Source organism: Bos mutus, chromosome X, assembly GCF_027580195.1.
Source record: "Bos mutus isolate GX-2022 chromosome X, NWIPB_WYAK_1.1, whole genome shotgun sequence".
Classification (NCBI taxonomy): domain Eukaryota; kingdom Metazoa; phylum Chordata; class Mammalia; order Artiodactyla; family Bovidae; genus Bos; species Bos mutus.
In genome coordinates this window covers 34421010-34559481 of record NC_091646.1, presented here as the reverse complement: position 1 = coordinate 34559481, position 138472 = coordinate 34421010, and the positions used below count along the sequence as shown (strand labels likewise).

Below are 138472 nucleotides of genomic sequence, written 5' to 3'. Positions count from 1 at the left end.
CCGCTTTCATCCTCCAACTTTCAGGAATCATGTGTCTCAGTTGCCTGTGACTGATTCACTGGGTTCCTGTGCTGCGCATTTGCCTGCTCTACACTGGCCTCGGCATGACCTCTAATGCTTGCAAGAATTTGAGAAAGATTTCAGTAGCATGTTCTCCAAAAGAAAATTTGTATTTAGGATTAACAGTCTGGTCAAATCTCAAAAACCCATTGTCTTTAATCACTGAGAACCTTCGGCCTCTATAGCACTTCATGTGACAAGATTTCCTTTAAATTTTCTTTAGCAGTTTAAGCATTTTTTTGAAGTCTGGTTTGTCTTGAGAGCCTCGTTTTTCTCTAAACTCGATTCTTTATTTCGCACATTCACATTCTTTATTATTTCAGAATCAGAGATGATTTATCAAACCCGGTTGTATACAACTTTGTAGATTTTCCTTCTGGAAAATTTTACAAAATGAAAATTCCCCATAGGACTTTTTCTGAAAACATTTATGACCTAAACGGAATCAAACAACGGAAATACAAACAAATCAAATAAATCAAACGGAATACTAAATTTCATTCTTAAAGTTCTTTTACTCAATGCAATGAATGCTGTACTGGTATACCAAACCACTGGATGACATTATTATTCTGTTTTACCATAATTTTTTAATGTACAAACATTCTCTGCTTAATATTCTGTTAAATTTATTTTTAATGACACAATCAAAAGATGGATATAATCTCATTATAAAATATTAAGTAGGGATAAAACAGACATACTTTTAGCCCCTCTCTAGGCCCCAAAGTATTCTTCCTGACATTTTCTGCACATCTGCATGCATAAAGGTACCTATATATGTATGGGAGAGTTTCTCATACTATATGATTATTCTGCAACTTTCTCTCTTCATATAACTAAGCATCTCTGGGAAAGGTTTTAACAACAGCTGAGCATTTCACAGCATGGATATAGCACAGTTAAATGGTAAAGAATCTGCCTGCAACGTGGGAGACCTGGGTTTAATCCCTGGGTCTGGAAGATCCCCTGCAGAAGGAAATGGCAACTCACTCCAGTATTCTTGCCTGGAGAATTCCATGGACAGAGGAGCCTGGTGGGCTACAGTCCGTGGAGTCTCAAAGAATCGGACATGACTGAGCGACTACCACTTTTTTTCCTGGTCCTTAGTGCACATACAGGTGCCTAGCAGGGGTTTAGAAACTAATGCTGCATGGGCAGCCTTGCCCCATCACCCAGGACGGATGCTGTCATGTAGGGCATCTCTAGACACCTTCAACAAAGAGACCAGCAATAATGTGGTGGTTTATGGAAGAGCGAAGATTTTTCTTTGTTCATTGAAGTCTGAGCTGAGGGGTCCAGGTTGATGGGGCAGCTCTGCCCCACAAGTCTCTCAGGGACCTTAGGTCCTTGAATCTTGTTTATTCTCTTTCCTCCAGACCAGGTTACATCCCCACTGCAATCCATAACCCTGTCAATATTCATTTATCTTTGCATTTCTTGGGAAAAACCCTATTTGAGCATGATAAAGGATATGGCTTAGTATCTTTCTGTTTGTGTTCATAAGACATATTGGTCTCTTTCTCCCAACCTGGAACACATATTTGATGGCCAGAGCTTCAGCTGCAATCTTGGCACAGTAACGAAAATGCCAAGAAAGTAATAAAAACCTCTCTTGGTATCCTTCAGCAACTAACCAAAGCTAGCAACTGCCCACCTCCAAACATCTCAATACATGAGAAAAATAAACTCGGTGTGTTTAACCACCTGTTTTTGTGTGTCTGTTACTCCATCAAACACAGTTCCTATGTTCCAGTGCCTATGGAGGCAACCAGTGTTATTAGTTTCTCGTGTATCCTTCTAGAGATATTCATTTTATCCCATTATTCTAGGTGTATTTTTTTTACTTTTATTATAGAAATTTTCAGGCATACACAAAACAGCAAATAGTATGGCATGTACCCATCATCCAGCTTCAACAGTTATCCATCAATACTCTATGAATGTACATGTGCACACATACATACATATTCTTGTTTTACACCAATGCAGCACACTAGCCACACTCTTCTTTGCCTTCCTTTTTGAAGTTAACCATATATGCTGGAGATGGTTCCATATGAGTACCTAGTGTCTTCATTTTCTTCATGTCTCTTTAATGTCTAGTATTCCTTTCTCATTTCACACATATGCAAATGTACGTGTAGAATGAACGCCTAGATGTGGAATTGCTTGGGCAAAAGGTATATGAATTTGCAATTTTGAGAAATGTCACCAGAGTACCTGCATAGAAATTGTGCCAGCCCCAACTCCCATTGGCCATACAAGAGAAAGCCAACGAGGTATGCTGGCAATTTTCTACTGCTGCCAAACTGGTAAGTGGAGAAAGGTAGCTCACTGTCATTTTAATTTTTCTTATTTAGAAGTCATTTGTATTTCTTTCATATAAGCTGTATTCATAGTTTTTGCCCATTTTTCTATTGAGTTATTGCCATTTTTCTCCCTATTTTGTATGCATTGTTTAATGCAAAAGCTAATCTCATCTCTTATCTTCTTTTCTTTTCTGGCTTCTCAGGTCTAAGTCATACTTTAACAGTTCTTTCCTCCTCTAACATTATATTTTAAATCTACCATGGTTTCTTCTAGTAGTTTCATGGTTTTGCTTTTTTAATCTTTAAATCTGATCCATCTGAAATTTAGTTTGCTTTATATTGTATATGCCTGTATGCAGGACAAGAAGCAACAGAACGAGACATGAAACAACAGATTGGTTCAAAATTGGGAAAGGAGTACGTCAAGGCTGTGTATTGTCACCCTGATTATTTAACTTCTATGCAGAGTACATCATGAGAAACACTGGACTGGATGAAACACAAGCTGGAATCAAGATGGCCAGGAGAAATATCAATAACTTCAGTTATGCAGATAACACCACCCTTATGGCAGAAAGTGAAGAGGAACTAGAGAGCCTCTTGAGGAGAGTGAAAAAGCTGGCTTAAAACTCAACATTCAAAAAATGAAGATCATGGCATACGGTCCCATCACCTCAGGGCAAATAGAAGGGGAGAAAGTGGAAGCAGTGACAGATTTTCTTATCTTGGGTTCCAAAATCACTGTGGACGGTGATTGCAGTCATGAAATTAAAAGACGCTTGCTCCTTGGAAGGAAAGCTATGACAAATCTAGACAGCGTATTAAATAACAGAGACATTGCTTTACTGAGAAAGGTCCTTATAGTCAAAGTTATGGTTTTTCTAGTATTCATGTACAGATGTGAGAGTCGGACTATAAATAAGGCTGAGTGCTGAAGAATTGATGCTTTCAAACTGTGGTGCTGGAGAAGACTCTTAAGAGTTCCTTGGACAGAAAGGAGATTAAACCAGTCAATCCTAAAAGAAACCAACTCTGAATATTCATTGGAAAAACTGATGCTGAAGCTGAAGCTCCAATACTTTGGCCACCTGATGCAAAGAGCTGACATATTGGAAAAGACCGTGATGCTGGGAAATATTGAGGGCAGGAAGAGAAGGGGAGACAGAGGATGAGATGGTTGGATGGCATCACTGACTCAATGGAGATGAGTTTGAGCAAACTCCCAGAGATAGTGAAGGACAAAGGAACCTGGCTTCCTGCAGTCCATGGGGTCACAAAGAGTTGCACGTGACTTAGCAACTGAACAGCAACAACAAATATTGTGAAGTAGGGATTCACCTTTATATTTTTTCCCAGATGGCCACCTAGGTGTCCCAACACCATTTATTGAGTAACTCATTTTCCCCTGAACTATTTTTAGCATATACTAAATTCTTCTTTGTATTTTGGTATATTTTAGACTTTCCTTTTTTTCTATTCTGTCACTCTATCATACACCATTACCATACTTCTAAAAATTACTATACATTTATTATGTTTTAAAATCTCATGAAACTGGTACTCCTCTCATTTGTGTGTGCTCAGATGCTCAGTTGTGTCCACTCTTTGCGACCCCATGGAAGGTAGCTCGCCAGGCTCCTCCATGGGATTCTGGACAAGAATACTGGAGTGGGTTGCCATGTCATCCTCCAGGGGATCTTCCCGACACAGGAATCAAACTCGCGTCTCTTACATCTCCTGCATTGGCAGGTGGATTCTTTACCACTAGCGCCACCTGGGGAGCCCTCCTCTCATTAGTCTTCCTTTAAGAATATTTGTGGCTATTTTCACTTTTTTAGTTTTCCATAATAATATATGAGAATCACCTTGTCAAGTTCCAACAAATTCTATCATTGCTATCATTGTATTTTTAGATGATATTTAACTTATAGATTAATGTAGGGAGATTTTGTATCTTTATGAAGTTAAATTTTCCTGTCTGAGAACATGGCAGACCTTTACATTTGTTCAGATTTTTTTATGTCCCAAAGCAACATTTTAAAGTTTCTTTACAGAGGTCTTGCATATTTCTTGCTTAGTTTATTTCTAGATATTTTATCTTTTTTGTTGAATGGAATTTTTTCTTTCATTACATCTTCTAGTTTGTCACTTGTCTAAATAATTTTGTACCCAGCCAACTTGCTGCATTCTCCTTAACTCTCTGTAATATTTTTAAATTAGATTCTCTTGGATTTTCCATATATCAAGGCATCAGTTCAGTTCAGTTCAGTCGCTCAGTCATATCCAACTCTTTGCAACCCCATGAACTGCAGCACACCAGGCCTCCCTGTCCATCACCAACCCCCGGAGTTCACTCAAACTCATGTCCATCGAGTCGGTCATGCCATCCAGCCATTTCATCCTCTGTGGTCCCCTTCTCCTCCTGCCCCCAATCCCTCCCAGCATCAGAGTCTTTTCCAGTGAGTCAACTCTTCACATGAAGTGGCCAAAGTACTGGAGTTTCAGCTTCAGCATCAGTCCTTCCAATGAACACCCAGGACTGATCTCCTTTAGAATGGACTGGTTGGATCTTCTTGCAGTCCAAGGGACTCTCAAGAGTCTTCTCCAACACCACAATTCAAAAGCATCCATTCTTCGGCACTCAGCTTTCTTCACAGTCCAACTCTCACATCCATGTCCCCTGCAAATGGGCTTCCCAGGTGGTGCTAGAGGTAAAAAAAAAAAAACCCATCTGCCAATGCAGGAGACCTAAGAGACGTGGGTTCAATTCCTGGGTTGGGAAGATCCCCTGGAGAAGGAAATGGCAACCCACTCCAGTATTCTTGCCTGGAGAATCCCACGGACAGAGGAGCCTAGCAGGCTATGCTCCATTGCGTCTCAAAGAGTCAGACATGACTGAGCAACTTAGCATGCACACACGCACATGCATCCTCTGCAAATAGTCATCATTTCAATTCTGCTTTGTAATGTCTTACCCTTTCAAATTGTGATGTACAACATCAATGACAGAGAAGGGTGTAAATCATATGTTTTACATGCCTTTCCTGCCCTTTAAATGAAGTGGACATACTTTCAGGGACTTCCCTGGTGGTCCAGGGGTTAAAACTCCATGCTTCCACTGCAGGGGGCATGGGTTTGACACCTGGTTGCAGAACTAAGATCCCACAGGCCATGTGGTATACTGAGGGGAAAAAAAAATGAACATACTTTTTATTTAAAGCAAAAAGAAAGAAAGTGAAGTCTCTCAGTCATGTCTGACTCTTTGCAACACCATGGACTGTAGCCTACCAGGCTCCTCTGTCCATGGGATTTTCCAGGCAAGGGTACTGGAGTGGGTTGCCATTTCCTTCTCCAGGGGATCTTCCCAATCCAGGGATCAAACCAGGGTCTCCCACCTGGCAGGCAGACACTTTACCATCTGAGCCAACAAACTTTTTATTTAACTCTCCACAAATTACTTAGCTTGCATGTGCCATCTGTTTCCTGTTGAGCCACTGACTTGACTCAAATGTGTAGTATTTTTTTAACCATTCAATGAAACATTATGTAATGTCCATCATGTTTTTGTCATGGAACCCTGGGTATTTAAATGTATGTTTCTTCATTTCTAAACACGTGGGGGTTTTCCTAGTGATCTTTTTGTTATGAGTGTCAACACACCCAGGAACACATCTGTAGGTGAGCAAGATGAGCCTATTAGTCTTGGCAGTGAGGGAAGTGCATGCCATGGGGAACTGTGGGGGGTCTGAAAATAAGAGTGATAGAAAGAACTTAGGACTTCCCTCATGGTCCAGTGGTTAAGAATTCGCCCACCAATGCAGATGACAAGGGTTTGATTCCTGGTCCAGGAAGATTCCACGTGCCATGGGCACCTAAACTCATAAACCACAACTTCTGAATCTGGTGTGCTGAGAACCTGTGCTCCACAAGAGTAGCCACTGCAATGACAAGCCTGTGCACTGCAACTAGGGAGTAGCCCCCACTCACCACAACCAGAGGAAGCCTGCCTGTGGTAATGAAGACCCAGCACAAACAAAAATAAATAAATAAAATTTAAAAGAAAGAAAGAACCTATTGTAACATTTGGGCTTTTAGCAGAGTGATTTTGGGGAGAGTCCAAGGAATCGAAGGTTTGCTTTAGATGCAATCAGAAAGCAAGGACAATTCTATGACTGAAGATGTCAATAAATCTTCTCTATAGTAAGATCAATATAGCAAGGTGAAAGTTTTGATTGGGAAAGTCAAGTAAGAGGGGTGTTTGGTATCTGCAGGTTGCATATTGACCTCGATTTTATCTGGGCTTAGGAAAAAATCATGAAATGGGTTTGCTTCATCTCATTTTATCATGGTCCCAGATTAACCTTGTCTGAGACTGGTATTCTGTGAGAGAGTTTACAACCAGTAAAATGAGAGCCAGGCCAGCTTGCAAATGTCAGGAGCTGCTGTTCTGTTCTTTTCTGCTCATGGGCTTCTGGCTTAGTTTTCATAGATCATGCTATGAATAATTTTGATCTTCTGAAACATGTTAAGACTTGCTTTAGTTCCAGTATGTGGTCAGTTTTTGTAAAGTTCCCTTATGTGTGCAAAAGAATGTGCAGTATGATGTTGGGTGCAGTGTTCTATACATGTTCACTAGACAAAGCTGTCATTGTTTCAAACCCATATCCTTACTGATAATTTTGTCTGCTTGATCTGTCAATTACTGGGAGAGGGCTGTTAAAGTCTCCCAGCTCCATGTATGAATTGCTCTTGCTAAAAAAAAATTGAATCCAAATTTGGTCAGCCTTCTAGATTCAACTCATAATTTACAGAAAGTAATAAGCTCAGAGGAACTTGTTAAACTGCCCCACAGGGATACAATCATCAACATACAGACTGTGGGAACTCTACAGTACAAACAACACAATTTTCTCAGCAAATAAATTCCAAGATTAAAAAAAGATAAAGGAAGAACCTATAGATTTAAAGACACTTGAAAATACATCATTCCACTATGGACCTCAACTGGTTCCTAATTTAAACAAACTACCTATAAAGAAAAAAATGTGAAAATGGAGAATTTGAACACAGACCTGGATATTTGACAGTAGTAAACAATTGCTGTTGATTTGTAGTGTGATAATGGTATTTTAGTTATGTTATTAAAGAGTCCATCTTTTAAAAGTACATACTTAAATTGCATGTGACAATCCATCACCTTTGCTACATCAAAATGTTTTATAATCTTGATGCTATTATAAATTAAATGTTTTCTATTTTTATTTGGAAATCATTTCAAACTTACTGAAAAATATCCAGATTAGAATAAAAACAACCCATACACATTTTAACCAGATTAACCTACTCTTAATATTTTGCCCCATTTACTTTATCATTGTCATCCTCTCTATTTTTTCTACTAAAATCAAGAGTTGTATCTTCTCCCTCATTTGTTTATTCATCTATTTATCTCTGTATTATGGGTTTGGACTCACAGGTTTCCATCTTGCAGTGGCTTATGATTTATTACCCTCCTTACTTATTTGAGCACTTCTTTACTTCCTACCCCAATTCTGATATCAACTATTTCTTCAAGGAGCCCTAGTTTCTTTTAGTGAGGAATGGTATTAGAGACCAAGATCTGAGTGTTGAGTATGTTAGTTGCTACTGGGCTTTTTTCACTGAAAGGAGCTAAGAAATATATGTGTGTATCTATTAGTATACACACAGACTGTGGTGTTGGAGAAGACTTTTGAGAGTCCCTTGGACTGCAAGAAGATCCAACCAGTCCATTCTAAAGGAGATCAGCCCTGGGATTTCTTTGGAAGGAATGATGCTAAAGCTGAAACTCCAGTACTTTGGCCACCTCATGCGAAGAGTTGACTCATTGGAAAAGACTCTGATGCTGGGAGGGATTGGGGGCAGGAGGAGAAGGGGACTACAGAGGATGAGATGACTGGATGGTATCACTGACTCGATGAATGTGAGTCTCAGTGAACTCCGGGAGTTGGTGATGGACAGGGAAGCCTGGCGTGCTGTGATTCATGAGGTCGCAAAGAGTTGGACACGACTGAGCGACCGATCTGATCTGATACATTTACAAGTGAAAAAGCTGGCCTAAAACTCAACATTCAAAAAACAGATCATGGCAACCAGTCTCATCACTTCATGGCAAATAGAAGGGGAGAAAGTGGTTCCAGTGACAGATTTTATTTTCTTGGGCTCCAAAATCACTGCAGTGACTACAGCCACAAAATTAAAAGACTCTGGCTCCTTGGAAGAAAAGCTATGACACACCTAGAAAGCGTATTAAAAAACAGAGATATCACTTTGCCAACAAAAGTCTGTAGAGTCAAAGCTATAATTTTTCCACTAGTCATATATGGATGTGAGAGTATTAGAAAAGACTCTGATGCTGGGAGGGATTGGGGGCAGGAGTAGAAGGGGACGACAGAGGATGAGATGGCTGGATGGCATCACTGACTCAATGGATGTGAGTCTGAGTGAACTCCGGGAGTTGGTGATGGACAGGGAGGCCTGGCGTGCTGCGATTCATGGGGTCACAAAGAGTCAGACACGACTGAGTGACTGAACTGAACTGAACTGAACTGAACTGAAATAAGGCTGAGTGCCAAAGAATTGATGCATTTGAATTGTGCTGGAGAAGACTCTTTAAAAAAATTCATTTATTTTTGATTGAAGGATAATTGCTTTACAATGTCAGGTTGGTTTCTGCCGAACATCAACATGAATCAGCTATAGGTATACATATGCCCCCTCCCTCTTGAACTTCCCTCCCACCTCCCTGCCCATTCCACCCCTCTAGGTTGTTACAGAGCCCCAGTTTGAGTTCCCTGAGTCATACAGAAAATTCCCATTGGCTATCTATTTTACATATGATAATGTAAGTTTCTATGTTACTGCCTCCATACATCCCACCCTCTTTTTCCTCCCCATCCCCCCCAACACCCATGTCCATAAGTCTGTTCTCTATGTTTGTGTCTCCATTGCTGCCCTGAAAATAATTTCATCAGTATCATCTTTCTAGATTCCATGTATATGCATTAGTATATGATATTTGTTTTTCTCTTTCTTTCTTACTTCACTCTGTATAATAGGCTCTAGGTTCATCCTCCTCATTAAAACTGACTCAGATGCATTCCTTTTCATGGCCAAATAATATTCCATTGTATGTATGTACCACATCTTCTTTATCCATTCATCTGTCAATGGACACCTAGGTTGCTTCCATGTTCTAGGTATTGTAACTAGTGCTGCAATGAACAATGGGGTACATGTGTCTTTTGTAATTTCAGTTTCCTTAGGATAAATGCCTGGAAATAGGATTGGTGGGTCATATGATGCTCTTATTCCTAGTTTTTTAAGGAATCTCCATGCCGTCTTCCATAGTGGCTGTATCAATTTACATTCCCACCAACAGTGCTAGAGGGTTCCTTTTTCTCCATACCACCTTAAGCATTTATTGTTGTAGACTTATTGATGATGGCCATTTTGACTAGTGTGAGGTGATACCTCATTGTAGTTTTGATTTGCATTTCTCTAATAATGAGCTATGTTGAGCATTTTCTCGTGTGTTTATTAGTCATCTGTATGTCTTCTTTGGAGAAATGTCTGTTTTTGTCTTTTGCCCACTTTTTGACTGGGTTGTTTGTTTTTCTGGTATTAATTTGTATGAGCTGCTTGTATATTTTGGAAATTAATCCTTTGTCGGTTGTTTCATTTGGTATTATTCTCTCCCATTCTGAGGGTTGTCTTTTCACCTTGTTTATACTTTCTTTGGCTGTGTAAAAGCTTTTAAGTTTAATTAGGTCCCATTTGTTTACTTTTGTTTTTATTTCCATTACTCTAAGAGGTAGGTGGAGAAGACTTTTGAGAGTCCCTTGGACAGCAAGGAGATCAAACCAGTCAATCCAAAAGGAAATAAGCCCTGAATATCCACTGGAAGGACTGATGCCAAAGCTGAAGCTCCAATACTTTGGCCACCTGATGCAAAGAGCTGACTCATTGGAAAAGACCGTGATGCTGGGAAAGATTGAGGTCAAGAGGAGAAGGGGACAACAGAGGATGAGATGGTTGACTGGCATCATCGACTCAATAGACATGAGTTTGAGCAAAACTCCTGGAGACAGTGAAGGACAGGGAAGCCTGGCTTCCTGCAGTCCATGAGGTCACAAAGAGTCAGACACAACTGAGCTACTGAACAACAACAACATACAGATACATGTGCACATGTGCATGCGTACACATCTATACCTTCATTCTACATTGATTCCACTCCCCGGCTTCTTATTTTTCTTCCTCTATTCCTTATCTGTACCTCTCTTCTTTTTTTTAATATAAATTTATTTATTTTAATTGGAGGCTAATTACTTTACAATATTGTATTGGTTTTGCCATACATTGACATGAATCCGCCATGGGTGTACATGTGTTCCCCATCCTGAACCCCCCTCCCACCTCCCTCCCCATCCATGTATATTATCCTATGTGAAACAAATCGCCAGTCCAAGTTCGATGCATGATACAGGATGCTTGGGGCTGGTGCACTGGGATGTACCTCTCTTCTTCCACAGTGAGAACCATGACTCCCAACAATGACACATTCAGTCATTTGCCCCAGCCTATAATATAGCAAAGTTCCTTCATACTTCCCAGCACCATAAACAAACCTGTAGGAGCTTGGGCCTCTAGGCAGTTCCCCTTGGTTCTCCAACCTTTCCCAAGAGTGAAGGTAAATAGTCAAATAAGCTTAAAATAATTTTTAAAAATAGTGTTTATGAATTACTTAGTGTTTTATTTCCTCCTCATTGTGGTTATGGTATTCAGCTGACATCCAATCAGGTTCATTTGTTTTCAGTTCTAGGGTTTTTCCCTCCTTCTTATCCCTATTGATTTTGTTTTCTGAATACGAAGAACATTAGCATGATCATAAAAGTGAAAAATGATCAAAAAGGCATATTCAGAAAAATATATCTACACCTTCCTCACACACCTCTTCTGCTCCATTTCCTTATAGATAACCAACTTCTTTGTTTTCTGTATTATCCTTTCCTTGTTTCTTTTTGTAATGATTAGCAGATGTATATATATTTCCTTATTTCCCCTTCCTTATTATACAAAAGACACCATACTCTATATTCTCTTTGCACTTTCCTTTTTCCACTTAAGCATAACTCTTGTCTTTTCTCTTGAGTGAATTTTAGGATTTTATCTTTACCTTTGATAGTCTACACTTCCACAACAGTGTAGAGTGGTTGAGGATGTGTTTTCTTTTTTCTTAAACCTTACTTGACTGTTGTTAAGCTGTTGAAATTTGAGGACTTGTATCTTGATTCAAATCTGGAAAAATTTTAACCATTGGCTCCTAGAATATTTGATCTCTCATATTCACTGGTCTTTCTAATTGGATATCCTATTTAATTTTGGAGGGCCTTGACTGATTATCATCCATGCCTCATTGTCTCCCTGTGCTATGCTTTAGGGGCAAGAAGTTTCTTGTTATATTAATATTTCTCTATTAGGGACTGAAGTGGCCCCTGCCTCAAAATTCCTATGTTGAAGTCCTAGTGCTCAATACCTCAGAAGGTAACCCTATTTGGAGACAGGGGCTTTACAGAGGTAATCCAGTTAAAATAAGGTCCTTGGGATAGCCCTAATATAATATGACAGGCACATTTATAAAAGGGGACACTTGGAGATGCAAACACACACGGAGGAAAGACAACATGAAGACACAGAGCACAGACGGCCTCTCCAATCCCAGAAGAGAGGCCTGTAACAAACCCTCCCTCACGGCCATCAAGGAGGAACCGACCCTGCCCACACCTGGATCGTAGACTTCCAGCCTCCATGACTGGGAGACAATATGTTTCTGTGGCTTAAAACTACCCAGTTTGTGGTACTCTGTTCCAGCAGCCCCCACAAACTTATCCCAAAACAACAGTTCTCTTCAACTCTGTCTGCTCCACTACTTGACAAATGAGATTTTCTTCCAGTAGCCATTTTAAATTTCTAAGCTCTTACCTTAGTCTTTCTTCTATGTCTTCCTGCCTTTGTTTTATGACATCCTGATCTTGTCTTAAGGGTGCTATTTCTTCCTTTATCTCTTTGACATGATGGAGGACTCTCTGGCAGGGCTTTGAGCTTCTTGGTGTGGTTTATGGTTTCAGTCTGGGAGTTCATCCTTAGAGGGAATCATCTCCACAGGAGTTCCGAGCGTGGCTGATGCTTGCCTGGTCTGGCAGTTGCTTTGTTAGTCTCTTAGCTCAGGAGGGTATCTCCCCGCTTGCAGGTGATGCTTATCCCAGCTGTACGTCACAGATGATGCTGGCTGGGCGTTCAGTACTCCCTTTCTAAACTATTCACTTTTGGCTTCCATCCCCAACTCTTGTCCAGGTCATTAATGGCCTCCAAGGTATAAAATCCAATAGACACATTTATGTCCTCATTTCAGTCAGTCTCTCAGCAGAATTCAACACTGGTGGAAACTTTCCCTCCTGGAAGCACTATTCTCTTGGCTTCTGTGACACCACACACTCCCAGTTGTACTTTTAGCTTTATCTTCCTACCATTCTCCCCCATGTTCACTCCATTCTGGCCTTACTAGCCTCCTTTCTATTCTTACCACATGGCCTTTGCACTGTTTCCTCTGCCTGGAACACTCTTCTCCCACACAGCCACATAGCTCATATCTTAGACTGGACTTCCCAGAGCAGACCCTAAAATGAGGATTTAAGTGAAAGTGGTTTATTTAGGAAGTCATCCCAGGAAGACCACTGGGAGAATGGGGAAGTGAGGCAAGGAAGGAAGGATGTCAGCACTGTGGGCAAGGGGATCGCAAGCCTGAGATGCAAGACAGCTGAGGTATTTATTCTCCAGCTCCCAACTGTCATTACCTGAGGGCTGCTTTCAGGAGCATTGACCCTCGCACCTCCAGCCAGCCCCTTGATCACAGCCTGGCAGGATCCTGAGCAGAGGACAAGCCAAGTCCAAATACCTAACCCAGGGATTGAGTAAAGTTGCTCAGTCATATCTGACTCTTTGCAATCCCATAGACTGCAGCATGCCAAGCTCCTCTTTCCATAGGATTTTCCAGGCAAGAATACTGGATTGGGTTGCCATTCCCTTCCAGGGGATCTTCCTGACCCAGGGATCGAACCCAGGTCTCCTGCACTGCAGGCAGACTCTTTACCATCTGAGCCACCAGGGAAACCCAGTGACCAGGAGATAACAAACGTGTGCTATTTTAAGCTGCGAAGTTTTTAGTCATCTGTTATGGGGCAATGGAAAACAGATACCTGGGGACTTCCCTGGTGGTCCAGTTGTTAAGACTTCATGTTTCCAATGCAGGGGGTGTGGATTGAATCCCTGGTTGAGGAACTAACATCCCACATGACTTGGGGCCAAAAAAAGCATAAAACAGAAACAAGATGATAACCAATTCAAACAGTCTTATGGACTCTGTGGGAGAGGGAGAGGGTGGGAAGATTTGGGAGAATGGCATTGAAACATGTAAAATATCATGTATGAAACGAGATGCCAGTCCAGGTTCGATGCACGATACTGGATGCTTGGGGCTAGTGCACTGGGACGACCCAGAGAGATGGTATGGGGAGGGAGGAGGGAGAAGGGTTCAGGATGGGGAATACATGTATACCTGTGGTGGATTCATTTTGATATTTGGCAAAACTAATACAATTATGTAAAGTTTAAAAATAAAATAAAATTTTTTAAAAAATTTTTTAAAAAGGAAAAGAGGGCTTCCTTAGTGGCTCAGTGGTAAAGAATCTGCCAGCCAAGCAGGAGACAGGGGTTCCATCCTTGATCTGGGAAGATCCCACATAGCGCAGAGCAGCTAAGCCCATGCGCCACAATAATAAGCCATGCTGAGTCTGTGCTCTGGAGCCCAGGAGCCACAAGTACTGAGGCCACATGACACAACGACTGAAGCCCCTGTGCCCTAGAGCCTGCGCTCTGCAACAAGAGAAGCCGTCACAATGAGAAGCCAGCATCAGCCCAACCAGACGGTAGCCGATAGTCTTCACAGCAACAAAGACCCAGCAGAGCCAAAAATAAATGTAAATAAATAAATTTTTTGAGAACGAAAACACACACCTGTTGTAGAGAGCTGATTGGTGGCCCTCCCCCCAAAAAAGGACATATGCACATGGAACCTGGGAACGTGAGCTTATTTGGATGAAAGAGCCTTTACAATGGTGATGACAGGAATGATCTCAGTATGTGATCATTCCAGATGAAGGTGGACCCTAAATCCAATGACTGAGTTCACAGAAGAGAAGACAGACACAGACGAGAAGCCACATGGAGGGATTGAAATGACACGGCTACAAGCTGGCAGATTGGCCTGAGACAGATTCTCCCTCAAGGCCTCTGGAGGGAACCAAGTCCGCCCACACCTGATCTCAGACTTCTCCCTCCAGAACAGGGAAAGAATGCATTTCCATTGCTGTTAGCCCGCCCTCCCCCGACCCCAGTTCTTGGCCCTTTGTTATGGCAGCCCCATGAAAGCCATACCCTTGTAAGTGCACCAAGCAGCAGTGCCCAGGGAAGAAAGTGACGGAGTTCCAGAGTCCAGGCTTGATCCTAAGGAAAAGGAAGGCTTTGAACACAGAGGAGATGCGTGAAAGAATACAGAGGATGGGCTGTGTCCATCTGAGGAGCAGTGTTAGCTCTGGTGACTTTTGTGTGCAGAAGGCTGAGGGGACATTGAAGAGCTGAGACTGATTCTGCTGCTGGTGTGGGCCTCTATGATGAGGGCTGCAGGGAGGCCGCCCAGTGGCTTTAAGCAGCTGAGGGCAAGATGCGAGTGGCATGTGCCAAGGATCCCTCTGCTGCTGGGCAGAGAAGGGTTTGGAGGAAACCAACCTGGATGCTGGGAGAGCCAGAGGGGACAGTCCCCATTGTTCAGAGGACAGAGCAAAAGGGAAGGAAATGGGAAAGAGGACACTCGAGGATGGAGCCAGTGAGACCAAGAGAAGGTAAGGCTGGCAGAAGAGACAAAATCAAAGTGAACACAGAGCCTCTCTGCGACCAAAGAAGGGTCTCAGTTTCACAATGAGGTAGACTTTGCTCCATGCTCAATAACCCAAAGAAAGTGGGAAGCGCAACCACAGCAGAAAACCAGAGTGTGCCCCTGGCCCCCCAACTGTTTGAATCATCAGGTGGTCTTCAGTGGACTGACCAATCCATCAACTTGTCCCTCTTAGGTGACTGCAGTGACCCTTCCCTCTGTAGGCTGATTCTGAGCTCATTAGACCCCCAGCTGGGCCAGGGCCTTTCCAGTTCTTCTCAGTTTCTGAATAAGCATATTGGAATTCTAGGTACAAGGGACTCAGCTGTTACAGGAGTTGAGTCTTCTAGGCCAGTTTCGCACGTCTTACATTCCTTTTGGATTGCGCTGAAAATCCCCGGCAGACTGTAGAATTTTCCAGAGAGGGCAGGCTCTGCCCCAGTGTGCTCCCAAGGCTTCTGCACCTCTTGTAACTGCTCAGACCCTTGTAGCCAAGGCCAGTGAACCTGTGGTGGCCCCTGGGAGATGTCCACATTCTAACCCCTGGAGCCTGTGGATGGAGCACTTTGCAGACATGCTTGAGCTCAGGACCTTGAGATGGGGAGAAGACTCTGGGTGATCTGGGTGCACCTTAACTGCAATCTTCTGCATCCTTATAAAAAGGATCTGAACAACAGAAGTGAGAAGGCACTGTGATGGCAGCAGAGAGAGAGTTGAAACTGCTCTCCTGCTGGCGTTGACGATGGAAGGAACCACAAGCCGAGGAGTGCAGGAGTTTCTCCAGAGGCTGGAAAAGATCATGAAGTGGATTCTCCCCTAGAGCCTCCAGAGGGAGCACAGCCTCGCTGACACCTTGATTTTGACCCAATGAAATTGAGCTTGTTTTTCTGATGCCCACCCCCACCCACCAGCCGACTGTATAAACTCCTTGGGCACAGGCTCCTCCTCAAGTCCTGAGAGGGGCGCTAGCAATATTGTAGCTGTAATTTTATGTTCTTTCCCTTGTAGCTCAGCTGGTAAAGAATCCGCCTGCAATGCAGGAGACCTGAGTTTGATCCCTGGGTTGAGAAGATCCCCTCGACAAGGGAAAGGCTACCCAATCCAGTATTCTGGCATGGAGAATTCCATGGGGTCACAAAGAGTCAGACACAACTGAGCGACTTTCATGTTTCACGTTTCTTAAAGACGACAGCCCTCCAAATTGCATGAGCTTTAAGCCCTGCAAACATTGGATCCACTTGTGGCCAAGCACCCACTGGCACTTGGAATGAAACCCTCATAAATGGCTCACTGAGGTTGGCAGAATTCCTCCTCTGAGCCCTCTTCTGCATGAGGCCTCAATCTTGGCTGAGAAAGACTTGAACAAAACACTGACATAGTTTTGAACAGCTTGAATCTGCCTCCCTGGGATGACTCTAGCCTCCTTAAAGTGCCTGCGTGAGAAAACTCAAGGCTGGCCAAAGAACTTGCAGTTTTCTCCAGCCTGTGCCTAAAGATGGATCTTATTTCCCAGCCTGTTTGGGAGGGCAGGAGCCTAACTTTGAGAAGTACCAGTTAGAGAACCCATGCAGGTTTCATGTGGATCAGCCTCTCCTTAAAATGCCCAGTCCACTCTGTATGGATTGGAGTTGCATTGAGTTCATGCTGGGCTCTTTTCCCCACTGCAGTAGTAGATGATTAATTAGCATCTGTTCTTTTGCCGCTTCAACTAGGGTTAGGCTTTGATTTTCTCTGACCAACCCCAAGTCCCATCCCCTGGGGTATCCTCCCTGTGCGATGCTCCAGCCTCCAAAGTTGATGGGCCACCATGCCCATCACTGGGTTATGTTCTAGGTCACAGGTGACTTCAAGAAAGAGAAATTATCCCCAGTAGACCTGACCTAATCCCATGAACCCCTTAAATCTGGGCCCAGCAGCCAGAGATCAGGAAGTTAAAGATTCAAAGCACAAAAGGGATTCAAGAAGAAGGAAATTCTCCTGCTGGCTTTGGAGATGGAGGAGGCCTTGGCGAGCTGAGAGCAGTTCCCAGCTGATAGCCAGTGAGGGAACAGGGACCTCATTCCTATAGCCACAAGGAGCTGAACATGCCAATGGCTTTGATGAGACTGCAGAGTAGAAGGCAGCCTGGTAGTTGTAATTTTATGTTCTTTATGCACCTCCAATGCAACTTGAGAACCCAGCTACATCATTCCTAGAACTTCTGACTGATAGGGCTGTGAGCTGAAAAGTAGGTGGTATTGGTGAAGGCCACTGAGTTTGTGGTAATTTGTTACACAGCCATAGCTAACTAATACACTTGTCACTCATGATGTGGCACCTAGCTGAAACACATGCCTGCAGCAGGCTAACATTCAAGAGAAGGGACGCTGCTCCTTCTCTTCCTGTAGATTGTAGAACAAAAGTCACTTTCTCGGGGCAAGTTTTCTGCCCTTCTCCTCCTAGACTATATTTGGACGCTGTTCTGTACTCAGGGAGCCTGGCACTTTCCTACACAGCTCTTTGTCTCCATTTGTAAGTGGCCATTTAACTATGAGGTGACTTTCCCATGTCTGGGTTTTGACATCCATGAGGGCAGGGAGCTGTGTCTCAGCAGCTAGCAGGCCCACAGTTAGTGCTCAATAAATGGGATGGATCAGCAGCCACATGGGAGGCAGGGGTGTTGAGGAGGTGGTCAGGGGCAGCCCCTGTCTTCCAGGCAGTGAAGAATAGGAGCCCGGAAGGGGCTGGGCTTGTGTTCTCTCCCATCAATGTCACAAGAGGGGGTGGTGGGGAGGACAAAATGAGGAGGTATGGGCCCAGTGAGGGCACTTGGCTGTTGGGGGGAGGGGTGGGCAGACCCAGAGTGTGCCCACAAGAGCAGAGAACCAAGGGGGCGAGGGGTGCAGACAACAGGGATAGTTGAGACGCATCTGACTGGAAGGATCAGACTGTATACACAGGCGGAGGCATGCAGGTACATGGAGTGACTCTGAAGGGCAAAAAAGATGGGGGGACAGGAGTGTAAGATGACAGCCCCTGGAAGCACACCTCGGCTGAAGCAGGAGGTGAAGGAGAGGAGGGTGAGGGCTAGAGGAGGCCATGGCAGAGGGGCTGGGGAGGAGCCTGAGGGAGAGTGTGGAGGGCAGTGCAGGGTAGGGGTGCGAGGCCCAGGGACCTGGCACTGTAGCACCAACCAGCAAGAGCGGCAGGTGAGGCTGGTGGTTTCAGCTGTAGCCAAGATTTCCAAATGGACCTCGGGGGTCCAGGTGGAGATGGTAGGGCCCAAAGGTAGCTCTCACTGTCCCTTATCAAACTCTGGGTTCCCAGGTCAGCCAGAGTGGTTGCTCCATGGATGTGAGTGACCTAAAACAGCACCTACTGTGTGTAGGCCAAGGGCTAGGAGCTGGGGTGTTTGGTGGTGGCAACGTATTCCCTGGTCTGACAGAGCTCATTGTCATGAAAGGGCAATGGGCATCTCTCCAGGAAGGAAGTGGGGTCATGATGTAACGGTTATGGTGAAGGGAGCCTTAGTTTGGGTCACAAGTACCACACAAGGCCTTGGCACATGAGTCCCACTTCCAAGGAGCCCCCTTTCCTGCCCCTTGCTGCCGGTCCTTCAGGTGACAGATTCAAGGTCACCTGCTCAGAGCACCTTCCTTGAATCCCCCTGCCCCTGCCCTATTCATCTCTATCCTGTCTGTTCGCTTTGGAGCACTCTGCCCTGTCCATTCTTTTCCAGCATGTGAATGGGACCTTCCATGAGCGTCCAGGTCCCTGAGCCCATCCTCTGGGCTCTCAGGTACTCCAGAACCCAGGCTGGTGCAGGCCAAGCCTTGGTGAGTGCTGGCAGACTAAGTGAAGGGAGGGGTTGTAAAGATGAAATGAGGTGAGGGGTGGAAAAATGCCCAGCGTCGCATCTGCTAGAAAGTGCTTTTGGCATTTCCTTGAACTGTGAGATCCGAGCGGAATGTCAGTTTCAGAAAGTTGGTAACCACAGCAGTGGAGTTGAGAGTGTTTCCCATCAGGCAGGCTTTGATCACTTGACCACGTGGCTCCAGAGGTTGCCTCCAGCCCTTCCTGGGCACCCCTGTCCTGAGTCACGGGAATCCCTAAGTTAGAACACATCTTTCCATCAGCAGAGCTGCTGATCAAGGACAGATCTTGTCGCCCCTGGCCACCCTCCCAGCCTCTGCCCCTGGAGCTCTGCTTACTGACTGAGCACCAGTTCAAGGCATCAGGCAGAACCCTTGGCCCCAGAAGCCCAGAGGAGGCCCGTCTCACAGTCTTTCTTTCCTGGAGCTACAGCTTGGGGCCCGCCACCCTCTACATTTCACATCGTCTTCACAAACACGTCCTGCATTAGATACCAGAGAAATGGCCACCCCCTCATGCACCCTAACTTGAATCAGGGCCAAGGGAGGCCCCATGACATTTGAGGGCTGCAGGGAACATATATTTTTGAAGACTCACTAACCCAGCATGGTTACCTGTGTGTTCTTACTGATCATGATGGATGGGAAGCCACCCAGGACCTGGCATTACACTTTGTGTTTCCTTTTGTCCTGGTGGCCTTTTTTAAAAATGTCGCTTCTCACTGTTTACAATAGCTATGACATGGAAGCAACCAAGATGTCCATCAGCAGACGAATGGATAAGAAAGCTGTGGTACATATACACAATGGAATATTACTCAGCTAGTAAAAAAAATGCATTTGAATCAGTTCTAATGAGGTGGATGAAACTGGAGCCTATTATACAGAGTGAAGTAAGTCAGAAAGAAAAACACCAATACAATATTAATGCATATATATGGAATTTAGAAAGATGATGACCCTATATGCAACACAGCAAAAGAGATACAGATGTAAATAACAGACTTTTGGACTCTGTTGGGAGAAGGCAAGGGTGGGATGATTTGAGAGAATAGCACTGAAACATGTATATTACCATATGTGAAATAGATCACCAGTCCAGGCTCAATGCATGAGACAGGGTGCTCAGGGCTGGTGCACTGGGATGACCCTGAGGCATGGGATGGGGAGGGAGGTGGGAAGGGAGTTCAAGATGGGGGACACATGTACACTCATGGCTGATTCATGTGAATGTATGGCAAAAACCACTACAACATTGTAATTAGCCTTCAATTAAAATAAATTAATTAATTTTTTAAAAATGTCATTGCTGTGGGAACCCATTACCCAAGTTCAAACACATGGCACTGCCTTGGGATAGACACCAGGAGGGATGTGAAGCTGCCATCCCAAGTTCTGACATCAAGAGCAGCAGTAAGAGGGTGTGAAGTCCACCCCCTCCCCTCTACCAGCCCTCCCAATGTGGACCACACATGCACACACACACTCCAGTCACCAAGCCCTCCCTGACTGTGACCAGGCAGTCTTCTGGCCCTCCTTGCTGCTCGTATTCTCTTTCCACCATTATCTCCCAGAGGCCAACATCCAGTCCCCTCCATGGGGCCAAGGGTAGCACAGGGGGCATACCCAGATAGTGCAAGGTGGCGTTCACTTTCTTGAAGACCACAGCCCATGGGCTTATGGGGCCCTATGGCTCTGGAGCTGAGCTGAGACCCACTGACTGCGTGGTAGTCCCAGCCCCATGCTTACCAAATCAGAGAGGGCTGTGCTACCCCATTCAGATTTCAGGAAGCCAGAGATGACACCCACGAGGTAGGAGGCAACTGACATTTGGCCTTGGGCCTAGAAATTAGAAACATGATCAAATCTTAAGCTATAAGGTTTTGTTCCACAACCTCCTTTCATCAGAGCTGTTCTATCTGAGACCCACCCGTGGCAGGCGGCCACCTGGCTCCCACAGTGAGCCTGACTTGGAGCACACAGAGCTTGTTTACAAAGGGCAGAATGGCTTGTGTGTGTTTGCAGACTGAACTAAGCTCCCACAGGAAGGTCAGGTAGGATGGTCCTCTTGTGACACATGGCTTTATCAGTGGCACCATGTGCCTGGGGGCTTCCTTGATGGCTCAGTCAGTAAAGAATCCATCTGCAATACAGAAGACCTGGGTTCAATGCCTGGGTCAGGAAGATCCCCCAGAGAAGAAAATGGCAACCCGCTCCATATTCTGGTCTGAAAAATCCCACAGACAGAGGAGCCTGGAGGGCTCCAGTCCATGGAGGTGCAAGAGTCAGACCCCACTTAGCAACTAAATCACCACCACCATGTGCCTGGCTGGCTCTGTGTGGCAAATTACTTATGTCAAACTTACGATGGACTCTGTGCCTCTTAAGGACATGAGTTCCAGACTCCACCGGGATTAAAGCCTATTTCATGATGCAGAATCACCATGTCCCGGTGACAAGGAAGCTCGGCAGGCAGAGCCCTAGCAACTGCATGTGGTTTTCCTCGTAAATCCCATCTCCCGTGTCAGATGAGTAGTCTGCTGTTGCCGTGGTGAATTGGTATTATACTGTGACCTTGATTCTGAGCAAAAATGTACGTTGCCTTGACCGTGATTACACAAAACTGGTTGTCTAGGAAACAGCACAGTTCCAAGAACAGGAAGGGCTAGATCATTTGGGACTTTGACTGGAAACCACACAGGGTTACCTTGTATCCAGGGGCGTCTCAGCTTTCCTCAGGGGGCCTCTCGTCTTCGTGTTTCTATATGTGACACAGAGAGAGGGAAGGGGGCAGGGAGCAACACAGAGGCAGACAGAAAAGGGGGAGAGCTAGCCTGCCTCTGCCCCCCAGGAAGTTTCAAGCCACTAGAAGCCTCTCCAGCTGTGGATACAAGTGAAGGGGCTTGCAGCGCCCTCTCCCATCTCTGACTGGGATGCTGCTGGAGAGGGGAGTGACGTTCCTCAATGCTTTTGGCCTCCTGCCTATTTGCTATCACTCGACAGAGCTTCAGAGCTGGGAAGGTCACCCCAGGCTCTGGGACATTACTGCTTCCCATCGAGGGTGTCTGGTTCCACCTGTGAGAAGCTCACACACCCACACATATACACACACACAGCACACCCAGCACACCCAGGGCAGATGGATGTAGCTGAACTGCACATGGTCTCAGAGATGTCTTCCCAGGGCAGCTGTGAAAGCTGCCTTGACCTAGAAAGAAGCCTTGGAGGAGGGCTGCTACCCGCCTGTGGGAACAGATGCCAGTGTGGCAGGGGAGGCAGTTTCCAGCTGGGCACACTGAGTGAGAACCCAGCAGAGGCTGCCCATGGGGGGCATGGCCTCCTCCACCCCAGCACCTTCCCCTCTTCCAACCCAACCAAGGAACAGCCCAGGTTAGGAGCACATCCCCCGCCCCTGGGTACACACACGTGCTGATCACGAACCCCCATCAGTTGCCCAGGCTGAAAACCTCTCCCTCATCCTTGACTCCTCTTCTTCCTCAACCAGGAGCCCACGCCCCTCTCCAGGCAGTCAGGAATTCCTGTTCTCTCAGCCCCTCCTTGGATCCCCAGGTCCAGCCATCCCTCCCTCTCCACTCTCCCTGACAATGACTCCCGGCCCAGGTCCCATCCTCCATCACCTGACAACTGCACACAGGACAGGTACCATCAATACTTCTCAAATACATAACTGAGGAGGCCTCGCTTTACTGAGATATCCACTTTATGGCTGTAGTCCAGAACCAAACCTGAGACATCTCTGAGGTGTGCCTGTTCTACACTAATTTGACTGGGGGCAAAGAAAAAGAAATGGCAAGATCCTTTAACTTGTACTAAATGCTTCTTTCCAAGGAGTATTAGTTCCTAAAAGATCTCACAAAAGTTAAAGAGTAAAATTCTGAAGAATGCTAAGTTTTCTGAGATATTTGAAGGATTATGTTTAACGATATCTTCCAACACAGTATCCAATGACTCTTGGCTCTAACAGATGAAGAAATCATTTCACCATCTTCCTCCTGCCCTCTCGGTTCTCCACTTCTGGTTTTGGTTAGATTATTACTTTTACATCGTCAAGGTTTCAAAAATTTGCATTCTGTCCTATAGTAGGACAATGATTAATGCATAATTCCACAATTATGGAATATTAGTTCTGCATATAGATGGATTAAGTGATCAGGATAGTTCCTTCCATCTCCAAGGTCTTGATTTCAGTTTATCTTTTAGTTGGCTAGCCTTTATTGTTCAGTGGTAATTTCAACTTTCTGCTTTTAGACTTGAAGGACAAGTTGGACAAATGGAGCATTCTCAGAGCAAACTGCCTGTTCCTCAAAAGTTTAGAAAACTTTCCCCACTGGCATCCAGCATTGAGAATTGATTACGAGATGTCTAAGGCCAGCGTGACTTCTCCCAGGAAGATATTCTTCTCTTGATTGTTCTCTTTTCTAGAAAACCCATTATATATGTACTTCATCTCCTTTGCTGCCTCCCAGACTATCGTCTGCTCTGCAATCTTCTCCTCTCTCGCATTTTATATTGTGTGACTTCTTCAAGCCTTAATGCTATGTCCCCACATCGTCACTATGTATGTGGTCACTTTGGTCACACTGACTTGAATTGCTCTCACTGTGGCTTTCATCTCAGCAATATTTTTATTTTTTCTTTCCATTCTTTTCTGAACTCTGCTACCTTTCTTTCATTTCCTTCTGCTTTCTAATCATCCCTTCTTTGAACTCTACATCTCTTCTTCAAATTTTATTTTGAGAAATCATGTTTTCTGAAACTTCTTTGAGTTTTGGCGGGGGTTGTTTTCTGTTTTTGTCTAGAGTCTCCCTATGTTTTTCAGGTATTAATGATTCCCTTTATGATGTGCTTTTCTTCTATTTGCTCCCATTCCTTTCCTCCTCTTATTATTTTTGTAATTGGTGCTGTTTCCATGTTACGAATAGGACTCATGTTGGGCTGTGAATGCCCTGGCTTTTGCCAACATGTCCACATCATCTCCCTGGGTCTCCATAGTGACATTCCATGGCTTCAGTGCTCTGTGTCCTTAATTTTCCTTGATCTTACAAGACCTTCCAGATTGACCCTGGACTTTGGGGCAGTCTGATTCCTCCTCCACTTCTGAGAAGGCATTGCTGGCCCCGTTTGCTCCCTACACCTGTGCAGACATAGCAGTGTTTGGCTGGAGAGCTTCCTAATTTAATGCCTGGGGATGTAGCTGTTCTTCTCTTTGAAGCCAGGCTAGCCTATCATTTTTCTGTGAAACTAGGTGGAGGGGTGGGAACCCAATGTTTGGAAGAATTTCCTTTCTTAGGTCGTATCTACCACAGGCAGCTAAGACTCAGGCAGGAGCACAAAGCACCTGGTTCCACCAGCTCCCTGACTCTGGACTGGGGAGGAGCCCAGGCTGGAAAGGCCTCGCCTATCCAAGCTGAGAGCTTCTCTGTGGGGAGGAATATGGGTGGAGATGACTGTCCGCCTGCCCTGCCCTCTGCCAGCCATCATACTTGTGAGATCACATGCAATGTGTCTGTTAACATCACACTAGGTCACTGGGAGATGTGTCATGCCTCTCAGGGGCCCCAGGAGGGAGCTGAAGACAAGCACAGAAGGAGATGTCAGCTCTCTAAACACGGCTGGATGTGGAGAATGGGCTCTAGCCCTTTGATGAGCAAGTTGAGACTCTTAGGAAGTCCCAAGTCTGAGCAGTTCCTTAAACTTGGACCCAGGGCATTAGGTGGCAGACTTTCTCAGCCACCCAAAAAGAAGTTAAAGAAAAAGTAGCCAGAAGTAACTGCTGAAAGGCAAAGACAGACTGCAAGTTGCCCAGGAAGACAGAGCAGAGCAAGGTGCAACAAAGAGCCAGCAAGCCTGTGGTCAACCCTGACCTGGGACCCTAAAGAGCAGGGCATTCTGGGAAAACTAGTTGCAGTTCAGCCCAGGGGACATGGTACACTTGACAAGTGCTGTCTCCCCATTATAGATGCCTCACTGTTTTCTCCGGGCTTCCCTCATAGCTCAGTTGGTAAAGAATCTGCCTGCAATGCAGGAGACCCTGGTTCAATTCCTGGGTTGGGAAGATCCACTGGAGAAGGGACAGGCTACCCACTCCAGTATTCTTGGGCTTCCCTTGTGGCTCAGCTGGTAAAGAATCTGCCTGCAATGCGGGAGACCTGGGTTCAATCCCTGGGTTGGGAAGATCCCCTGGAGAAGGGAACGGCTACCCACTCCAGTATTCTGGCCTGGAGAATTTCATGGACTATTCAGTCCATGGGGTCGCAAAGAGTCGGACACAACTGAGCGACTTTCACTTTCCTTTCACTTTCACTGTTTCCTCCACCCCTCTCCACTGCTCCTCTATACGAACCTGCAAACATTGGCCTTCTACCTCAGAAGCACATGTGTGCACTCGGGTCCCCAAGGCCCCCCTCCCCAGCCCTGAGGGCACCTGTCTCCATGGGCACCAGAGGGCAGGACTGAGTGGGAGGATCACTGCAGGGAAACTGCTGGGGCCCAGCCTCTTGGGGACCCAGCGGAGAAGCGTCGCCCTGCAGCTGTGGCAAGATTCTCGGGCGGCCCAAGATGGCGGAATGCACCAGACGTTAAGATTGGCAGTTTACATGAAGATGATGGACACGGTCTCCAGCCTGAAGCCTTCTGAAAGCCAGGGCTTTGGGGCCTGCCAGACGGCCACCAGGACACAGGTTCACAAGGTCCCTCCACGCCACCCTGAGCCCAGATTCCTGCTCACCTGGAAGTCGTTGGCTCCCTGCGGGACCTGGCTGCTGGCTGAGTCCCTGGAGCCCTGCTCTGGTGAACTTGTCCCTTAAAGCCCAGCGTGGCTACTGAGATGTGTCCACAGAGCAAGACTAAGGCCCCCACACCAAGGCCCCTGTGGAGGAGCTGCTCAAGGCCAGTTCTTCAGTGCCCCCAAGGGTCAGATACCCAAGTTGCACCCACCCCCAAGCATCCACTCATAGCTGAGTCTCAGGGGCTATTGGCTGAATACTGTCTCCCCCTCTGCACACAGGGACTAGACTGGGACCGAGATGGGCCAGGGGACTGCAGGGGGCACCAGCAGGATCTCCACGGGGCTTAGGGAGGGTGTCCACACGGTGAGCTGCCACCCCTTGCCAGCAGAGCTGTGGACATGGCCCTTCCCACTAGAAAGGGTGTGTCAGGGAGTAGCATGCCACCCAGCAGGCCTCCACCAGCTGCCCCAGGTCCCGGCAGGGCCAGAAGGGGCTATGCCAACGTGGGCTTGGACTGCAAGGCAAATGAAGGGCGGAGGGAGACAGAGAGGGAAATGTGAAAGGCGATGTCAAGGTCTGTAGAGATGTCTCTGGCCACCCCATTTGAGACTTGAGTAAAGTACCCGAAGCTTTGGGGAATGGGGATGGTGGCACACTGGGGACAGGGGCTCCCCCTACAGCCAGTCTGCTTGGCACCCTCAGTTGGCTGGAGTCAGCTGACATCTTCTTCCTCCAGCTCACAGGGAAGATGGAAGCCAGTGGAAGTCTCAAGCTCCAGTCAGCAAAGGTGATGTGGCCTGAGAAATAAGCCCTTCCATGCCCACACTCGCTCACACATATATGTAGCCACACACACACTCACACATGCTCAAACATGTTCACATCAACCCTACACACTCACACTACACAATCACACACACTCACAAAAATTCCACACAGTCACATACACCCACATATGCACCACACAAATGCACACACATACTGAAGCTTTGCCTGGAGATTCCAAATCCCAGGGCCTCCCCCAGGGGCTCACAGGCTCCTCGCCACTGGCAATCAGCCCTCCCAGGCAGCAGGAGGCACCAGTTGGACATGCACACTTGTGTGCCCTGCCACTGACCACAGACTGTGGGCTCTGCTCTTGCCATCAGCCTGGCTCCCCCTCAGACTTCAGTTCCAAGAGACAAGAGGTGAAGACCCACCCTTTGTACCTCTGCCTGGTTTGCCCTAGACTTGCCGTTGGGGCATCAGCCCCAGCTTTCCAACTCCGGCCACTCGGCAGGCACCTGCTGTCTGGGATCCTTTCGGCAAGTGTCACTGGGCGACCTTCGTATCACTGACAGACTTTAGCCATCACATCTCATTGTGGCCAGTGGGAGCACAAAGGGAATTAGCCAAAGGATGCCTGGGGTCCCATCGGCATTCAGAGAGAGCTGGAGATCCAGGCCCAGAGGCTTTGCAGAAAGGAACAAGGTTCTAAATCATGCCACATGATTTAGTGCTGGACAGGCGAGGACACCCCTCTGGCCCCCTCCTTCCCACCACTTCCCAGGTGGCACTAGTGGTAAAGAATCTGCCTGCCAATGCAGGAGGCACGAGATGCAGATTTGGTCCCTGGGTCCGACAGCTTCCCAGTGCCCTTAGTGTCAGGCCAGTTTCCCCCATCCCTGAACATTACCCCTTCAGAGAACACCCCTGGCCCTCCCCATCACATGACTGGGCCTTCGCCCTTGCAGGTCTCAGTAGGCTGGTCCTGTCTTCTCTTCAAGAGCAAATTTGTTTTCAGGTGGAGGTGGTGTGGGTATGTTTGCGCCCGCTCTCCCAGAAACCCTATGAGTGTCCAGGCCCAATTTTCCACTGCTAAGTGCTGTCACTGTTGTTGCACAGTGAGGTTTTCGCATTTTACAATCCCTCAGCTTAAAATACATTTGGTTTTTTTCAAAACTCTATCAGACTAATACTAGCTTTCTCACCAAGGAGGCTAGAGACCTCCGGACATGCCAGTTCCTTGTTTTGGAGCCCCACTCTGCATCCCACCTCTTGAGCGGCCCTGGGTCCCAGGCACTTGGATGCCAGGGGCACCTGCCCCCAGTGAAAAAGAAAACCAGGATCGCCACCATCCATTTTCAAAAGACAGAGGACTATTCTGTCTCTGTCAACTATAGTTGTGTTCAAAAGACACAACTATCCCAAAATGAGAACAAACATAACCTCAAAATGTTATGGTTCACACCTATCAAATGGAAGAAAAACCCTCACCATGTCTGGGTCTTCAAAGTACCTACCCTACCCTCTCATTGCCATAGGTGCTGAGCAGGAAGCTATTTTGGCCCCCACCCCCCACCCTGCTGGGACCGCACTGCAGTGCTGACTCGGGATACTGGGCCACTGTCACTCCCCCCACCCCGGGCCCCACCCCAGCAGCCCCTCCCCTCCATTGTCCAGAGCAGAGACGAGACTCAGCTGAAACATTCAGCAAATTTTATTGAAGCGCAACACAGACTGAAACCATTGAAGACAGGGAATGACAACACAGGGAACTTCTGATGGCCACTAGAGATCACAGTCCCGCCCTCCCCCCCCCCCGCTCCTCCAAGAGTCCCTAACGGGGTGCCCTCCCTTCACACAGCGGCCCGCCCTCCCCCACCCTCCCCCTACCCTCTCCCTTTACGAGGGCTTCGCGTGCAGTGTCTTGCCAGGATGGTGGGCACTGGCAATGCCCAGTCCCCTCAGGGCAGCCCCTCCCACTCAGGCCCACATGTCCTATGGCGGGCACAGGACAGTCACACAGCAGGGCATGCTGCACCAAGCCGAGAACACCAAGTCCCAAGGAAGCATGGCATGGCCCAGCAGGGCACAGGTACTGGGGGGCCTCCCGAAGCCACGCTGCGAAGCCCCAATGCAGATCTTCCTTCCTGAGGTCCTGGGGTGGTCACCGGCCAAGCCCTCGTCTGTCCCCTCATTCCCAACGGCTCCTCGGAGTGGGCTGGGGTGTCTCTGCACCACGATGGGGGGAACTGCTCAGAGAAGAACACATGCACATCTCCAGGAGACCAAGCAGTACTTGGCCTGAATCCACAATGGGGAAGCACACACTGAGCTGAGGACCATGTCTTGGCTGGTGCTGAAGCTCAGGGCATGTGGCAGGGCTCAGGGTGGCTGACCAGGTATAGATGGGGACACCCGGCCTGGGTTCACAGGCACCTCGGGGCTCTGCGAGGGCTGGGAGGGGAGTTGATGACAGCTCAGGGATGTGTTTTGACAGGGAGGGGAGAAAGGCTGGGCCAGGGAGGCGTTCCTTGAGATCTGGGTCACTAGGTGGCCTACAGTGACACATATGGACTTCCCAGGACAGGGACCAGCCTGTCCCAGGGGATGCTGAATAGGGGACCCCTTTTGGGTGGGTGGGGAGGCCCAGGCACCATGACATGGCCCCTAATGTGGGGCCAGGAGGCTGCCTGACCTGGCCTCTCCCTGCTTCCAGGCCAGGGGCCTGGGACCTGCTGAGCCTATTGACCAGAAGAGAACCCCAGGGGGCTCATCTCCACAGCCCCTTCCTCATCTTCGGGCTCCTCTGGGATGGGCTTGAGCCCCTTCTTCGGGGGCTCCTCAGCCTCCTGGTCTCCTACCTGGGGGAGACCCTCTGGCTCCCAGCCAGGACTTCCTGGAACCACCGGGGAAGCCCCACCCACCCAGGCAGTCGGGGGGCTCCAAGGGGCCTCTGAGGGTGCTGCTTGACCTAGGCCCAGGGGGCTGGGAGCCCTTCCATCTTCCTGAGTGGTCTCCCCAGGGGCAGAGGCTGCCCTGGCAGCACCACGGGCTTCAGGAGCAGCCTGGGCAACCTCGGCGCTGCTGCCAACTGCCTTACTGGCCTCTTCACGCGTTGGGAGGGCCTCGACACCACCTTCCTTGGAAAAGGCAACCTGGGCAGAGGTATCTCCACTGGCTGGGGAGGCCTCACTTCCACCTGCAGCTGCGCCCTCAGTGATGATCACATGGCCTAGGGCAGCAGCCAGGTCTCCGAGGACCCCATGGGCCTCCTCCTCCACTGGGAGCTGCTCACCCATCGCTGGGTCGGTCTCCCAGGTCTCCGTCTCCCGGATGAGCTGCAGCATCGCCACGAAGCTGGGGGGTCTTCTCTCCATCCGCATCCTCTTCAGCTTGTTCTGCATCAGGTTGTTGGGCCGGGCCCACATGAGCACCTGCCGGGCACGCAGCTGATCTGCAATGGCTGGGTGCACAGCCCCCTTGCCCAGGGCCAACTGCAGCAGGCCTTCTAGGCGCATCACAAAGGCAAAGAGGCTCTCCTGGGGCCGCTGGGCACACGTCATGAACTTCAGCCGAGCGGTCACCCGGGGATCCTTGCTCCCGAACGCCTCCACCAGCGCTGTCAGGCAATCCTGGGCTGTCAGGTTGGGATCTTCCTCCAGAAGGCTGCACAGGAGATCCAGCGCCGGACCCCCCAAGCTCTCCACCAGCCGCCTCCTCCGCTCCATCTCGGTCACATGGCGCCACAGGTACAGCATGTCGTTGGCATGATCCAGCCAGCTCTCAAAGGACTCTTCCCCTTCGTCCGGCTCTTCCATCCCGGAGAAGGTTCTCAGCTCTAGGTAGCCCATATTCTCTAGCACGGGCTCCAAGGCCAGCCACCACTGAGGGGACCGGGCCCGTGGCTCATCCATGGCTCCGGCGATGCCTGCAGCTGCAGCCTCCATGGGAACTCCTGCCTCCCCGGCTGCTCCTGCCAGGCTCAGAGATCCGGCCACACCTGCAACTCCCGTATCACCTGCCGCTCCCTCCTCATCAGATGTTCCTGCTTCATCTTCAGCTCTGGCCTCACTCTCAGCTCCTGCCTCACCGGCTACCCCGGCCTCATCTGCAGTGTCTGCTTCACCTATACCACCTGCCTCATCTGCAGCCCCTTCCTCATCTGCAGTGCCTTCCTCACCTGTACCACCTGCCTCACTGGTAGCTCGTCCCTCGAAGCCAGCTCCTGCCTGCCCTACAGCTCCTGCCTGCCCTACAGCTCCTGCCTCCCCTGCGGCTCCCTCCTCATCTGTGGCTCCCTCCTCACAGGCGGGCCCATTCTCACTTGAGGCTCCCGCCTCACCTGTGGGTCCATTCTCACCTGCAGCTCCCTCCATACCTGCAGCTCCTTCCTCACCTGCGTCTATCTCACCTGCAGCTCTCTCCTCACCTGCGTCTCCTATCTCACCTGCAGCTCCCTCCTCACCTGTGGGTCCATTCTCACTTGAGGTTCCCTCCTCGTTTGAGGTTCCCTCACCTGCTGCTCCTACCTCACCTGTTCCTCCAACATCTCCTGCAGCTCCCTCCTCACCTGCTGCTACCTCACCTGTTCCTCCAACATCTCCTGCAGCTCCCTCCTCACCTGCTGCTACCTCACCTGTTCCTCCAACATCACCTGTGGCTTCCTCCTCACCTGCTGCTCCTACCTCACCTATTCCTCCAACATCACCTGCAGCTCCCTCCTCACCTGCTGCTCCTACCTCACCTGTTCTTCCAACATCACCTGCAGCTCCCTCCTCATCTGCTGCTCTCACCTCACCTGTTCCTCCAACATCACCTGCAGCTCCCTCCTCACCTGCTGCTACCTCACCTGTTCCTCCAACATCACCTGTGGCTTCCTCCTCACCTGCTGCTCCTACCTCACCTATTCCTCCAACATCACCTGCAGCTCCCTCCTCACCTGCTGCTCCTACCTCACCTGTTCTTCCAACATCACCTGCAGCTCCCTCCTCATCTGCTGCTCTCACCTCACCTGTTCCTCCAACATCACCTGCAGCTCCCTCCTCACCTGCTGCTCCTACCTCACCTGTTCCTCCAACATCTCCTGCAGCTCCCTCCTCACCTGCTGCTCCTACCTCACCTGTTCCTCCAACATCACCTGTGGCTTCCTCCTCACCTGCTGCTCCTACCTCACCTGTTCCTCCAACATCTCCTGCGGCTCCCTCCACACCTGCTGCTCCTACCTCACCTGTTCCTCCTACATCACCTGTGGCTCTTGCCTCACCTACCCTACCAACCACTGCTCGTCTCTGGGGCTGTGCAGGGAAATTGGGTCTATCTTGTGATTCAGCATCAGGGGCCTGGGGCAGGCAGACAACAATCCAGGGTCCCCCTTTGCCTGGTATTTGCCGGGGGATCAAGCTTCGGCTTAAATACTCAGCAAACTCGACCAAAGCAATCTTTGACCCCAGATCCTTTCTGAAGACCTTGCCCAGCACTCGGTATCTGCCCAGGGGGCCCAGGGCAGCCTGCACGGCATCCCTGAATTCTTGGTCTTCACAGTCATCTGGGATGCCCAGGAGGAGCAGAGAGCGCTCCTCATTCACGCCCATCCACCTGCACCAGTCTCGCAGCAGCGCCAGTGGCTTCACCATTTTTGAGGACCTGAAGGTGGAGAAAGTGATTAAAGGGGTGTGCACAGACTTTTGAATTGTGGGAATAGGCTTATGTGTGCAAAGGGGAGAGAACAATGTTTGGGCCACACAGCCCACCCCACTGCCCCTCACAGCAGCAGCTTGGAGCACTGCCCCAACCTGTTTTGTTTGTTTGGTTTTAGGAAACTTTTCTGATAAATTAAGTGTATTTACAAAACAAGCCACAAAATTCTGTAAAACAATAAATATATATTTACAAAACAAAACATTTTCTACATTTCTGGCATCAGTTTTAGGAAGTTGCCTTTTTCCCAAGGAATTTTTCAAGTTTTTTAGCGTAATTTTTTCTATCATAGCCCTATATTCTCTTTTTACTGTACATCTGGCCTGTAGTGTTAGCCCTCTTTCATTCCTAATATTGGTGTTTAGCATTCTTTGTATTTTTCCTTGATTCATCTTTCTAGGGCTTTCTCAGTTTTGTTGCCCTTTAAAAAAAAAAAAAACAAACATATGGCTTGGTTTATCGTGTCCATAATTTGCTTTCTATCGCCAACTTCCTTTCTTAGCCCAATTATTACTTCAGTCAACTCATTTTATGCTTCTTTCGCTCTTCTTCTTTTAGCATCTCTATAGGGACTGTTAGGTCACTGATTTTATGTCCTCATTCTTTTCTAACATAAGCATTTAGAGCAATACATTTTCCTCCTATTGCTTCTTTAGCTGCCCCCCACTAATTTGGGTAAGTTGTGTTTTTTCATTATTCAGTTTGAAATATTTTCTAAGTCCCTTTGTGATTTTTTTCCTTCAATCCAAGGATTTCCCAGTATTTAAAGATATATTATCATTATTAACATCAAATAAAATTCCCCTGTGGTAAGAGAACTTATCATGTAAAATTGCAATACTTTTAAATTTAGGTGTGGTGTATCCCAGTGAATGTACAAAGCACCCTCGTGAAGAACCTGTATTTTGTGTGGAGACCAGGGCCCCGCCCCTCCCACCACTGCAATTCTGGCGACCTGGAACCTCTCCGTTCCTAATACAGTGCGCCAGAGCACCCCCCAGAACCCCCACAAATCCATTTGCAACAGCAAACAGCCTCCACCAGATCACAGCAGCTCCAGCGCCGCCAGTCTCAGGCCATTCACTGCACATGGCCAGGCGGCTCCTCCTCGCCCCCTTCAACTACACTCCCCTACCCTGCCACTTGGCGGTGCTCTCCTCTAGGCCCTGGAAGCAGGGCGCCACCACATGTTTAGAGATCAGACTTCCCCTCTCACCTCCCCACACCGGAGAGTCCTCCCACAAGCACTATCTCACACTATCTCACCCATGTAGAGACTCCCCCTCTTCCCTCCCCCCACCCCAGAAGGGAGCCAGAGCTCCCTTGCAGCCACCAACGTCCTCTCCCCCCGCCCCGCCCCCCGCAGAGCTGGTACCTCCCCTAACGGTTTCCAAACCGCATCCACGAGTCCACCCCATCCACCCCCTCCCCTCAGCCCCTTCTTTCCACCACAGGGGGCAGACATTAGCCCTTTCCTCATGTTCCCTTCATGTCTCAGCATGGGGGACCCCCTCTCACGTCCTCCCCACTCCCTCAGCCAGTAATACTCTCTTCTGGCCCCCAAAGTAGGCCTCACCCGCTCAGCAGGAAGCCCTTCCTTCTGAGACCCCCACAAGTTTAACCATTAGCCACCCCCTCTGCACCCCCAAACCATAACGCCCCCCCCCACCAGCCACCCTGGCAGCCAGCGGTCCTCCCCTCAGAACCCCTACACTGAGGAAACCCTTCCCTCAGCCCCTCTGAAGCCTGCCGCTGTCTGTGGCCTCACCCGGATTCCCAATCTAGTATGTGTTGGCCCTCCCCCCACCTCCACTCCTTGCTGGGACAGCTAAGGGACCCCCACCCGGGACCCCTGGTAACTGCGGAGTCCAGACCCCAGCAAAGTCCCCGCCTGTCTACTTACTTTGTCTGACTCTGTAAACGACTCTCGAATCCCACTCAGAAGGGTCTGAAGAACTCGGCTCAGCAGCGCAGCCAGGAACCGTGCAGCACACTATTCCGAGCCCTCTGTGCGAATGCCACCTGGGTTTCCTCCGTGCTCCCGGAAGCCCGAGGAAGATGAGGGGGAAAGGCCTAGGCAGCTGTTTACAAGGAAAATGATTGGACGAGAAACGCACGAGAGGAGGCTCTTTGCTACTGTATCAACAAGCGGTGAGCACTAAGGACTTGATGTTCCAAGGCCTGGCCCCCCGGGAAGCAAAGATGGCTTCCCTGATGGCGCAGATGGTAAAAAACTGCCCGCAATGCGGGAGACCTGGGTTCGATCCCTGGGCTGGGAAGATCCCCTGGAGAAGGACACGACTGAGCGACTTTCATGTCACTTCATTTGCTTTCCACCAATCAAAAGGTCTCCCTGCAAGGCAGCTGAGTTGCAAAAGTAAACTTGCAGATGGAAAACCCATCGCTGGCAAATTGGTTAATTTCTCTTTAAGTGCGTGCTAAGTTGCTTCAGTCGTGTCTGGCTCTTTGCAACCCTATGGACTATAGCCCACCAGGCTCCTGTGTCTGTGGGGATTCTCCAGGCAAGAATACTGCAAATCTTCCCGACCCAGGGATCGAACCTGCACCTCTTAGTCTCCTGCATTGGCAGGCAGGTTCTTTACCACTAGTGCCACCTAGGAAGCCTGTTATAGTTCATCTTATACTGTGACTGATAATTTCATAATGCTGTTCTGTATATTACTGGTTTTTGTCTAGTTTTATCAACTAGCCATCTTCTCTCATGGCAGAAAGAGGATGAGGGAACTCTCTGGTGTCCCTTTTATAAAGTCACTAATCTCTTTCGTTAGGGTTCCACCCTCGTGGGCTAATCACTTCCCAAGGCCCCACTTCCAAATCTCATTGCTTTGGGGGTTAGAATTTAATAGGTGAATTGGCGGGGCGTTTACAAACATTCAATACATAGCACTGTCTTTCCATCTATTTTTGTCCCTATGTTCCCTTTTTTCCTGCCTGAGGTAATAATTTCATAAAGGCTTTTAGCTTTCTCTCTTTTTATTTATTTATTTTAATTGGAAGATAATTACTTTGCAGTGTTATGATGATTTTTGCCATGCATAAATATGAATTGGCCATAGGTATACATGTGTCCCCTCCATTCTGAAATCTGCTCCCACCTCCCTCCCCCTATCCCTCCAGGCTGTCACCTTTCTCTTGAATCAGCATTAAGCTGAGTGGACTTAACACTGATGCTGATCTTGCATTCACACTCTGAGACATTTCTCTTTCTCTAGCTCCTCCATCACTTTTTCACACTTCTGCCATATTATTGTTCACATCATTGACACAGCCAACTTCGCATGTTCTGTGATTTTGTCATAATGCTTTAGAATCATCCAGTGGTTGAATGAGTCATGTTATAAGAACAAGTGACATCTACCACCTTTCACCTTGCTCCCTCTCTCCATTATTTTCACTTTTGTTTCCATTGTTATCGCTTGGGACTTCTTCTCAGTACTGGCTACATTGCCACTGCTTTTATGATTGAGTCTGGGCATCCTGGGCTTGAAATACAGATACTGTACTCCATACAGTACTGTACAGTAAAGTACACTAAAGTACATCCACTTGTAGAGGGTGCTCACACATGACAATTTACACCAGAAAGGTGAGCTAACTTACATGATTGAACATGTGAATATACATTCACATCTTTGAGAGTTCCCCACTTGAATGCTCTTCTGTAGGGGACTTATTGGATATCTTTAATTTTTCACTGCCTGATTGTGGTTAACATTGTACCACTTCACATAAATGTACGGTCATTTCTACAATATAATTTACAATATTGTGATGTTTTCTGCCATGCATAAATATGAATCGGCCATAGGTGTCCCCTTCATCCTGAGCCCTCATTCCTGCTCTACCCCATCTTTTATGATATAGTTACCATATATATTATATCTACATGGATTGTAAAGCTTACAATATACTTGCTATTACAACTTTTAATAGCCATATGTATAATAAAGAAATTAAGAGCAAACAAGTATTTTTTAATGTTTAAATGCCTGTTGTTGCTGTTTAGTCACTAAGTCGTTTCCGACTCTTGGCGACCCCATGGCTTGCAGCATGCCAGGCTCCTCTGTCCTCCACTATCTCCTGGAGTTTGCTCAAATTCATGTCCATGTTTAAATGTTTACACCCATATTTACCATTTCTGGTGTTCCTCATCTCTACCCAAATACCAAGATTTCCCTCTACTATCATATTTCTTCATGTGGAAAGATATTCTTTAGCATTCTTTTAGTACAGATCTATTGGTGAAATTTCTTAGCTTTCATCTGTCTCAAAAGGTACTTATTTCACCTTCATTCTTTTTTTTTTCCACTTTCCTTTTAAATTTTTTATTAAAGTATAGCTGATTTACAATGTTGTGCCAATCTCTGCTGTCCAGCAAAGTGACTCAGTTATACACTTATATACATTCTTTTTTATATTCTTTTCCATTATGATCTATCACAGGATATTGAGTATAGTTCTCTGTGCTCCACAGTAAGACCTTGGTTTTTTTAATTAATTTATGTATTTTAATTGGAGGCTAATTACTTTACAATATTCTGGTGATTTTTGCCATACATCGACATAAATTAGCCATGGGTGTACATGTGTTCCCCATCCCGAACCCCTCTCCTACCTCCCTCCCCATCCCATCCTTCTGGATTGTCCCAGTGCACTGGCTTTGAGTGCCCTGTTTTATGCATCAAACTTGGACTGGTCATCTATTTCACATATGGTATGTGCTCAGTTGCTAAGTTGTGTCTGACTCTGTTACCCCGTGGACTGTCGCCCACCATGCTCAGACTTTGTCCATGGGATTTCCTAGGCAAGAATACTGGAGTGGGTTGCCATTTCCTTTATCACATATGGTAATATCACATATGTAATATCACATATGGTAATATCACATAACACATATGGTAATGTACATGTTTCAATGCTATCCTCTCAAATCATCCCACCCCTGCTTTCTCCCACTGAGTCCAAAAAGAAGAGTCTGTTTTTTATATCTGTGTCTCTTTTGCTGTCTTGCGTATAGGGTCATCGTTACTGTCTTTCTAAATTCCATCAGTTCAGTTCAGTCACTCAGTCATGTCCAGCTCTGCAACCCCATGGACTGCATAAATTCCATATATATGCATTAATATACTGTATTGGTGTTTTTCTTTCTGGCTTACTTCACTCTGTATAATAGGCTCCAGTTTCATCCACCTCATCAGAACTGATTCAAATGTGTTCTTTTTAATGGCTGAGTAACATTCCATTGTGTATATGTACCATAGCTCTCTTATCCATTCGTCTGCCAATGGCCATCTAGGTTGCTTCCATGTCCCTGCTATTGTAAACAGTGCTGCAATGAACATTGGGGTACGCGTGTCCCTTTCAATTCTGGTTTCCTCGGTGTGTATGCCCAGCGGTGGGATTGCTGGGTCATACAGCAGTTATATATCCAGTTTGTTTGTTTTTGTAAATTAATTTATTTATTTTAATTGGAGGCTAATTACTTTACAATATTGTGGTGGATTTTGCCATACATTCACATGAATCAGCCATGGGTGTACATGCACCCCCCCAATTCTGAACTCCCCCTCCCACCTCCCTCTCCATCCCATCTCTCAGGGTCATCCCAGTGCACCAGCCCTGAGCACCCTGTCTCATGCATCAAGCCTGGACTGGCAATCTATTTCACATATGGTAATATACGTGTTTCAATGCTATTCTCTCAAATCATCCCACCCTCTCCTTCTCCCACAGAGTCCAAAAGTCTGTTCTTTACATCTGTGTCTCTTTTGCTGTCTTGCATACAGGGTTATCATTACCATCTTTCTAAACTCCGTATATATGCATTAATATACTGTATTGGTATTTTTCTTTCTGACTTACTTCACTCTGTATAATAGGCTCCAGTTTCATCCACCTCATTAGAACTGATTCACATGCACTTTTTTTACTAGCTGAGTAATATTCCATTGTGTATATGTACCACAGCTTTCTTATCCATTCGTCTGCTGATGGACATCTAGGTTGCTTCCACTGCCTGGCTATTGTAAACAGTGCTGCAATGAACACTGGGGTACACGTGTCTCTTTCAATTCTGGTTTCCTCCGTGTGTATGCCCAACAGCGGGATTGCTGGGTTGTATGGCAATTCTATTTCCAGTTTTTTAAGGAATCTCCACACTGTTCTCCATAGGGGCTGTACTAGATTGCATTCCCACCAACAGTGTAAGGGTTCCCTTTTCTCCTTGTTGTTTATGCATTCTAAATGTAATGGCTTGCCATCAGGTTTGGGCTTTGTCTGTCACTCCCTTAGTGTCTGGAGTTGGGAGGACACCACTCAAGGCTCCACACACCTCCCAGGCCACCTCCCACCACTGGCTTGGGCCCTCCCTCCTTCCTGAGGCTTGGCTTCACCCTGGACTTTTCCAGGCCCCTTCCCCGCTAGGATCCCTGGGACTCACTGCAGAGTAGCTGAATCAGGGCTTGCTGCCTTCAGGGCACTGTCTCTGCCTGCACCCGCCCCACCCTCACTCCTGCCACAATAAGGAGAGGTGGATGGAGGAAAGACAGAGTAGGACAGGCCTGGGTGGATTGCTGCTGGAGCTGCCGGGTGCATCCACAGATTTCTGTTACATGACTTTCTCTAGGCTGGGCATGTGTTTGAAATTCTTCATTAAAAAAAGCTGGGAGACCTTCTGGAGAAGGCATCTAGAGGCATTCATGATGGTGCCTACAATACAGCTTCTAACAAAACCAGGCTGTCCCGAACCCCTGGTAATAGAATTGTTTATCTTTATACCAAGAAGGTTGGGAAAGCACCAAAATCCACGTGTGGTGTGTGCCCAGGCAGACTTAGGGGCGTTCGTGCTGTGAGACCTAAGTTCTCATGAAGTTGTCTAAAATGAAGAAACATGTCAGCCGAGCCTATGGTGGGTCCATGCATGCTAAATGTGTCCGTGACAGAATCAAGCACACTTTCCTTATTGAGTAGAAGATTGTTGTGGAAGTGTTGAAAGCACAGAGTCAGAAAGCTAAATAGGACATTAAGGAAGTCTCTTCTATTGTTGGATTGCTCCCCACCCTGAAAAGTTTTTTAAAAAAATGAATGGTTATTAAATTCTATCAAAATCTCTTTTTTTGTTTTTTGCATTTGGCAAAATAATGATCACATAGTCTTTCTCCTTTATTTTATTAATATGGCTGATTTTATTGATTGATTTCCTACTTTTTCTAAACTTAAATGATCTCAAATGGTTTATGGATTCAATTTGCTAATATTTTATTTAGAATTTTTGCATTTGTGTTTATAAGAGAGATTGGCTCGTAATTTTCCTTCCTTGTAGTACCTCTTTGTGGGCCTGAGTTTTCTTTGCAGAAAGATTTTTTTAATACAATTACTATAATACAAGATGTTCTATTTCAAAAAAATTCTAAATAAAAAATGAAGCATTTTTGAGTAAGAAAAAAATAAAAAAGCCTCAAAAAAACAAAAACTGGGAAACTTCTAGAAGGAAATGAATCTCCTGATACATACTGAGGACACTCAGCCATTCCACAGTGTGGCGGATGTGGGGTGCACTCCAATAGGCTCCCACCCCACCTCAGGCTTTCACTCCCTCCTTCTGTGAAGGTTGGATGCCAAGGCTCTCTAAGAATTCCCCAAAACCACAAAAGCTGCCTTCCCCAAGGTTGCACTTAGCACACATCCCATTACTAGTTGCTAATTTGGGATACAAACGTCCAGCCCCTTGTGTCAACTGCCTCAATCCATTCCCTAGTGGATGAATTTCCTACGGATGCAGCAATAAATAACCACAAATCAGGTGGCTTAAAACAAGAGGAATTTATTCTCCTGGCTCTTGAGGCCAGAAGCCCCAAATCAAGGTGCCAGTGGGGCCGTGCTCCCTCAAAAGGCTCCAGGTTCCTTGCCTCTTTCATTTTGTGGGGCTCCAGGCATCCCTTGGCTTGTGGTCACATCCCTCCAGTCTCTGTGTTTGCCTTCATGTGGCTTCTCTTCTGTGTGTGTCTCTCTCTCCTCTTCTGTCCCTTTAAGGACACTTGTCATTGGATTTAGGGCTCACCTGATTTCATGCAAAGATGGGCTCGATAAAGGACAGAAATGGTATGGACCTAACAGAAGGAGAAGATATTAAGAAGAGGTGGCAAGAATACACAGAAGAACTGTACAAAAAAGATCTTCACGACCAAGATAATCACGATGGTGTGATCACTCGCCTAGAGCCAGATATCCTGGAATGTGAAGTCAACTGGGCCTTAGGAAGCATCACTACAAACAAAGCTAGTGGAGGTAATGGAATTCCAGTTGAGCTATTTCAAATCCTGAAAGATGATGCTGTGAAAGTGCTGCACTCAATATGCCAGCAAATTTGGAAAACTCAGTAGTGGCCACAGGACCGGAAAAGGTCAGTTTTCATTCCAATCCCAAAGAAAGGCAATGCCAAAAACTGCTCAAACTACTGCACAATTGCACTTATCTCACACGCTAGTAAAGTAATGCTCAAAATTCTCCAAGCCAGGCTTCAGCAATACGTGAACTTCCAGATGTTCAAGCTGGTTTTAGAAAAGGCAAAGGAACCAGAGATCAAATTGCCAACATCCACTGGATCATGGAAAAAGCAAGAGAGTTCCAGAAAAACATCTATTTCTGCTTTATTGACTACGCCAAAGCCTTTGACTGTGTGGATCACAATAAACTGTGGAAAATTTTGAAAGAGATGTGAACACCAAACCACCTGACCTGCCTCTTGAGAAACCTATATGCAGGTCAGGAAGCACCTGTTAGAACTGGACATGGAACAACAGACTGGTTCCAAATAGGAAAAGGAGTCCATCAGGGCTGTATATTGTCACCCTGCTTATTTAACTTATGTGTGGAATACATCATGAGAAATGCTGGGCTGGAAGAAGCACAGGCTGGAATCAAGATTGCCGGGAGAAATATCAATAACCTCAGATATGCAGATGACACCTCCCTTATGGCAGAAAGTGAAGAGGAACTAACAAGCCTCTTGATGAAAGTGAAAGTGGAGAGTGAAAAAGTTGGCTTAAAGCTCAACATTCAGAAAAGGAAGATCATGGCGTCTGGTCCCATCACTTCATGGCAAATAGATGGAGAAACAGTAGAAACAGTGTCAGACTTTATTTTTCTGGGCTCCAAAATCACTGCAGATGGTGATTGCAGCCATGAAATTAAAAGACGCTTACTCCTTGGAAGGAAAGTTATGACCAACCTAGATAGCATATTCAAAAGCAGAGACATTACTTTGCCAACAAAGGTCCATCTAGTCAAGGCTATAGTTTTTCCAGTAGTCATGTATGGATGTGAGAGTTGGACGTGAAGAAAGCTGAGCGCCGAAGAATGGATGCTTCTGAACTGTGGTGTTGGAGAAGACTCTTGAGAGTCCCTTGGACTGCAAGGAGATCCAACTAGTCCATTCTAAAGGAGATCAGTCCTGGGTGTTCTTTGGAAGGAATGGTGCTAAAGCTGAAACTCCAGTACTTTGGCCACCTTATGCAAAGAGTTGACTCATTGGAAAAGACTCTGATGCTGGGAGGGATTGGGGGCAGGAGGAAAAGGGGACAACAGAGGATGAGATGGCTGGATGGCATCACCGACTCAATGGACGTGAGTTTGAGTGAACTCTGGTTGTTGGTGATGGACGGGGAGGCCTGATATGCTGCAATTCATGGGGTCGCAAAGAGTCGGGCACAACTGAGCGACTGAACTGAACTGAATCATCCAGAATGATCTCATGTTGAGGATTCTTAATTTCATCACATCTGCACAAGACCCATTTCCCGGAAAACTCACATTCACAGATTCTGGAAGTTAGGGTGTGCACATATCTTTTAAGGGGCTACCGTTCACCCCATTATACCTCTAAAGCCCAGGTCCAGGCTTATCTAGCCAGACTCCTGGTGAGAAGACAAGAGTTGGCATCAGAACCTGCAACCAGGGGCCATAGGGGATCTCCCTGCCTCTGATCCAGGGATGGGGCCCTGAAGCTATGCTGCATTTGGCCTCCTGAGAACCCTGCTCCCTGAGGCCAGAAGCACCCAAGTCAGGGGTCCCAGCTTTCCTCCTAAACCCAGGGTCAGGCAGCTGCTGTCCTGGGAGCAAAAGCATGGGGAGGGCTTCTCTGTGCAGTCCTGTGCTCTGCTTGTGGAAGGAAGGGTCCCCACCTCATGCTTAATTCCCAATGACCAGGGCCGGGAGAAACAGAACAGGCAGTCCTGGTGCTTTTTGTTGTGGATTTTCTTCCACAGCCTTTTTCCTATTCTTAACTTTGGGAGGAACTCATCATGCCCAAGGGCAGTCATGTGCATTCAGCCCTGGATTCCAACCCCAGTCCTGCGGGAAAATGCAGATTCCAAGGCCCTGGGGGGACCCAAGCGAAGACCAAAGCACGCAGTAGCTCTTCACTACTCCTCCGTCTGTCTGTCCACTGGTCTCCCCAAATCCCCTCTCACTGACCCCCACTTTCTTAGCTTTACCCTTCTGCCTCAAATGGGCTGGCCCTATACTGAGGTGCTGTGTCTGAGCCACTTGGTGCTGACTGCCCCCCCAGGGATTCTGTGAGCCCTAGATGGATGGACGGATGGACAGACAGACGAAAAGTAAAGCCCTGCAGTCTTGAGACATTGGAGGTGCGCGGCTAACACTGCCCCTCCCCTGCCCCCTGGGGGATGGTCTTGGACTGACTGCGACCCCCAAGTTCTCTAAGCAGCCCAGACTGAAAGCGGAAGTGCCCCGGGGGACACAGGGAGCCAAGCCAGACCCCCCGCGGGGCGCGCCGAGGGTGGATGCGGGGCCGGGCCTCCCTCCTGCTGTGCTGCGCATGCTCCATGCCCCCCACCACGCCCCATCCCACGCGGAGCCGCCCCGGCCCTGCTAGTGCCCCGGCCCCAGCAAGTTGGAGCTGAACAGACAGACTACTGTGCAGGACGCGCCTCCTGCATGGCACCCAAGGGTAAAGTCAAGCCCCGTCGCCCCCTGAGGGTGGTGCCCTGGAGGGCTGCTCAGAGGTGGTGGCCTTGGCCTCGAACTTTCTCCGAGGCAGGGACGGGGGCGCGGTGCGGGGAGGAACGGAAGGACGGCTCAGAAGCCCGCGAGTCAGGTCTCAGCAGGTGGTTAGGGACTCCCTGGGAGGTGGCGAGCGCGGAGAGCTGCCGAAAAAGCCCTCGGGGCTTCCCTCCCCTTTCCTCTCGGTTTCTCTCCTCCGACTGCGGTTCGCGGCTGACTCTAGGGCTGCTCGGAGAGCGTCGCGACGCGAGTAAGTTTGGATTTTGCCCCTCTGCGTCAGGTCGCGGCACTCCCGCCCAGGGATACCCAGCCAACTGTCCGCGAACGTGAGCCCCTGAGGTCCCTGGACCGGCCCCCTTTGGTTCTCGGTGGGTGGGGCGTTGTGTTCCTGGGTGGTGAGGGATGTTAGCGGGGCCAAGCACACGCCGAGAAGGTGTGAGAAGAGGAAGCCAGGGGCCGAGCGGCAAAGCATGCCGGGCTCTGGACAGAGGTAGCAGTGCCAGCCCTCCGGCCCCCAGACAACAGCCAAGCACTCCCGGGGGCCAGGCTGCAGCGGGCACTGCAGATCCAGCCTTGGGGAAAAAAACCCGCAAATCCCTGCTGTGGACTGGGTGGGGGGGAGGGATCCGATTCTAGTGGCAAGAAATGGGCAAGAAAGAGTCGACGTTTGGAATTAAGAACCACAGAGTCAATGTATGGCCAAAACCACTACAGTATTGCAAAGTAATTAGCCTCCAATTAAATGAGTTAATTTTAAAAATAAGCAAACAGAAAAGAATCACAGAGTATGTTAACCAGTGCTAAGTGCTGCGAGGCAGAAATAGAGAAGAGAGGTCAGGTGCGGGTTTAAGCAGTGTGGTTAGAAGGCAACCTTTTGGAAAAACTGAACGGAGGTGAAAGATCATTGGGGCCAGAGGCAACAGCCAGTGCAAAGGCAAGAGCCACTCTGGGCTAGTGTGGAGCAGAAGAGGGCAAGGTCCGGAAGCTTCTCCACATGAGTGAGATAGGCACTCCATGAAGGGCTGGGAACAGGTAGCATCTCTCTGTTCCCCACCCCCACCCACGCAAAGAGCAGAGCCTGGAGACCCGGGTTGCGAGGTTGCTCCCAGAGGCCTTTGCTGGCCCCGAGCAGCTCTCAGACTGGTCCTCAGGCCTTTCCCCTGGGTGGCTGGCAGGTGACACGATCTCCGGGAAGGCTGCCTGGCACTGAGCATTTGGGGTCTTGAATTACTAAAGCCCAGAGGAAGTTCCAGCAGGGCAGAAGGCAGCCAACCCTTGTGGCCCCGTGCGTTCCTCTCGGTGGATGACAAAGCCCCAATTCCCTGACCCGCCCTCAGTGGGACTGCTGCATGCCTTCCCTGGTGTTTGTTTCCGTTTTCTTTTTCTGGGGAAATAGCCCCATCTCGTGGTCTTCAGAAGACATCAGCACTGAAGCCCTCTGCTTCTCCCTCTGGTGCCCACGTTTCCACCTGTCTCCATCCCGCGGCCCCCAGCCAGGCTCAGCCAGTGACGGGGAGTCTGCCTCCCCTCTGTGGGGTGGACCAGCCTGGAAGGGGCTGCCGGGTTCCCCAGACTCTTGGGACCTTCCCAGCTCCTTGCCCCAAGTGCTGCTATCTGAGAGGCCCTCACCTGCATACCTGGTGTCCTATCTCTGGGAAACCCGAGCCCCGGGGCCTAGAATCATCCTTCAGCTTCTCCCCTACTCTGGAGAGGCCAAAGTGTCTCGGGAGAAGCCACCCTCCAGTTCTACAAGCTCCTTCCATATCTTTTCTTCCATTCCTGCTTGAGAAGGTCACACTGTTCCTACCCGGGGCTTTTAGGGCATTAGGGTCTGTGAAAAGGACTTTCCTGTAGTTCAAACGGTAAAGAATCTGCCTGCGATGCAGGAGACCCTGGTTTGATCCCTGGGTCAGGAAGATCCTCTGGAGAAGGGAGTGGCAATCCACTCCAGTGTTCTTGCCTGGAGAATTCCATGGATAGAGGAGCCTGGCAGGCTATAGCTCATGGGGTGGCAGAGTCGGACACGACTGAGAAACTAACACACACACACACACACAGGGTCTGTGAGCACAGGGCTTGTCATGTTTCTTCCTAGGATTTGAAACTATGCTGCCAGTGGGGTGCTAGGTCCCAAGGATAGACGCTGCTGTGTGTAACCAGCTTGCTGGCTGGCACCTCTGATGCGCCTTGTGATACTGAACTTGAGCATCGGTCTCTGTCCACCAGTGAACTGTCCATGACGTGTTTCTCTTGGGTAGTCACAGTTCAAGTGTCTTCTCTCTTGAGGGCTTGCAGCACAACTTGGGATATAGGATTAGAGAAAACACCTCTTCCTTTAAGTTTTTCTGTGTTTTTCAAAATGGATGGTGACCTGGCAGTACAGTCATGATAGAGAAAAAAATAAGGTTGTGATGTGTTTGAAAACAATTTGGCAATAGTCTGAAAACCCTTGCTAATATCAGTATTCCACACACACACACACGCCCCTTCAGCTTGTGCAGGCCTCTTAGTGAATGATGGTGGTTTCCCAGTGAACATGGTAAAAGAGAATCCCTTGACAGTGACATTAAGTATATTGGCAACACTGTGCAACTGTCACCAGTAGCAACTTCCAAACACTTTGATCACCCTGAAAAGAAGCAGTCACCCCACCCCACCCAATCCAAGCCCCTGGCTCTCTGACTCCCTGGATCTACCTATGACTCTCTGGATATGTCATATGTTTTATAAGATTTAAAGATTTTTTTTATAGTGAGCTACAGAACAGTGACACTCTGGAGAGATGACATGCAGAAGAAGGGGTGAGTGCTGCGGGAAGGCGCACCTGATAATGGTAGCTAGTGTCCACAGGGTCCCTAGGCGGTGGCTAGTTTGAATGGTTTCTCAGGCTCCAGGACACAGGGACTATCCTAGCTGTCTGGTATCTGGCCCCAGAGTGTGAGACCTCAATAAGTGGGATTTGGGCCATGGGTTTAGTGGCCCAGGAGAGAGGGGCCCTGATATGGGAAGTCAGTGGGGTGGGAGCTTAGCAAACTGCCTGAGAAGGTGAAAGGAAAAGAGTTTTTCTTTTTTTTTTTTTTTTCCCACAATATTTATTTTAAATATTTTTAAATTTAATTTATTTATTTTAATTGGAGGAAAAGAGTTTTTAGTCATAATCTCAAAGCTCGATCGAGAAAGCTCTTGTGAAATCTTATCTTGCATCATATAAATAGAATCACCCAGTAGTTGTTGTTGTTTAGTTGCTCAGTCGTGTCCGACTCTTTGCGACCCCATCAACTGCAGCACACCAGGCTTCCCTGCCTTTTACCATCTCCTGGAGTGTGCTCAAACTCATGTCCATTGAGTCGGTGATACCATCCAACCATCTGTCGCCCGCTTCTCCACTTGCCGTCAGTCTTTCCCAGCATCAGAGTCTTTCCCAGTGAGTCAGCTCTTTGCATCAGGTGGCCAAAATATTGGAGCTTCGGCTTCAGCATCAGTCCTTCCAGTGAATATTCAGGGTTGATCATGCAGAATGTGGCCTTTTGTGTCTGTGTCTGGTTTTTTCACTTAGCATCATGACACCAGGTTCACCCACATGGTAGCGTGGGTCAGTATTTCATTCCCCTTTGCGGCCAAATAATGTTCCATCTTTGTCTAGATCATGGTTGGTTTTCCACTCTTCTGTTGATAGACACTTGGGTTGTTTCCACCTTTTGGAGATTATGAGTTGTTCTGCACTTAATTCACATGGGTGGACAAGTTTTTTTTCTTTTGGTGGACAGGTTTCTTTCTCTTTTTTTTTCTTTTTTAAGTGGACAAGTTTTTGTGAAAACATGTTTTCATTTCTTTTGAGCATATACTCAGGAGTGGAACTACTGGGCCTGATGATAACTATGTTTACTTACTAAGGAACTACCAGACTGTTTTCCCTTTTAACTTTGAGCATTGTCAAGCAAATGGACAAGTAGAATGATCTAACCAAGCCCAGTACCCACCTCCCAGGGTTAGCAGTGGCCTCCAGCTTGCCTTATGTGCTTGTTTCCCTCCCTCACTCTCTCTTCCTCCCTCCCCCTCTTTCCATCTCTCTTTCTTTTGTTTTCATTAAAATACTTGAAAGTCACTTCACAAGCCCTGTTCTCCCCAAATGGTTCACTGTGCATCTCTTGAGAAAGACATTTTCTTCCCTGACCCGGGGGCCACGATTCACTCACCATGTGGGCAGCAGTCACCCCACCCTCACCCTCCACTCCCCCTTTGATTCCTCTTTTGTTCATGCTAGCATGTCATCAGGGACTTCCACTGCACTTGGCTGTTGGCCACTTAACTCTTTTTTCATCCAGAACAATCTCCCTCCCCAGCCTCCTCTTTCCCCTGTGACACTGATTGCAGAGGAAACCAGGAAACAGCCCACCTTCTGGATCAGTGCTGGCTGCTCCATTTTGGTGCCTTTAACCGATCCCTCTGTCCCAAGGTCCTCTGTAAACCAGAGGCTGAGTCCCAAGGCAGCATAGAATCAGGTCGAGCTTTGGCAGGAGCCCTACTGAGCATTTCCACCAAGGGAATGGACATCCCACCTCTGGGGGACATCCCAGCTCTGTCCCACCCTTAGGTTCACTTCATCTCTTGTTACCAGCAGTAAATAGGGAAGACATTATGACATCATGTGGCCAGCAGCCCTCAGCATTTCACCTCATGGTTTTGCAGGAAGGGGGACCCCTTCCAGAGCCCAAGAGTGGGCTCTTGTCTGACACTCGGAAATGAATTGTCCAAGGAGGCACACATCCTGAGACTTTACTGAGACGTTACAAGAGATTTTACTGAGAAGGGGCACCCAGGCAGAGAACAGTAGGGTAAGGGAACCCAGGAGAACTGCTCGGCCACGTGGCCTGCAGTCTCGGGTTTTATGGGTGGGATTAGCTTCTGGGTTATCTTTGGCAAGTCATTCTGACTCAGGGCCCTTCCTGGTGGCACATGCATTGCTTAGCCAAAATGGATTCCTGCAAAGAGGATCCTGGGACATGTGACATCTCCTTTTGGCCTTTTCCGAACTCTTCTGGTTGGTGGTGGCTTGTTGGTTATGTGTTCCTTACCAGGACCTCCTGTCGTAAAATAACTCACGCAAATGGTAATTGTGGTGCCTAAGATTTTTATCCTATTTTTCCAATTTCTGCCATTTTTTTCCTTGAAGTTAGCTCTAGTTCTAACTCTTCTTACTGCTCCTTTGAAGGTACTATGTCTTCTCCTTACTCTTTCTCCCCCATGCTGGTTGTAAAGTTTTCTCTTTTTCTTTGGTTTTCATCAGTGGAACTATGTTGTGCCTTTGTATAATTTTTCTTTTTTTAATTTCTCTTGCTTGATATTCTTAGAGCTTCTTAAATCTGTTGGTTAATACCTTCCTCTTATATTTAGAAAATCTTGTAAACATTTGTTCAGATCTGTTTTCTTCATAGATCTTCAGTTATAGTGTTTCATATGTCTCTTATTGGTCTTTTCTATATTTTCCACTTTTTTGTTTTTTAATGTCTGGGCTTTTATTTATGGTATTTTGTATCAACATGTCATCCAATTCAAAATTCTGACTTTTGTGTTACTCTCCTGTTGGTGGTGGTTTAGTTGCTAAGTCATGTCCGACTCTTTGTGACCCCATGGTCTGTAGCCTGCCATGCTCCTCTGTCCATGGGATTCTCCAGGCAAGAATCCTGGAGTGGGTTGCCATTCCCTTCTCCAGGGGATCTTCCCGACCCAGAAATCGAACCCTGGTCTGCATTGCAGGCAGATTCTTTATCAACTGTGCTATGAGGGAAGCCTTATCTCCTATTAATACCATTTACTGAGCTCACTTTAGACGTTTCAGTTAAAGAGTATCCTTTTGATTCTTTTCTGATACAGATATTGTCTAGGAAAATTGCCATCTTTTCATGTATTTCTTCCATCTCTTTCACTATTTTCTTTAACATATTAATTATATTTTAATGTCTTAGTTTGTTAACTCAAATATGTAGATTGCTTATTTGGTTCTGTTTTGTGTTGTGTTTCTTCTTTTTGAGGTTTGTTCTTATGGTCCTATTTCTTGGTAATGTAGTTATTTTTAGTTAAATGCTAGAAATATAAATAATCCTGCAGTATTTACAATTAAATGTTAATTTAATTCATATTTTAGAATCTTTAAAATTATAGATACTCCTGAAGATTATATCTTCTCCTGGAAAAGTTTCACCCTTTCTTCACTAGGTTGATAAAGTGGAAGTTAGCCCCCTTAATTCAGGCAGGTACTGAATGGAATGCAGGTTGGGTTTTGTTTTAGTAAGGTATCAGCTGCCTTTGATTATTTCTGGGCTTTCATCTGAAAACCTAGTTTGTTCACCAGACTTCTTCCCTTAAAGGTTCCTTAACTCTTAAGTTTTGTATCATCAGTTCCCTGAGCTCTGCTTTTCAGACTTTCAGTTTAGTTTTTGGGCCTTTTTAGCTTCAGAAGTTCATATACACCATGAGAGAAAAAGATAACCATATGCTTAAGATGTCTCATGTCTCTGATTTTGTTACTACAGCCTTCTCAGACTGCTTTAAACTTCTGCTCAGGACAAACTGTATTTCTCAGCCTGTTCCCTGTGCCTTGAGTTGTCCAAGAAAAGAACATTAAATTAATTATCCATGGTTATCTCCTGAACTTTAGTCCCTCTTGTTCTCACTGCTTGGGCAACTCTTAGGTGCTTTCTAAGAAATGATTTTGTATTCATCTGGCTTTGCCAATTTGGGGAAGAATTATTGGTTTGTTATAAGCTTTTTGTCCCAACTTGGAGGTTAGTTTCATAGCTACTTGCAAGTGATTTAGTATTAATTTTGCTCTAGTCACTGACAGTTGATGGTGTTTCTTTAAAATAAAAATGTACTCCTTTAATTGGTGCAAGGACATTTCAAGTTGAATTCTTTTGTCATTTGTTAAGATATTTTTCCCCCATCATTCTACTACTTCTGCTTCCCTGGTGGCTCAGACCGTAAAGAATCTGCCAGCAATGCGGAAGACCCGGGTTCAATCCCTAGGTTGGGAAGATCCCCTGGAGGAGGGCATGGCAACTCACTCCAGTATTCTTGTGTGGAGAGTCCCCATGGATGGAGGAGCCTGGCAGGCTACAGTCCATGGGGGTCACAGAGAGTGGGACACAACTAAGCGACTAAGCACAGCACATTGTTAACTGACAGCTCATTGTGGGTGATAAGGAAATTTGGGGCAATTTAAATTGTTCCAGGGACCCTGTCCCCTTGCCCTTTCTCAGGGCTCAAACAGGCTGTGACACCCACTCTTCCCCCAACGGCCCAGCTGGGGCCCATCTTTGGGCTGGGTATGGGCCATGCCCTTTGCCTGCTACTCTCTTTGCTCACCCCCAGTCCACAGCTCTCAGCCTGTGCTCTCAGAAAGCACCCTCTCTCCCAGCATTGGAGGAGGGGAGCCTCCATCATGCATTCCATCAGCTTTGTCTTTCTCTTTCTCTGAGAGCAAGTCTGTTTACAAGTGAAAGTGACGTGTATTTGAAGTTTTTCTTTAAGACCCCTGAGCTCGATCTCCTTCTGCAGGGCTTCCCTGGTGGCTCAGTGGTAAAGAATGTGCCTGCCAATGCAGGACACACGGGTTCAATCCCTGGGATGGAAAGAACCCACATACTGCAGAGCAACTGAGTCCATGCACCACAACTACTGAGCCTGTGCTCTAGAGGCCAGGAGCTGCAACTACTGAGGCCACATGCTGCAACTGCTGAAGAGAAGCCACTTCAGTGAGAAGCCCGTGCACCACAGCTGGAGAGTAGTTCCCACTCTCTGCAAATAGAGAAAAGCCCATGCAGCAACAGAGACCCAGTACAGCCAAAAATAAATAAAATCATATATATATATATATATATATATATATATATGTAATATATGTATAGGCTTCCTAGTGGCTCAGACAGTAAAGAATCTGCTTGCAATGCAGGAGACCTGGGTTCGATCCTGGGTCAGGAAGATCCCCTGGAGAAGGGAATGGCAACCCACTCCAGTATTATTGCCTAGAGGATTCTATGGACAGAGGAGCCTGGTGGGTTACAGTCCGTGGGGTTGCAACTAGAAAAAAGCCCATGCAGCAGCAAAGACCCAGAGGAGCCAAAAATAAATAAATAAAATTGTATATATATACATATGTATGTATATGTAAAGAACTCTGACCTCAGGGGCAAGGGAGTGGCAGTGGGGCTTCCAGAGATAGCTTGAAAGTCAGGATTGAGGGGCTAGTCATGTGGTAGGAGGGCTGAGAGAGGAAGGAAGTGAGAAAAGGAAAGAAAAAAGACACTCCCTTAACAGTCTGGCAGCCTGGCTAGGCGGGTCCAGCATGAGGAGAGATGGAATCCTTGTCTCCTGAGGAGACGGGACAGAAGCTCAGCTTTGGAAAGTGTTATGCATTGAATTTTGTTAGCAGCTCTGATTGGGGCCTTATCTGGACAAGGTCACACAGTGCATAGGCTCAGCTCACATCAGTCTCTCTCCACCCCCTTAGCATCCCTGTGCCCCCAAGATGGCAGCCATCCTGACAGCCAGACCCAAGGTGAGTGGGGCTCCAGCACCTTGGCCTGGCACCACCACCCCCCCCGCATCAGCCTCCATCTGTTGCATTTTCCTGTCCCACTGTCACAGCTCTTGCTGAGCTCTCTGGGCCCCACCACGATCCATGTTTTTTGTTGCTGCCAGCTCATCCTGGGACCCATGGGGGTAAATTCCCCTGAAACCACAGCAATGGCTTGTTTTAGGTGCCAGTATCTTTTGAGGATGTTGCCGTGTACTTCACCAAGACAGAATGAAAGCTTCTGGATCACAGACAAAGGAAGCTGTACAAGCAAGTGATGCTAGAGAATCACCACCATTTGGTGTCACTGGGTAAGGATCCTGCACACAGTCAGGCCCCCATCCTGTCTCAGAACTCAGTTTATTTCTGAGTTCCTTTTCTTGCTAGTTACTATGATTCTAAGAATAAATGCATTTCCCCATCAGTCAGTAATACACTGGTGTCCAGCTTTTACCTCAAAGACAGTTTTATCTAAATGGTTTTAGGCCTATAGGTATTTTGATATAAAATCGGGGGTTAACTAAACCTCATCTACCCAAAAGATAAGTGCAAGTTATGCTTGAAAATTTATATGCATTAATTTATACTTATTTTTACCAAGGTTGCCTTTTATGTACATTTCATATTATAGAGTTTAGAAGCATCTGTTCCTTGCATCAAGCCATATACAGCCCAGGGCATAGAGGCCCAGGACTTGGTTTTCCAGTCTGGAGGCATCTGGTAAAAGCTGGCAAAGGCTCCTCCACTGTCCCCCCCTTGGTTGTTTCTGCCCCTCACCAGGCAGTGAGGTTTGGTGTAAGGAACAGAGACATCTCCTCTCTTACATGGTGAAACAGGCAGCCTTTCAGCTCTGTTCACTTCTTGATACCCCCTGCAGCTTTACTCCAGCCCTCTGTCTGTCCTTCAGTGTCTCTACACTAACTCCCCACTTCCCACAAGGCTGCCCATCTTTCAGGCCAAATAATAATATGGTTATCTTCTTGGCCCAAATCACCACCTACTTAAGACTCTTCATACACTCCAAGCCCCTTCATACACTCAGAGCTCTTTGCCCCTAGAGGGACTGTGCCTTTTTTCAGGACCTTCCCAGTGACACTTTCTAGAAAGTTCTTTATTCTCTGGTCCTGAAGGTACTAATGCTGGACTGAGTCCAGGAGTGATTAACCTTCTTCTCCATGGACAGGATTTTTATTCTCCAAGCCTCAGCTGATCATCCAGCTAGAGCAAGGAGAGAAACCGTGGGTAGCAGATATCCACAGAATAAGGATCACCACAGGGATGTACGAGTGAGGGGAGCTCTACTGGCTTGCCTGAGCCATTGGCAAAGAGCAGCAGTTGATGGAGGGTGGCATGGTCACTTTGGGTTGGACCTTCTCTTTCATGGCAGTTTTAAATCTGCCATGGAATCCTCTGTCTCACAACAGCTCTTCTGTTTTTAGCTCACTGCTACCTCCTCCCCTCTTGCCTTCCTGTCTGCTGATGGTCATCTTGCTTTCTCTCCCATGTCCTCAACTCCTGATTCAGCTCTTCTCAGCCTTGGAGTGAGGGTGAGGGTTAAAGAACAAACCTAAATTGAGACCCAGGAAGGTAGTGACACTTGGTGCTCTCTATGTCTTTCCAGGTGACAGGATGAATAGCAAGCTGCCAATTTCAAAGGAGAAAAATTGTCCAGAAGAACTCCCAGGGGCCAATCTTCAGGTTGGCAACATGGGCCAGGTAACCGGGCAGTCGGAGGAAACACTTGAGCACAGACAGAAATATGCCTGTTGTCCACAGACAAGTTCCAGCAGGGGTGACCCTCCTGAGGAGAAAGGCCAAGGCAGCTCCCCAGGTGAGGGAAGAGAGATGCAGGGAAGCAGCTGCGGAGGTAAGCAGGATTTGGTTGTAAGGCAGCCGAGTTTCAAAGACACGGAGAGGCGGTTCGTATGTCAGCAGTGTGGGAAATCCTTTACCCGGAACTCCAGCCTTGTCAAGCACCAAGTCATCCATAGTGGCGTGAAGCCCTTTAAGTGTGGTGAGTGTGGGAGACATTTTCAGCACAAGTTCTCACTCACGGAGCACCAGCGCACCCACAGCGGTGAGAAGCACTATACATGTGGTGAGTGTGGAAAGACTTTCACACGTGGCTCCAGCCTCATGAAACACCAGATTATCCACACTGGCGAGAAGCCCTATGGGTGTGATGAATGTGGGAAACGCTTTGGGCGCAAATTCACACTCACGGAGCACCAGCGCACCCACAGCGGTGAGCGGCCCTACTCCTGTGATGTGTGTGGCAAGGCCTTCACCAGGAGCTCCAACTTAATTGAGCACCAACGCACGCACAGCAGTGAGAAGCCCTACACATGCAGCCAGTGCCCAAAAGCCTTCAAGGGCATCTCCCAGCTCATTCACCACCAGCGTGTCCACAAGGAAGAGAAGCCATTCACGTGCAAGGAGTGCGGAAAGGCCTTCCGGGGGCATTCAGGCCTCAGCCAGCACCGCCCGGTGCACACCGGTGAGAAGCCCTATGAGTGCAGTGAGTGTGGGAAGACCTTCAGCCGGCGATTCAACCTCCTCAACCACCAGATAGTGCACATTGAGAAGAGACCTTACGTGTGTCAAGAGTGCGGAAAGGCGTTCCACCACAGTTCTGCCTTCCTGAAGCACTGGCGCACCCACAGCCGCCCACAGCCCTGTGCCTGCGGCCACTGTGATGACTGCAACCAGGCCTCCAAGGAGAAACCACAGCCTGACCAGCAGCCGAGAATTCACCAGAACCTCTTGGAAGGGAACAACTCAAGAGATGGACCTGGCCTGCCAGGACCTCCAAAGAGCCACTGCAGAGTCCCGCCCAGAGAATGAGAATCACCTTCAAGACTCCAGCTGTGCCACTGCCCCAGCACTGCCATCTGACTGGGTGCTCTGCAGGAAGGCTGACTTTAAGATGAGCCCTCCTAGTCCCCCTCCCTTCCCTCGTTGATGATGCAGTTGTACCCCAGAGACTGCACCGAAGACTGGCCCCTTATCACATTTGTATTCCTCACTGGAGCAGCTGAAAATGCCCTTGCCCCTTGTGCCTGGGGCCTGCGTGCTGTGGGTGGGAGGGAGCGAGTGCTTTGAGTTAAGTAGTGACCCATATCATCTCATAGGGGGCCTTCACTTCATCCCAAGAGTTGTTAGTGTTTTCAGGTAGAAGACACAAAGAGCACTTTAATCCTTTAAAAGCTTAGTAGTGGAAGGGACTTGGCAGCACTCAAAATTGTGGGCTCCACATCGAGGCTGTGGCTGGACTGTGACATCACCTAAAATTCATCAGAAATGGTCTGAGAAAGGACTCAGAGACTGCGATGGTAAACTGCTCGTGCCCTCTTTGTGTGCCCACACGTCAGCCCATGGAGAGTGGCATCTCCCCAGGGGGTAATTCACAGGACACCCTGCTTTTGTGCTGAGCAGTGGCCCATAATTTTTCCAGGCCATTTGACTTTGTGCCTGAAAGCCGCAGCCTCCCACGGGCACCGCCAGCTGCTTCCAGGAGAAGCAGCACCCAGGACCCATCTTTTTGGAGCTCGGGGGATTTGGGAGGACAGCTTCCCTGGGCCCTTCAAAGAGGATGAGGCCTGGGGACTCTCGGCTTCCCCTCTCAGAGAGAGGAGCCCTTGGGCTCAGGTCCCTCCCAACTGCCACCAGCTGCCCTGCTGCCTTTCATCTCCTACCCGCACCCTGGCTCACCCCACCCACTGCCTCCAGATTCAGCCTGCAAGGGCCAGGCTGGTCTGTCTGCTCCTCCTCCCCACCCTCAGTGCCTAAAGCGCCCAACTTAAGTTGCTTCTCCCCCTGAAACAGCAGCCCCTCATGCCTAGTGCTGATCAGGAGGAAAGCAGGCCAGGTTAGGAATTTGCACAGAGCAAGCCCAGTAATGGCTCTTGCTTTCACATGATGTTTGTTACAATATTAGAGGTTCAGTTGCTTTCGATGTTTCTGCATTCAGGTGTAATGTAAGTCATAGTAGAAATTTTTGCTATAGGGGAGTGTCAGGGAATCGCCCCTTAAATAAGAATCCTTCCAACCCTCTCAGAAGACCTCAGGAAGGAGAAAGGGGCCTACCTCAGGCCTGACGGTCAATTAGCTTGCTGGCAAGCCTGGCTCGTCTTCTCACTCCCTCCCCTATCCCTGCAGAGACAGGGTGAAGCCTTCAAATGGCACTTTACTGCAGGCCACCCTCTGCCCACCCTACCCACAGAGACTCTGCAGGGGAGAGTTTGTGCTGCCTGGGGGGAAGTTGCTGGCAGGTCTGGATTGTTCTGCCCACACTGTCCCCAGAGCTGGGACCAGGAATTCTGCCCCTTGCCCTTCTCAGCCCTGCATCCCAGTTGGATCGCCACCTGCCAGCCCCCTTCATCACCCGCCAGGGTCTTTGGCTCAGTCACACGGGCTGCCAGAGGGCAGGCAGGTGGTGGGTGTGCTGGAGATTTCCCCCTCTGGGCCTCTGAGAAGCACGTACTTCCCCTGCCAGAAACTGGGCTTGGAAATGTAGGGCTCCTGCACATGCTGCTTGGAGCGCCCACTGCTTGAACGACTCTGAAAGTGAGAGGGAGAGAAGGAGATAGAGATCGAGTCATTTCATACAGTTATATGACCATCACTTGTGCACATTTGTGACTTAGGAAAAGTTCTTTAGTTGTTGTAACTTGCTTTTATTTCAGCCTCTTTTTGCTCTGTGTGTCACGTTGTCTTTGAGCCCAGCATTTAGTAAATATTTGTGAAATGAATCTTGTCCCCTTAGCACATTGACCTCAGGTTTTAGACCACAGTTGGCTCCAACCTTACCTTTTGGCAGTGGAAAGTATTTGCAGCTTTGGATTTTCCACTAGAAAAAGACATTTTAAAGGAGTGTTGTCTTTGGACTCTCTGGTGAGGTCACTGGGAAGTGTGTTGTTCGTCTGAGGTGCCAGACAATCTGTCTTAAGGCAGCAGGGCTTCAGGAAGCCCATCCCCACAAAGGGCAGGGGATAGGGGCCTGAGGCCATGTGCTTGGGCTCTGGTCCCCTTTTTGTTCAGCTGAGGACCCAGGATAGGGGCAACAATTGCTTCATGACGGACCCGGAAGGAGCGTAAATCCATGCACAATGCTATCCATTTCCATCGCTCTAGAAAGTGAATGGCTTCACTCCTATGGGTCAGTAACCAACTTTTAATAAAGAAAAGGTGTATCTCCCCAGTACAGCATCATCCCATTGGTTCCACTGGATAAGCTGACTAAATTTTGAACGTGAGCACCTTTTTTTACCTTGGTACCCACCTAGAGATGACTAGATACTGGGGGTACAGGTGGTGATGTCTGATTTTTCAACAGAAAGTGGACTTGCCTGGAGAGATGCAAGCAGAGATGCCAGGAACGTGTGCTCTGGTCTCAGTGCCCTGAAAGGCTCCAGGGTTTCTAAGTGCTTACCCAGATATATGACATGTATAAGTGATGCATCTTTGGTTTGGCATTTCTCCATTTCATCTCACTCCTCTTCATTAGATTTTCACGCCTCTTCATTAGCACATGTGGTGGTAATCAATCGGGTATTCATCAGGAACTAAACGGGTATCACATGGAATCATCCAGAGTGTCCAGAGAGGATGCTTGCTATTTGCCTTCTACCATGCTTTGAAATCGGGCTCCCCTCTCGCTAGGTGGGGAACTGCAATTGTGGCCCGCACTTGCTTTCTGATGACGACTGGAGTGTAAAAGCTGAGACTGTTGGGGAATGTCTTGCCTGCTTTTCGCCACCTGCCCCCCAACAAAATTCACACTCCACACTTCTGGACTGGGCTTCAGCTCCGAAGATGACCCTGTCGGATGCTGGATCAGCCTGTAGCACATGATTTGCTCTTCCAAATTTGGGACACTTTTTAAGAGCTGTTTAAGTGCTGCGGCAGTATCTTCTCATAACTGGTCAACTGTCCCAACTGAATTATTTGACTTTGGGTGTAAACAAATAAGGAAGGTCTGGGTGTTGGTTTGAAGTAACAGCAGTTTGGTGAAAGGTCTCAGGAAGGGGTGCTGACCTAGACTGGGGGAGGGGGAGCCAAGACAGTGTGTCTGGGCGTGAAGGGAAGCCAGGACCCCTCCAAGCGGAGCTGCATAGAGACCAAGGGCAGCCACCCAAGGCCACTGGGACTCCTAGAACAGGAAGGCAGAGCACCCCATCAGTGACCTGGTGTCTTAGACCTTTTGCTTACATTGCCTGCAAGGCTTGTTCCCCCCCTTTGTGAAGCTGCCTGGTGCCTGAGAAGGGGGCTCAGGATTCTGTTGCCATTGTTGTTGAATGTCCTTAGTTTCTAACTCTTTACTGGATGGCTTCCCCCTCACTCTTGGGGCTGGTTCTGGCCCATGCTGTGGCAGCCTAGGGGAAGCAGGATGCCCAGGCTGGAGGCAACTCCCTGTGAACAGTTCCAGAGGGGCCAGGACCCTGCTTTTGCCATTCCTGCCTTGGTAGGGGGACACGGCAGCTTTCAGTTCAGGATGCTGAGTCTTTCCCTGGTTAGGTAGCAAAGTGCTGTGTGGAGGTCAGGGTAGAACTTAGACGAGTAGAGATCATGGGATTTCTGGGAGGATGGAGGGCTTTCTGTAGGGCAGACATGGGGTAAAGAGTCATTAGAACCAGTGCACAAACAGCTAGGAGTGTCAGACGAAGAAGCGTGGTCTATAGCTGGCTCCTGAAGAAGAGCAGTTTTTTGTAACATGAGAGAATTATTCTAAGATCAAGGAAGAAAAAAGTTGCAGATGATAACTGCTAGAGTTTGTGAATTTACACATTGAAGACCACTAAGTGTACACTGGAGTCATCTAGACAGTTCTGAAGAATTTTCCATGCAGAAAGTGGACAAAAGGACAGAGTACTGGAGGGGCGGGGAAGGGCAGACAGGAGTGGCCAAATTTGCAAAGCACCCTGGGTCGTGGCTTGCTGCCATTTATTCCCTCAAGTCAGTTCCCACTTGTACCTGTACTTAGATGGTTTCCTCTTGTGCTAGCCACAGTGTGTCCATGACATCACAACACAAGGGTCCTCTAGGATTTGAAGGTTGCTGGTTCATCTTTCAAAACCTGCACATATTCAGAGTGTACAATTGGATGAGTTTTGATACATATCCACCTGTAAAACCACAGCAGTGAAGATGGTGAATGTATGTCCATCACCCCAAAAAGTTACCTTGTATGCCCCAGTGCTCACTCCTTCCTACCCCTTCTTGCCACCCCCGCTTCTCACACCGATTGTTCTTCCTGTCACTCCACATTGGTTTGCCTTTTCTAGAATTCTGTGTAATTGAAATCTTGCCTGACTCTCAGCATAATGACTTTGAAGTTCATCCAGGTTGTTGTGTGTTTGTAAGTTCTTCATTTTTTAATCACTAAGTACTAGTCTTATTGTCTGAATGGATCAAAATGATTTTGGTACATTCTTGGGTTTTCCAAGCTTTGGCCTATACAAATAAACCTGCTGTGAAGTTTTGTGTGCAATTTTTTGTGTGGACAGATGTTTTCCTTTCTCCCGCATATATAGCTAGGAGTGGAATTGCTGGGTCACATAGTAAGTCTATGTTTAACTGTTTGAGGAACTGCCAAAGTGTTTTCCAAAGCAGTTGCACCATGCTACCTTCCCACCAGAAATGTATGAGGGGTCCAACTTTGCACATCATCCCAATACTTGTTTTTGTCCATCTTTGTGATTCCAGACATCCTGGTGGGTTGAAGTGGGATCATGTTGTAGTTCTGATTTGCATTTTCCTGATGATTAATGATGTTGAGCAACTTTTTACAACCTCATCAGCCAGTCATATATCTTAACTGGGCGATGTGTGTGTTTATATTTTTTTACTTTTTTTTGGCTGCACTATGGAGCTTACAGAATCTCAGATTCCTGACCAGGGATTGAACCCAGGCCTTCCACAGTGAAAGCGCTGAGTCCTAACTGCTGGACCACCAGGGAATTCCTCATTTTTTTTTAACTTGGGCTGTCTTGTTATTTAATGTAAGAGTTCTAGATACAAGTCCTTTGTCAGATACTTGTATTGAAGATATTTCTCCCAGACTGTGGCTTCCCTTTTCTTTTCTTTTTTTTTTCCCTTTTCATTTTCATAGCTGTTTCTTGATGAGAAGGAATGGTTTTATCTTGATGAAGTCAAATTTATGAATTTTTAAATTTTATAGCTTGCACTCTTCATATCACAGTTAAGAAATCTTTTCAAAACTTGAGCCACTAAGATTTGATCCTCAATTTTCTTTTTCTTTTTTTTTCCCAATGTTCTTAAACAAGTTGTATAGTTTTGTTGTTCAGTCGCTCAGTTATGTCCGACTCTGCAACCCCATGGACTGCAGCACACCACACCTCCCTGTCCTTCACCATCTCCCAGAGCTTGCTCAATCTTACGTCCATCGAGTCAGTGATGCCATCCAACCATTTCGTCCTCCGTTGTCCCCTTCTCCTCCTGCCCACAGTCTTTCCCAGCATCAGGGTCTTTTCAAATGAGTCAGCTCTTCGCATCAGGTGGCCAAAGTATTGGAGCTTCAGCTTCAGTCCTTCCTATGAATATTCAGTGTTGATTTCCTTTAGGATTGACTGGTTTGATCTCCTTGCTGTACAAGGGACTCTCAAGAGTCTTCTCTAACACCACAGTTTAAAAGCATCAATTCTTTGGCACTCAGCGCTTATGGTCCAACTCTGACATCCATACATACATGACTACTGGAAAAACCATAGCTTTGATTATATGAACCTTTGTCAGCAAAGTAATGTCTCTGCTTTTTAATACACTGCCTAAGTTTGTCATAGCTTTTCTTCCAAGGAGTAAGTGTCTTTTAATTTCATGGCTGCAGTCACCGTCCGAAGCGATCTTGGAGCCCAAGAAAATAAAGCCTGTCACTATTTCCATTGTTTCCCCATCTATTTGCCATGAAGTGTTGGGACCAGATGCCATGATCTTAGTTTTTTGAATATTGAGTTTTAAGTCAGCTTTTTCACTCCTTTCACTTTCCTCAAGAGGCTCTTTCTTTAGTTTCTTTTTGCTTTCTGCCGTTAGGGTGGTGACATATGCATATCTGAGGTTATTGATATTTCTCCCGGCAATCTTGATACCAGCTTGTGCTTCATCCAGCCTGGCATTTCACATGATGTACTCTGCATATATGTTAAATAAGCAGGGTGACAATATACAGCCTTGACGCACTTTTGTTATAGAAGTTGCATAGTCTTAGTTTTTACATTTAGGTCCATAATCCATTTCATTAACTTTGTGTATGGTGTGGGTCAATTCACAATTCATTTTTTCTATATAGATATCTAGTTTTCTTCAGATCCATCTGCTAGACACCTGTCATTGGATTTGAGACCCACCTGGCTAATCCAGGATGACCTCATCTCAAGATTTGTCATATAATTATATCTGCAGAGACCCTTTCTCCAAATAAGGTCACATCCACCAAGTCTAAGAATTGGCATATCGAGGTCCCCGTAGAGCCCAGACAAGAACATAGTGGAACCCAGGGAGCTGGTGGAGGGATGAGGGCAGTGGGCAGGGGGCAGCAGGTAGGGCTCAGAGGTCATAATGAGAATCTCAAACATGCCAAGCCTCTAGGCCAGGGTTCCAAGGAGCAGGAGCTGGATTGTCACTGACGCTCACCACTCAGCTGATGTGTGCCCTGCCCTGGGTTCAATCCATCCTCCTGGCACAACTGTACTGTGTCCATTTTACAGAGGGAGAAACTGAGGCCACCCTGTGAAGTCCTGTCTGCTGGTCACAGAGTTGGGGAACAGGGTGGGTAGGGGCAGGGCCCAGCACCCAGGCTCTTCCCCTTGGCAAAGTCCCCACACATCACCAAGAGTCAAGGCTCTGTCCCAACTGCTGGGTACCTCTCACCACCTCCAGGGTAAGCACATGTAGAGGAAAGGTCAACAATTCATTGCTCACTCTTTCTCCACGAGCAGGATTTCCAGCTTCTCAACCAGATGCCCCCTGGCAGGCAGGTGAGAGGCTCCATGCGGTCAGGGGATGAGTTTTCAGTATCTCCTTTGTTTGTTGGAGAAGGAAATGGTAACCCACTCCAGTACTCCTGGAAAATTCCATGGATGGAGGAGCCTTGTATGCTACAGTCCATGGTGTCGCAAAGAGTCAAACACAACTGAGCAACTTCAGTTTCACTTTTGTTTTTTTTTAATCCAAATTAAATGGAAGGTTATACAGCTTCCCTGACCCCGTGTAGCCTCTCACATGCCACGGTCACTGGCCAGCCTTCTGCGGGGCTGCCCACTCCTCGTGCCCGCCCTCCCCACAGGCTTTTCCTCACCTGGTTACGGGCCAGGCCCCCAACCCCACCCCAGGCTTCTGCCAACACTGATGGGGTCCACTGACCACTATGGGTAACAACCTGAGCTAGGCCTTTCTAAAGATGCACCATCTCGCCTTGGGAAGGCCTACCAGCTGGCATTGTCCAGAGCACTCCCTTTCCCCCCGAGCCCCGGTTATGCCCAGATTGGTGGCCAAGGCGGAGAAATGGCAGGGAAGCCGGCCAGAGAAGGGACAATCCCCTGTGGGTGGGCCTTTGGGAGGTCATGTGCTTCATTCAGCAGAGAGCAGCCCCATGAGCAGAGTCCACACAACTCATCAGACACCCAAGTGTCCCCAGAGAGGCGAGTCGTGTGGGGCAGTAGCTGGGAAGCCACAAGGCAGCCCGAGGGCAGCAGGCAGGGCTGTGGGAGGCCTGCAAGCTGAGATTTGCGGTGGAAAGACTGTGGGAAAGCCTCAGCCAAGCTGCTGGAAGGAAACCTTTCTGCCCTCCCTTTCTTTAGACCATTACGGAGATCCACCTCCCCTTTGTGAACCCTGGAGCTGGCCCGCCTCCTGCCAGCCTTACAGTTCAGGAAGGCTCTTCTTAAGGGCCCTGGAGTCACCTCTTTGAAATGCAAATCTTCAGGCAGAGAGAAAGCTTTCTGGTCCTGAGGATAAAGGCAGTTCCCAGCACAGAGGGCCACTCAGATCACCAGGAGTCTTGGGAAGGACTGCCTGACTTAAAAGCCTGAGGATTCCTTCTGGCTTTGTGATGGGAAAACAATGAAAACAGTGACAGGGTTTATTTTGGGGGGTTCCAAAATCACTGCAGATGGTGATTACAGCCATGAAATGAAAAGACGCTTGCTCCTTGGAAGAAAACCTATAACCAACCTAGACAGCATATTGAAGAGCAGACATTACTTTGTCCATCTAGTCAAAGCTATGGTTTTTCCAGCAGTCATGTATGGATGTGAGAGTTGGACTATAAAGAAAGTTGAGTGCTGAAGAATGGATGCTTTTGAACTGTGGTGTTGGAGAAGACTCTTGAGAGTCCCTTGGACTGCAAGGAGATCCAACCAGTCCATCCTAAAGGAAACCAGTCCTGAATATACATTGGAAGGGCTGATGCTGAAGGTAAAACTCCAATACTTTGGCCACCTGATGTGAAGAACTGATTCATTGGTAAAGACCCTGATGCTAGGAAAGATTGAAGGCAAGAGAAGGGGAAAACAGAGGATGAGATAGTTGGATGGCATCACTGACATGATGGACATGAGTTTGAGCAAGCTCCAGGAGTTGGTGATAGACAGGGAAGCCTGGCATGCTGCAGTCCATAGAGTCACAAAGAGTCGGACATAACTGAGTAACTGAACTGAACTGAGGAGTGAAGTTGTTTGCTTTCATTTCTACTTTTGTGGAGAGGACTGTGGGTGGGCAGGATCCAGGAGCAGGGAGCCTAAAGTGGGAGGACGTGGATCTGAGGTCTGGGGCCCACCCTCCCCTACTGGACTCTCTGGGACTGTGATGATTTGTCTACACAGTGGGTGGGCTCCCCAAGTTTGAAACCAGATTGATTACCACAAACCAGGGCATTGCCTATTGAACATTCCTGAAATCCCAGAAAAACCTCTTAGAAGCTTCAGAATATAAGGAACCAGTGACAATAGAAATGGATTGTTGACTGAAAAAAAAAAGCAAAACCTAAAAGTTGAGAATTATGTTGTATTTGGGGCCATTACTGAGGATTATAGTCCAGGAGAAAGCCTTTCAGAGAGCTCTGAGAAACTGTTACAGAGAGGTCAAGGAGGAGCCAGATTTTGCTTCAAAACAACAAAATTGTAGTCAAACACCAAAAAATTGCTGCTAATCACCAAAAACAGACACCGCAAGTTAATGAATTTCATGCTTTTCTATGTGGGGGAGAGATTCAAGGGTCTGGGCTCATTGATATCATTCCCTTGATACACACATTAACTATCTAGGATCAGTATCCTATTTTTCTCCATCCTGAATTCCTCTCAGGATACACAGTACTGGGGCAGCTGCAGTGGCTGATGGCTTGATCACTGGCATAACTTCTTGTTTACTGAGATGGCAGGCAACTCTGGAAGCTGGAATCTGGGGCCACATGCAGGCCAGGGGTTCCTGTCCCAGCCACAGCCACTCACCCAGCAAGGGAAGAAACTGTCTACACAGCACACAGGGCAGAAGCCTCAGGAAAGAAGAGGAGATGAAGGAATCAGTGGTGGGTGGTCACTTTGCAAACCATGTGGGTCCATCTCCACAGACAAGGTAAAGCACATAGAACAAGGCTGTGGAGCAGTCATTGTGCCGGCAGGTTTCTGTGTCAAGTTGGCTAGGCTAGGGTTCCCAGTGTTCAGTCAAGGCATCCCTCTAGATGTCACTGTGAAGGGATTTTTGAGATGAGATTAACAGGGAAACATCAGAGAAGGCAATGGCACCCCACTCCAGTACTCCTGCCTGGAAAATCCCTTGGACGGAGGAGCCTGGTAGGCTTCAGCCCATGGGGTCACTACGAGTCAGACACGACTTCACTTTTACTTTTCACTTTCATGCATTGGAGAAGGAAATGGCAACCCACTCCAGTGTTCTTGCCTGGAGAATCCCAGGGACGGGGGAGCCTGGTGGGCTCCCGTCTATGGGGTCACACAGAGTCGGACACGACTGAAGTGACTTAGCATAACAGGGAAACATAGTTAGCAACTGAGAAAGCAGGTCAGTCTACATAATGTGGGTGGGCTGCATACAATCAGCTGAAAGCCTGATGACAAGAACACCGAGGTCATCCGAAGAGGAAGGGATTCTGCCTCCAAATGGCCTTTGGACCAATCTGCTACTCCTCCCTGAGTCTCTGGCCCGATGGCTCATTCTGCAGACTTCAGAGTTGCCAGCCCCCAGATATATATAAGCCGATTCCATATGTACACATATCTAGAGCTCTCCAACTTGTCCTGTTTCTCAGAAGCACCCTGACTGCTACAGTCATAAAGCCATACGAATACATGGCAACTAAGTGCTCAGAGAAAAACTACTAGATAGGTGGGATGATGTCAGTAAAATACAATGATAATGGAGTATTTTAATACTGTATCACAGGGTTGGGCTGATCTAGTGGACAAAAAAAAAGGAGAAATTCAATAGTGCAATTATCAAACTAGATTCTAGAGAAATAGTGAAAAGCACACATCTCAGAGGACATTAATTTTTTTCAGTCTGTTGGGCATTTTAAATGTTTCATGCATTTGACCTCTATTATTGGTTGAATTCGGAGAGGGCAAGGCCACCCCACTCCAGTACTTTTGCCTAGAAAATCCCATGGACAGAGGAGCCTGGTTGGCTGCAGTCCATGGGGTTGCTAGAGTCGGACACGACTGAGCGACTTCACTTTCACTTTTCACTTTCATGCATTGGAGAAGGAAATGGCAACCCACTCCAGTGTTCTTGCCTGGAGAATCCCAGGGACGGGGGAGCCTGATGAGCTGCCGTCTATGGGGTCGCACAGAGTCAGACACGACTGAAGCGACTTAGCAGCAGCAGCAGCAGCATTGGTTGAATTCTGTTAAGAGTCCTAACCCCCAGAACTTTAGCACATGACCTTTGGAGACCAGGATTCACAGAGATGTTCAAGTACAGATGAGGTCAGTAGGGTGTGTCCTACTCCAACAGGACTGGGCCTTTATAAAAAGGGGACATTACAATTTGTAGTACTTTGTTAAAACTGCCCTAGAAAGCTAATACAGCCCCACCCCAAAATCTTAAGCAATATATCTTCAGACCATTATCCAGTACAATTCGAAATACACATATAAAAGATTACCACAGTCTCAACAACTTGGAAACCAAGACAAACTCTACTATGCAAGAAGTAGACAGGTGAGGAAATGAAAAGTGAAATTTGAAAGCATCTCCCAATGCAAAGCAAAGAGCAATGTTTAGTGACAAATGTACAAGACAAAGGAAAATCTCATTCAGGGCAAAATTGCACACTTTGAGTGCCTTACTGATTCAAGATGGAAGCTGACAAAGGAGGTTAGTATTCCTCTTGAGAAACTAGGAGGGGAGGGGAGAACAAAAACTGAGCCAAAAGAAGATAGACAGATGGGATTCGTAAAGATATAAGCTGAAGTCCTATGCACATGGTGCCCCATAGCCTGTAGACTCTCCATGGAAAGACATCTCCAGCCCACTGCTCCAGTCTTCTGTCCTCATCTCCTCGTCCCGCTGCATGGATAGTTCTGTTTTCAACCAGGTATGCTCCTGATCACAGCTGCATCAGCACTGGCAGACATGGACGTGGCTTGGGAGCAACCAACACTTTTTGACGAGGGGCAGGTGGCCGGCTAGGGTGAGTTGGGGCAGCGGAGTCGGTTCTTCAGGTCTGGCCCTGCTGTTTAGCATGGTTGCTGTGAGTCCCGAGTTCAGCCCTGTGGATGCACACAGTCTGCAACCACTCACCAGCCCAGGAACCTGGGGCAGTAATGACTAGAGCTGCCACGAGCAGAGGTGTGCGAGTCTTTGTGTGTGCACACGCATTCATTTCTCTTGGGTAAATAGATACTCAGGAGTGGAATCATCAGGTCACTATGGTAGGTGAGTGTTTAATATCTTAACATGAGGCCAAACTGCTTTCCAAAGTTTCTGTCCCATCTCCCACCCCCACCGGTGGTGCCTGAGCCTCCCAGTTCTTCCCCGTCCTTGTCAACACTCAGGATCGTCGGTCTTTTGTGTTGTAGCCATTCTAGTGGATGTTAAAAGTTCAGGGTACTTCCATGGTGGTCCAGGGGCTAAGGACTCCTCGCTCCCAATGCAGGAGGCCCAGGTTCAATCCCTGGCTAGGAAACTAGATCCCACATGCCACAACTACAAATCCCACATGCCGCAACAAAGACCCGGCACAGCCAAATAAAGACATAAACACATTTTTTAAAGTTCAGGAATTTTGAGAGTTGATTGTCAAATGCCATTATTTAAAAAATTCAACTGTATAAACTTCCACTTAAATTGTATTAAAGAAACAAAGGAGATACTCAAAACGCATCATGTCTTATTTCACCCCAGTACCTTGGCACAGTGCACCACCCAGGATCTCTTCTGAACCACACATTCAATGACATTATGTGGGTAGCCATGTTTTTACAACAGTTTGGCCTGGTGGGAGTATTTACCCCACAGGAATCAGCACTGCCTGCAAACTGGGGCTAGACTGATTATTATTCAGTTGATTGTGTAGACTTGCTGCTGCTAGGTCACGTCAGTCGTGTCTGACTCTGTGTGACCCCATAGACGGCAGCCCACCAGGCTCCCCCATCCCTGGGATTCTCCAGGCAAGAACACTGGAGTGGGTTGCCATTTCCTTCTCCAATGCATGAAAGTGAAAAGTAAAAGTGAAGTCGCTCAGTCGTGTCCGACTCTAGCAACCCCATGGACTGCAGCCTAACCAGGCTCCTCCATCCATGGGATTTTCCAGGCAAGAGTACTGGAGTGGGTCGCCAGTGCCTTCTCCATGCATAGACTTGAGTCTGTAGTAATTACATTTTGAATAACAAAAAGAAAAAGAAATAACTTCCAGTATCAAAAACTACTATCCAATTCAGCAGAGATTTTGTTCATGTCACCAATGAACATATGAGGTTCCAACACACACCTTTGCTGTTTCGCTTTTGTCTTGGTAAGATCAGTGGAAATATCAACCAACGTTATGTGGGAACCACAGTCAGCCCTCAGTTGCAACCGTGGGTCAGGTACCAATCCAAAAGTTTGGCAAGTCAACTGAAGAGGTTTTGGTGAGAATCAATGGGTCATATGGAATTGAGAAATAGTGTATCATGTGTTTTATTGTATATATATTGTAGATTTATTTGTACATTGTTTACATCTTTTATAACAGTAAAATTTATAATAAACTTACATGTCTGTGTGTGTCTGTGTACATATATAGACAGACATAGAGAAATATATACACTCCCCCAACACAGAGGTGCACACACACACACATAGGCTTACATTTACTTGTCACCGTGGATCAGCACATCACAGCTTGCAGACACACGCCCCAGCCTGTCTGCTCCATGCAGCAGGTACACATCACCTGGCCAGTTTGAGCATGGGCTCAGGGAGGGCGCCTGTGCACCAGCTACTGTAAGGCCCAGCAAGCTGGCACTGGGTAGGGAGAAGCACTCGGGCTCACAAAAGGCCATTGATCCACCCACTGTGGCCTGGAGGGGGCCCTGTTGGCCTCACCCACTCAATGAGTTGGTGAGTTGGTGGCCCAGAGCCTGGCTAATGAGATAAAGGGACCCAGCTGTGCCCAGACATCAGGGATCTGGGGGGCCCTGGGCACCCCCGACTCTCAGCTCTGCCTGTCACCAGCTCCTGGACCAGGGCCCCGCTCTGGCCCTCTCCCAGGTGGGTGTTCTCCCCGGGGCAGGTGGCAGGGCGTGGACCACCCTCCCAGACTGTTCCCCTCAGGTCTTTCCCACAGTGCAGCCTGAGAGATGTTGTAAAAACAGAAGTCGACTTTTCCTCTCCCCTGCTTACAGCACTGTGTGGCTCCCCGGTGTTGTCAGGGTCCGTCCAGACCCTAGCTGGGGAATGAGGCTGGCCTGAGGCAGCCACTGCCTGGGTCCTGGCCTCTTCCGTCTGCCACCCTGCCCACCGCCGTGGCCCCAGCCACTATGACCTACTTTCATGTTTCGGGATGGCCCAGCTGGCTCAAGGCTCGAAGTGTGGCTCACGGGAGTCACTCCTGGGCATGGTCGCCCCACCTTCCCGCCCCTTCTCACCTGCTCTGTCTCCTGGATGTCCCACCCCTACCCTACCTCATCCTTTGGTGCTGTGGGCACTGTCCAGGCCCTGCAGTGCCGTAAGCGTGTCCAGGCAGACAGTGTCCTGGGGCAGGTGGGCCCCCAGGCGCCGCAGCTCTGTGCAGAGCAGGGGGAAGTCGTAATCGAAGCCATTGTGGGCCACCAGGCACACAGGGCCCTCCTGGCGGCTCAGGAAGGCCTGCAGCATCTGTACCACAGTGCCATCAAAGCCAGCCTTCCCGCACCTGCCCAGGCCCTCACGGCTCAGGCCGGTAATCTCACTGGCCTTGGCAGTGAAGGGGCGCTCTGGGCTCATGCACAGTGTGAGCTTGTCCATGACCCAGGGTGGCAGGGGGGCCCCAGACTCATCGCACTTGAGGTCCTCCAGGGAGGACTGGTGGACTGCGAACAGGGAGAGCTCGGCGATCTCAGGGTCCACGCTGGGGAGCCCAATGGCTTCCAGGTCCAGAAAGACAAACGTCTCGGCCCGTGGTCGCTTGGACACGGTGATGGTTTTCACAGAGACAGGGAAGCCTATAGCTGCCAAAATAAGAGGCAGAAGACACAGGGGCCAAAGAGATGGGGATGCCTGGCCTCAGCTGGCCACAGCTTTGCCCGTGGCCAAGGTCCTGACCCTTCTGGCTTCCCTTCTGGCTACCTCATGGGCCTTTCGGCTCTAGGAGCCATTTCTAAGACCCAGATCCAGAAAGACTGCTATGGGGCCTTCTGAACTGGGATCCAGCAACAGGGATCTGTTACTTCTGTCCAGGATGAGGCCTCCTAGGGTCTTGTCACCTGCCTTCATGGTGTCCCTCAGTCCCTCCCTGACCATCCCCACTGCTACCATCTAGTAAACAGCAAAAGGCAGGCCTGATATGCCCAGACCCTGGCATGGGGCCTCTGCCTTCTGGACCCCAAGGACATAGACAGGCAGTGTACCAGGCCCATGTCACCAGGGACTGCAGCCCAGGATGGCACCATCACCAGCACACTGTGGCCAGCAGCCTCAGGCCCAGCACCCGACAAACGTGCCCCTGGGATCAGCTGCTGGGAAGCAGACAAGCAAGCACCCAAGACAACTCTCCTGGGAATTCCCAGTCTCCCTGGCTTGGCCTCCTCCCGGCACACAGGTGGATCCAATTTGGATCTGACCCGATCCGGCCCCTGTTCTGCCTCTGGGCCCTGGCAGCTGGCCACACTGGCTTACCTGCAGCATCTGCTGGCTGGGTTCTTGGGCTACTAGACACCTGTCTCACACAGGCTGCTCTGGGCAGCCTTTAATCTGTGGCTGTGGCCTGCCCCCAGCCACCCATTGGGTAGGGAGAAGATCTGAGGCCATAGGACCTGTGCAGCCAGCTTGCCACCCCCTCGCTTGCTCACAGCTGCTGGGACACACACCCCATGTTTTTACAGGCTGAAAAGCTGGCTCCTGGGCCGCAGGCGGGCTCCCCACAGGCAGAGCACAGCCTGGGCTGGAAAAATGTGTCATCACAGGTGTCTCACAGGCATTAAGAGGAAACCCAAGCCCTCTGCCCTGCCTCCACGACTGATTAGGTCTGGCAGCAGCAGCCGGGCCTGCTGCCTTGGGTTCAACACCCAGCCCCAGGCTGGCGCCCTCCCAAAGGGGCATCTCCAGGGCACAGCTCCGTCACCAGGGTCAACCAAAGTGAGCTAGGAGGACAGGCCACAGTGTGGCCCCACTGACAGCAGCTGGGGTGCATCAGGGCAGTGGCCCCCCAACTTTGGGGGGCTCCTCTTCCTCTAGAGTATCTCAGGGGCCTGAAACAGAGGCTGCCAGGGAAGGAGCAAGGGAGGTGTGGTAGGTGGGAACAGCCCTCCACCGAGTGCCATGAGAGCCAGAGGCTCCAGGTCCTGCCTGGCCCAACTGGCTTGGGCCAGGGCGAAGGGCACAGTCAGTGTAGGAGGTAAGAGAAAAGGCCCTCCCTGCTCCAGGAGAGCAGATGGCACCATCCCTAGGACCTCATCCCCGGGCAAGCCATGCCAGCCTCCGGCAGCAGGTGCTCATAAGCCCGGTCTCCCACTGGGGCACAGGGAGGCAGCCGAGATGCCGGGGGAAGCCTGCCCGCAGCGGGCCCTCCAGTCTCCTGGGCTGTAAAGCTTTCAGGGAACCTGGACCACAGTGCCCAGGGGTCTACCTGTGCTCCCACTTCCACCGATGGCAGGGGACGAGCTCCCTGGAGCCTCCTGGTCTGGAACAGCCACAGGGGAATCAGGGAAATGAAGGTGCAAGTGAGACTGGCAACCAAATGCTTAGACAGGGGGGGAGGGGGCAGGGGGGGCCTCCTCCAGTGCCCTTCAGCCTGATGCTGAGCTGAGGGGGGGGCAGGGGACTCCACCGGGTGTGCCTGTCCCTGGGCTTGCAAGGAGGGAGATGGCTGTGACACAGCTCAGGCAGATACTGGGTGGCCCTGGAAAGCCCCGAGAGCTGCTTTCTGGCCAACCAGTCAGGCCACCAGCAAGAATTCCCCAGGTCGGTTCTGGGTGGCTTGGGGAGGCAGGAGAAGGAAGCACACGCCCCCACCGGCCACACACCAGATGCAGTGAGTGCCAGCACCCCCAAGGCCAGCCCAGGGTCGGGGGGAGGAAGCAGCAGATCAGGGCCTGGGGGAAGCCGTGGTCGCATTCAGCCAGGAGTCGTGACAAGACACAGCCAAGCTTAATGGGCGCTGGAATGTGGGGCGGGCAGGATGGGCAGGGAGGCAGTCAGGCAGAGCCACAGAAGCAAAAAAGTAGGCTGGAGGCAACTTCTTAAAACCTTGGCTTTCTTTTCTCCCCAGCTCACACCACCCAAACCCACCCCACCCCACCCCACCTCCACCCCCCACCATCCCCATGTTACCCTCCCCTCACACCCCCCACCCCCAGACCCCTTGCCAAAGAGCTGAAGGTGCTGAGCAGCTAGAGGCCATGTCTACACGGCAAGGGAACTGACTGCTGCTGCCTGGCTCTTCAGGGCGGAGCTCACTGCTCACAGGCTACTGTGGGCCTTTGTGCAGACAGTTGCTGAAGGTCTTATATTGCTGGGTTAGCTCTTCCATTTTGGTGGCTGCCAATGAAAGAGAATGGCAAATAGCAAGGTCAGTCAGTCCAGCTGTCCTCGGGCCCAGGGCACCCAGCAATGGGCTGAGCCAGGAGCCCTCGAGGGGGCCAGGGCCTGGTGAACTCCGATGGAAGCCCCTGGGGGCCCCAGGCAGAGTCCCCAGGCTGGGATTCACTGGCTTGGCTGGGTCCCTCCCCACCCCTCTCTGCAGAGCCCAGGAGTCAGGGAGGTTCATGATTTGGATGCTGTATGGATTTTGATCAGCCCTTCCTTTAGCTTGTCCGAGTCCATCCTCCAGGAGCTCGCCTCCCCAGCCCGTCCTCTGCCCTCCCACAAGGTTGGCAAGTGGTGTTCGGTCCTGCCCATCCCAAGGGTGAGTGCGAAGCTTGGGCATCATGGGGTGAGCCTGGGGGTGATGGCTGGGTGGGCGTCTCACAGAGAGGAAACAGGCCTGGCCCCAACGAGCCTTCCCACTCACCATCGCTGCTCCCTCCGAGGGCGCTCACATTTCTCTTACATATAGATAGGATTCGGGGGTGTCATTTCCCTTTACTAAGTCCTCAGATTCTCCCAATTTCCAGATGCTCCAGCCCTGCTCCTGGGCTCCCAGAGATCTGGGCATATCCTCAGCTCACATGTCGCCCCTCTGTCCCAGGCCCTCAGTGCTACATGGCCTTCTCTTGACTCAGGGTTTGGCCAAGCTGTGCTGTCTCTGGAAGCCTGGGCCCCTGACGCTGCATCCCTGCTACTGTGGATTATGGCAGGCTAGGTCTGGAGTGCGTCCTGGGGCTCCCTCTGGTCTGGACTCAGCCCTCAACTCTGCAACTGCCTCCCTCCTCCTGCCTTCCTTTCTCAGTGTCAGAGATCTCAGCCCATCTCTGTGCTGTTTTTCTTTGCCCTTGTTTATCTGCCCCTTGTCTCCTGAGTCTCAAGATGTTTTCTACTCAAGATCTGCCTAACTCTCTCCATGGATTGTTCTGAACACTTTGACAACCATATTTAACGCCTAAGAGTGTCTGCTTGCATTTTCTCCTTGCTGGTTCTTCCCAGTTTCCTCAGTATGTGTGAACAAGATGCTGAGTATGTTCATTCAAGTTGGTTGGAAAGTTCTCTTCTCTGAATGACCACTGCCTCTGGCGGTGGAAAAGGGTTGGGGCAAACACAGACGAAGCAGCAAGTGCAGAAGGAGACAATAGGGCAGGAGAGGCCCACGAGGGCTCTGAAGAGCTGCAAGAGTCCTGGGAATATGGAAGTCCACACACGTGCCTGGGGCTGTGCGGGCATCTGGAAGAGACCTGCAAAGGCCCTGAGCCCATGACTACTTGACCTTAAGGCAGAACCAACAGAGGTGCAGAGGAAGGAAACGTCAGCCATGTGGCTGAGTGTGGAGGAAAACCATAAAGCTATACACCCAAGTAGCTCACACAACTCCAAATGGGAGAAACTCAAAAGTGACCCCACACCAAGACTGTCAAAAGAGCCAAAGGGCAAGACAGATCTGAGAATGGAAGATGGAAGAGACTACGCCAGGGCCTCCATTATATGTCAATGAATGTGAGCGATCACAGACCCTCACTTGGGAGGTGCAGGCACTAGGACAGAATCCTCACCAAGCCGGGCCAGTGCTCAGCTGCAGGCAGGAAGTGGCTGATGGAGTCGCTAGTGTGCGAGGCATGTTCCATCTCTTAGCCTGGTCTGTGGTCACACAACTATCTGCTTTAAAGTCAGTGGCAATGGACTGAAGGGGGTTTGCCACAGCCCAGGGGACAGAGGCAACTTTTCACTTGTCTAACCCTGAGTTAAGACTCCTCCCTAAAGGCTGCTTTTTTCTTATAACAAAACACAACAACAATGAAAAACCTTCTCTGAGTGAGTATATTTTGCATAAGAAGAATAAACTTACTCAGAAACAAAGTTTAAAATTAAATGCAGACACAATTTTGACCTTACCCAATAGCAGGAAGGTGGGAAACAGCAAAGCTAGCCCCACAAATGGGAGGAACTGGCCTCATTGCCACGACGGCAGAACCTCACCTCCACAGAGAACCTCAACTGTTGAAACGAGTTCACTGCGACCTTTCTTAAAGGTTGACAATCAGAGGGAAATTCCCTGAGTGATACATGTTCACTGTAGAATATGTGAAGGCTGCAGAACAGGATAAAGAAACAGGAAATGAACTAAACGATCACAACAAACTGTAAAATTCTTCAAGAGATGAGAATACTAGACCACCATACCTGCCTCCTGAGAAATCTGCACGCAGGTGAAGAAGCAACAGTTAGAACCGGACATGGGACAACAGACTGGTTCCAAATTGGGAAAGGAGTACATCAAGATTGCATATTGTCACCCCGCTTATTTAACTTATAGGCAGAGTACATCATGCAAAATGCAGGGCTGGATGAAGCACAAGCTAGAATCAAGACTGTTGGGAGAAATATCAATAACCTCAGATATGCAGATGACACCACCCTTATGGCAGAAAGTGAAGAAGAACTAAAGAGCCTCTTGATGAAAGTGAAAGAGGAGAGTGAAAAAGTTGTCTTAGAGCTCAACATTCAAAAAACTAAGATCATGGCATCTGGTCCCATCACTTCATGGCAAACAGATGGGGAAACAATGGAAACTGTGACAGAATTTACTTTCTTGACAAGTTTATACTTGGTCTCCAAAATCACTGCAGATGGTGACTGCAGCCAAGAAATTAAAAATGCTTGCTCCTTGGAAGAAAACCTATGACCAACCTAGACAGCATATTAAAAAGCAGAGACATTACTTTGCCGACAAAGGTCCGTCTAGTCAAGGCTATGGTTTTTCCAGTAGTCATGTATGGATGTGAGAGTTGGACTATAGAGAAAGCTGAGTGCTGATGAAGAATTGATGCTTTTGAACCATGATGTTGGAGAAGACTCTTGAGAATCCCTTGGACTGCAAGGGGATCCAACCAGTCCATCCTAAAGGAAATACTCATTGGAAGGACTGACGCTGAAGCTCCCATACTTTTGCTACCTGATGCAAAGAGCCAACTCATTAGAAAAGACCCTGATGCTGGGAAAGATTGAAGACAGGAGGAGAAGGGGGTTACAGACGATCAGATGCTTGGATGGCATCATCGACTCAATGGGTAAGAGTTTGAGCAAGCTCTGGGAGATGGTGAAAGATACAAAAGCCTAGCATGCTGCAGTCCATGGGGTTGACACAGCTTAGCGACTGAATAACAAACGATCTAAATCCACCTCTGACTCACACAGAGAAAAATCAACATCCATGTGGTAGCTCAACTCCCACAATGGATTCCTCTGCATTTTTTCCCTTTAGAAAAGTAAGATCATACTGTGTATTTCATTTTCAACCTGCATTTTCCTTTTAACATTATACAGTATGCATTTCCTCATGTCACTGTAACCAAGTTTTGAAACAACAAATACTGTCCCACAATATACATATAATCAGTATGTACCCAAGCATTATCCAAGAATAAAACCTTGAATTATTCCCATTTGTCAGTATTGTAAATTCTGGAACAGTATAACAATAAATAATCGAAAGTGACCTACAGGCTCAGTAATAGAAAACGTTAAGCAAATTTTAGCTAATGTCTGAAAGGAAGTGTCTGACGACTGGAAATAAGACTTTGAAAACCTGGGTCAATGCTTAAAATGAGGTCCAAGGGAAAGAATATAATACTGTAGCATGATGTGAGTAGATTCAACTTATACAAAGAAAGAAAAAACGATGACAGCTGTACACCCATGGCTGATTCATGTCAATGTACGGCAAAAACCACCACAATACTGTAAAGTAATTAGCCTCCAATTAAAATTAATTAATTAATTTTAAAAAATGATGAAAGGAAACAGAATAGAGGGAAACAGACCAAAACATGAACACTGACCGCCTCTGGGCCACTGCGCTATGCAGTGCTTTAAATTTCCCTCTGCACAGCTTTAGAGAATCCCCATTTTCTACCATTCATGGTTTTCTTTTCAGATCTGTCAAAAGCATTTTTTAAGGGAAGGAAAACCTTAAGCATCATAAAAAGAAGAGAACAGGAATGGACCAGTCCCCAAATGCAGGCTGAGGTGCCCTAAGATGGCCCTGACCACCAATCGGGTGGCCACGGACACAGCAAGGGGTGACCACATACCTAGACTCATGACAGAGCTGTTGTTGCCCCAGCATATCTGCTCGTCATGCTGCTGGTTCGCCATGTGCACGGCTTTCACTGAGGTGCTAGTGACTTCCACGGCCGCCTTCAACAGCTTCAATGGAGGAACAGAGGGTGGGGACGTATAGACTTGAATGCCAGCGGTCTGACCCACAGGAGGCGTCTCCTGCTCCCCGCCCTGGTGGACACTGAACACCTGCCTCCAGCTGCAAGGACAGTCACCCACCAGAGCTCCCCAGCGTAACTCCCTTCCTCCTGGCCCTGCGGGGACGCCACACTATTTCGGATCCCACCCCACACTGGGGCCACACAAAGCCGGGGTAGAGGGCATTGCACTGTCCATTTTGCACAGATGGACAGTGTAAAAGTCAATGTCCCAAGGTCAAAGGGCCTTTCTGATGGGCGAGGACTGTGCCCTAACTCAGCCTGCTAGTAGAATAGCAAAGGACAAGCTTGTCAGAGGTTCAGAAGTCTGGGAGCTTTCTTGTGAGAACACCAAGGCCAGCGCCATGGGAGCCCTGAGTCAATGGTAGAGTGTCATGTGTGGCAAGTGTGCACATAATCATAACCAAAGCTAGCAGTCTGGGCTCCGAGGATCGGAGTCAATGCTGAGGCCATCAGCTCAGCTGTGTGAGGCTGCCTTTTTGTGTCTGTCCGAAATGGGTCGAGGGCCCAGACGGGCAAGCATCCGTCTGTCTGGCTGGCACTGCTCTGGGCCATGCGAGGACAAACACACTGTGAAACGCTTGAGCCTTTTGTGCAGACAGGCTGAGGCCAACACCAGGACAGAAGCTGTAGGCTGGGATGAGTCCCCAGCACAGACAGCACACACACTTCTTCTGCGCCTGCGGTTGTAGCTTGGTGGGCACCCTCCTGAAGGGCAGGGGGACCCAAGTGGGACATTCCCAGCACCCCTCCTCCCCTCTATAGCCCCAATCTGCCTTTAAGTTTCAGCCTGAGGCCTGGAGCCCAGAGCTCAGCCAGTCCCCGCCCTCGGGTGCCTCACTGGGGGTACAGTGGCCCCTGGGAGGGGCTGGGGAAAGGGCAACGCTTACTTGGCTGCACGACGTCAGGGTCTGATACACGGCCTGGATGATGGGGCCGCATGGGTGGAGGTAGGGGCCTGGGCGCTGGCAGTACTCGCCCAGCTCACCATCGTAGACTTGCAGGAAAGCCATGACGAGCTGATGGAAGTCAGAGATGACCAGGCGCAGCTTCTGGTCCAGGGTGCTGGCGTGGGCGCTGCCCACAGTGGCTCCTTGCTGTGCAAAGCACTGCAAAGTCAGGGGTGGAGGCTGTCCCACCTGCCATGGGGCACCAGGCAGAGCCCTAAACCCTTTGGAGAAGTGGGGGTCTGCTGGCCACTCCATGTTTCCAGAAACCGGGAGATGAACGGAAGACCGGAGGCCTGCAGGGACCTCAACGTCCTCCTGAGGACCTTAGCGGCAATGAGGAAAGGTCTGGGGCTGCAGGGAGGGTAGCGGGAGAAAGTCCAGGAAAAGCCCAGGGTGCCAGGACTGGCACAGGGCTCCCCCGCAAAGCTGGTCTTTTCCACTCCTGGAAAAGCCTCCCCTCTCCAGCCATCACATTCTAGAAGCTGAGCTGTTTGGCATGTGCGCCACCTCACTCAGGCCTCCCGACACGCTCGTCCGAGAGACAGGGCTGTCTGAGGCTTCAGGACATCGGGTGGGGGCCCCATGCAGCACCCCTGCAGCCGGCACCTCACCTCCACCCGGAGTGCCTGAAGCTTTGAGGCGCTCTCCTGCAGCTGCCGGGCCAGTTTTGCCACCTTCTCCTCCTCCAACTTGACCAAGGGGCTGGCCCTGCAGGGAGACAAGGGGTCACTTCTGCCTGGTGCCATCACGGGCATCGGGGCACCTGTGGACCACACACAGGAGGCTCCATCCCAGCCAACAGGCAACCTACACCTGCCTGTCGTCACTCTGCTTGTCAAGAAGAGGCTGCATGTCCACAGGCCATGATTCACACTTGGGTCTCAGGAGCGTCTGCAGGCAAGGGCTGGAGAAGAGCTCCCCCAGCAGCCCCTCGGTCTTCTCCCTGGTGTCCTCGAAGCACTCCTCTGCACTGTAAAGGCAGCCCCAGGGCCACACTGTCAATGCCAGAGACCAGCCGAGACTAGCGAAGGGGCCAGGAAAAGGCATCTCCTCCAGTCTGAGAGCCCACCCACCTGCAGGGACAACTCAGGTATCCATCCTCGGTGGGGTGAGCCTGCGTTCCCCTGGGATGGAGCATGGGGGGGGTTCCTGTTGGGAAGACTGCCCAGGGGGCTTGGAGGAGCAAGGGCGCCCAGTGGCCGATTCGGGCAGGGCCTGTGCCAACCTTTACCTGGGGCAGCTGGAGCCGCCGACACTCAGGCTGTGGACCACGTCCAGCAGCTGGTCCATGAAGTGCAGCTGCTTCTGGGCACAGGCCCGGCCCTGGGCAGGGAAGGGCACATGTACTCAGTAGCCCGATGTGCCAGGGGCCCCCTGCTGCCCCAACAGGCCAGCAGCCCTCCAGGCTTCCACCTGGCAGGCTTGTGGACAGGCTCAGGGCCCCTGGCACAACAAGACAGGTGGTGGATGTGGCCACGTCACATCTGCTAATTCGTGGCCAACGGGGACTCGTTCCCCCATAGGCCACACATAGCCAAGCCTTACAGCCAGAGTCCCTGAGCAGCAGTTGAGTCAATCCCCCACCCCAAAAGTGGCTGGGACACTCGGCCAGGAGCAGTCCGATTTAGAGCTCAACTCCTTCCAGAAAGGGGAAGAGGCCCGAGACCAAGCCCCATGATGCAAATTCAATCTTGGAGAGCCTGTGTGAATACGGGCTGTAAACACAGCCTGCTCTGAGAGCCCTGTGAGCAGCGGCTTTTAGGGTGGGCTGAGAAGGGGAGGGCCGAGGGGGCCCAGGCAGCCCCGGGGAGGCAGTAGACTGGGGGACAGGGTCACATTCTGCTGTCTTGTTTGTAGCTCAGTTCCCGTCCACAAGCCATCATGGTTGCAGATGCCTAGCACTCCCTGCGAGCCTGGCTCCCACCTTCGTAGCCACAGGGACAGGGCCGGTGCCTCTGCAAGATCCTGGCATCTCCGCCTCCATGCCCCCTGGCCTGCCACTGGGGGCATCACTACCTCGTGTTGCCTCCTTCTCCCAACCGGCCCCAAACAACACCGAGCCAGAATGATACACCCAAAGGGCACCCTGAGGGAAGGAGATGAGGAATGGGACACGGTCTAGACGGAGGAAAGCCTGGGCAGAAACATGAGACCAAGTGTCACTCAGGATTTCACAAAGCCTTGACCGGTGGCCTGGGCTGCACGCCAGCCCCTCTGCAACACACGGGCTACAAGAGCCCCACCAGCCTAGGAAAGGGTAAGCCGCCCCTCACAACCTATACACTGAAAGCTACAAAACGTCTCCAAGAGAAACTGAAGAAAACCAAACTACATGGAACAGCCCACGTTCAAGGATAGAAAGACTTATTAGGGGTGATGGTAATACTCGCCAAAGTGATCTACAGATTCAACACAATCTCCAGTAAAAGCTCAGTTTTGCACAAATTGACAAACTGATTCTAAAATTCATATGGAAATTCAAGGTACCCCTAAAAGTCAAGTTGGAGGACTGTCATGTTCACAATTTACTGCAAAGCTACAGTCATCAAGGCATTCTGCTACTGGCATAAGGACAGGCATACAGATCAATGGAATAGAATGGAGAATCCACAAATAAACCCTCACTTTTACATTCATCAATTTTTAACAAAGATGCCCAAACAGTCTAATGAGGAAAGAATGGTCTTTTCACTAAATGGTTGATTAACTGGAAAAACCAGACAGCCACATACAAAAGAATGAAGTTGGATACACACCTTACACCCATACATAAAACTAACTCAAAATGGGTCAAAGATCTAAATATAAGAGCTAAAAATACAAAACTCTTTCTCAACAAAACTCAAAACTTTTGAACTCCAAAGGACACATCTAGAAAGTGAAAAGACAATCCACAGAATGGGAGAACATATTTATAAATCAAATATCTGATGTGACTTGTATCCAGAATATATAAAGAATTCTTACATCTCAAAAATAAAAAGACAACCCAATTAAAAAGTGGGCAAAAGAACTGAATAGAGACATTACTCCAAAGAAGATACACAAATGACTAATAGGCATGTGAAAAGATGTTCAATACCATTAGTCATCAGAGAAATGCAAATCAAAACCACAATGAGATAGCCCTTCACACCCACCAGGATGACTCGTATAAAAAGATGAAAAATAACAAGTGTTGGTGATGATGTGAGAAACTGGAACCCTCACACAATGCTGGTGAGAATGCGAAATGGTACAACCACTTTGGAAAACACTTTGGGGTTCCTTGAAAAGTTTAACATATTCAAAGAATTCTGAAAGTTAGGTAATTCCACTCCTAGCTATTATATATACTGAAGAGAACTGGAAACATGTCTTCTGTCAAAAATGTATAAGGCACAGCCGGAGCATCATTATTTTTAAGAGCCAAAACATGGAAATAATTATTTCAAATATGCTTCTTGAATTTTAAGAGGAGGTGGCAGGGTTTCAGAATAGGTTTAAGGATAGCTGCCTTTGTATGGAAACCCATGGTAGGCAACACGTGGAGGAAAGTACATGGGCTCAGAAGCCAGAATGTTAGGTTCAAGAGGTCAGGCTGTGTTACAGAGTAACCTTGAGAGAGCTGTTTGTCACCTTCCCAGGGAGATGACATATGACAAGGACCTGCTGTCTGGGGGAGGAAGGGCATGACAGTTACTGGCACGTAAGCCAGAAAGCCTCCTCGACCTCCTCAACCAGCCCCTCACCTTGTCCTAGGAATGGCAGGGGTCCACCCAAAGGAATCCTATGGGTTCCTGCCCCAGGGGCTAAGGATGCTTGCTCCTAGGGAAGGAGCCTTCCCACAATCACCCCAGCATCATGGAGGCCCCCTGCCCAGAGGGACAGGGGGCTCTCTCTTACCTTCAGGAGCTCCTGGTCATCCAGCCCACACAACATCAGTTCATGGCCCAGTTTCACCATCTCTGCTGGAACACAAGGGTCCAGTTACCACAGACAGCCACCCAAACAGGGGGAGGCCAGGCACCCTGGCCAAGTGCTTCCCTGCTAAAGGACGTCAACAAGGAGGCAGGTGGCGGACACCCTAGGTTGCCAGCATAGCCTCCTGCTGTGTGACCTACACCTGGTCACTGCCCTTCTCTGGGGGCTAGATTCCTCCCTGCGATGAGAGGTTGCATTCAATGCTCTTCCACACAGGGAACGCTGGCTTCCAGCAGAAGCCCGCCAGCTGCCTGAGGAGCCCACAGAGGCCAGGGCATCTTCCAAAGATGCCACATGCCACCCTTTCAGACACCTTGGCAAGCCACAGCACAAGGAACCATCTCACATTTGCCAGTTTCATACAGGCCCTTCACGCCATCACACCCCTTCCTCTTGCAGGCAACCCTAGCAGGTGGCTACTCTTCCATTTCACAGATTAGGAAACTGAGGCCCTGTGTAGTGCAAGGACTCCTTGGCCACGTCTTCCAGGGAACCCTGGGCATTTTCTGAGGAACCAGCTGGTAGGCTATGACTTGGAGCCACAAAGCCAGGGGCCAGTACAAGCCCTACATCCCACCCAGTGCTGCAGCCCCTGACCCCAAATCCCTGCAAATGCCTACATCTGAGTCTCATCAAGTCCAGCAAATGGTCCCTTCACTAGAAATTCAGGATCTGGGCAGCATTCCCCTCCTCCAGCACCCCACACCCATCTCAGCACAGCAGGCCAGGGACCCTGTTAAGCCCACATTCAGGATTATACGGCCCTCCTTGGAATACAGGCCTGCGTCCTTCTGCAGTCCACCAGGCCTGGCCTGGTCTGGCCCTGTCGCCCCTCAGATCTCACCCCAGCCCTGGCCCTTTGCTCTGCCCTCTACCGCAGCCACCCTGGCTTCCTGGCTGTTCCTACCTCCTGCCTGGGTGCTTGTTTTTCTCTCGCCCCAACGCTGTTCTTCCTGAGATCTGCCTGCCTCACTTCCTTCATTCCCACGCGACTCTTGTTATTTAAAAGAGAGGTCTTCCCCAGCCATCTTATGTCAACAGTGCCACCCTTCTCCCAGCCCACCCAAGCACCACCCTGCCTTCACCTACCTTTGTTTATGGTGCTTCTCAGCATCTGACACACTGAGAAATGTCACCACCTACTGTGTTATCACCTGTCTCCTAGCTAGCAAGCAAGCTCCGCGAGAGCAGTGCTGGGTGCAGAGCGAGTGCTCCTTAAATGTGAACGGGTGACTTCTAATCCCCCTTCCGCATGTCACAGTTTCTCCCAATTACACTCTTACTCAAGCACTCATATCTACCACCTGCTCTGCCACCCAGGGCCCCCCCACAGGGTGGGCCAGGCTGAGCTGCTGACCCACACATTACCGAAGAGGAAACTGAGGCTAGGAATGGTAACACCATGGTAGGTGCCTGTGCGTGCGTGTTCAAGGATTCACTTGTGACCCGCTGACCAGGCTGGCCCAGCCTCCACGGGCTCCGAGACACAACCCATGTCAGCCTCGGGACAGGCCCCAGATAACTAATGTGGCAGGGCTAGCAGGGGCACGGATCAGGAATCTGGTGTCCAGCTCACCCACCCTGGGGCGGGGGTGGGGCAAACACAGACTCGCAGAAGGATGGACCTTCAGAAACACTGCTGTGTGGGTGAAGAGCTAGCCAGCGCCTTCAGAACTGCAATTTGCTCCCCTTTACCTAATGCTCATTGCTGGCTTAAGGACAGTTTCTGCCAAAAATGGATTGAAAAGAAGCAGTTCCGAGATAAGCCCCAATGGAGACCTGCCCAGGAATGCCTCATGTCATAGGCACGCACACACACCCAAGCACAACGTGGCCCGATCACTGGTGGCATCAGCAAAAATGGCTGTCTCTGCCCCCAAGCACCCTAGTGGATGGGCTGGCGGGGTCTCCTTCACAGGCACAAGGGAGGGCGGATCCCAGCAGGCTCTGGGGACATCCACTGAAAACACCAGTCCACTGTGCAAGCCACCAATCTGCTAAGGAGGCCATGCACCAGGTCAGAATGGCCAGAATCCACCATTCAACACGAAATTCCTATAACAGAGGAGACCCACCTTGGATTTTCACTTCAGCTGACACCCCCTTCAGCGAGCTGAACCTGTCGAGCCAGGAGGGACAGACCCTGCAGGCAAAGAGCAAAAGCAGTCAGGCCTGAGTGGGCTGCAGGGGGCCCTCACACCTCTCCTTACAGATGCTCTAAAAAGGGAATCTTCATATCCAGGTGCTAAACAGCACTGGAAAACTCACTTTAAAATGGATAATCTTATGTGATTTCAACTCCATAAATCTATCAGCGAAACACAAAACCAAACTATTTCTGAAAATTCACCTCAAAAACGTAAATTTGAGTACTAACATTAAAATTCTCACAATAAAAACATGAAAGGACTGCCCAAGAGGAAAGAAAACTGAATTCCTCAGAGCTCTGACACCTTTCCAGGAGGAACCCAGGGGCTGGCTTTGCTTGCAATCACGGTGCAGATCTGTTTGGAGAATGTGCGAAAAGGACCTCCCTGGTCTGGCATCCTTGCAGGCCGGGCCTGGGCCCCTCCTTGCATGTGGCTGACTGCCCTTCTCCACCTGCAGGGCTTTCTTCCCACCCAAGCCAAGCACACCGAGTTGGCTCCAGCTGATCCGGCGAAGCCCACAGCTGGCTAACATTCGCCGCCCCAGGGAAGCCATGGGAAGGCTGGACCCACCTGCAGCCACATTGGCATCCCTCCATCACTGCAGGTCCTAGACGCAGTCCTTCTGCTGGGCTCTCACCTCCCAGACTCTGGGCTCACCGAGGCCAGGAGCCAACTTTCTGCTGTGTACTTCTAGGCCCTAACAAACACAGCAGCCAGCACTGAAAAGGCGGCTGGTAAGCATTAACAAATGAATGACCACAGCCTCTTGTCACAGACTAATCCATGAGTAAAGGCCCATGCCTATCTCTTTCAACAGAGGGGCGTTTTCTGTTCTTAAACTAATATAAGTCAACAGGCAATGATGCTATCCAAGGTCACAGCTCTGAGCCATTTGAGGGCTCCTAGCATGGGGGGGGCTCTGGGATCACAGTCCCAGCCTCCCAGGTGGGGAGACAGCCATTCCACCTGTCCCCTTGGCCTGGTGGAGCCCCAGCCTTGACAATACCACACAGATAAACAGGAGAGTAGCCACTGGTAAGCATCTTGCCTTAAGATGCCAAGGTGAAGGGTGGGATAATTTGAGAGAATATCACTGAAACATGTCTATTACTATATGTGAAATAGATCGCCAGTCCAAGTTCAATGCATGAGACAGGGCACTCAAAGCTGGTGTACTGCAATGACCCTAAGGGATGGGATGGGGAGGGAGGTGGCGGGGGTTCAGGATGGGGGTTCAGGATGTACAACCATGGCTGATTCATGTCAATGCATGGCAAAAAACCACTCCAATATTGTAAAGCACTTAACCTCCAATTAAAATAAGTAAATTAATTTTTAAAAAGAAGATGCCAAACTGATGGGCAGAACCACTTCCAGACACAGACCACATGCAATACACCAGCAGGCGTCACAAGCGACACACAGCCCAAGTCTCCCACTGGGTCTCCTCTGTGAGGGGGCCCAGTCTGAACATGGCAACCCCAGCCATGAGGTCCAGGCCTGGCGCAGCAGTCAGGCCATGTGAAGGGCACTCCAGCTCCTGGCCAGGGAGCCCCAGGATAACTGGGCCAGGAACCCGCCAAGCTCTAGCAGGGTTGGGGCCCAGGCCTCACTCTGCGGACCTGCTGACTGTCTCATCATCATGGTGGGAGACGACGGTGCAGGTGTTTGGTGGAAAAGGCTCACTGTTCTTTCCCTGTGGCCATACCTGCCCCAACAAGGCTGGGGGGGGAGCCCTGGGAGCTAGTGGGGGCCACCCTGACCCCTCCACCGCAGGACTGCAGGGAAGAGGTGGGCAGGACAACAGCCTCACCTGTGCTACCTGTCTTAAATTACTCATTAAGGCACCCATTCCTTCTGTCAAAGAGGGCTGGGCCAGAAGGGGCAGGAGAGGGAAGTGCCACCATGTGAAAAGCTGGGAAGCTGGCCCTGGGCCTGGTTGCCAGGCAACATTCCCACTCACAAAGCGCCAGAGAGCCAAGAGCCCTCACTGATCCATTAGGCTGGACCACAGCAAACCACTTCAACACACTCAAGAATAAATCCCCGAAAGCCTAAGTGACCTCACTCGGAAAGGACTTTCATTAAAGTTGCTTTTCCTGAAGCAGCAGGGAGCAGGGCAGAAACTAACGGTGCTCAAGGCCTCGAAAGCAAGTAAAGCTCCTTGGGCGCCAAGGAAACCCAAGAGAGTTGAACTCAGCGATCCAGGGGCCCTGTGGCTCTGCCTTGCCCATGCTGAGGGCCAGCTTGGCATACAAGCCACCAAGACTACCATGCCCAACCCCACCCCCAGTCAATGCTGCATGCAGTTCCCAGGTTCTACCCGGAAGAAGGTGAACAGGTGGACCTAAACGAGGCTGAAATGGTGAAGCCATATGCAAACAAGCCAAGAGGAAATTGGGAGAAACTGGACTCTGTGAAATCCTCTTTGGCCATCAAGAGGCCTACAGCACTTCTGCCAGCTTGGGATCATAAAAATCAATTGGACATTCCCTGGTTGTTTCTTAAAAGGATTATTTCTTGTATTTAAAAAAGCACTAAAAGCATCTGAGGGCCGCAGCCAGACTCTCATCCATTGCCCCCCTGGCCAGCAGAGGGACCTGGTCCCCAGTTTCCACCTGGGCCATGCAACTTTGGGCTGCCTCCCACAAGAGCCTCTCTAAGGCCTGACTTTGGCCCCCCTCCTGTGTTCAAGATCTCCAAACTAGCCCAGGCCATCCTCACTTCTATCCCTGGTTCCTGGACCAGGCACTAGTCCTTCCGGGACCAACAGTGCTTGTCACGTGAGCCACTGCCATTCCAAGCCAGGCTCCAGTCTTTTACCTGCCTCTAGCCTCTCCCCTCCAAACCCAACTGCCACAGAACTCCCAAGTCACCCTGCCAAAAATGCCAATTTCACATGTCACTCCCCTGGTCCCAGGTTCTTTCTGCCATTCAAGCCACTGCTGCCTGATTCTCTCTCCCACACCTTGACTCCCCACTCCTATGGAAACCAGTGTCCGCCATGACCTGTTCCTTCCCAGATCAAATGCGACCTCCTCCATGCCAACATCCCAGCACTCAGACAACAGAGGTGTGCCCAACACTGGGATTGGTGCGTGAGCCTTCTGCACCCCCAGTTCCTTTGAGACACCCATCAGTGTCTGAGGAATGGTACCCCAGTGAGCATGTGTCTGGGTGCCCACTTGTCACCTCAGACCCTAGAGCACATCTCAAGTATGTGCAACACCATACTGCGACCTGGGGCTAGTGGCTGGACACATGGTGCAGCTGTGTGTGTGTCTGTGTGTGCCTGGCACCATGTGAGGGAAGCCAAGTCTGCTCAGGTCCCTACGTGGCACACATACAGGATCCTACACAGCCTCGAGTACTCTTGCCTGGAAAACCCCATGGATGGAGGAGCCTGGTAGGCTGCAGTCCATGGGGTCGCTAAGAGTCGGACATGACTGAGCGACTTCACTTTCACTTTTCACTTTCATGCACTGGAGGAGGAAATGGCAACCCACTCCAGTGTTCTTGCCTAGAGAATCCCAGGGACAGTGGGGCCTGGTGGGCTGCCATCTATGGGGTTGCACAGAGTTGGACACGACTGAAGCGACTTAGCAGCAGCAGCAGCATACAGCCTTCAAAAGTCCCAGGGCAAAACGTGTCCATCTTTACCCTGGACGCTCATAGCCTCTTGAGCACACCCCTGCCAGAGCCCTCAGCCTGTTGGCTCTGTCTTGGCCTGTTGTCCTGTCTGGCTCTCCAGAGCACTTGGAGCTGCTGGTGGGAAGGCACTGGGATTGGTGCCTGAGCCTTCTGCACCCCCAGTTCCTTGGGGACATCCATCAATGTCTGAGGAATGGTACCATGACCCAAAGGACTGGTAAATGGGGTCTTGGCCCTGGCTTGCCACTCCTCGGTAGTAAGACTCCAGACAGTTCTTGACTCCACTCTGAACATCAGCTTCTCAGTCTGAAAATGAAAGGTCTGAAGTACATCATTTCCCAGATCCCTGCCAGCTCTGAAAGTAGTAGTTACAGCCAGAAAAATGCTCAGAAGCCAAGCTCAGCTACAGCACGGCTATGAAGAGACAAGCTGAAGCACTCTCCAGGGCACTTTCTCCCCAGATCTAAGCACGGCTTCACTTTTTATCTAAGCAGGTGACTAAAGTCGGTGGGCACCTTCTCATATAAAGAAGAAATCCCATCTTCCCCTGTGGGTTGAGTGGTATCTGTGTACCCCAAGGGTGGGGGATGAAGAAGGCAGGTTGTTACCGTGTGCACATCCACTCCAAGATTTCCAAGCGGTACTTCGAGGGGCTACACAGCAGTTCCTGAATGGTCTTTGGTTCTGTGATATAAAGACCGTCAAGGAAGGGGCAGTTGAGGTCCTAAACAAGGAAAGGGAAAGCCAGGAAGTTTTAGAAAGGCAACATCAGCAAAAGGTTGAAACGCAGAGCAGTAATCACACTCTCAGTGCACCTCCATTCACACACGTTCCCGGCCGCTGAGCAGCCACCAGGCAGGTGACACAGACCCCCGGCCCCGGACCACGGGTAGCGGTCTTGATCACGCCCAGAGTTCAGTCCCCGTCATCTGCAGCTCCAGGTGCCCACCACTTCGCGTCCTTTTCCAAGCCCCTCTCGAGGCAGAAGCGGTAGTTTGACTTGGTAGCAACTATGGGTTACGGCGAGATTCCAATATCGGCCATGGAGCAAAGGGAACCGGGAGAGGGCCCACGGGGCCGATCATGGACGGGGGAGGGGGCGGGCGAGGGGAGAGGTGTTGCGGAGGGGAAAGGAGAAGGGATGAGGGGAGAGCGGGTCGCAGCCCCGCAGGGAGGGCGTCTTCACCACCGCTGTCACGGCATTTGCTGCAGAAAACTCAAAGCCGGAGGCATGCACTCCGCCCATCTGTCTCCCCCAGACCCTGCGACCTCCTCCTAGAAGCCAGGATTTGTGGCCCCATACCCCCGCCACCCGCCCCTGCGCTCCTTCCGCACGCCAGGCCTTAAAGCATCCGCGGGACAAAAGTTCAGGCTTCTGAACTCCCAGGCACGGGCCACGGAGACAGCAAAGTGAAAGCCTGGGGCCGCCCAGGGAGCGGAGACGGACGTCCTACGAACCTCCCCCCGGCAGAGGCGCCACCGACTTCTGCAGCCCCGCCACCCAGACCCCGCCGCCTGGGGCAGCTCCCAGAGCCTCGCGGCACCTTCAGCTTCGCGAAGACCTCTACGGCCGCCTGGAACGAGCTGTCGTCACTCTCACCCTCGTAGCCGCCTCCGCTGCCGCCGCCACCGACAGGACCCAACTCGGCCATGTTTCCCGCTCAGGGCCGCACCCTGCCCACGCCCCCGGCTGACTGGCCGGCCCAGCTACCAATCAATCGCGAGCCTAGTGTCCCTCCCGCCTACCCGCCTGCGCTGTAGCCGGGGCATTGCGCAGAGACGCATCCCGCCCCCTCCTCCACCATGCCTTCCCATTGGGCAGCGTCTGCGCTCAGGAGGCTGACCTCGAAGAAATGGGGAGTAGCCGGGGCTGGCGCTCGGTCCCAGCCTCACGCGCTAGGCTCCAGCCAGCCGGCCCGGGGCGGAGGAGGCGGCAGGAAGAGCATCGTCCAGGAGAGGGCGCTCCTGCCCTCTTCCCGCGGTTAGACGAAGGGGGAACCTGGGTGACGGGACAGAACTGGGACTTCAGCGTCCCACGTCCCAGCGCGAGTCTCTGTTTCCGTTTGCCCACACTCACGGCTGTAGTTAGAAAGAGGTTTTGTGGATTCGAATCTGGCCCAAGCTGTGTGTCTTTGGGCAGGTTACCTAACCTCTTTGTGCTTCCTTGCACGCACCTAATGTGGATACTGAGAGCACTTACCTCATTGGGTTGCTATGAGGGTGGAATGAGGTAATAATTTCTATAAAATACCCAGGGAAATACCTGGCATGTGAAAAGCACTATGTACATGTTTACTATTATTATGCTCCTTTCACCTTCCCCTCCTCCAGCCTCTTTGACCTTCTGGAAGGTTCTGTGTCTCCTTCGTGCCCTGCCCACTTACAAATGTCTTTGCACCTCTCAGGCCCCTCAAACTCAGTGAGTCTGAAATGACATTTGTCAGCCTGTCCTCTGCCACACCTCCAAAACCCCCAGCTCAGTGAACGCCCGCATCCCAGGGACCTGCTGATCAGATGAGGTAGGAAGGAGATGGAGGGTGGCTGATGCTCAGGGAGTGGGAAACCAGCAGCAAGGAGCTGCTGCCAGCCCTCCTTGATTCTCTCCAGAGTCTGTCCCTGCTCAGTGCCCCATCCTTCCATCTCCTGGAGGATGGCATCAGGGAGCAGGGCTAGAGGCCAGGAGACCTAGGGACCTGGCAGGAGGCGACTTCAGTCCTCTGAGTGACAGGAGAGGACTCAGCCATGTTCTGGAAGAAAGGGATGGGCAGGAGTCTGGGCTAAGAGGAAGGGACCCCAGCCTGGCCTTGTGGAGCAGGGCCTGATTCCCTAGTGAATGGTTTGGAATTCCAAGCTATTCTGAAAAAACAGAGCCTCTAAACTTGAGCTGAAGGATGCCCCAGCTTAGGGACCCAGGGACTCAGAGATTTGCAAAAGCACTGTAAGGTCCCTTCCCCTCCAATGTGGCTGCTGACTTGGGCTCTTCTCACCGCTGAAGGCTGTAGGGGGCTTTTGGATTTTTTGTTTTTTGTTTTTTTCAATCTTTTTTTCCCCTCTTTTTCTGTTTTTGTTTTTCTTTCTTTTTAAAAAATTTCATTTCCATCACAGCCCCAGCTCAGACATTCAAATTCTTGTGGGTTTTTCTGTGGATCTTTCCTAGGACTAGGGAATTTGGCGGGAGAAACTATGGCAGTGTGGTGGCCTCCCCACCCTCCCCATATCCTCTGCTCCTGAAGATCAGGAAGAAACCAGCCCCTGTGTATTCTGGAAGAAAATTCCCCTTCTCCACCCAGCTCTATGGAGCCAGTAGTCTAAACAGCCCTTCCCCGACTCAGCAGCTCTGTCCATGGCACAGGATGGGATGTGGTGGGATTGTCAGGGCCTTGATGGGAGAAGACCATCTCAAAGGGTCACTCAGGTCCATCCCCTGCATGGAGAGCCCACTGGCCAGCCCTCAGCTCATAGAAATGGCAGCAGTAGGTCTCAGCTTCCCCTCCCACACCACCCCCAAATCATGGTGCCTCCCAAGCCTCATCCACCGGAAAGACTGGAGACTGGGATGGGAACAGAGACTACTGGGCCTCTCTGGGTGGGGTAGAAAGGCCTGCAGAGTGGTAGACGCCTCTGGAAATGTGGACTCAAACTCAATACAAGGAAGCACTTCTCTCAGAGGGCACTGTCAAAAACACTAGCTTGGCTGCCTGGGAAAAGGGAGGGAGCTCTCTGTCTTGGAGGTATGCAAGCTCAGGGAGGCAGGGAGGGATGTGGACAACTCTGTTAGGGGGTATGCCTGCCCAGAGCTCCTGGCTTCTGTGCAAGAGGCCTGGGCAGGTCAAAAGCTGAAGGATAATGTCCGCCTGAGAGGGGATGGGGCTGGGTGTGGGGGGCATGGATGTCAGCAGAGACCGCAGGGCCCTGTGCAGACCTGAGAACTGAACCAAACTCCTGATCATGGGGGAAACTTGGCCATGTGTCAGTGCTTGGAAAAGAGGCTGGAAAATGAGACCAGTTGACAGGTACTGGCCTCACTGTGTCAGGGATGGGCTGGCAGCGAGCGGTGGTGGCTGAGGCAGCCAGCCACGTGACGCACCTTGCCTTGTGCCTTGGGCACAGAAATGTATAGTCAACCAGGTGGCTTCGCCCCATGGCCTCCCTGCCCTGGAGCAGTGGGGCGCTGGCAGGAGCTGTACAGGGCATTGGGTGAGAGGAAGGGCCTCGAGAGCATCTTGGCCCCAAAGTTGCAGCTGCCATTAGCAGCAGACCCCAGGGTTCTGGGGGAATCTGAACCAGGTCCCCCCCTCAACAGCCAATCAAAGAAAGTGGAAGTTCAAGGTTTACCTCTCCAGTAAGGAAGAGACTTCCCTGTAGCTCAAATGGTAAAGAATCTGCCTTTGAGGGTTCAATCCCTGGGTTGGGAAGTTCCTCTGGAGAGTGAATGAGTGAAGTTGCTCAGTCATCTCTGACTCTTTGCGACCCCATGGACTGTAGCCTACCAGGCTCCTCCATCCATGGGATTTTCCAGGCAAGAGAACTGGAGTCGGTTGCCATTGCCTTCTCCAGGGGATCTTCCCGACCCAGGGATCGAACCCGGGTCTCCCACATTGTAGACAGACACTTTACCAACTGAGCCACCAGGGAAATCTCCTCTGGAGAAGGTAACAGCAATCCACTCCAGTATCCTTGCCTGGAGAATTCCATGGACAGAGAAGCCTGGCGGGCTACGGTCCATGGGGTCACAAAGAGTTGTCACAAAGACTTGGACACAGACTAACACACACAGACAAGGAAGAGAAGGCAGATTTGCTTCGGCTGCCTCTGAGACAGACTAAAGGCCTTGTTCCAAGAAAGGGGAGCTTTGGAGGGATGGAGGATCCCTCCAGTGCCCACTCCCCATACCCCTGAGATTCCCCAGTAAGAAAATGAGATCAAAGGACTCCTCATCTCATCCTCTGGTGAGCACCAAATGCAGGCTCCTGAGAAAAGGGCACATGTCTGTGTGTGTGTGTGAGAGAGAGAGAGAGAGAGAGAGAGATTTCAGGGGAAGAATTCCATTAGTTATGGGTTGAGGCGCTCTGTAGAAGTAAGTGGCTGGGCCTGGCATTGGATCTGGGGGAGAAATGGCACAGGGTGATGAGGCCAGGCTGAGGAAGGTCTGAGTTCAAGGTTCTCCAGGAGAGGCAAAGTGAGAGGGCTGTCTCCCCCCCTCTGTCTTCCCTGCCCACCCTCTTCCTGGACCTCTCTCATCTGCTCCAGACTGAGCCAGCAGGCTGGACTGTTGGTCACCCATCCACCCAGGTGCCTAGGGCTTGCAGCCAGCCCACACCATCTGTGCCAGCCAGAAGCCCACTCCAAAATAAACCATCTTCACATGGATGGGAGAAAGGGTAGAGGACATGAACACGAGGGACCCTTACCAATGAGATTGGGAAGAGCCTCAAGGATGCAGGGACCCCAAACTTTGTCATGAGCAACAGACCAGAAGGGTTCTGGGAACAAGAATGACACTAGCTTTCCTTTGGGGGGCTGCCACTCACCCACCCAGAGGCTCTGGCCACGCCCTGGGGTGGCATAAGTCTGGAGGACCCCAGAGCTGTGTCTATGGGCCTGACAGACATGGGCCTGCCTGGAGAGGAGGCTTGGGGAAGTCTTGGGGTCTCTGGTTCTAGCCCTGGCTGGCTAAGAATGTCAGCCTAGGAGCTGCCTGATGAAAACCATCAGGAACGTTCTCATTCTCGGCCTGTGTCCACATTGAGTGTGTCTGCTGGCGCAAGAGGATGAAACAGTTTCCCTAGGACCTTGGCCTCCTCTTTCTGTCCCTTCTGATCCCTATGCTGGGACAGGGACCGGGGAGGGGAGACAGGCGGGGGCAGCTGGAGAGCCAGCCCTTGAGAGGGGCTTGAGAGAGCCCTTGGCTCTCTGCTCCTGGGACACCCAAGCAAGGCCGCGAACCTCCTGCTTTAGGGCCCCACCCCCAAGGCCTGTGAGGGCCTGCGGGTCCGGGTCCGCTTGGAGGCCCGAGACGCTTGTGGGGGTGCGGGAGGAAGCCACGGTGTATGGGCGGGGCTGTCCCCACGAGTGCGCTCCCAGGCCCTCCTCCAAGGGAGCCTGGGGGAGCCACGCGGGGAGGGGGGTGGGCTCCGAGGGGGTGAGCCGCGCCTCCGCGGGCATTGGGGCACCCAGCGCTCGCGCTCTCTCGCTCGGGGGTGGGGGCGGATCGCTCGGGGTTCCGCGCAAGCGCCTGGCGCACCCCGAAGGCTGATGGGGCAGGGGCGCGTGCACGAGGCTCGGGCGAGGCGGGGACGCGCACTTGCACGTGCGCTGGGGCGCCACAGCGCCCCCCCACCCCCACCCCGGGGCGGTGTCAGAGGAAGTGGCCGGCGGGACGGCCCCCTCCACGGGGAGACACTTGGGTCTAGACAGCTTGGCAAGGCCAGCGGGGCTGAGTCACATGCGTCTGGAGCTGGAGACGCAGGCGCCAGGACTGGAACGTGAACGTGCCCACTCCGGAGGGCCGGGGAGGCGGGGGTTGGGGGGGGGGGAGGCTCAACCTCGTGTTCCCGCTCACTCGCCTCCAGGCCCACACTAGCCTCTGCCCCACGTGTGGGGCCCCTCAATGCCCACCTGGAGGGGCAGGGGCAGCTTCCACGGGAAGTCAAGCAGGGCCCACATTATTGGCAAGAACCATCTGGAATTTCAGAAGGGAAGGAGGCTGGGAGAGTGGCCCCCACCTGCCACTAACCTTACTCCCTCGACTCAGCCACATCAGCCACCTGGGACCTTTTTGTCCCCAAGCCACGCTTGCTGCTTTCCACCCTCCTCCAGCCCACCTTCCACTGGCACCTTCCCCAGGGATGCCCACAGTCCAGAGGATGCCCACAGTCCTCTCCCCTGACCGCCAGTGCTTCTTACTACCCATCACTGCATCCCTAGCCATCATCCGGATTCTGTGTTCCCTTTCCCTCTCTTCTGTCTTTCCTTTAGTCTGTCAGTCTATGTGCCTCTCTTCTCTCTCTCTCACTCTCCCTCCATGGCTTGCTCACTCAGGAACACCAGGTCTCAAGGAAGGAAGCACGATGCAGGAATCTGGACCGCCTGATGTATTCAGTTCTCACAAAAGCATCTGCAAGAAAAGTTGTTTAATTGGGACCAGATCCTCTGGGGTTTTCATGGCGTTAAAACAAGATGGGTTTTCTCTAGGGAAGAAACGGCTGGCAACAGGAAGAGGGCATGGAAAGTTTGTCTTTTTTCTTCTCAAAGTTTGAAGAGGAAAAAGGCCACTGTACCTTTGTTTATATATGATAGATGCCCACACACGCATGCGCGCGCACATGCGCAGACAAGCTTTGATGTTACTGGGACACATTGTGGAAGGCACAAGAGCAGGCCTGTCTCCTTGCTCTGGGTGTCACTCCAGGAGTCTATCTTCAGCTACAGAGCCACTATTCTTCCTTGGGTCCTAGGCAGGGTCCTAGGCAGAAGGCCTAGTACATAGTAGGGGCTCAATGAACTTATCTAATGACAGGCAGCGGGAGGGCAGGACTGGTAGCCCAGACCTTGGCCCTGAGCTTTCGAAGATGCATACACAGAACTGCCTTACAGATTTGACCACTTGGCTGTCTGATCACCCACTTTACACTCGACAGGTCAGGAGCTGGCGTCCCAAGTTTCTGCCCCAGGCTCACTCAGCCTTCATTGTTCTGGCTCCACTGACTTCTCCCACTAGCCCCCTCCACCCTGGGCCAGACTCAAAGACCTCTCCGGTGGAGGGTGCAGCTGCCTCCACACTGGCTCCCTCCTTCTGCCCTTGTACCCTCAACAAGTCTGTGTTCCACCCTGCAGTCCAAAGGATCCTTTTACAATATAAGTCAGATCACAACCTATGAAATGGGAGAAAATATTTGCAAATGATGTGCCCAATGGCTTACTTTCCAAAATATACAGAAGCTCATATAATTCAATAACAAAAATATAAACAACACAATCAAAAACTTGGCAGAAGCCTTAAATCGAGAAATCTCCAAAGAAGACATACAGATGGGCAATAGGCACATGGAAAGATGCTCCATTAGACAATTATTAGACAAATGCAAATCCAAACTACAATGAGGTACCAACTCACACCAGTCAGAATGGCCATTGTTAAGACGTCTACAAATAATAAATGTTGGAGAGAGTGTGGAGAAAAGGGACCCCCCCCCCTGCTGTTGGTGGGAAGGAAAATTGGTGCAACCACTATGAAAAACAGTATGGAAGCTCCTCAAAAAAAAAACTAAAAACAGAGTTGCCATATGATCCAGCAATCCCACTCCTGGGCATATACCCAGGTAAAACTCTAATTCAAAAAGATATACATACCCCTATATTCATAGCAGCACTATCCACAATAGCCAAGACATGGAAACAACCTAAATGTCCATCAACAGATGAATGAATAAAGGAGATGCAGTATGTATATATATATATATATATATATATATATTTTATATAAAACTCAGCCATTAAAAAGAATGAAATTCTTTGCAGCAACATGGATTTGAAAACATGCATGGCCCTAGAGATTTTCATACTAAGTCAGAAAGAGAAAGACAAATACTATATGATATCACTTATATGCGGAATCTAAAATATGAAACAAATGAACCTAGCTCTGAAACATAAACAGACTCACAGACATAGAGAACAGACTTGTGGTTGCCCAAGGGGGAGGAGGGAGGGAGAGCGAAGGATTGGGAGTTTGGGATTAGTAGCTGCAAACTATTATACATAGGATGGATGAACAAGATGGTACTATATAGCTGCTGCTGCTACTAAGTCACTCAGTCATGTCCAACTCTGTGCAACCCCATAGACGGCAGCCCACCAGGCTCCTGTGTCCCTGGGATTCTCTAGGCAAGAATACAGGAGTGGGTTGCCATTTTCTTCTCTGTACTATGTAGTACAGGGAACTATATTCAATATCCTGTGATAGACCATAATGGGAAAGAATATGAAAAAGAAAAACTACATATATGTGTGTGTGTGTGTATAACTGTACATTTTTCTGTACAGCAGACATTAACACAACATTGTAAATCAACTATACTTCAATAAATTTTTTTTTAAAAAAGTCAGATCACGTGTAGCTCCTCTGCTCAGAAATCCACAGCAGTTCCCTGCTTCCTTCAAGGTCAAAGGCAAAGTCCACTGGCCACACTTTGATGCACTATCAAGCTAGCCCTGCAACCGTTCCCCAGCCTCACCCCTCACTCAGCCTGCTCCACCACACTGGTCTCCTTGCTGGTTCTCAAAGTGGGCCAAAGCCTTTCCTGCCTCAGGGCCTTCACACTGCTGTCCATCCTCCTCGGGGGGTTCCTTACTGGAGTCCGTTTTGCACGGATATCTCCTTTTTGCTCACATCTCAGCCCAGACGTCAGTTTCTCACAGTCCTCACCCTGCCGAAAGTGTTTCTTCCTACAGTCAGCATGGCCAGCCCCTTTCCTTCTGATGGGGTCCTCATGCACCTCAGTAGACAGCACACTCTGTGAGCACAGGAAAGCTGGCCATGTGGTTCACCACTGTACCACACACCATGCCTGGCATGGTGTCTGGCCCACCACAGGGGCTCAGGAATGTTCTGTGAGCAAAGATCTATTCTCCAATCCTCCCTTGACAGGACAGGAGCTTTCCGCTATGCAGTTCTAAGGAGGCTTGAGGGACGAAAGGGCATTGCTTTGTCATCCTCTAGATTGCCAATTTGAGTGAGTCCTGACTCATGAGGGTATGTGTGTTCTTGGGGGGCAATTGCATGTATACAGTGAGCCATGTGGAAGGGAAGAACCAGAGGAGAAGAAGCAAGACTCCCTTCCTAGCCCTCAGAAACTTGAGATTGTGCAGCCAGAAGCAACTGTGGTCATCTCATCCAGTTTCTATACGTCCCTTCCAGTTCTCAGATTCTAGAACTTTCTAAAGAGATCATATCCGCCACAACAAAATGGGGAGACTGAGGCCCTGAGCAGGGAGGCTTCCTCCTGACATCACATGGCTGAGCCGTCCAGGCAGAGCTGGGAGACCAAAACCCTTCCAACAACCCTCAGGCTACATCTCTGGTTCCTGGAAAATCCAGACACCAGGCTCAGGGTTAGTGTTGGCCTGGGGCCCTGCCTGTCTCAGCCCAGTCCACGAGCAAGCTCTGTGTGCAGGCTGTGCTCTGTGAGGGTGGCTGCAAGGTCCCCACGATGGCCAGGTGCCCCAATACTGGACAGAGTAGATGGCCAGGTGGCCAAGGAGCCCCCGGTGGGAGAAGGGAAGCAAGGACAGGACTTCATGGGACTGGGGGGCTGAGAGTGCTCCAGGCCTCGCCCCTTCCTGCCTAGGTGGGTAGGAGCTTAGGCCTCCCTCCTCCAGGCCACTGTGCCAGAGAAACCTGGGAACAGGCTTCCCCCACCTCCAGCCCAGCTAATGGGAACCAGATGGCAGGATGTTTAGTCAGCGCCTGGGGAGCGGCGCGAACAGGGGAAATAGGTTGGGGGCCAGGATTCCAGAATCCATCCCCAGGCAGGGGGAGGGTCAGAGCCGGGGCTCCCACCAGTCCATCCATCTCCAGGGGCCCGTCTGGGTCCTACCACGTCCTCAAGCAATGCCCAGATCAGGAGGCAGGAGACCCGGTCTCTGGCATCAGACTTGGGCCAACCCTACCCCCTCTCAGTTCCTTCTCTGTACTGAGTGGGGAGGGATTGGGCTCAGTGGTCCAGGATCCCTGGGCAAACCCTGGCCTCCTGTGCCTACGTTCTCCCCCTCCCCCAGCTTTAGCAAAACGTTAGCCCAGGATATCCTGTGTCACCTATGAGCACACAAGCAGATGATGGCTTCATCCTTGGCTCCCAGGGCGCTTGATCACAATCCCCAGACTGTCTCTGTCTCATGGTCCCAAATTCAGTTCTTAACCCAGAGCCTCAGATAGGACAGTGGACCCTGTGTGGCTCACGTGGGACTGTTAGGTGTCCCAAGGGCTCTGGGAAGGCAGTGACTGCTGTGTCCTCACCACATCTGGCACTCGGGACTCAGGCTGCTCCCCAGGCACAAAGGAAGACTCACTTATGGGGGGAAATCTGTGCCCCCTGACCCATCCTAGGTCTCACACATTCCTCCCTGGCCCCGGACAGATACCTTGAGCCCCAGATGGCTACAGGACACTCCTCCACAAGCCTTCCTGGCCCTGTTCCTCACCCCCTCCCCCTCTCCCCTCCACCCAAGCCTTGCCCACAATTAACTCATTTTTTAAGATCGCTTCCAAACATAAGTCAATGCTGGACAGAGCTGTAGGAAAAGCTTCCTCAAGGCTGGCCCCAAAGAGCCATGTGGTGAGACCAGGCCGCTTTGCCAGCCCCCGCCCGCTGCCACAGCTGGGCCTAGAGCTGGGGCCCTCTGAGGGCGGGCCAGGGAGCCTGTGATCAAGACACCCCTTCTTTGCCCCTGCTCTCAAACCCCATCCCGACCCAGAGGGACCCATCTGCCTGATGTCAGCAGTTCCAGTGGGACCTGGAAACTGTTAGCCAAGAAGTCTGTGAGGACCTGTGAGATGGCCTCACCCAGGCGGCTGCCAGGTCACCCCAGGCAAAGGGTTACAGAAGAACCCGGCTGCCCTGGTCCACACACACGCCCATGTGGGGGTAAGGGCATGGGGGGAGCCTGCAGGGTGTATGTATACCCACTCTCCATTTTACAGAGGAGGAGGTGGAAGCCTGGAGGAAAGGGAGCTGCCCAGAGGTGGGGAGCACTGGGGCCCCATCCCAGCTCTGCCCACGGGTTCTGTCTCCCCTGGAATTGGGAGGCTTCAGCATCGGCAACTGCGACAGAGTGGCTGGGGCCACCATGGTTTGGGTGGCCTGGGAACCTGCCCTGGCTCCCAAGGACCTTGGAGGCCCTGAGGTGTGTTGTTGGCTCTCAAGGCCCGAACTCTCTCTTTACCCAGTCACTGAAGTAGGACCTGGAAGCCCGAGGTGGGCAGCCCCGTCTGTGGTGGGCCTCACAGGTCCCCCTGTGTACAGAGACAGAAGCCCCATTCACGGGGGCCACTGGGTCAGGGCCAGTGGAGAATGAACACAGGCTTCTCAGAAAAGGAGAGAGAGTGCTCAGGTCCAAGAAAAAAAAAATCAATCTCTCTTTCTCCTCAGATGAGAGCAGTGGACTTTGTGGGAAGCGGGGGGCCAGGCCTGGGGAGGCGTTTATTGGGGGGCAGCCTTCCTGGAGGAGGGCTGGGCCGGGTAGGGGAGGCTCGAAGCACTGTAGCTCTGGGAGCCAGACTGTCGCCTGCTGCCCCACTGGTGTTCCATCCTTCCCAGCCTTTCATCTCTTTTGCCAGCTCCGGCGGCCATGAAGAGGGTGCTGCTCCCCATCCTGGCTCTCTGGGTGGGGTGCTGCCCTGGAGGGGCCTTGGCCAAGCAAGTCCTTGGCCCGAGAGGGCCCGGGGTTCAGCCAACCCCCACAGGGCTGCCCACCCTGCAGCCACCACTACCCAGCGCATCTGGGCCCCCAGACGGTGAGTAAGTGGCACTAGCAGGGAGGCTGGCAGGATGGCACTCTCCCCCACTACCGGGACCCCCCACCTCCAGGGCTGGCGCAGAGGGAGAGCAAGCGGATTCACCCTGAGGCTGCCCACCTCATGACCCCCCATGAGTGTTCCATTCAGGGCCACAAGGGATCCATGAGCCTCAGGGAACCCATTCCTGGAGGGCAAGGGGGCATGGTGGACTCTGAGAGGCCCTTGTGCTGATTGCCCATGGTGGGGACAGGGGAGAGAAGACACCCCCTTGCCAAGAGAGGCTGCTGCAGCTGGATCTGGAAGAATGGACCCAGGTTTGCTGGTTGGAGAGTACAGTTGGCTGCCCTAATGCCTACCAAGGGAACCAGGAGAAGCGTGGGAGGCTGGAAGCGGAGGCCCCGCCCAGGCCCAGGGGTGGGATGGGAGGGGCCCGTGAGGGGACCCAGTCCCCTACCCACTGCAGACAGCAGGACTTGCAGGACAGGATCATGGTCAGTGTTGGTTGAGGAGGGGCTACCATGCCATGAGGGGCTTCCCCAGGTGGCTCAGCAGTAAAGAATTCACCTGCAATGCAGGAGACCTGGGTTTGATCCCTGGGTGGGGAAGATCCCCCTGGAGAAGGGCATGGCAACCCACTCCAGTATTCTTGCCTGGAGAATTCTATTGACAGAGGAGCCCGGCGGACTAGGGTGCAGGGGGTCACACAGAGTTGGACACGACTGAGTGACTCAGCATGCACCATGCAGTGGAGGGGAGGCCTGGGGTGGGAGACAATTATCCCCATTTTGCAATGGCTGATAGCCCCTCAGAGTGGCCTGTAGGCTCTCCTCACCCTCAACACCTCCTCTCCCAGTAGGCAGTGGAGCCTCCACCTCCAGGAGCAAACTGTGCCATGTGGCACCGACCCTTCATCTTCCCAGAGGGGATCCCTACCCTTCCTTGCTCAGGAAGAAGCCACAGGGAACTGGAGACACAGGAGCAGGCCCCACCTCTCTGAATAGGGCAACTGAAGGTATCCTGGGCCCACAGTCATGAGCCAAGGACTTGCTGGTGCCTTGTCCCTGAAGGATCCCTGGGAGTTCTGAGAAGCAGGCAGGGTGATGCAGCCTGCTTATCACATTGAAAAGCTCTCTCCTAATCGGGGCCCCCCACTCTGGCACCGTGAAAATGCGGGTTGGAGATCAGGGAATCTCTGACACTTGGTGGCTTTGGGTTGGTGACAGAAAGCCGAGAGCTCCTGAGGAGAGGAGGAAAAAGGTGGAAGTGAGGCCTGGGCAAATACAGGAGAGAGGCAGGCAGACCAATGGCTGATCTCCCTCCTCGAGAAGGAGGTGCTGCCTCCCAGGCACACAGGGGTCCCAGCCACCCCACCCCACACTGGCTCCTTCTGCAGGTCAAGTGCGACCCATGCTCACGAACAGGAGCCTGGACAGGACTGACAATGGGCAGCTGGACAGGCCACTGCTGCGGCCCACCTCCAAGGAGGGGGCCCCCGGAGCCCCCACCCAGCCCACAGCCCCTCGCTGGAAGCTCCTCGCCAGACCCGGGCTGACCCAGAGGAAGTCGACACAGCCAGCAGCCTGGGAGCACAAACAGGGCCGCAACCATGGGGCAGGCACCGTGCAGGTCCACCCCCATGCCACAGATACAGCCAGGCCTGGGGTGGCAAGAACCCCCCAAGCCCAAGAGGGTGCCATGGCTGCCAAGAAGGGCCAGGGTAGGCAAGTTGGAGGCCAGGAAGCCAAGAAAAGGGGCCCAAAGACCCAGAGGTCCCCCAAAGGTGAGGACTGGCTTTGGGCACATAGCCCAATCACATTGACACCCCCACCCACTGAGACCCCCACCCGCTGTCAGAGTGCCCAAGCTGAGTGACCCCATCTGCAAGGCAGGAGGGCAACCCTTCCAAGGCAGATCTTCTACCCCTAGCCTCAGGGCCCCAATTTGGGCCTTTTCCCTTGGTGCCGAGGTCAGGAGGCCCAGTGGCTTGTTTTCTGGTACAGCTGGCTGAGTCACCAGCAGGTCTGGGGAGCCCCAGGAAAGACCTTGCTCCTCAGCGGGCCCCTGTTGCTATGTGAGCAGGCTGAGGCCTCATCTCTCATCCTCCAGGGGCCCCCCAGCAACCCAGGCCAGCAGGATGGTGTGAGAAGAAGGATCATAGCCGAGGCGAAGGGGGCAGAAACACCTCCAAGACCACAGGTCGTGGGCAGAAAAGAGCTGGAAGCAGGCGAGGGCAGAGCCCTGGGCCTATAGGCCCAGGCACTGTGCAGTGGATCATGCCCTCCCTGCCAGCCTCCTGCCTCCTGGCCCAGGCGGCCATCGCCTGCGGTAACGTCAAGATGAAACATGTCCCTGCCCTGTCCGACCCTGGCCTGACCATGCTTTACTTGGCAGGTGGGTGGCCCCGCTTTCCCACACCTACTCCCACGGCAGGGGTAGAAGGACACACACCTGGGTGTCTGCTGCAGCTGGTCTTTGGTCCCCATGACTGCTGCCCCACCACGCCTGGGGACGACTTACAACCCCTCTGACCTGAGAGGCTCTGACCGTGTCAATCAGAAGAATCAGCTCCTTCAAGGAGTCTGTCACTGTGGCCTCTGGCCTGTGTGGAGGAGGCACGGAGTGGCAGAGGGGAGGGAGACAGAGGGGCCGGGAAAATGGCTGCCTTGTGTGTGCACAGAGAATGAAATTGCCAAGATCCCAGCCCACACGTTCCTGGGACTACCCAACCTGGAGTGGCTCGACTTGAGCAAGAATAAGCTGGATGTCTTCGGCCTGCACCCCCATGCCTTCAAGGTACACAGCATCCCCTCATCTTGGTCTCCTGCGGGGACAAGTGCCAGGGGCATCAGTGATATAGGGTGACATGGTCCATAGCTGGGAGCATGGAGGCCAACACAGATCCTGAGGTCCCCCAAGGGACCAGCACTCTTGGGAGAACCTGAGTAGAGTTTTAGAAATCGCCAGACAAGCCTGGTCCAAGAGAGAACCAGGAAGCTGTGATTCAACCCAACCAGGGTGTCTATGGGAAGGACGAGCCCAAGGCCACACCCGGAAGGCCCAGCCCCAGCCAGCGGCACCCCAGTCTCTAGCTTGGTCTTCTCCTCCAACCTCCTAGAATCTGACACGGCTGAAGCGGCTGAACTTGGATGGGAACTTGCTGTCCACAGTGCCAGCCTTGCCCGCCTCCCTGCAGGAGCTCAAACTCAATGACAACCTTCTTCAGGGCCTGGAGCACAGCAGCTTCCAAGGTGCAAATAGGCCCCAGGGGGAGGGGCCAAGACGAGGCTCCACCCAAGGCAGCCTCCTGGGGGACAGACAGGGAGCACCAACCCAGAAAGGTGGCCCTGGCCTCCAGGGCCGGGGCGGGTGTCTCTGGAGCTAAGGTGGGCAGCTCCCAGCCAGCCTTCTGGGCTCGGCAGTCAGTTCACCTGCCCCCTCGGCCTGCTGCCACAGGTCTCAGCCAGCTGCTGACGCTGGAGGTAGAAGGGAACCGGCTACATGACGGAAACATCTCCCCCCTGGCCTTCCAGCCCCTGCGCAGCCTGCTGTACCTGAGGCTGGACCGGAACCAGCTTCGGACCATCCCACCCGGCCTGCCAGCCTCCCTGCAGGTAACTACAAGCCCCAAGGCCACAAGAGGCAAAGGGAAGTGAAGTCACTCAGTTGTGTCCGACTCTTTGCAACCCCAGGGACTGTAGCCCACCAGGCTCCTCCATCCATGGAATTTTCTAGGTAAAGAGTACTGGAGTGGGTTGCCATTTCCTTCTCCAGGGGATCTTCCCAACCCAGGGATCGAACCTGGGTCTCCTGCATCGCAGGAAGACACCTTACTGTCTGAGCCACCAGGGAATCCCTGGAAGTGAGAGTCACTCAGTCGTGTCCAACTCTTTGCAACCCCATGGACTATACAGTCCATGGACTTTTCCAGGCCAGAATACTGGAGTGGGTAGCCTTTTTCTTCTCCAGGGGATCTTCCCAACCCAGGGATTGAACCCAGGTCTCCCACATTGCAAGTTGATTCTTTACCAACTGAGCCACAAGGATAAAGCTGTGGCCAAAACACTGGAGTGTCTGCCCACAACAGCTGGGCCAGCTGCTTTGATGCTAAACCCACAAGGCCTCAGCACCAAAGGGCCTTTCCTCCGCCTGATGAAACCTTCCTAGAGCCCAAAATTGAGCCTCGAGGACCATCGTGGACCTGCCAGGTGTCCCTGAACAAGGGTCATGCCCTCTCTGAGCCGCATGATCCCCAGTGCTTGGCAATGCTCTCTGAGCCTGTCTTGTGGGACTCTGAAGAGTCGTGGTACAGCTTGCAGGTGTCAACTGGGATCTTTTGCACAGCTGGCCACAGCCCTGAGAAGGGCAGAGACAATGGCACCTAGTGGAAGGGGGCAAGGAGCTGGGCTAGGCCACCACTGAGTGGTGGCTGGACCGCTTACCCTGAACCCTGGCCCTAGGAGCTGCACTTGGGCACAAACGTCATTGAGGAGGTGAGAGAGGGCACACTGAACCACAGCCGCAGCCTCAGCGTGCTGGTTCTCAGCAACAACCGGCTCCAGGAGGACCGACTGGCACCCCGTGCTTGGATCGATCTTCCGTGAGTACTGTGGTCCCCCTGGCACTGGCCAAGCTCTGCCCCATGGGCACAGAGATAGAGGATGCTCACAAAGGAAGCAGAGAGTTATGAGGGAAGGCAGAGAGACTTCACAGGGCCTGGTGGGTCACCTGGGTCCCTGCCCAGGGTTCGGGGTGGCCTGGGCCCTCAGTCACCACCTGCTTCTCCAAGATTTCCCTCTGGCCCTCCCACCTGACAGAACTCCCAAGGCCACAATATCCCTCCTCTGCCCTTGCCCAGAGGGAGGACAGTCTAGGTGCTGCAAGCTGTCCCCATGCTGGGTTTAGCTAGGAAGCAACGGGAGCAGGAAGGGGCATGGAAGAGATGGCAGCCCCAGGAAAAAGGCCTGTGACCTTCCTGGGGCAGCCATAACTAAGTACCACAAAGAGGGCAGCTTAAAACAACACAGCACTCTGTTTTCATAGTTCTGGAGGTCAGAGATCCAAAATCAAGGTGTGGCAGGGCCGTGTTCCCTCCAGGGTAGGATCTCTTCTGCCTCTTCCTGTTTCTGGGGTCTCCAGGTGCTGCTTGGCTTGTGGCCACATCACTGCAGTCTCTGCATTTTTCACCTGGCTTCCCCTCTGTGTCTGTGTCTCTCCTCTGCTGTCTTATAAGACAACCTCCCTGCTCATCCTAAAGCAGGATGATGTCATCCCAAGATCCTTCACTCACTCACATCTACAAAGACCTTTTTTGCCAAATCAGGTCACATACATGGGTTCTGGGCAGCCATATCTTTGGGGGGCACTAGTAACCCCACTATAGAAAGAAGGGTCCAGGATGAGTCCCCATGATCTCATTTGGATGGCTGAGTCAGGTCAGGAGGGGATGGGGAGCAGATAGCGCCTTTACAGGCACTGCTTAAGGAGTCAGGATGTGACCCCAGGACTGGCCAAAGGGCTGGGGAGGGACAATCCTTGGGGTCTGAAGACAACTGAGGCAGGGCAGGGGTAGGGTGAGGGAGGGGTTGAGAGTCCGGACCGCCATTCCAGGGACCAGAGCCTCCCGCCCTGCGCCCTCGTGTTCCAGGAAAAAGTTACCAGGACGTTTGGGTTTAATTATTCCTTTTTCCTCTCCCCCTCTTGCCAAGGGGGCAAAGGAAAGCAGACAGCAGCCTAGGGAGGGGCCGCCTAGCCGTGCTCCACTCCTGCCACGGGGCCTGGGCAGGGGGCTGGCGGCCAGTCAAGCCTAGGCCGGCGCCGGCCAGTTTTTCTCCGGCTGGTAGACAGAGAGGGGGCTACTGGCTCGGCAGGCTTGGGAGGCACCAGAGACCCACCTGCTTTGGACAGAGGATGGCATCCACAGCAAGGCCAAAGACCTGACCCCACCCACAGGGGCTGGGGGAGGGGGGATATCAGTGAGAGAAGCCACTTGCCTTGCCCTGATCTGTTCTAGAAGCATCACTACCCTGTGCTCCTGGTTTCCCTCCCCATCAGTCTTCAGCTTGCCTTCAGCCTGGGTAGGGTCAAGAGGTCGAGAAAGTGCAGCATGAGGACCACCAGGGAGATAGCTCTTGGCCCAGACCACTGGCCCCTCCGCTCAGGCTTAGGAGGGAGGGAAAGGAAAGGGAGCGGGTCTTCCATCTCCGCCCCGAGGGCCAGCCTCACTAGCTCTGCAGTGAGCAAGGGAGGACCCTGTAGACCTTTTCCCAGCCTCCATGGACAGAGGGCACATAAGCCAGACAGGGCCTGACCCTCCCCAGCCGTTGGGAGACTTGATGGTGGCTGCCATCTTGAAGCAAGTCCCCACCCTCCTCTGGGGTGTGGACCAAGGGCCCCCGACTATAGCTCCCCTACCGCACCCCAGGAAGCTGGAGGCCCTCGACCTGTCCTACAACCAGCTGGTGCACGTGCCCTCCTTCCTGCCCCGGGGCCTTCGCCACCTGACGCTGCACCACAACCGCATCGAGCGCATCCCCGGCTATGTGTTCGCACACATGAAGCCCGGCCTGGAGACCCTGCACCTGGCCCACAACAGCCTGCGTGAGGACGGCATCCACGGCGTGTCCTTCCTGGGCCTGCAGGCCTCCCTGGCTGAGCTGCTCCTAGACCACAACCAGCTGCAGGCCGTCCCAAGGGGTCTCCTGGGCCTCCGGGCACTGCAGGTGCTGCGTCTGAGCCACAACAAGATCAGGTAGGGCTGCATCCTGCTGTTCCCTCACCCCACCCCATCCTGGCCTGTCCCCACCTCCAGTCCAGGGGGGGAAGGCAGCTCGGCTGAGACCCAGAGACCCTGCCTGGCAGGCTGGCCAGATGTTCTGGCCCGTGGACTCGTCACCCAGGGGCCCCAGAGGCCGGCAGCAGGACTGTGGGGTCATCCTTCCCTGCCTCCATGGGCCCATCTTGATTGCTGTGATTGGTGGCCGTGCCCAGTGGCTGGTAGAAGAATCTGGGCCGGGGGAGGGTGGGAGAAGTTGGGAGCCCTGAGTGGCCAGGTGACCCTCCACCCTGGGCCTGGTGTCTGTGCCTTGGTGTCCCCACCATCCACTGTGGAGCCACGCTTTCTTTCCTCTCGCCTGATGCCTGACTCTCCTTTCTTGGGTCTCGGCTCCTCCTGCAACCCTTCCTCCACAGACACGTGCCCCTGAATTCCATCTGTGACACACGTGTGGCCCAGGACTCCAACCTCATCTCCACTCACCTGGAGAACAACCTTATTGACCGGCGCCGCATCCCACCCACTGCCTTCTCCTGCATCCGGGCCTACCATAGCGTGGTCCTCGAGCCCCAGCAGGGGGAGGGGGAGTCTGCCTAGCCCCACGGCCAGCCTTCCCCGCCCCCTTCTCTTGGGGGACTGGAGGTGGCAGGTGCCTAGGCCCAGCTCTGATGGATTGATGCACCACTGGAAGAAAGTTCTAGAAGACCCTGCTGCTTCAGATGTGCCCACGTCCCATTGACTGCCAAGGCCCCTTCACTCAGTAGATGGCCCAGCCTGGTACAGTGCTGGTTTGGACTTGAACATAATAAATAAATCTCATTCAAGCCCACTCGCCTCCACCGGCCTCCCTCCCTCCCTCCCTCCTGGATCTCAGCTGCCTGTTGGCACTCCAGGGTGCATGGAGCCCTCAGAGCCCACATCCTGGACATGGATTCATCAGCAGGAGGTTAAGAGGCCTGATTCTAGAATCTTCTCCAAGAGTCTCCCCACCCCCACCCACCCTGGCCAGGGTCCTGAAGTCCCCTTGCACCTTGGCCCAAATTCATCTAGAGGCCCGGTTCACCTCCACTGTTCAGGGAAGCATCACTACCCTCTTGTCCAGGAAGCATCTCTGTCCCGGGAGTGGACACACACAAGAGGTGCTGACTGTCCTCCTGGTGGGGGAGACAGCAGCTAGCTATGAGCGCGCAGCCCCACCAGGCCCTTCAACTGTGCTGAGAGCCCATTGGAGGTCATTGGAACAGTTCACAGCCCCTGCCCCGGGGCGTGGGGAGCTCATGGCAATATGGCGGCCAGAGAGAGAGCACATGACAGGCACTGAGGATGCAGCGCAGCTGCTGGATGTGAAGGAAAAAGTGCCCACTGTCAAGACCTTGCCCTGCCAGTGCCTCGGCCTGGGGTCTGAGCCTGGGAGCTGGGAGTCCTGCGTCAGTCCTATTCTGCAGTCAGCCCCCACACGCCTCAGCCCTGAGTTCTGAGCAGAGAAAAGGCCAGACTCTGGCAGAGGGCGGGGAGAGGCCTGGGAAGCTGGCGGAGTGTTTGCTTTGGACTCATCCTTGCATTCCTTTTCCTCTTGGGCCTGGGCCCACAGATATGGCACTTCCTGTTTGGACTAGGTCAGAGGTCAGCAGCCCTTGAGGCACTGGCCCTGTGGGGAGGCCCCCCCTTGCTTTCCCAGCTCTCACAAACCCTCCTCCCCAGTCTGGCTGCCTGCCCCACCAGCCCTTCCAGCTCCAGTTCAGTCAGCCCCCAGTCCCCTCCCCGGACTCAGAGTTCTGGCCCCCTGGCAGGCACAGGAAATTCAGGCTGGGCAACCCCCACTCCCAACTGCTCTTACCTCCCTACTGAGCAGACCCTCTGGGTTAATTCCACTTCACACAGAGAGCGCTTGGCCCTTGGGGCTTCTGTCAGGTGGACTGAACCCAGCAGGGGCTGGGCAATCCTTCCATGACCCTCCTCAGCCCCGAGCGGGTATCCACCATTGAGCTCCCCGGAAGCTGACTCAGAGGCAAGGAGAGGCATGAGGAAGTCTCCTCGGAGGCTCTTGAGGGGAGGGGAGGATAAGAGTAGGCCCAGGGAGAAGCTGGCATGTGACCAACAATGCAAGACAAGCCAAGGCCTACAAGTGCCCTGGACCCCAGCTGGTCAGGAGCTGGAACAGGGCACAGGACTTTTATACCCCCTGTCATCATTAGGTAGGCCTTCCCAGCAAAGGAGGGGGTGACTGGGGCAAAGACCCTCTGTTCAGCTCAGGCAACTCCCCAAGAGGGCCGGGATGTCAGGGCCTTCAGTCCTATCCGGGTGGTGCCTGTGGCGGCATGACCCCGAGGAGGGTGACAACCCCAGACAGACCCCGAGCCAGGGGAGCAAGCACAGTGTGGCCAAGACCTGGCGGCAGGACCAAGCCCACCCTGTACCCTCTGCTAATTGGTGCCTGCTGGTGGTGGTGCCCAGTGGTAACCCAGAAACACTGGGCATCAGAGGGTTCCTCATGGTCATCACGGTGATGGTGGTGATGACAAGTTAGGGGTGACTATATTCAGGTGGTGAAAAGCAATGCATTCATCAGTCCCTGGACCAAGGCGGCAGAGGTCTTCCGACAGCAAGGGTACGACTGAGGATGAGACCAGTGGGGACAGCAGGAACCAGGAGCGAGTCACAGAGGCTAATGGCCACTGGGAGCAGAGAAGGGGGACAGGGAGTCAGGGGGAACTCCTTCCAGGAACCTCGAGGGCCCCACCCCATGCACAATCCCACAGTTCTGCCCACCAACGTTCTTCCGGCCACCTCTTCCTCTTCCCCCGGGCTCCAACCCGAGGGCCTGCCACCCAGTCCTTCGAGGGGCTTCCCCCAGCTGGTTCCAAGCCTTCCTCCTGCCTCATGGTCTTTAAGAAAGACAGGCTGAGGAAGGGGCGTTAGAGAGTGAGGAGGACAAAGGATGTGACAGGCATGCTGCTTCCCCCAGGCCTGTGCCTCCCCTGACCCCGACCTGTGAGCAGTGGCACCATGGCGGGCACGCAGGGCCAGTCCAGCAAGGCTGGCTGCCTGGCCCCCAACCCTGCACCTGCTCTCGGCTACAGCACCCACCAGAGCCTGCTGGGCCCAGGGCAGCAGGCAGATCCAGGGCCCACTCCTGGGGGCTGGCGTCCTCCAAGGGAGGACCCCTCCCTGTTTCATGGCCTTCTGGGGTCTCCATGGCTTTGCAAGCGGCCACAGATGCAGCCCTGTGGCACAGTCCCCTGTCCAGCTGCCTCCTCTAGCCACACCCAGAGCGTGCCTCTCTAAAGATAGCTAGACGTGGGCCAGGCCCCCACGGAGCCCCCTTTGAGCCCTGAAATTACAACCCTGGCAGCCTGGGACACAGAGCCGCTGTGTGATTATGTCCTCAAGGGAAGGTCAAAAAAAGCTCTGGCATAGAGAGTGCCAACTTTCACCGACCACGCCTCAGCCATCAGTGCTGGGAACCTTCCAGAAAGCGGAGATTCGGCCCACTCTAAGGAGTGGGACTGGTCCCCGGCATCCAGAGGGTCCCCTGGGCACATTACACCTGCTGGCCCTGGGGGCTCCAGAATGCCAAGGAACCAGTGAGGTGGGAGGGACTGCTCCTGGTTACTGTGGGCCTGGCCCCTGCCCTGGCCCTGCCCAGCCCATGAGGGTGCAGAGATTTGGGCAGTGTGGACGAGGGCAGTGGATAAAACCAGCAGGCTGAGAGTGACGGCAGGCAAGGCTGTGAACTTGGGGGTGTTGGCTTGGGTGCAGGGGCTGCAGTGCCTAGGAGCCTCGAGGGCCCTCTCCAAGATCTTGGCTGAGTTCTAGGCAGGGTGGCGTGTTAAGGAAGTAACCCTAATGTATGTGTGTGACAGGTCCCTGCCTGGCAATGGGGCTTCTGTGGGTGATTCCTCCTACTGGGCTGGCTGTGCAAGAACCCTTGGGAGCACTCCAAGGAGGGGCTGGAAAGCAGCCCCGGGACACCACTGGGAGCCTCCTCTTCCTCCTCCCATAAGTCCTCCCTGTGCCCCATCCAGTGAGTTCCAGGCAGGTGAGGGGGACCAGTGGAAGTTGAGGCTGACTAACTCAGTGCCCAGGGAAGTGACAGAGATGCAGAAGAGAGACCTGAAAAAGGACTGGGGAGCCCAGAAAAACAAAGAAGGGGAGTGATTAGCAGAGGCAGAGGGGAGCACCAGCCAGACACAGCAGGGCAGGGAGGCCAGGAAGGCCCTGAAAGGGGGCTGGCTGAGGGCCCCTGAAAGTCAGGGCCAGGATAATCTCTCCAGACCCTAGAAGCACACAGGATGGCGGCGAGCATCTGGGTGGGCTGGCGCTCAGGCTGGGGCAGGCGCTCTCTTGAGCCTCTGGGAGCCCGGCCCACTGGGCCACCTCCTAGGCTACCAGACTCTGCCCTTGAGGGATGCGCAGCAAAGGCAGCTTGAGCGGGCTGTGTTCTTGACTCCTGGCACAAGGGCCTTCTAACAAGTGGAGGCTGCTAGGGTATCCTGGCTGAGGGGCAGGGGGCTGCTGGCAGGATCACCTAGTCCTCTTTAGTCCCTTGGGACTAGTGTCCAGACTGGGGCTTTGGGGGCCTGTGCAGTGATGTCCCAGAGGTACAGAGCATGCTGGGAAAGGGCGTTAGTCACCCCTGGGCTCCTGCTGGCAGAGGCTGGCCTCTGCCTTCCGGCCCACCCGCCCCCACCTCCAGTCCCTCAGCCAGCCCTGTCTGCGCTGGTTCTTGTGGAGCTAAGACAGCTGTGCATCAGCCTCCTCTGAGGGCCCGGGGGCCTCAGGAAATGCCTGCTCTTCCTTCCTGCCTTGACCCCATGCCTGCCCTCCCCTGCCTCCTGCTGCCTCCTCCCAGCCCCGGGAGGCCAGAGGCCAGGAGGCCGTGGCTCCGCTGGCCAGCAGGACATGCTGTACTCAGCGGCTGCTTCAACTGGGGTCCCAGTTGTTCCTCGGCTGCAGAGAAGAGGGAGGGGGCAAGGGAGGCCCAGGACTGAGGTGCAGCCTGGCTGGTCTGGGAGTGGCCCCCAAATTAGAGGGCCAGGCCCAGTGACTCAGTGGGCCTTGGGCCGGGCGTGCAGTTATGGCTTATTGCAGACTGCAAACCACAGACAGAAAAGCCTTCCAGGCGCAAGAACCGTATTTACGGACATATTGCCCCAGATGCACCTCCAGCTGCGGGGAAGAGCTCCAAGGTGCAGGGTGTAGCCTCACTGCTGCCCCAAGTTCCCTCCAGGAGCCTGCCTGGCCCACCACTAAGCTTTCCCACCTAACTGCCTTCCTGCTCCCCTATGGTCTTCCTTCTGCCAACAATGTCCCTCTTCTCTAGTTGTCTGCTTTAAGTCCTCTCCTCCAGGAAGCCTTCCTGAGTGCCTCTGGCACTGTGTGTGGCCATGTCCTGCTCCAGTCGCCTCCCTGCAGAGCTCAGAGCCCGGCCGCAGAGTCCCCAGAGCAGTGCAAGGCTCCACAGAGGGTGGCTGGGGGCACCAGGCCAGGTGGGACCTTACTCAGTAAGCAACTTGGCTCCTTGGGTGGTAGGCATGCCTTGTGCCCTTTTTGTTTGCTTTTTTTTTTTTATTTAAAAAAAGGTTTCAATAACTTTATGGAGCTATGTTGCATTGACCAAAAAGCTTGTCCAGATTTTTCCATAGTATGTTTTGGAAAGGTTCTATAGCATACAATTAATTCACCTATTTAATGTGTACAATGGTTTTTGTTTAGTATCTTCACAGAGGGTCCAAAATCATCATAGTCAATTTTAGAACATTTTCATCAAGTCCTAAAGAAAATTCATACCTTTGGCTGTCACCACTCTATCTGCCACACCCCCCTAAGAAACCAGGAATCTACTTTTTGTCCCTGTCCATGTGCCGATTCTAGACATTTCCTGCAGGCTCACGCAATGTGAGCACAAGGTCTTATATGTGTTTTGGACCCTCTTTCTCCTCCTTCCCAGCTGTGAACGAGAGTTGCTGCTCTGTGGGGTGACCCGGGCTTCATGGTATGAGTCCTTCTACTGCCAGAGATATTTGAATATGTCACCAATAAACAGGAAAAAAAAAAAAGCACACAAACAAATAAGTGAAACCAACCCCTGTGTCTGGAAGGGCACGTGCTTCCAACCATGTGTCACTACCTCACCCGCGGGAACAAGAGGGAGCCACCACAGCTTTGTCAAGGCTGTGTCCCAGGTCCAACCGGCCATGCCTGAATGGATGCTTCCACACAGAAAAGGGATTTGGGCCCAACCGCTGCCCTGGTAGAACTTTCTAGAACCTACCTGCTGGCTAGGTAGGCGGGACCCTGAGGCCTCACCCCTGTTCTCCTTTCACTAGCTCTGCCTCTCCCTGACCTGCCCTCTACCCCTGCCATGTTGAGTTTTTTCTTTTTTTTTTTTCCTCCTTTGGGCTCAGTGGAGTTCTGTCTGGCCTTCATTTCTTTCCCCATTCTCCTTTGCAGATCTCAGTGGGGCTCCTTGCCTCAGTTTCTCGTCCCATCTAAACCCTCACCTCTGTCTCCCCAAAGCTGCTCTTGCAGGAGGCTCCCTGGGCCAAGACTGGGCAAAAAGGGCCAGGGTGGTGGGGAAGAATTGGGACCCCATGGGACAGGGAGGAGGGGTGGGCTTGTCTCTCAGGAAGTGGCTGAGCTACCAGGGATGGCGTGGGTGTCATGGCTGCTGACAGCCTCTTTCTGGGACACTTGGTGGGCTGACCCGGTTACCCCAAGAAGTGGCCAGCACCAGCCTCAGCGCTGAGGAAGTGGCCACCCTCATCGCGGTTCCTTCACCCTGGGGGACCTGCTTGGATGGAGCAGAAGAATGACTGGCCGGCTCCGCCTCTCTGAATCAGCTTCTGCGAGCCTCAGCTCGGGGCAGGCAAGCCGGGGAGGAGGACCCCCAGAATCTGTGCTGCCCCCTGCCAGTTCCCAGCTGAACCCCATTCTGAGGTCACAGGGACAAAAAGGCTGGAGTGGGCCAGGAAGTGGATCCAGCCCTTTCAGCAATCCACCACAGCTCCCTTCCTGATCCCAGACAACCACCTCCTCCCCAGGCTGCGGCTGCCACACGTTCGTTCTGGGAAGGCTCAGGACAGGATACCAGGGGCCCCTCGCCGGACTAGCACTTGGAGGCCACCACCCCCTTGTCCCCTTTCCATTTCTGCCCTCTCACCTTCCTCTTCCAGGCCAAGCACCGGCCAGCGAGCCAGCTCCCGCCCCCCTTGTTGGGCCTCAGTGTCCCCATCCGGCTGGTGGAAAGTTTGAATCTCTGAGGCTGCGTCGTCGGCCTGGAGACGCCAAGGGGCCTTGTCTGAGTGAGAGAGTGTGCCTCCCCGGGGTGGGGGGCAGGGGGTCGTGGCCTTGGAGTGGGGGGGGTCGTCCTCGGGATGGGGGGCGTAAGGGAGGGGCACAGCTAGCCCAGCCGTCTACAAGAAAATTACTCCCTTTGAAGCTGCCAGGGGGGCCGGGAAGCCTGCCCCCTCCTTCCCTTCCTCCCTCCCTCTCTCCCTCCCTCCCCGCCCCCTCCCCCCATCCCCGCCCCCTCCCCGCCGTCCCCTCCCCGTCGGCCTGCCCGCCCGCCCAGCCTTTACCCTCCCTCCCGCCGCCTCCCTCTCCCTCTCTCCCCGAACTGCCCAGGAGTGAGCAGCTGCTCTCAGACGACACAACACACAGACACAGGGACTGGCTGACGCCTCAGGCTGCCCACCAGCCAGCGCGTGCCCACCGCTTGCCCTCCTCAGGTAAGGCCCCCACCCCCACAAGCTCCATCCTGTCCCCCACCATTCCTACAGCTGGCCTGGAACCACCCTCACCCTTGCTGTCTCATCCTCCAGATGCCCCAACCCTGTGCCCCCCCAAACTCACCCTCCTCGTCCCTACCCCTGCCCCTGCGGCCCCCTCACCACCATCTCCCGCCGCCCCCCTCCCCCGCCCCCGGAGGCTGCTTGCAGATTCCCACGGCCCCCTGCTGCAGGATCCCAGCATGCCCCTTCGTGGCCACCCTGCGGGCCCTCCTTGGTCCCAGTCCCATCTCAGCCTCTTTTCCCCCCTGGGTCCTCCAGGCACCTTCTCCATCCCCTTCCGTCTCCCCTTGCTCAGCCCTGCTTCACACTCCACATCCCCCTGGGCTTCTGCCCCTTGGCGGCCACCCCAGAACATCATCAAATCCCAGGTGCGCCCTGCACCCCCTCGCTGGCCTGACTCTGGCCCCTGGTTAGGATAGACCTCCAGGCTTCGGCCTGAACTCAGTGCTGGGGAGCAATTCCCAGGGCCTGGGGCTAGACCACGGCATGGGCTCCGCGACTTGGTTTCCCAGGCACGCCCCAGGCACCCTGCCCAGATATTCCTTGCTTACTCGCAGGCGAGTGTTCTGCATTCACCTCCTCCTGGGTGAGGCGTGGGTCTACAGAGCCATGGCTGGGGGTGGGGGGCCTGAGTGGGGCTGCCTGAGTGGCTCAGGCCTCTCTGTCCCCAGAACCTCCTTGAATTGAGGCTCCAAAGAGGGGTGCAGAAGGAAACCCAGGCCACTGTGCTGTGTTAGCCAGGCCGGCTTGGCCTGGGGCCCCAAAGGGCTCTGTGGGTCAATTCAAGGACATCATCATTCCAGGATGGGCACTTTTAGGGAGGGGTGGAGCTCAAGACATCCCAGGCTAGGTGCTCTGTTCCCCAAAGGACGCACCCCGCGGGTACCTGGGGACACCTCTAGAATGGAAAGAGCATCCCAGATCTGAAACCAGACAGCGCTAACAAGGTTGCCCTCCAGAGCTGGTCTCATGGGACCCCCTACCCCATCCATTGCACAGAGGGGGCAACAGAGGCCCACAGAGGGGCAGGACCGACAAACCCTGGCTACTGATCCCATAGCATCCAGGGAGCCATTAAAGGCACTCGAGTGTTGATCGTGATAGCTTATGGTCAACTGTAGGGTGTGCGGTTTGGTGTGGGAGGCGGCCGGGCCCCAGGCCCCTGTCCTAGCAAGCTCCCAAGATGTCTGGCATGCCAAGGGACCTGCTGAGGAACCCAGCAGAGTGCCCTGAAAGACTCAGGGGTGGGAGCCCCACCTCACCACTCTGTGGATGGGTCTGGGGCCTAGGCACGGGTTGGCAAGAGCTTCCTGAGTTGGCTCTGCTCAGTGGAGCAGAAGGCCCAGGGTCCTCTGAGGCAGAGTGCTGGTGGGGGGCACGGAGCAGACCTTGCTCAGGCCTGGGAGATTGCTCTCACAGTTGAAGTCTTCTTAAGGGCCGCTCAGGTCCCCGATGTGGCCAGTCCCGTGCCCTGGGGTCTCCTGCTTCTGTGTCCACGCCCCTCCCTGGCCGGCCAACCTGTGGGGACTGGTTGGAATTGAGAGAAGCTGGAGATGCTCTGGAATGTGCATCCAGGCTCTCGGGTTCATAAGGAGGGATAACACGTGGCCGCCCCTGTGTGCACACAGGTGAGCGCCTCCTGGCCCCCTGCAACCACCTATGCAATCCACACCCTGATGGTTGGGCAGAAGCACTTTTGTGCAGAATGCCCTATGACCAGCTGCCATAGGCTCATCGAAAGGAAGGCACATGGCTGTCTCTCAGCCACAGGGGCCAGGCCGTGGAAAGAGACTGGCACCAGGGAGGGCTCCCGTTGCCATGTAGCCAGCAGCTGAGTGGCCGCCCCGCAACCCTAGCTGGCTCACCCACTGGCCCACCTTCAGGTCCCAAGGACCCAGGTCACAGAACACATTAACCAGCCTATTGCTTGTAACGCCCTGCCCTGGAGCAGGGGCCTCACTGTGTTGATGGGGAGTCCGAGGCTCAGTCCCTTCAACTACAGGTCTGGTGGCAGTTCTTTGCCAGCTGATTTTAGGGGCCCAGAAACGTAGGGTGCTAGCCCTCTCACCATTGCGCAGGATGACATACAAGCCTTGGCCTGAATTTCTCCCCAATCCCATCAGTGGCCCTGGCTCATGACAGAAGGGTGAACGGGGAAGGACTGGAGCAGAAGGGGTATTCAAAAGACAAGAAAGCATCTCGTCTCTTTAGCGATATTCTGTAGTCACTCAGGACCGCAGAGGGTCCCTTCCAGCATCGGCGTTAAGTCCCAGAGGAGGAATCAGTCATGAGCCTGCTTCCCAGAGCCACCCACTGCCAGCCCTCCCCTGCTCCCTGGAGAAGCCCCAAGGAGACAGACCCGTCCTAGCTGTCACTTGTCCTTGGTTGCCTGGGACATGGCCTGGGACAGTGGCTGGCCCCCAGGGCCACCCAGGAGCACATGAACAGCAGGCACAGCCCAACGCCCAAAGTGCCCGTAGGGCCAGGCACTGTCTGGCGCCTGCCCCCTGCCCCCAGGCAGGACCCCAGCCCCAGCTCTAGGGTCTCCAAAGCTCTACTTGCTAGGCCACTGAGCCGTTGGTCCTTTGGCCAGCATGTCTGCCCCCTCTTCCTTGCCTATGTGCCAACACCCTGGATTGTTAGAAAAGGTCTTCCCACACCCACCTGACAGCCTCCCAATCGTCCTCACTGGTTACCCCAGGGTGGGAGATCTCGGTCCCTGCCTTGAGCTGGGCACCCCTCCCTGAGCCTCTCCACCCTGCTGGTGGGATGGGACACACCAGCCCAAGGATTTAGCTCTACTCGAGGGGCTAGAGGGTGACAGTGACCCTCCTGGGGCCCGCTGCTATGAGCCACAGTAGGGGGAGGGGGGATAGCCGTGGGCTCCTGAAAGCGGGCACACAGGATCCTGCCAGCTCCACACTCCTCCTTTTGGCTGGTTCCCAGGCCAGACAGTGCTCTCCCATCCCCTCTGTCCTCTCTGCTCACGTACTGGGCCCACTCACACTTCAATCACGCACAAAATCTTTTTGGTGAATCCCATCTTCAAGGAAGCCAGTGGGAGACAGCCTGGGGGGAAATGGGGAAGGGGTCTGCTTAGTCTTGCTCACTGGGGCTGTGGTTCATCTAGATAAGATGAACCTTCTAGATAAGAAGTCCTGGGGTGAAAGCCCTCCCGCACCTGGAGCCGTCAGCCCCAGGGTCCCCCAGGACTTCCTTCACCTGCTCTGGGGCCGCCCCCACCCCAGGCTCTTGGAGTGCCAGCCACAGTTCAGCCCTCTTTGGCTTGTCCCCCACCTTCTCAGCAGCCCAGTTTGTGCTTCTTGGTGGGCTGGGATGTCTGACATCCCAAGCCTACCGAAGGTGCCAGGGAGTCTGAGGACTCCCCCCTGCCTCTCCCTAGGTAACACATCCAATCTCAGGGTTTAGGGTCCTGGGGCTCTACCCGGCTAGCTCACACCCAGCTCTCCTGGTCCATGGTGTAAAGTCCTAAATCAGCAGAAACTGCAGCATAGGGCAGAGCTGCAGGACATGGGGCAGCAGGCTGGGAGAGGTCCCAGGCTCCATGCAACAGCGAATCTGCCCCCGCGTCTCACCCACCAGCAGCCTCTAGAAGAATCAAATGGCCCAAAAGGGACACAGCGGTCAGAAGTCCAAATGTCCAAGGGATCACAGATTTGGGCAACAAAACTGGGACCTGAAGGAGCCAGACAGAGGGCAGAGGGAGACTGGCTCTGGGAACCCTTTCTCCAGAGACAGGGGCAGCTGGGGAGCTGGGTGCCACCTCCATGCTCTCAGTCTCAGTTCCAGCTTGGCCTCGATGGCGGTCCTAGGGATTTACAGGCCACCCCACCACACAGAGGGGGAGCCCTGGGAGGAGCTGAAGGTCACAGGTCCAGCAAGACCTCCTAGGCTGGCTGCAGAGGGCAAGCTCCACCCCAAGCTGAGCCCCCAGCCCCATGAGGGAGCAAGGCAGCCAAGGGCCTCAGGTTCTGGGAGCCGGGCTGAGAACATCTCCCTGTGGGGTCTGTCGCCTGCTGTGAGCTAAAAGCTTGGGGGACCCTCTGGGCCAGGGTGGCGTGATGGCTTTCCCAGGCCACTTCCCTACAGCTGCAGGTGGGACAGGGCCATCTGTCCCTGCGGGCCGAGGGGAGCTATTGATGGTGGCGGCCTGAGAGATGCCGTGTTTCCAGAAACTGCGTGATGCAAGCCTGGGGGCTCCAGACCCACAGGACAGAGCCTTGCTTTCCATCAGCGTCACCTCCAGCCTGAGTCAGGGAGAGGCGATGGGAGAAACAGCACTTCCTGCTGTCCCTGGGGAAGGCTGAGTTAGGAAATCACTTGGGACCTCCTGTAGCACCCCTGGGAAGTGACAGCACCCTCACTCTCCCTCGGGCTTTCTTCAGTGAGCGGGAGAAGGAAAGCTCTGGGGCAGAAAGACCAGGTGACCTGGCTCATCTCCTCCCTGATTCCTGGCATGGTGGAAGGCCAGCCCTTAGACCTTCCAGCCTTCCAGAGGTTTCCCAGCAGGATGGGGGTGTGATGGGTGTCTTCAGGGCTGTGGGGAGAAAGGTCTGGCCTGGGTAGCACCAGCCACTGGCCTGGGGCCAGCTCCTTGCAGCAGATGGGCTGGCTCCCTGTGGGTCTCTGACGCCCACATCCAGGTCAAGTCTGTGCCTGAAGGCTGCAGGGGCACAGGACCCAGCAGGAAGGAGCCGCCCTGGCCAGCCACGCTTGGATGCCTGCTCCCCTCATAGCTGGAAGGCATGCTGAGGCCATGGTGATGGGTTCAGGGGTGGCTGGGGTGTAGACACAAGCAGGGCAGGGCTCACCCTAATCCCCACTGCAGCCACCAGCCCCTCACACAGTCATCCCCACATGCGCACACACACGTCAGCTTCAGAAAGACCCAGGGATGGCACCCGTGCCCTCTGTCTGGGTGCCACCTAAGGGCAGACTAGAGCTGGAGGGTGCAGGGGACGATGGGTTGGAGTCTGAGAGGGAAGTGGGCAGAAAAGTGGGCACCAGCAGGGCTGAGTGGAAGATGGCACACGTGTCTGAGTTCAGGTCGGGTTGCTTGGTGGGGCCAGACACTGGGCTTAGGAGTCCAGCATCTCTGACTTGGCAGCTGTGGGCCACATATCTTTAAGCAAGTTCCCAGGGCCTGCCAGACCTCAGGGCCCGCTCCTGCCACCCTTGGCCTGACGTGAATGCCTGGCATGGCCCCTCCGTGTTCTCAGTGGTTGCCAGTGTGTCTTGTTTGGCTGGGACCTGGAGATATCCCAGTCAGAGGACTGCGCAACCTTTCAGAGGGCCAGACAAGGAGAGCCCTATTGAGTGGGGAGGGGGGGGCGGTCCTCACTCCCACGTGTGGGCGCCCGGCCTGAGGCCTCACGCCATCACCACTTCTTTCCGTTGCTCTGAGAATGTGGAGCTCGTTGAGCTCAGAGAAGCCCCTGATGGGGCCCGAGCCTGCCTGAAGTCATCAGGGACATGCCCGGGGAGGCCAATGAAGGGAAACTGAGGCCCGGAGGCCTGGCTAGGCTGGGGGTACCGACTATGGTTCTCACCCTCTGTGTCCATAGTGAAAACCTGGGGGCCTGGCATTGCCTGAGGTGGGTTCTTTTCTCTAGGTCTCCATTTTCTCTTCCGTCAAATGGAACTTTGGTCCTGGGCGCCTCCTCCAGGCCCCTCCCTGGCTCCTTCTGGCCCTGAGGGCCGGGGGTGTCTTTTGCGGTCTCTGGCAGTCTTGGTGTCCAGCCAGCCCCCCTCCCCCCTGCACAGTTCTGGCTGCTTAGTCTCTTGCCAGTTCTCTGTGGGGAAAGGAGGGCTGTGGCGGAAAGCCCGCCAGCCTGCCCACTGCCTGGGCCCGGCCAGGAGCCGGGGAGAACCAGCCAAACCTTGTCTTCTGCCCTGAGGGCTCTGGGGGCCTTCAAGACCTCAGCCTCCCTCTCCCTCAGAGTGAGCTTCCAAAGGAGCCTGCCTTTCCCCACCCCACACCCTCCCTCAGCCTCTTTGCGGGGACCCCAGATGCACCTTGGAACCTGGTTCGACTCCTCTGCAGCCTCCTGTCGCCCCCAGGGAGGGTCCCATGAGCCCACGCAGGGCCTCGGTGGCTAGTCCTGCCAGGGCGCTCCATGTGGAGGGCCCCAGGCCTTCCCGATCCCCCAGGCCTGGCCGGACCACCCCACCCCAACCGTCCAGGTGGACGGTGGATCTCAGAGCCTCCCAAGGCTTCAGCGGGGTGTTCTAGCCCTGACTCATTCCCCCTGTGAGGTAGTGGCTTTGGCAGGGGTGCCAGGCGAGGGGGGAGCAGCCTCCTCTGCCTCCTGCTCCGTCTCGCCCTTCTACCTTCACCCTCCCCTTCACTTCCTCGTCTCAGCCCTGGGTGTCCAGCCGTGCCTGGGAAGTCTGGGCCCACCCTACCGTGACCTGTGCTTTGAGAACCTGTGGGAAGGAAAAGGGACTTGTGGTACAGGTAGGCAAACCTAGGGTCTTCTCCCTACTCTGTGCCGAGACCCTTGGGGCTGGGGGGTGGGGTGGGGTGGGAACTCCCCCAGTCCTATGGGACCAGCATAGGGCTGGTGGGACATTGAGTGTGACCACTGGCACTCAAGGCCCAAAGGAGCCAGGAAGGCCAGGGGCTCCCCCAGCCAGGAGGGACCCTCGTTTTGCTGTGTGACCTGGGAGGCAAGGTGGCTTTTCTGAGTCTATCAGTGGGGGCTGCATGCTCAAGAGGGTTGCCGGCCTGCTGGGGGCACTTTGGGGCTGGCTCTGAGGCTGAGGCCGCTGAACCCCGGCCTGGGCACCCCACCCCCTACCTCCAGCATCTGCTCAGCAAGCACACTGTCCACCCCAGCTGCTGCAAAGGTGGGAACCAGGACAGGTCACATGACCAGCTCTGAGGGGCGGGAGGGGTGCGAGAGAGGGCGGCCAGATAGCGATCAATGGGAACACCAGGGGCAGAGCTGTTGTACCCACAGGTCTGCAAGTGGCCACAGGCCCTCCCACTGCCTGAGGGTGGCAGGGCTCCAAGGCAGTAGCCCCCCAGGCCACCAGCCCAGCCCCACATCCACTGGGCCTGCCCAGGGCCTCTCCCCACTTTGCAGCCAGCTATCAGGCTCGGGGGGCTCACCCCAACCCTGCTGAAGCCCCAAAGAGCCCCTCCCCTGGCCAAGATGGGCCCCAAGTGAGGGCCTCTGTGGGGTAGGGTTGAGGTCCGCATGCGGGGCAACCCCAGACACCCTGTGCTTGGGTAATAAGCAAGGCGGGCATGTGTATCCCTGTGTCACACTTGGGAAAATGAGGCTGGGGCTTGCCCAGGAAATCTAGATAAGGGGGCAGCCTCTTCGTGGACAAGGTTTCCTGCTAGAGGAGCCCATCTGGATGGGGGAAGCCTCTGCTGGAGGAGAAGGCAGGCAGATGTGGGCACCAGGGGCAGGCTCGGGCAGGGCCGCTTTCCCCCAACTCCCACCCCCAGCCCGCTTCCCGGCCTGGGGGCCTCCAGACAAGCCTGACCCTGCCCACCACCCTGGCAGTAGCCTGTTCCCTTCCTGTGGCCTTTCCAGGGGGCTGGGCCGTGGACAGAGGTCAGGGGAAGGTTTGTGGGCCAGAGGAGGAAGCCAAGGCCCCCCGGGAGCAGCAAGGATGGAGGGGGATGCCAGGGTTCCCCCTCCATCTTTGGCATTCCACACATGGGCTGGGAGGATGCCCCCTCCTCCGCTTTGCTCCAGGGCTAGCCCAGCTCTGCCCAGCATGCCCACCCTAGTGCCTTGGCCTCTTGACTTTCTTAGAAAAACGTGGGTGCACTGCAAAGGGGACTCAGGCAGGAAAGGATTGGCCCCAGCCCCCATGGTTATCTTTCAATCTTAATTCTTCAAGGTCTGTGGGGGCAGAGGGTTGGGTTTCCCTCTCCGCCACCTCCACTAGCCTCCCCGATCCCCACACACACAGGCTGAGGCTGACTCAGTGTCCTGTGTGGGGAGGGGGTGATGCATGTGTGTGTGTGCTCATGCATTGGAGGGGTGCAGACTCGCTAACTGGAAAGACACAGCATAGCCCACGGTGGCCAAGTCCTGCCTGAAAACGGAGCAGGGCAGAAGGACAGCCAGCCACGCCCCTATCCTGCCCAGGACCTTCTGCCCACCCACACCTCCCTCCTGGCCACTCCAGCCCTGGTCTGGCTGCCCTGGGGAGGTGTGACAGACATGAGGCCAGCACACACACAGAACCCCAGCCCCCCGGGCGTGGGCATCAGCTGGGCTCTCCTGATGGCCCCTCCTCACTCTGGCTTTGCAGGCACGCCCACCATGTGGCCCCTGTGGCCTCTTGCAGCCCTGCTGGCCCTGAGCCAGGCCCTGCCCTTTGAGCAAAAAGCCTTCTGGGACTTCACCCTGGATGATGGGCTGCCCATGCTGAACGATGAGGAAGCTTCGGGTGCAGAAACAACCTCGGGCATCCCAGACCTGGACTCCCTCCCACCCACCTACAGCGCCATGTGCCCTTTTGGCTGCCACTGCCATCTGAGGGTTGTTCAGTGCTCCGACCTGGGTCAGTCTGGGGGGACGGACATGGAAGGCTGAGGGTGGGCAGGGAGTGACCTGGAGCTGGCTCAGGGATCCTGATTTCACTGTGGGAGGGTGTCCCTGGGTCTGCTTGAAAGCACGTGGGGAGGGAGAAGAGTGTCCAGCCCTGGCCTTGGAGCTACACTCACTTGCAGCCATGGAGTCCCCATGTGCGGGTCTGCATGTGCACCCCTCTGGGGCTGTGGCCGTGGCCATGGCTGTGGTTTACACTGCTGACTGCAGCACCGGCCCCCAGGTCTGAAGGCTGTGCCCAAGGAGATCTCGCCTGACACCACCCTGCTGGACCTGCAGAATAATGACATCTCTGAGCTCCGAAAAGATGACTTCAAAGGCCTCCAGCACCTCTACGTAAGCCCACCCTGACTCTTCCAAGGGGCTGGGAAGAGGCAGCAGGCCTGCAGCCCAGCGGGTGTGTGGAGGGGTGGGGTCCCGATGGGTGTGGGCATGCACTTGTGCAATGTGAGAGAGGACCAGGGACTCAGGGAGTCCTGAGGGAGGTTAGGAGGCGGCTGCAGCAGGAGCACTCAGGGTCATGGGCACATGTGCAATGTCAGGACAGGATAAAAGTAAAGTGAAGTCACTAAGCTACTTCGCTTTCCTTTTATCCTGTCCCAACTCTTTGGGACCCCATGGCCTGTAGCCTACCAGGCTCCTCCATCCATGGGATTTTCCAGGCAAGGGCACTGGAGTGGGTGGCCTTTTCCTTCTCCAGCGGATCTTCCACACCCAGGGATTGAACCCAGGTCTCCCCACATTGCAAGCAGATGCTTTCCTCTCTGAGCTACCAGGGAAGGACAGGATCACCCAGCCCAATTCTCTCTATTGACTGTTACCTTTGCATCTTATTGGCTCCTCCCAGCAACACAGTAAGGAAAGGTTGCATCGCAACCAGGGTGCAAGTAGGGTAACCAGGGCATGAGCTGCAGCGGCCTTGCTGGACCTGAGTGCCAGCTTCCACTCTGCACTCTGCCCACGAGCAGAGGTAGATCTCCTGGAGGCTGAGCTGGGACTCCAGCATCTGTGAAGCCCCAACAACATGAATCACTAGCTCAGGGGCAGGGAAGAGGGGAGAGGAGAAGGCAAGCAGGTGGGGAACTGAGGACTTCTGTGCCACCTCAGGCCTTGGTCCTCGTGAACAACAAGATCTCCAAGATCCACGAGAAGGCCTTCAGCCCCCTGCGGAAGCTGCAGAAGCTCTACATCTCCAAGAACCACCTGGTGGAGATCCCTCCCAACCTGCCCAGCTCCCTGGTGGAGCTCCGCATCCATGACAACCGCATCCGCAAGGTGCCCAAGGGCGTGTTCAGTGGGCTTCGCAACATGAACTGCATTGGTGAGCCAGGCCCGCCCTGTGGTGGTCCTCACCCCTCCCCCATGGTGGCGAGGGTGGACAGGGAAGGGGGAGGGTCAAGGAGGGGGGCTCTGCCCACCAGAGCAGCCAGGTGCCACGGACAAGCCGGCTGGCCTCACAGAACGTTCTGGAGGCTTGCCTAGGGTCACACCCCAGAGATGCCAAGGCCAGGTGAAGAGAAACCCAGGCCCATAAAGAAAGGGCAAGTATAGAGCTGGCACAGCTTACCAGCCAGGGGCCAGGTGGGAGAAGCTGGGTGGGCTCCCCTTGTCCCCAAGGGCCCATACCAGGCCAAAGACCCTTGGTAGTTCGTGGTGTTCAACAGCAAGGAGTTTACAGCTCGTCCAGTAAATTAGTGGCACTGCTTTCAGGGGGAGATGGAGTGGGTGCTTAGTGGGGGCCCCTTAGGAAGCGACAGGCCCCGAGGGTGTGGGGACAGATGCTTAGCTTTGGCTTCAGGGCTGAGAGAGCCTCTCTCCTAGAGATGGGTGGGAACCCCCTGGAGAACAGCGGCTTTGAACCTGGAGCATTTGATGGCCTGAAGCTCAACTACCTTCGCATCTCCGAGGCCAAGCTCACTGGCATCCCCAAAGGTAGGGAGGCAGCCCTTCTTTCCCACGTTTTGGGGGACAGCACAGGTAGGGAGCCCAGAGCCATCTGGAGCCACCCAGTGTACTCAGGGAGGGCTTTGGTCGCCCCTCTCCCCACCTGGGGCAGAGCTCGGCTCTCTGCTCCACCAAGAGTGAAATCGTGCAGACAAGCGCGCACACACACACACACACACAGAACCAGCCCTCCCCCACCCCACAGTCTCCTGGATTCAGCTCAGAGCATCCTTTTTTCCTGGCAGACCTCCCTGAGACCCTCAATGAACTCCACCTGGACCACAACAAAATCCAGGCAATCGAGCTAGAGGATCTGCTCCGCTACTCCAAGTTGTACAGGTAGGCTGTGGAGGTGGGGTCTCAGGGGGCCCTGAGTCCGCCCAGTGCACTGTAGCCCATGGACCCCATCACATCATCATTTATTCATCTATCCCTTCCCAGGCTGGGCCTGGGCCACAACCAGATCCGCATGATTGAGAACGGGAGCCTGAGTTTTCTGCCCACGCTGCGGGAGCTGCACTTGGACAACAACAAGCTGTCTAGGGTGCCAGCTGGTCTTCCAGACCTCAAGCTCCTCCAGGTGAGAGCCAGGTGTTTCTAACATGCGGCGAAGGGAGGGGGCAGTCGATGTCCCCAGGGCAGCTGCTGAGACCCTAGCTGTCAGTGCTCGGACCCACCACGAAGCAGAACCAGAGTTCACTGTGCAGCTGGTCAGATGTGTGCTCTGGCCGGTGACTCCCGCTCCTCATCTGGAAAGGCACTGAGAAAGCGAAAGGGGAGAGTTAGGGACCCCATTGTGGACAGCGAGGAGGCTGGGTACAGGGGTGGCGAAGTGGCAGGATGCTCCAGAGCCAGCCTGGTAGATACTTGAGCTCAAGGTCTCTCGGGTGGGTTCAGTTCAGTTCAGTTCAGTCACTCAGTCATGTCTGACTCTTTGCGACCCCATGGACCACAACACACCAGGCTTCCCTGTCTTTGATCAACTCCCAGAGTTTACTCAAACTCATGTCCATTGAGTGGGTGATACCATTCAACCATCTCATCCTCTGTCGTCCCCTTCTCCTCCTGCCTTCAATCTTTCCCAGCATCAGGGTCTTTTCAAATGAGTCAGCTTTTCGCGTCAGGTGGCCAACATATTGGAGTTTCTTGGGTAGGTGGGACCCCACAGAGGTGCCACAGGCCCAGGGGCTTGGGAACAGTCTGGGCAGGAAGTGGCTTGATGAGGGGATCAAGGGGTCCTCTCAAGGTCTTCTTTGGCCTTGCTCTGGACCTCAGTCTCTGCCTACATACCAGGAGACTGGCCATTCTTGCAGGCTGTCCAGCTGGGGCGAATCCATCACCTAGCCCTGCAAGGGGATTGCCAATCTACAGCGGCAGTGCCCTCTAGTGGCCATATCCCGCCACCTCTAGAAGGCACTGTTGCAGCCCTCCAGGATGCATCCCTCTGCCACACCTCATCAGACAGTCCTCACGCCCCCCACCCTACATTCCCATAGACAGAGGCTTCGGGGAGTTGGGGGGGTGGGGGGGTAAGTGCTTCTGAGTACTAGGAAGAGGAGGAGAACCTCAGTCCAGGGAACCCAGAGGAAGGGCCAAGGACTGTGTGAACCCAGGGTGGCATCCTTCCCACATCAACAGCCCCATTCACACCCACCCCATTAACCCCCCCATCCCAGCACCTGGTCACACACCAGTGCCTGAACACTGTTCAACAGCCGCCCAACAACAATACGTAAGCCGGTTATACTCCCAGACAATGGAAGAATCACCTCCAGGCCCTCAAAGGGTTGTATGGATGCAGCACACGAACCCCTGAGGCGGCCAGGCAGGACTCGGCTGGCACGGAGGGCATCAGCCTTGCGGGTTCTGCCCGTTGCTTGGGCTCCCCAAGTGGGGCTGACTCAGGGGCGGGGTTGGGGGCGGGCAACGGGGCCTGCTGCCTTGAGCCACACCTCTCTGTCCCCAGGTGGTCTATCTGCACACCAACAACATCACCAAGGTGGGCGTCAACGACTTCTGCCCAGTGGGCTTCGGGGTCAAGAGGGCCTACTACAACGGCATCAGCCTCTTCAACAACCCCGTTCCCTACTGGGAGGTGCAGCCGGCCACCTTTCGCTGCGTCACTGACCGCCTGGCCATCCAGTTTGGCAACTATAAAAAGTAGAGGCTGTGGCAGCTGCTGTGGTGGTGGCTTGGGAAGGGTCTCTTGGGGTGCACGGCGTGTGTCCTGAAGGGGCAGCAAAGCAAGGGAGCCAAGCCCCGCCTTTGACCCCCACCCTCCACTCACGGCCCCTTGACACCCCCACCCTGGCTCCCAAGTGTGCAGGTGGGGCGTGATGCCTGGCCCCCATCACATGCCCCTTGGATTCAGAGCTGCCCCTGCCCACCCGCATCATACCCATTCAGAGGCGCCCCCCCCCAACCAAGCTTTCTTCCCATTCACCCCAAAAGCAAATGATCTGAGGCTCCAGTCCAAGGTAAACGGTCCCTGGGTCTGGGGGGCTCAAGGATGGAGACCCCACTAAGCCCACCCCACCTGCCAGACACACATCCCTCCTCAGCCCAGCCAGCTACCTTTGTGCTCCTCAGCCCCCCGCCATCCTTCTGCGAGTTCATGGCCCCCCAGGGACGCCTCCTGAGTCTCCTGGCCCCTGGTCCAGTCTTGTTCAGCTCTCTCTGTCTGTCCCTCCCTCTCGTTTCTGACATCCTTGGACTAGGTCTGCTTTCTGTTTCTCTGGGCTCTGCCCAGCCATTACCCAGGCAGGTGGAGTGTGGGGGACAGCTGCCCTCCTACTCTGCCCAGGCTCACCCGAAGCCTGGGTGACCCTTCCAGAGGCCAGCAGATAGGGAGGTGCTGCACCCCCTCTTCCACAGCCAAGAGAGGAGCCCTGGGCTCAGCCAGACCCTGAGGGTCTGTCCCACTGGAGTTCCCATCATGCTTCTCACTGTCCCCCTTCCCCCCATGATGGCTCAGTCTCCCCTCCCTTTGCCATCCGGCCTCTGGTCTGGTGGGGGTTTCAAACCATCACACCCAGCTTGAGGAGGGGCTGCTTCTGAGGTCGGTTGTTGTCTTTCAATTAAAGAAACACTGTGCAATACGGCTGTGTGTGTGCCACCTCTCAGGGCGTCTGGGGACCCAGCAGAAGGGGGAGCCACACTGGGCTACTGTGGCTGGCTCCCAGGTTCTGCCTCTGTGTGCCCACACCCAGCCTTGGGTTGCCTACTCGCTGCTTTCCCTGCCTTCGAGGAAGGGTCCTGAGCACCCTCAGGTTGGAGGCTAGACCTAGAGGACCCGGGCAACCAGGCAGAAGGCCCCAGGCTGCCCCCTTTCCCTCGCTTCTAGTCCCCTCTGTTGCCCGGTCTATCCCTGAAGCAGAGCTGGCTGCAGACCACCAGAGGGAGCTGGTCTTGGAATCTGGGGGCTCAGAACGGTATGGGATGTCGGCTGTGGGCAGAGCCATGTGCCACACCCATGTGAGCACCAGGGGGCGCACTCCTAGGAGGTTCAGGCCTCATGTGGACAGGATCCAGTGCCATGTACATCCACCTGTTCTGGCTTGGCCTAGGCTCCCAGTGGCGTGTCCACCCAGTAGGTCCCCTTGTATGCCTGCAGAGCCATGCCCAGATCGTAGCATGCGAGCTCAGGCTACTAGGAAGGACCGGGGACACAGCCGGTGAAGTCGGGGGACACAGATCTGCCCTAGAGAGGACGAAGGGAGGACAGTCCTCAGAGAAATGCCCCTTGGGTGGCAAGCCCATTGGGCTAAGCAGGAGGCAGGCTACCTCCAACCTGACGTCTCTGCCCTCGTCCTGCACCAGGGTCCTGGGCACTGGGCAATGGGAGCCAGGGCTTCCCTGAGCAGCCATGGGCCACTGACAGAACACGAGAGCCTGGATCTGTGTTTGAAGCCCCTGTGTGGTCTTTTGTCATGCTGGTGGCCCCGGGCAGCTCATACTAGCCCTGACCTGGCAGTCCATGCTGGGTCCCTTCAGTGCTAGAGCTGCCCAGGCCCTCTGGGGTGACAGGGGCCCTGTGTCACCCCTGGCAATGACGCTCTGCCCCAGGGGTCTGGCGTGGAACTGCTATCGCCTCTTCCTGAAATTCCTGCCCTCCTGAGACTGGAGCTGACGGAGGTGGGGGCCAGCAATGGATGAACACCGCCCTTCCCAGGTTCTCGGATTGGGGCCCTTCCACCCTTTGGGCCCTTCAGGAGGCAGGTTTTTCCTTTGGGGGACAGGAGGTGCTGTTCAGTGTGGTTGGCCCCAGGATAGAATGCCACTCATCGGCATCATAGCACTATTCTGGGCCATGTGTTCTACGGCCCCGGTGATCTCTGCTGAGCTGGGCAGGCTTGGGGCAAGGGCACTGTTGGGGGGCCAGGAGTCAGGGCCTCGGTCAAGTCCCCTCACTGGCGGGAGCTTAGGGCACCAGATCCTGGGGCACGGGTTCAACTCAGCCCCGCCCCCACCCCCGCTGGGAATCACGGATTCTGTCTTCTCTCCCGGCCGCCCTGCCCTTCCTTCCCTCCCCACCTCCATCTCCCTCGGGGACATGGGTGCCTTGACAAGCCAGTGGGACCCATATCATAATGCTGGGAGGCCCAGAGCCGACCCCTGGGGTAGGGCCCCTGGGAACATGGCCCATGGACCCGGTGTGTCACCCTGCACAAGAGGTGCCAATACCCCACAGGCAGGACCAGAGTGTGGCTCTCAGGGACCCAGGGGACCACCCAGGCCACCCCACCATCCCACCTCCCCACTGCAGGTTTGGAAACCGGTTGGAAGGGAGGTCTCCGTAGCCAGAGTCCCAGGTCCAAGACCAACAGTCCTCTTAGCGTCAGTCGGCTATGGGGAGAATGGCAAGGTCTGAGATGACAGCAAGAAGAATGCGAAAGTGGAGAGTGACTGGCCTTTGAAAACAGCCTAAGGCCACATCTCTGGCAGCCCACAGCCTGCCAGGTACAGAGGGCTGTGATACTGGGCTGTGAGCTGGGGTGGGGAGTGATGGGTGGAGGGAAGTCCAGTTCCAAAGCCACAGTAACCTCCAGGGAAAGAGGGGGGAGGGACTGGGTCCAGCCAACCTTGAGTTGGACCGGGTCCAGCCTGTCCTTGGGTACAGCTTGGACACGAGGTGAGAGCTGGAGAGGGGGCAGGGGGCGGTGTGGGGCCCCCTGGGGAGCTCTGGGCATGCAGGTGTGACTTGCAGGAGGGATCTGACCCTGAGAGTGAGCTGGGGCCAGCACACACACACACACACACACATGCACACACAGGGCAATGAAAGTCATGGCAGCAGCTCGCTGGGGGCGGGCAGTCCCGTGAACAGAGAGGCCACCAGGGGCTGCCTGAGTGACCCAGGGCTGGGGTGGGGGACATTTCCCAGTCCTCCTGGCAGGTCAGGTGCCTTCTGGATGTGGCCGGGCCCTGCTGGAGCCTAATCTCAATCCACCGCTGGGGTTTAGACAAGTTGGGGCTTGTCCGAGGGGCAATCAGCCAGGTGTCTGAGGGTGGGGGCCAGGGCACCGGAAGGGACAGCCCCTCCTGAAGGGCCCAAGGGGTGGAGGGGCCCCAATCTGAGAACCTGGGAGGGGGGTATTCATCCATCGCTTGCCCCACCTCCGTGGGCTCCAGTCTCAGGAGGGCAGGGTTTTCAGGAAGAGGCGATGGCAGTTCCACGCCAGACCCCTGGGGCAGAGTGTCATTGCCAGGGGTGACACAGGGCCCCTGTCACCCCAGAGGGCCTGGGGAGCTCTAGCACTGAAGGGACCCAGCATGGACTGCCAGGTCAGGGCTGGTATGAGCTGCCCGGGGCCACCAGCATGACAAAAGACCACACAGGGGCTTCAAACACAGATCAAGTCTCTCGTTCCTGAACACAGGAGTCCAAAATCAGGGTATTAGGAGGGCTGCAAAAACTCACTCCTGCCTCCCTCTTAAAAGGACACTTATCACAACAGGTAGGGCCCACAGCTCGAGATGGTATGGCCCCTGCAGCCTGGGGTCTTCTCTGCCTGGTTGTCCTGGCCACCCCTGCGTCTGGGCCCTGGGGGGCACCTGCTCGTACCTGGAGCTGGTGGTCAAGCTGGGTTTTCATTGAGATGGGTGATGGGGTGCAAGCCTGACCCAGCCATCCACACCAGGGAAGAAGAGCCCCGAGTGCTCTGAGTATGAGTGTGTGTGTGTGTGTGTGTGTGTGTGAATAACTGAGTGCATACAATTGTGCACGAGTATGCGACTGTGCGTGAATAACTGGAGATGAGAGGGTAAAGTTGTGAGAATAACAGCATGTGTGCATGTGGGTGAGTGAGTATGAGTGAGCCCTGTGAGGCAGTAAGTATGGCTATGAGGAATTGTGGCTGAGCACTTGTAAGTGTGCACGTGTGAGGCTGTGACCATGGGTGAGCTTTGGCGTGAATGTGCATGCATAAGTGTGCATGTGTTCTGAGTGAGCATGTAGGAACGTCAGTATGCGGGAGCATGTGTGTCACTGTGAGTGCGTCAGCATATGTGAGTGGCAGCATGTGTGAGCGTGTGTGTGTCACCATGTGTGTGTCAGCGTGTGTGACAATGTCATCATGTAAGAATGTGTCCGCATGCAGGAGGATGTATGTCAGCATGTGTCAGAGTGGGTGTGTGTGTGCGCGCGCGCGTGCACCCACGTGGAATGTCTGAAATGAACCAGATCTCAAGGGCTGTCCAGAACTTCTTGCAGGAGGGACAGACTGTGACAAGGTGGGACTGTCCCCTGACCTGGGGAAGACCTCCTGCAGTGCCTTTGTGGCCTTTAGGTCCTGCCATCCTGGCACCTCCTCCCCGAGCTCCCAGCACCATCTTACGTCTCCTGCGGCCTTTACCCCAAGTTCCATGTCTTGAGTTCAAGCTCTGCCCACCAGCTCCCTGTGTCAGGGTCCCAACCACACCCCCAGCACCCAGCCCAGGCCTGGCACTCAGGATACCCTGGGACCCTGTTTGTCTGAGGCAAGAAAGAATTAGTGGCTGTGCCTGGGCCTTGTCTCCCTGCCTGCTCGAGGGTGGTGATGCTCACTGGGGCCTGGCCCTTGTGTTCCACACACTCAGCCCCCGTCCTGTGCCACCCCCACCCTGTGGCACTCTGCTCACTGCTCACAGATGGTGGCAAAGGCCCAATCGGGGTATGCAGGCACTGACTGCCCCTGGGGTTGGGCAGCTTGGGGCTTTAAGGACCAGGGGCAGGGCTGGCCAGCTCCCACCTGGCCACTGGGTGGCCATGGGCACACACTTGAGTCTGTCTGCGGATGTCGCTACGCGTTTGGCCATACGGTGGCGATGGGGAGGAGGGGGTCTTCTCCACACTAGAGTTTGGTCTATGTGTCTGTTTCCACGTGTCCGTGAAGGTGTGCTCTTGTGTGTCTGCCTCTGGGTGTTCACCTGTGTGCAGGATCGCCCTGGGTCCTGTATGATGATGTTTGTGTGATAACCTTTGGGGTCATCGACATTGAGACCCTGTCCCAAGCTCTGGCCACGCTCCCGGAAAACTGTTTAGATGTCTTAACTTCCAACCGTTAGCAGGTAGTTTCCTGAGAATAACCAACACCTCTGAAGCTACGGGATGGGGGTCGGGAGCCAGAAAAGAGCAAAGACCCCCAATTACAAGTTAGCAACTCAGCTTCAAACCCCATTCGACTGTCAAGGAGACAGACTCCGGGCGGTGCCCTGGAGAGGGACAGGCAGCCTGCCACTCTCGGCGCCCTTTCTCCCGGGTGCCAGGGTCCCCCAGTACCCAGCCTGCGCCCACCCCCATCCTTGGCAGCCGCCCTCCGGGGGTCAATGCCAAACCGAGAAGGGCAGGCACCCCCGCGCGTCCTGGGCGCACACTGGACGCGGAGCTCCGGAGTCCCGTGGCTTGCGCCCCGCGGCCCCCGAGCCGCGCGCCGCCCCCCGCGCCGGCTCCCTCCTCCCTCCGTTCTCCTCCTCCCTCCCGCTCCCTCCCTCCTCCCTCCCTCCGGGCTCAGAGCTGCGGCTGGAGCCAAGCGCGCCGCGTCGCCTGCCGCTGCCGCTGCCGGTGCAGAGCGTGGGGAGCACTCAGCCGCAGCCTTCGGCCGCCGCGGAGGGTCGTGCAGGCGCTGCCGGCCAGGCCGCCCCGTGCCCGGGCCTTGCGGTCCCCGTAGCCGATCGTGGCCCGCCGGGCCGCCGGGCCGCCGGGCCGCCTGCCCGCAGAGACCAGAGACAGCGCCCGCCTGAACCGAGGCCGCGGGAGCGGCCGTGCCCATGACCGGGTAAGTGGTGCCCTAGACGCGCGGCCGCCGCCGGGGTGGGCGCGGGCGCGGGCGGAGCGGGCGGCCCGGCAGGTGGCCCGACCTGCAGGTGGAGGGACCCAGATCCCCGCTCGGAGCCACCTGCGCTCCGCGTCTGGCCTGCGTGTCCTTGTGGCACCGCGGCCGCGCGTCACTCCCGGGGGCCCTGGGTGGCCGGGCGGGCGGGCAGCGCCCCGCAACCTGCGCCCGGAGCCCCGCATCCTGCGCGCACGCGCATCTGCGTCTGGGGAGAAAGACCGCCGGGGGCTGCGGGCGGATCCAGGAAAAGGAAGGGGGGCGCACAGCCCGAGGTGGGGCGCCGGGCCTGGGCTGGAGCCGCGGCTTGCACACGCACCTTCTCGGAGCCTCTAGGCACCCCCTCCCCCACACCCCCGCATCCCACGCCCTCACACTGTATCATCCTTCCCAGACCCACAGACTGAGAAACCCTCACACGCTTCCACACTGTCTCCCCCCGCACACCCACACAGCTACTGGGCCGACCCCGCCGCCGGCCCGGGCAATGACGACGGGCAAGCAGCCCCGGCCACACTTGGCTAACTCCTCCATCACTCTGTGCGCCGCCGTCCTCCCCCTCCTCACCTGGGTGACCTTGGCCAGATGGCTTCTCCCTGCCGGGTCCTGCCGCGTTCTCTGAGGTTTCGGATTCTGGCATTTGGAGCACTGGTGTGGCACGTCCCCCCGAGGCTGGGAGCCCTGGGTCTCCTCTTTGCTCTCTGGCAGACTTGGTCTCCTTCCTGCCACTGGCCCCTTTAGGGCTTAGCGGCCTGATCAGCTGTGGATGGGTGGGGGCCTGGCATGGGGCTGGGAGAACCAGAGTCAGCCTTGGGGAGCTCAGGACGGGGGTCTGGTGAGGGGCTGGGAGAGACAGTGGTGATGTTCCGTGAAAGTACAGGGCAGGGCCGGGGCCCCGGAACCCGGCACTTGACACTCCTCGGGTCTGAGGCAGGGGAGTGGGGCCACTTGGTGGATCAAAGCTGAGCCTGTTGAGACCCAAACCTCAGGTGCATCTCTGCCAGCCACGGGGTCAGGTCTAGCCTGACCCCAACCATTCCAATTTCCCTTGGCTGCCCCAAGGAGCTGAGTGCCAGCCTGGGAGGCAGCCCCCTCCTTTGCCCCCCAGCTCTGTCCCCTCCCAACCCACTGGCGTCACCCCTCACCTATCGGTGAGCGTCTATAGGCAGGGACTGGGTAGTCATCTACACGGGGTGCTCGGGTGCCCAGTACAGGAGGCCTGACTCAGAGTGGGCATGGGTTTCTGCATGGCACATTTGCGACCTTGACCTCACGGAATCTGCAGAATCACCCAGGGAGGGAGGCCAGGCCCGCATTCTTGTCCCCATTTTCCGGACGGGATAATCAAGGCCCCAAGAGGGGAAGGGACTTGGGCTTGCATTTGCCTGGATGGGCAGGTGGCTGCTGGAGGAGCAGCTCCAGAGGTCCTGGCACAGTTCTCATAGGGTATCTAGACTCTCCGGCTGCATCTCAACAAACATCGCCACTGTTGCCATCACCCCCTTTCCCAGTGGGGGAGGCCAAGGCCACGTGGCTCCTGAGAGGGGAACTGGGGTGCAGACCTGGGCGGTGGGAACATCCGGCCTGCTCTGGCCCATGGAGGGAAGGGTTGGGGGTTGCTGCCCAGGCCTCTGAGGGTCTCAGTTGAGGCTCAGCAGAGGGTCTGAGGGTGGAGCCAGTCCCTGGAGAGCAAGTCGTTCGGAGGGGGCTGGGCAGCTGTGATCTGAGGGCATGGATTGTCCCCACTGCTAGCCTCAAGGAGGAGGGCCAAGGACACAGGCAGTCTGGATCACACCAACCTGGTCCATGCCTAGCGCCACCAGGTGGTCTGAGTGAAGGGGCAGGCATCTCTGGCACAGAAGTTGGGGGCTGGGGGAGTAACGCAGGCAGATGGAACCAGGGTGGCGTGGGAGGGGGCTTTGTGTAGAGCCAGAAGGGAAGCCAGTCCTCCGGGGAAGGAAGCCCCAGAGGTTAAGAGCTCTGGTGGCTGGCAGGCAGGGACTTTGCAGCAGGCCCCAAGGGGACAAAGAAGATGGCCAGAAGTGCCCCATTTTGGTGCCAGCTCTGGGCCTGCTGGTCTTTGTGACCTTGGCTAAGTCTCTTCCCGCTGCAGGCCCGGGGAGCCCAGGGGTGGGTCTTGGTGAACTCCGCTGACATTTGAGGCTTCAGAGCTGGAGCTTCAGAGGCTGAATCATTTGGGAGCGCGGGGAGGCCGGCCGTGACTCAGTGTGCGCTCTCCATCCAGTCCAGAGCAGCCTCTCCCGGTACGCGAGGAGGCAGCGAAGGGTGCTGGGGTCAGCAACAGCCTCTCTGCCCCTCCTCCAGCGTGGCTTTTAGAGAGAGACCCTTGTCTCCTTGGTGGGCAAGATCAGAGGGTCCTGGGCCCCTGGGTACTATGAGAGCTCAACTCCAGCTGGGACTCTCCCAGCTGGGCAAAGCCAGGCCCGGCTTCCTCCTACCACCTTACAGAGTTGTCAGCATACATGTGGACTTTGCCTGCTGCACTCCCTTCGGTTTGTAAACTGAGGCTGTGTGTATTTAACTGATGCCTGCTGTCTCTGTCAGAGGTCACCAACATGTCAACTACTGTCAGCCCTGACAGTGATAATTTGTGCCAGACATGGTGGTCAGGGCTTCCCAGACATTCTCTCACTTCAGTGAAACAACCGAATGAAGCAGCAACTGTTGCTGTCCCCGTTTTGCAGATGAGGCCAGTGAGGCCCAGAGTGCTTAGCAAGTTGCCCAAGGTCACACAGCCAGGAGGAGGTGCTCAAAGCCGAATTGGAAGGCAGGCCAGTTAGACTCCCGAGTCTGGTTTGTGAGTGTCGCCACTGGTTCTGTTGCCTCTGGGAGTCTGGGTGGAACTCAGCAGAACAGAGCGTTGGATGCATGAGCCTATTCGGGTCAAGGGCGCTTCCAGTCCTGGGAAGACCCTACACCTCACACCTCACTGAGTCTGCAGAATGACCCAGTAGCTGGGCCCCCAGCTACCCCCTGAGGGAAACAGACCAAATGTGGGGTTATATGAGTCCAGAACAAGTTGGGGGCACTGTATGCCCTTCAGTATTCTTCCCTGGGACCCCTCTAGGGCACCTCTACAAAAGTTGGTAGGTGTCTGCTGATACATGCAGACCTGGGCTGTAGCAGCGAAGGCAGACGGTTCGGTCTGACCCAGGGTGTGCTGCCTGTGAGATGGGCTCAGGGGGCCGGGCTCGGCGATGACTTTACTGGGAACAGCAGGCAGACCCTTGCACCGCACAGATGCTGCCTCACACGCTATGCTTCCCCAGAAGGCCAGTTCTTTAGCTGGTACCCCAACTGCTGGCTGTTTCTCCCTGCCCTGCCCTGCCCTGGTTAAGCTGGCAGAAGACAGGCCAAATGGTGCCTGGTTGCAAAGCCCTCCCCTGCCTGTGCACCTTCTGTTGGGTGGGAGGTGCTGGAAGTGGGCCTGGGAGTGCCGCTTGGAGAGCAGGATCTGAGCCCAAACATCCCCAGGACAGAGGAAAGAGGCTCCCCACCAGAGGAGTTGGGGCTGGGTGTCATCAGACTGCCCAAGCTTGGGAAGGGGATGAGGCCAAGGTTACGTGGCTAGGAGGTGGCAGAACCAACACCCAGAACCACAGGGCAAGGAGGACTGGTATGGCTGGCGGGGCAGAGCGGGAGGTTTCTACTGAGTCCCAAGTCCAAGGCAACTTGGGTCCACATCAGAGTCGTGTGAAGTGTGTGCTGCTGTGGTCAGTGTCCTTGGGGATCGCCTTACATAATGCGGTCCTGAGCCTGACTCAGTGTTGTGTAGGTGGCTCCTCAGTAAAGGGGAACCATTGTCTTCAGATGAGAAATGCGCTTCCTATAGCGGCCAAGGTTCAGTGTGGTAGCCACCAGCCACAAATGTGAGTGGATGAAAATTGCAGTTGAAAATTCCAGGCCTTGGCCACACACCATGCTTCAAGTGCTCAGAAGTCACGCAGAGAACATTTCCATCAGTCCAGGACATTGTGTCACCCCATGCCACCTTAAAGCCAATGCAGACCGATCCTCATGGGGACCCTGAGTCTATTCCCACACTTACCAAGGGCCAGACCAGATGCGCCCACAGAACTGGGCAAACTGGATCTGTCTCCTGCCCTAGGCTTGGGATCTCTCACTGGGCATGCTGGAGGCACCTGGGCAGCTCTGCAGATGGGGGAGGCTCTTGGGTGGGTTTTTTTTTTTTTTTTAATAATGCTTATGTCTTTCATTTTAAAATAATGCTCTTAACATGCATGCTTTTAACAGAAAATTCATGCAATGTTGAGAATTAGAAGATGTAGAAACAGCCCTCCCCATCCTATCACCAAAATGCCAGCCAGTGTTTTCCATTTCATTGGACGCATTTCTGCTCTGTTTTCTTTGCATGGGCTATTTATTTTCACATTATTATAATTATACCATGGGTACCATTGTCAAATCTATTTTTTACTTCACATGAGCATTTTCTTTATTGTAATTCCTTTCTAAATGATTTTTTTTCAAAATGGATATGGTTTAATTTTTTTAAGATTATGAAAGCAGTCAGTACTTATCGCACAAATAAAGTACTTGAATGAGGCAAAGAAGGAACGACACATGATGGTTCACTCATTCAAGAGCAATTTCTCAAGCACCCAGGATGTATCAGGGCTCTCCTCAGGGCTGTAATTACAATTTTTAATGGCTGAATAATATTCTCTAAGGAGACTGTAATTCGCTTAATTATTTGGCTATTTGTGGAGATTCAGGCAGTCGGATTCATTTCACTCTCCTCCGTGAGGCTCTGTTGAGCATCTAGGCGGGTAACTCCCTCTGTCCCAAGGACAGAGTGCCCAGACGGAAGTTCATTCTGCCAAATTCTGCTCCAAAGGGCTTTTCTGGGCGTCTGAACGGCTGGCTCACTGCAGACTTGCCAGCGTTAAGCTTTATAATCAAACAACCTGGCATAAATATCTACGTCAGTTTCTATGTCTTATTCCCGAGGGTGAGCATTTTTCCACGTTTATTGATTGTCTCTCTTCTTGTTGAGTGATTTGTTTCTTCCTCACCTTTATTTATGAAGGACCAAGTGTTTCTTCTTGCGGTTCTGGGTAAACTTGATCCGTGAAAGATACTGACAGTTTAGCATCCTGGTTGCAAATAGTTTTAAATCCCCTTTGTTCTTTGCCTTTTCATGTTTTCATGCAAAAGGTTAATGATTTCTGTCTCACAATTTTGTGT

General features: G+C 52.7%; 6 protein-coding genes and 1 pseudogene across 10 annotated transcripts; 4 read left to right on the top strand and 3 right to left on the bottom strand.

Annotated features, from left to right (window-relative positions):
- Positions 1–28924: 28924 nt before the first annotated feature.
- On the bottom strand, positions 28925–32400 carry PNMA6E (PNMA family member 6E). Its single transcript, XM_070366569.1, has 3 exons — positions 32245–32400; positions 31995–32000; positions 28925–30576 (listed from the first exon to the last, which is right to left on the bottom strand). The coding sequence occupies exons 1-3, from the start codon at positions 32398–32400 to the stop codon at positions 29509–29511; spliced, it is 1230 nt and encodes a 409-aa protein (XP_070222670.1). The 3' UTR covers positions 28925–29508.
- A 2160-nt stretch (positions 32401–34560) lies between these two features.
- LOC102268600 (large ribosomal subunit protein eL34-like) lies at positions 34561–39502 on the top strand (annotated as a pseudogene).
- A 12532-nt stretch (positions 39503–52034) lies between these two features.
- On the top strand, positions 52035–61381 carry ZFP92 (ZFP92 zinc finger protein). The gene is given in 4 exon segments (XM_070366568.1): positions 52035–52064; positions 52267–52393; positions 53266–53368; positions 53711–61381. Coding segments are annotated over 4 exon segments (1476 nt in total). The 3' UTR covers positions 54927–61381.
- A 6836-nt stretch (positions 61382–68217) lies between these two features.
- On the bottom strand, positions 68218–70007 carry TREX2 (three prime repair exonuclease 2). Its single transcript, XM_070366567.1, has 2 exons — positions 69962–70007; positions 68218–69796 (listed from the first exon to the last, which is right to left on the bottom strand). Exons 1-2 carry the CDS (start codon positions 70005–70007, stop codon positions 69219–69221), a joined length of 624 nt encoding a protein of 207 aa, XP_070222668.1. The 3' UTR covers positions 68218–69218.
- Positions 70008–72080: 2073 nt separating this feature from the next.
- HAUS7 (HAUS augmin like complex subunit 7) lies at positions 72081–108591 on the bottom strand. 4 transcript variants are annotated; one of them, XM_070365341.1, is made up of 10 exons: positions 108438–108591; positions 87920–88035; positions 83586–83653; positions 81433–81497; positions 78779–78870; positions 78359–78517; positions 78159–78255; positions 77488–77706; positions 76412–76526; positions 72081–72269 (listed from the first exon to the last, which is right to left on the bottom strand). In XM_070365341.1, the coding sequence occupies exons 2-10, from the start codon at positions 87928–87930 to the stop codon at positions 72199–72201; spliced, it is 897 nt and encodes a 298-aa protein (XP_070221442.1). In that variant the 5' UTR covers positions 87931–88035; positions 108438–108591; the 3' UTR covers positions 72081–72198. The 4 variants fall into 4 exon arrangements, with proteins under 4 accessions (XP_070221442.1, XP_070221439.1, XP_070221441.1 ...); XM_070365338.1 differs by lacking the exon at positions 108438–108591 and adding an exon at positions 88856–89006; XM_070365340.1 differs by lacking the exon at positions 108438–108591 and adding an exon at positions 88856–89006 and having other exon boundaries at positions 78365–78517.
- LOC102271133 (extracellular matrix protein 2) lies at positions 101890–107197 on the top strand. The gene is made up of 7 exons (XM_005911028.2): positions 101890–102219; positions 102506–102621; positions 102944–103076; positions 103282–103439; positions 104286–104425; positions 106250–106576; positions 107017–107197. Exons 1-7 carry the CDS (start codon positions 102102–102104, stop codon positions 107195–107197), a joined length of 1173 nt encoding a protein of 390 aa, XP_005911090.1. The 5' UTR covers positions 101890–102101.
- A 5594-nt stretch (positions 108592–114185) lies between the features above and the next one.
- On the top strand, positions 114186–128032 carry BGN (biglycan). 2 transcript variants are annotated; one of them, XM_014483432.2, is made up of 9 exons: positions 114186–114330; positions 120776–120871; positions 122692–122943; positions 123214–123326; positions 124098–124311; positions 124812–124922; positions 125180–125273; positions 125376–125514; positions 126901–128032. In XM_014483432.2, exons 3-9 carry the CDS (start codon positions 122703–122705, stop codon positions 127096–127098), a joined length of 1110 nt encoding a protein of 369 aa, XP_014338918.1. In that variant the 5' UTR covers positions 114186–114330; positions 120776–120871; positions 122692–122702; the 3' UTR covers positions 127099–128032. The 2 variants fall into 2 exon arrangements, with proteins under 2 accessions (XP_014338918.1, XP_005911083.1); XM_005911021.3 differs by lacking the exon at positions 120776–120871 and having other exon boundaries at positions 114197–114330.
- The last annotated feature ends 10440 nt before the right edge of the window (positions 128033–138472 follow it).

Excerpts from the sequence above, each read along its gene's own strand:
- PNMA6E (XM_070366569.1), bottom strand. The coding sequence starts at position 32,400 with ATGGTGAAGCCACTGGCGCTGCTGCGAGACTGGTGCAGGTGGATGGGC.
- TREX2 (XM_070366567.1), bottom strand. The coding sequence starts at position 70,007 with ATGAAGGCAGGTGACAAGACCCTAGGAGGCCTCATCCTGGACAGAA. Across the intron at positions 69,797-69,961 it reads AGGCCTCATCCTGGACAGAA|GCCAGGCATCCCCATCTCTT; the intron begins GTAACAGATCCC and ends TGGCCAGCTGAG.
- HAUS7 (XM_070365338.1), bottom strand. The coding sequence starts at position 88,963 with ATGGCCGAGTTGGGTCCTGTCGGTGGCGGCGGCAGCGGAGGCGGCTAC. Across the intron at positions 88,036-88,855 it reads AGGTCTTCGCGAAGCTGAAG|GACCTCAACTGCCCCTTCCT; the intron begins GTGCCGCGAGGC and ends TTCCTTGTTTAG. Across the intron at positions 77,707-78,158 it reads TTCAGGCACTCCGGGTGGAG|TGCTTTGCACAGCAAGGAGC; the intron begins GTGAGGTGCCGG and ends CTGACTTTGCAG.
- LOC102271133 (XM_005911028.2), top strand. The coding sequence starts at position 102,102 with ATGCCCTCCCTGCCAGCCTCCTGCCTCCTGGCCCAGGCGGCCATCGCC. Across the intron at positions 102,622-102,943 it reads TGCACCCCCATGCCTTCAAG|AATCTGACACGGCTGAAGCG; the intron begins GTACACAGCATC and ends CCAACCTCCTAG. Across the intron at positions 104,426-106,249 it reads CGTGCTTGGATCGATCTTCC|GAAGCTGGAGGCCCTCGACC; the intron begins GTGAGTACTGTG and ends ACCGCACCCCAG.
- BGN (XM_014483432.2), top strand. The coding sequence starts at position 122,703 with ATGTGGCCCCTGTGGCCTCTTGCAGCCCTGCTGGCCCTGAGCCAGGCC. Across the intron at positions 123,327-124,097 it reads AAGGCCTCCAGCACCTCTAC|GCCTTGGTCCTCGTGAACAA; the intron begins GTAAGCCCACCC and ends GTGCCACCTCAG. Across the intron at positions 125,274-125,375 it reads CGCTACTCCAAGTTGTACAG|GCTGGGCCTGGGCCACAACC; the intron begins GTAGGCTGTGGA and ends ATCCCTTCCCAG.